Source organism: Sceloporus occidentalis, unplaced genomic scaffold (genome assembly GCF_023333645.1).
Source record: "Sceloporus occidentalis isolate IW3139 unplaced genomic scaffold, rSceOcc1.0.p SCAF_1, whole genome shotgun sequence".
NCBI classification, from domain to species: Eukaryota; Metazoa; Chordata; class Lepidosauria; order Squamata; family Phrynosomatidae; genus Sceloporus; species Sceloporus occidentalis.
Window position 1 is genome coordinate 3,748,000 of NW_028316981.1, and position 129,479 is coordinate 3,877,478.

Consider the following 129,479-nt stretch of genomic DNA (forward strand, 5'->3'; position numbering starts at 1 on the left):
AAAATTACATTTTTTCCAATTATTATTGCTACCCCCTTTGATTTAGAGCTTCCAAATGCTTTCTCATAATTCTTTGCCCAGTTCAGTTTCAGTTCGTTTTCCCCCTCTTTCCGTTGGTGCGTTTCTTGAATAAAGATAACATCTGCCGAATCCCTTCGTAATAAAGCTTCAATCCTTCTTCTTTTAATCACTGATCTAAGACCTTTGGTGTTTAAAGTTGAAATTTTCAGTTTATCTACCATAGTACTGTTTATTTCTTTCTCCAATGACTCTATTTTGTGCAACCCATACCCCTTCCCTCCTCCCCGTTTCCCCTCCCCTCCCTCCCCACGTCCCATTTACCTCTCCACTTCTTTTTTTAAATTTTATTTCCATAAACAAGTACATCTTTACATTCTTTTACCTTTTTTTACACATAATTCAATATACCACTCAATGCCTCCCTTCCCTGGAGCCATTTCCATCCTTATATTCCATCCAAAATTTCAGCTCGTTTTCTGGAGGTAATCTTCCATCTTCTTTTCTCAACACTTTCTTGACAAATTCTTTCCAAATCCCCTCAATTTCTTTTCAATAATCCTTTCTTTACTTTCAGTTTACATGTCAATTTATCATTAATAGCTAATCTCCATACCTCTTTGTACCAATCCTACATCCATTTTCGTTTTCCAACACCTTGCTATTATTAATCTCGCTGCTGTAAGCAAATTTGTTACCAAATCTTTTTCTTCTTTTTTCCATTTCTCTGAATTATATAATGATAACAAAACTATATTCGGTCTTCTATCTGTTTTTATATTCATAACATTTTCTATTTCTAATAGTACTTTCCCCCAAAAACGCTGTACATATTTACATTGCCACCACATATGCATATATGACCCTACTTCTTGACAGCCTCTCCAACAATTTTTTGAATTATTCTTATTAATATTATGTAGTCTCACTGGAGTCAGGTACCATTTTCAAATCAACTTATAATAATTTTCTTTTATCCGAACCGATAAATGTTTCAAGTGTCTTTGTTCCCAAATTCCATCCCATTCCTTGTCACTTCTTCTTGCTAGAGCACATTGCTCTAGCCCTGGTCGCCAAAGCTACCCCTGTGGAGAGGGGTAACGAAGACATCCCAAGGCCCAAAGAAACTGCCCACCCCCCGAGTGCTCATAAAAACAATACACTTGACTTTAAACTTGATTGCAGTAAATTCTCCTTTCCTCTATGGAAATCCGCTTCCTCCACATGCTCCCAGTAGTTCTTCTCCTCCTAGCTTTCCAACCTCAACCACTTCTGCACTTCCTTCAGATTTTTTCGACTCTCCAGTTGTTCTTTCTTCTTCAAGATCTTTCAACAATTGTAGTCCTTTTTCCACCGATTCAATCCTATATCTTTTCCCTGCTTTTTGAAATTTCAGAAATATAGGATGTCTCCATGTATAGTAAATTCCCGCTCTCATCAACGCAATAGTACATGGTTTCATCGATCTCCTCCACATTTTCGTTTGCAAGCAGTAGTCATTATATATTTCTACACTGACATCCTCAAATTTTAATTTTTTTGGATTCTTCCTCATCATGTTCATCAATCCTTCCTTTTTGTTATAATTCGTTACTCTTACTATTACATCTCGTGGTGTTATCTTGTCACTGGTCCGATGCGGTGTATTCTTTCCAAATCTGATTCAGTCCAATTTAGAGATGGGGAGATTTTTTGTAGCCATTTCAAAATTTCTGATTTCAAATCATATTTTCTATCTCTTTTCCCAGACTCTGGTATATTCTTAATAACAAAATTGGTTCTTCTTTGATAATCCTGCAGGTATATGAGATTTTTGTCCATTTCAGACAATTTGACTCTGTTGGTTTCAATGTCTCTTTGGTGTCTTCCTTGTATAACTTTGCTTTCTTTACTAGCTAATTTTAATGTTTGCACATCCTCTTGTATTTGTTTTATATTTCTTTGTATTTCCATAAATTTTTCATCTGAACTTTTCCTTTCAAGTTGCATTTGTAATTGAAATTGCTTTGTCATAGCCTCTCTTTCATTTTGTATTGCTGTCAAAAAAACTTCCTTCTCCGCTTCTCTTGCTTGGACTGTTTCATTTTTCTTGGTTTAAAGCAGCTAACGGGGGGGGGGGGGGGGGGGGGCTCCCCCTTTTAAACAGTTAACAGTGCTTTATTTCCTTTTATCTCCTCTCATTCAAGCTACTGTCCATTTATAATTTGTGAGTGAATTCCACCCCAATTTAAGGCAGTTACAAGGCTGAGTTCCTGATCTCAAAGTTCTTTTTAATAGCCTCTAGCTGCCTTATTTGTCTTTTTAATGGCGGACAGGCTTCCTCCGTGATTTTCCGTCCCACACAAAAAGAAAGTAAAATATTTTGAGTCTGCTCTTGAGATAATAATGGTTTATTTTCCTTCTTATGTTCTTTGTATCTTCTTATTATGGATCCACCTCAAAGAACCAACATTTCCTTCTTTTGGTGCTTTTTTTAACTGCAATTATCCATTTTCAAGCACTCAGAACACTTAGGCAGTTCTTATTCGGCCATTGCTCAGGCCCCGCCTCCACCTCTTCTCCCTGCGGTTGCCAGGCAACCACGGGGAGGAGATAGGACTACAAGCCCCAGAGACCTTTGCGGCCAGAGCTCCCACCCCTTCTCCCCTGGTGACCTCCCTAATTGGTTGGGAGGCTGGGAAGGGGCGGGACTTCCAGCCGGAAAGCCTGCAGGGGGTGGTATGCAGCTAGGGCTGCCATAATTGTCCACTTTTACCAGGGACAAAATGTAGGACAAATTCAAGACCAAACTGTAGGACAACTGCAGGACAAAACTCAGCTCAAAATGTAGGACATTTAAGGTCCACCATTTTTCTTCAATGTCCTACATTTTGGGCTGAGTTTTGTCCTGCAGTTGTCCTACAGTTTGGTCTTGAATTTGTTCCACATTTTGTCCCTGGTAAAAGTGGACAATTATGGCAACCCTATATGCAGCCGAAAATCATGCTCCTTCCTGGCCTCCCAACCAATCCCTAGTGGGGGGGCGCGGCCCAACAAAGGTTGGGAACCGCTGCACTATTGGGACACAATTCCGGCACATGGTGTTGTTAGGGCCACCTCTCGGCAATATTTGAGCTAATTATAATTCCCCTAATTTGATTCTTCCTAACAACATGGAGTCATAGTCACAATCAGTTGAATTGGGGAGTACCTCATTAACAAAAATACTGATTCTCTGTAATTGATGCTATGTTTCATAGACATTGTGTGAATTGCCAAGGAAACACTACTCCAAATAATTCCAAAGTTTAGTGAATGAACTTATAAGTGCAGGATATTTTTAAATGATTTGGAAAAAAAACAGATGTACTGACTTTCCAAACAAAAAGTATTTCACATATTCATTTTATCTTCAGTGCAAACTTTCTGATGCTTCAAAGGGGTTAAATTCAGAGCAAAACATTTCCCACACTTCTGGCACTTTTATGGTTTCTCCCCTGTGTGGATTCTCTGATGAGCCAGACAGTTTGACATCTGAGCAAAGCTTTTCCCACACAGCTGGCATTGATATGATTTCTCTCCTGTGTAGACTATTGAGTTCTTCCAAAGGTGTGACTTCTGAGCAAAAGATTTTCACAATGCTGTTATTTGTATGGTTTCTCTCCTGGGTGGACTGTCTGATGCTTGACAAGATGCGACTTGACAGCAAAACATTTTTCACAGTCTTGGCATTTGTATGGTTTCTCCCATGTGTGGACTATCAAATGCTTCTGAAGGTGTGACTTCTGAGCAAAACATTTTCCACACTGCTGGCATTTATGGGGTTTCTCTCCTGTGTGGACTCTCTGATGCATGACAAGGTGGGACTTGTCAGCAAAACATTTTCCACAGTGTTGGCATTTGTATGGTTTCTCTCCTGTGTGGACTCTCTGATGATTCACAAGAACTGACTTGTAAGCAAAACATTTCCCACACTGCTGGCATTTGTATGGTTTATCTCCTGTGCAGGCTCTTTGATGTGTCACAAGAAGTGACTTATAAGCAAAACATTTCCCACACTGCTGGCATTTGTATGGTTTCTCTCCTGTGTGGACACTCAGGTGATGCCGAAAGAGTGCCTTCCAAGCAAAACATTTCCCACACTGCTGGCATTTGTATGGTTTCTCTCCTGTGTGAATCCTCTGATGCATGAAAAGGTGTGAATTCTGAGTAAAACATTTTCTACAGTGTTGGCATTTGTATGGTTTTTCTCCTGTGTGGACTCTCTCATGATTCACAAGACCTGACTTGTAAGCAAAACATTTCCCACACTCCTGGCATTTGTATGGTTTATCTCCTGTGTGGGCTCTGTGATGTCTCACAAGAAGAAACTTATAAGCAAAACATTTCCCACACTGTTGGCATTTATGTGGTTTCTCTCCTGTGTGGACTCTCTGATGCTTGACAAGCTGGGACTTGTCAGCAAAACATTTCCCACAGTGTTGGCATTTGTATGGTTTTTCTCCTGTGTGGACTCTCTGATGATTCACAAGAACTGACTTGTAAGCAAAACATTTCCCACACTGCTGGCATTTGTATGGTTTATCTCCTGTGTGGACACTCAGGTGATGCCGAAAGACTGCCTTCCAAGCAAAACATTTCCCACACTGCTGGCATTTGTATGGTTTCTCTCCTGTGTGGACCCTCTGATGCATGACAAGGTATGACTTGTCAGCCAAGCATTTTCCACAGTGTTGGCATTTGTATGGTTTCTCTCCTGCGTGGATTCTCTGATGAGCCAGAAAGCTTGACAGCTGAGCAAAGCTTTTGCCACACTGCTGGCATTTATGTGGTTTCTCTCCTTTGTGGTCTCTTTGATGAACCAGAAAGCTTGACTTCTGAGCAAAGTGTTTCCCACAGGGCTGACATTTGTATGGTTTATCTCCTGTGTGGACTAACAAGTGACTCTGACGTTGTGACTTCTGAGAAAAATATTTCCCACAATGCTGGCATTTGTATGATTTCTCTCCTGTATGGACTGTCTGATGTTTCACAAGGTTTGACTTCCTAACAAAAATTTTTCCACACTGCTGGCATTTATGTGGTTTCTCTCCTGTGTGGACTCTCTGGTGTTTGTTAAGTTGTGACTTCTGAGCAAAACATTTCCCACATTGCTGGCATTTGTAGGGTTTCTCTCCTGTGTGGATTCTCTGGTGTATCTTAAGCTGTGACTTCTGAGTAAAATATTTTCCGCAATGCTGACATTTGTATGGCTTCTCTCCTGTGTGGACTCTCTGATGATTCACAAGGGTAGACCTATTAGCAAAATATTTCCCACACTGCTGGCATTTGTATAGTTTCTCTCCTGTGTGGACTCTCTGATGTCTCACAAGAAGTGACTTATAAGCAAAACATTTCCCACACTGCTGGCATTGGAATGGACCCTGTCCTGTGTGGACATTCTTGTGAGAAACAAGTTGTGTGTTGCGAGCAAAACATTTCTCACACTGCTGGCATTTGTATGGTTTCTCTCCTGTGTGAACTCTCTGGTGCATTACAAATAATGACCTGTGAGCAAAACCTTTCCCACATTGCTGGCATTTGTGTGGTTTTTCCCTTGTGTGGACTCTGTGATGTTTCAAAAAGGCTGGCCTGTAAACAAAACATTTCCCACACTGCTGGCATTTGTATGCTTTCTCTCCCGTGTAGATTCTCTGATGCTTCACAAGGTGTGCTAAAGAGGGTAAGGAGAGACAAGATTGAATCTCAGCATTAAGAGAGCAAGGGAAGGAACAATGGTGCTAAGCAAGCTCAAGTAGGAAAAGAATTTGTTGTTAAGTGTCTTCAAGTCATGGCACCTATTCTATCCCTATTGTAGACTTTCCCAGGGGTACCTTCCTGTCCACAGTTTTGCACCTTCTCTCCCCTCCTCACTTCCACTTGCCTGATCCTTTTTCCATTTCTCCCTCCACTCTCCAACTTTCCCACCTGCCCTCATGTCCATCTGCATTATTTCACCTTCTGCATCTGTTCCCTGCCACTGTATTTTATACATTTTCATTCTCTCTCTTTCTCTTTGGCATATATAAAAAAAGCTGTCAAGATGGATCTCTCCCGGCATGCCTTTCCTGAATCAAAGTGACTAGCCACAGAATGACTGCCCTTCACATCATGTATTAGTCCACCGCTCTGTCTTCGCTATATGTTTTATTCTGTTTTTAATAGGTATTTTAATCCTGTGTTAAGGGGGGAATTTGTGATATAATGTTGTGAATGTGGAAATTTTAATGTGTTGTGAGCCGTTTTGATTTTCTTGTCACAGAAAGGCGGGATAAAAATACGTTTTATTTTATTATTTATTTTATACACATGAAGTGTGATGCAGGAAAGAGACACTTTGAGATGCATTTGGTGAGAATGGCTCACAACACATTAAAATATCCACATTCATAACATTATATCACAAATTCCCCCCTTAAACAGGATTAAACATGTTACAATTAAAATTACTATTAAAAATAGAATAAAACACATATTCTTTTTGACTGTCTCATCACAGAAAAGCGGGATAAAATACGTTTTATTTTATTATTTATTTTATACACATGAAGTGTGATGCAGGAAAGAGACACTTTGAGATGCATTTGGTGAGAAAGAATAAACATACAAATAAATCAATATGAAAGGTTGAAGAAGGGAGTCAGGATCCAATTTTGGTGAGGGTCAAGGTCCAGAGAGAAGCCTTAAAACAGCCTTAAGACATCTCTAAGGCAGAGATGGATAACTGTTGGGGATTAAGGGGCCACGCTGGACTCCCAGAGGATCTCAGAGGGCATTTTCCCATTGTTTTGCTCCTCAGTATCCCCCAACATCCTTCTGGGAAAGTGGGGGCAGTTTTGCCACTGTTGAGCCCTTTTTTGGGGCATTGTAGAACCAGGGGAAACAGTTTTCCCAAGAGGAAAGCCAGTCCAGAGCCTAGAAAGACTGATAGAGGGACCAAGAAATCAGTAAACTTGCTCTGGGATGTGTTGAGGAATATTTGGGGCCAAAAAGGTTCCTTTCCATGAAATCCTAGGATTGGCAGTTTAGAAATGAGTATTTAGAATCCTCAATTAAAGAGCTCTAGTGAGTCACTAAACTACCAATTCAAAGATTCTACATGATGTTGCCATGGCAATTAAAGTGGAATCATGGTGTTATGATAATATAGTGTGCAAGGACCCACCATGTCTGTAGGAAAGGCAATGGGTTAAAATTCCTTACCCAGGGAGGAAACATTCTGATAATTTTCCATCATCACCTCGTTGTACAAAAATCTCTGGTTCCGATCCAACAGTTCCCATTCTTCCTTTGCGAAATATACAGCGACATCCCCAAAGGTCACCTGCAATAGAAAACAAACCTCATCCACAGTGTGATTAAGTAAAGGGAGAGGAAAGCACATGGAGCATCCCAAATATTATTTGATCACTTCAGAATATTGGGGCATGTCTGAATGTTCTCCCATCTCTTTTCCTTATCTCCTTGGATCTTGAACAATAAGGCATCAAGGAAAAGAGAAGGCTATAATCTGAGTCCTTGATAATCTAAATTTCTTGTGTGAGGGGAGATTTTGTTTAAAACACGGAAACTCTTCCACATAGAGCTTCCCAATTTGCATTACTAAGGGGCTTGACAGGCTGCACCTTTTAGTGCCATATCGGGGCTGCAGCAACTACATGCCACGACCCCGATCTGGCCTTTCCGTGGTACAAAAAGCAGCCACAAAAAGGTGCCATAGCTGCTAGCACCACAATTTTCTGCGCTACTTTGGCGCTGTGTCATCTGGATGAAGCACCAGAGGAGTGCCGTGATGCTGCCTGCCACGTGGTGCAGTGCTCAGCGTGGTGGCCGAGTTGCAGCATGCGTCATGCAAATGCCATGCACCCACTCTGCCCCCAGCCTGGCCTTTGTCACCAGTCTATACAGTCTGTAACTGGCATAAATCCAGGGCAGCCTCACAAATTAGCAAATGTTTTGGATTTTCAGCCAGTGTGGTCAAGCTCTTTTACTAAATAAGACAGAGACCACCAGAACAGCCCATGAGAACATAAAAATATGAAAACCACACATTAAATCAATAGGAATTGCTTCATTTCATGATGGCTCTAAACCTGAATCACATGCCTCCCTCAACCAAAATGATGGGCCAATCCTGTCTAAAATCCATGTGTTTAATGCTCAGCAGGAATAGAACAAGTCTTCCTGAAGGACACTCTGATGACACCATTGGCAGCAAGCCCAGTCCCACTAGCCCTGGCCCTGAGTGGCTGGGTGTCAGAACCATGCTTGCTGCATGGATTCTGTCAGGCCTTTGTGGTTCTGTGTTCCAAAATTGTATTGTGTTAAGTTTGTGTTTTTATTGTTAATAGTATAGCTAATTGCTTTGGGTTATAAATTTATGGGTAGTTGTGTAGGTTAGCTAGATGTGGGGATGACTTCAGCTGCAGGTGGCTAGAAGAGTTATGGGAATGATAGCTTGTGGAATGTGTGGGATGTAGGCTGAAGAAAGTTGGTGGCTGGTAGTAACTGAAAAGGAGGTAGTTGCTGGGAATGTCTGGGGCAGGGAGAAATAGTGCGTGTGAGAAGGTTGGAAAAGGGGATTGGTTAACAGTGGGGGACAGACTGTGGAAATTGAAGGGGGTGCTAGTTTTGGGGCTGAAGAGCAGAGGGTGGAGTTGTAGGCTTTGAGTTTTCCATGTATTGTTTGGCTTGCGGTGGGCAGGTCTGGCTTAAACGCTGAATGGTGATTTTCTGACTATATGTTTTCAATAAAGTTTTTTGCTGTTTCAGGACAGTGGACTGATCCACAGAAGTTCTAAATTTGTACTAAACTGAGGGGAAGCAAGTTCAAGATGGCAGGAAACACTGATTAACTGAGACACCAAAGGACAGAGGATGCCTTCTCAGTATCCACACTGCATCCCAGACTGACAGACTCCCAATGGCTCCATCACAAAAGAGGAGAATGGCAACCTGTTTCAAAGTCGTCTCTCCTGCAGTTTCTTCCATGGAGGAGGAATTCATTGTATGTTCTCCTCTCTCCCTACGTTTAGAGACTATCCTGGACGTATGTGCACCTGCAAAAGATAGAAATTAGGGTGTTTTGCATCAGCATACATTTATACAGTCTTCCATGGACCACCGAAAAGACAGTTAAATGACTCTGAGAGCAAATCAACTTTCCCTAAAAAACAATAAAAATAAATTGAAGGTATCATAATTTGGGCACATAGTGAGATGACAGGAGTAACTGGAAAATATGATGACATTTGGTAAAGTGGAAGGCAGCAGGAAAAGACAAAAGTGCACTAAAGGTAGACTGATAGGAGAAGGAAGCCAAAATGAAAGACCTGGTTATGCCTGTTCATAGAAGGGTCTCTTGGAGGTTTTTCATTCAACCAATTTTCTGTTTGGTTCCTTCTTTGCTCATTAGAAAATCAAAATCCTCTCTAGCTAGGATATTAACCACAAGATTTAGTTCTAAGGCTAAATGTGGTCCCCCAAGAGTTGGTGAAATACAACTCCCAGCAACCCTTACTGATATGTTATGCTGTCAAAGGAGCAGATGGCGCTGAAATCCATCAACAACTGGAGGGCCAAAGGGTGTCTACCCCAGTCCAAAGAAAGTAGATTATGGCCCCATACAGACTGGCCAAAATAAAGCAGCTTTGGGTCACTTTGGAGGCATGCTGTTTAAATGATGCATGCATCCTAAGAGTCCGGAAGCCATGCCAAAGCTGTGTTCCGGTCCTTAGGACTAGATTGTGGCTTTGGCGCGGCTTCTGTCCTCTTAGGATGCATGCATCATTTAAACAGCATACCTCCAAAGTGACCCAAAGCAGTGTTATTTTGGCCTGTCTGTATGGGTCCTATATACAGTGAGGAAAATAGAAGCAGAGCACTTCTACCTCAAGGTTTTGGAGGCAGCCTGAGGTGAGAAGTGTGGAAAGAGCTTCAGCACCAGAGTTGGTCTTCTTTTACTGGGAAAGATGCATATATATTCTCTCACACTCTCTCTCATGAGCCATTACTGTCCCTCAGCCTCCCCAGAAGGGAGCTGGGTGCCAAGGGGGGCTTTATTTATCTAGTCAAGGTGTTTTTGCCTGGGACTGTCTGAAAGGGGCTTGCCAGGGAAGGAGATGCAAGGTTTGCTGAATGAACACAGATAGAAGATGAAGAGACTGTTGCCTTCAGCCACTCTTTGTCCTCCTCAGCTTCCTAGAGAGGGAAGAAATGTTAACATGGGGGGAACAATGGAAGCTTTGTACTCTGTTCTTATTTCCAGAAGGAGAAAGTGGATGAAGCAGGGAAAAAAGGTCAGGGGGAAAGAAAGTGGGGCAATAATAATGACAAAATGGGGTTTCAGTATTATTATTGTTATTATTAACAATATCCTGCCTTCCTCCCAGTACAGAGACTCAAGGTGCCCAACAAATCTAAAACAGTCCAGGCTGAAATACTATAAAACATGCAAAATATAAGTTTAACAAATAATTAAACAATTCAAACAATTTAAAACATTACATTATTTTAAATTAAATTGAAATCAATTTATTAATTAAAGTTAAATTAAAATGGGGGAGGCAAATACAGGAGAAAAGAGGGAGGGTTGTAGTGGAACCCTCTGTGGTATTAGCTACTCCTCCTAATTTGGTGTCATCTGCAAATTTGATAAGTATGCCCCCAATTCTGTCCTCCAAGTCATTGATGAAGATGTTGAATAGCCCTGGGCCCAGGACAGAGTCCTGTGGGACCCCACTGGTCACTTCTCTCCAGGATGAAAAGGAGCCATTGTGGAGCACCCTTTGGTTTCGGAAGGGCCCTGTGCTGAATTTCCCCTATTCTGTCCTCTGCTCCATTTCCCTCAGATTGAGCACCCTTGACTTTTTTGAGAAGACTGAAGCAAAGAAGTTGTAGAGTAAATCTGTCTTTTTTCTATCCCGTTAGCATTTTGCCATCTTCTCTGTGCAGTGGCCCTAATAATAAGTTTTATTTGTATTTTCACGCCTCTCCCAATGGATTGAAGCGGGATTACAACCAATACATTCCATACAACAATAATTCCAATAACAGTTATCTAAAATTACAATTTAAAACAGTGTGCTATCCAAAAACACTATAATACAATGTTAAAATCTCGTTACATCCTGAGTTAGCTTCAATTCTCTATAGAGTCATGAGGTGAAGTTTTTGTTCAGATCTTTATGGAAGATCGGGGGGGGGGGGGGGGGATGCTTACCAGAACAGAGAGGTTTTTAGTGCCTTCTTAAAGGCATCTGAAGTAGAAATGAGTCAGATCTCTTCCGGAAGGTTGTTCCAAAGCATGGGGGCCATTGTCATATATGCTCTTTGGGAAGTAGTTACCAGGGCTGGCTCGTCCATATAGGTGAACTAGGCAGCTGCCTAGGGCGCCAACCTCTAGGGGGTGCTAGAGAGAGAGAGAGAGAGAGAGAGAGAGTAGCTTTAGTCTGAGGATCATAGAATCAGGCAAGCAGAGCAGTTGCAGGGAGAGAGAGCTGCTTCCTGAGGCTGAAAGAGGGGGAGATGGTTGCTGCACTCTGCAACTCCTGGGCTGCATCCACACTGTACACTGGAATGCCACCGTTTTAACTCTTTCTGGCTCAAGGCTATGGAATTCCGGGAGTTGGAGTTTGTTGTGGAGTCCATAGCGCCTCCCTTCTCCTTCCTTCCTTCCCTCCCTCTTATATTCTTTCCTTCCCCCTTCATTCCTTCCTTCTCTCCTTTTCCTTCCTTCCCTCACTCTTTCTTTCCTCCTGTCCCTCCCTCCCTCCTTCCTTCTTGCCTTCCTTCCCTCCCTCCCCTTCCTTCCTTCTTTCCTTTCTTCCCTCTTCCTTCCTTTCCTTCCTCCTTCTTCCCTTCCTTCCTTCCTTCCTTCCTTCCTTCCTCTCTCTCTTGCCAAGAGAGTTGTTCAGGAAAGGCTTGCCATGGCCTTCCTCTGAGGCTGAGAGTATGTGACTCCCCCAAAGCCACCCAGTGGGTTTCCATGGCCCCATTTCTCCCCCCCCCAATAACTCCTTCCTTCTTCCCAGACTTTGGCCCTATTTTTCCTTATCCACCCCCCTTTGCTTCCCTTCCCACTCACTCATCCTTTTCTCTGATTCCCAGACCCTCTTGTTGTTTGTTGCTGTGTGTCCTCAGTTCCTCTCTGCTGCCTGGCCACCCTCTCTTGGGGTTTCCTTGGCAAGGTTTGCTCAGAGGAGGCTCACCATGGCCTTCCTCTGTGGCTGAGAGAGTGTGACTCCCCCAAAGTCACCCAATAGGTTTCCATGGCCGAGCTGGGATTTGAACCCAGAGTCATAGTCCAATGCTCAAACAACTAGTCCACACTGACTCCAACAATCCACTTTAAAAGCTTGGTCTTCTTCCCAAATTTCTTCACCGCAAAGGAAGGCACCACAAAATGGAAGACATTCAAGAAAAAGGGAGGACAGGACTCAAGAAAAGCTCCAAACACTCCTAGAAATGTAAATGCATGCATCTTAGTCATGCTCAAAATGGAGGATGTTTTAGAATACCTCCAGGACAGCCAAAAAAGACCATTTTAGAGTTGGAAGCTTCAGCTCCTGCTGGGCCAAGTCCAGCTTCCTTAACAACCATACGGCTGTACAACATAGAGGAGGAGTCCTCTGCCTCCTTATACACCATCTCATAAGAAGTGCAGGAGCCCTGGCAACACCACCATGTGTTTCCCAGTCTGCAAAAGGATCCCCCACACCTGTTGGGGTCCTGGGTGCTATTGGGGCCAGAGATGGGAAGGAAGGGGGAGACCAAGGGTTTATGCCCCCATCTGTCTCCTGGCAGAGTCCCAAACCTTATGCTAGGCATAGTGCCTGCAATGGCCATGGCAGAGGCCTCATGGCAATGCCTGCCCTGAGCGAGGGCATTAGATCTGGCAAAGGTTCTTTGGTGGCTGGAGAGAGAGGGCCCCTGGTACTCACCTTTCTCCTGTGTCTTCTGGCTGGCTTGCCTCTCTGACCTTGGCCCTGTTTCAAGCTGTGCAGAGGTGATGCAGAGAAATGCCTTGCCATGGCTTTTGGCTGGCCTGCCCTCTGTACTCTGGCCCCAATGGGCTGAGCAGGGATGTTGAGAAGGGAAGTTTCCATAACTTCCGGCCAGTTTCCTGCTGGCCTTAAACAGGCTGGGCAGAGGTGATGCAGAGAAATCCTTTGCCATGGCTTTTGTCTGGCCTGTCCTCTGAACTCTGGCCCCAAATGGGCTGAGCAGGGATGATGAGAAGGGAAGTCTCCATGACTTCTGGCCAGTTTCCTCACGGATCCCTGGCCTTAAACAGGCTGGGCAGAGGTGATGTGGAGAAACAGACACATGGAGGGGAAACCCCTCACCATCTGTTCCCACGGCTCCCATGTGCTGCAGTGCTGTTTGCAGAAATCTCCTGTGCTCTCACCATGAGAGGGGGGCAGCTTGGAGGAGAAGGAGAGTCATTGGCAAAGCCAAGACCTTTCTCCAATCCTGGGAGCCGTTGCCACATTAAGTCCTTCTTCATGGTCCCAAGGCAGCAAGAGACACGAAGAGAATAAAAGGACTGGAGTGGCAGTAGTGAAGAAGCTGCAGAGCAACAGCAAACACATCACAATGAGTCTCCCTCTGAAGCCAGCTCCCTCTGTTGAGCTGGCAGACCCTGAGCTAGGGAAGCCTGCATTAAGGATGGCCCTTCACCCATGCTCTCGGGGTCGTCTGCCATAGCCACCACCAAAGAAGGGGGGAAAGGCAGGAGAGAGGGGAAGGGAAGGCCAAGAAAACTCTCAAACCGCTTTCGGAGAAGGAAAAACCTTGCTGGCTCAAAGAGACCAGTGTTGCCAATTTCGCGACTTTCACGCGAAAACGGGGACTTTTCAGAGCTTTTCATGTGATTTTCGCGCCTGGCTCTTTTTCAGTGCCTTTTCGGCGACTTTGGCCCATTCAACTCCAGCCTGCTGCAGAGCAACCAATCCTTTGGAGTGTAAGAGTTTTCAGCCAAGAGGGCTGGAGAAAAAACTCTCTCTCTCTTTCTCTCTAATGACTCCCTCTGAGAGCCAGGACGGAGCAAGCTCAACCAACCCCAACTGTTTGGAGGAATAGTTCAGCCAATCAGAGAGAGGACAGTGATTGCCCCCCCCCCCAGGCATTCTCAGGCTCCAGGGGCAAAGCACAGTGGCTGCAGTGCTGGAGAGAGAGAGGCAGGGAGTGAGGGATCTGGGCTGGCTTAATCCCAATTGCCTTGGATTTCCAAGTAAGACATAAGTTTTAAGCACACAAAGGCAATACTTGATCATGGTATCATGGCTTGATGTTGTGGACTTCTGTGTCTGCCTTAGAGTGACATTTGAATTTATGAATTCCTGAGCTTGGGCAGAGTACCCCAAGCCTACCTCTCAGGGTCGTTGTTGTACTGTGAGGACCATTTGGGTTGTGTGATGTGAATGTGATGTCCCTGAGTGTGTGTGTGTGTGTGTTAGTGATTAAATATGCCTCTGAGCATGGGCAGAGCACCTGGTAAGTTGGCACCCCTGCCCTGTCTCCCCAGAATTTTGTTTTGTGGCTCTCTTTTGCATTCTCTTTTCCATTGCCATCCATACTGCAGAAATAATCCAGTTTGGCACTGCTTCTAACTGCAAGGCTCCCTGCAATGATGGGATTCTGGGCACAACAAACCACCAAGCCCAGAATTTCATGCATGGAGCCCTGGCTGCCGGTAAAAGCAGTGTCTCAACATGTCACAACAAACTACAATTCCCAGGATTCCCTGGTTTGACAAGGGAATTGCCTCCACGCTTCCAGATTACAGCCCCAGAGAATGAGTCTACAGGATATCAGTGTTGCCAATTTAAGTCCAGTTCTTCAGCTGCATTTGGATTTAATAATGATAATAATGGTGATGATGATGATAGAGAGATCTTGTAGCACCTTTGAGTCTCACTGAAAGAAAAGTTGGCAGCATGAGCTTTCCTAGACTTAAGCGTATTTCCTCCGATGCATGGGAATTGTAGTTCATTGTGGCACCAGAGCTCTTTCTCACAGAACTACAATTCCCAGGGTTCCCTAGCACTGAGCCAGGGCAGTTAAAGTGGTCTCAAACTGGATTATTTCTGCAGTATGGATTGGACCTTGAGCATTTTTAATAACGATGGTCCAAAACACTGCAGAAATAATCCAGTTTGTGACCGCTTTAACTCTCCTGGCTCAGTGCTAGGGAATCCTGGGAATTGTAGTTCATTGTGGCACCAGAGCTCTTTCTCACAAAACTACACTTCCCAGGGTTCCCTAGCACTGAGCCAGGGCAGTTAAAGCAGTCTCAAACTGGATTATTTCTGCAGTGTGTCTTGGACCCAACTCAGGCTGCATCTTCACTCCAGACTCCAGAGACAATCCAGTTTCATACCGTTTTTAGGTATGCCGCCATCCACGTGGTCAGGGAGGCAGGCGCCGGCCTGAGATTCAAACCTGTGCACCGCCTCCCTGTAGCCCTGGGCCGGTTTGGAGACCCCCAGAGGGGAGAAAAAATGGTGCTGCTCCCAAAGGGAGGACAGAGAGGGCCCCCCCTGCCTGGCATCCAGGGGGAGTTGAGGGGTTCCGTGGCTGTGGCCGCTCTGCTGGAGGCTTGGGCTGCGGCAATGGGGGGGCCCTCCCTGGCCGAGATGGTAGAGGCCTGGGGGCCCCCGGGGCTGGTGGTGGTGAGAGCATAGGAGTGGTCTGCCTGATCACCCTCCTCAGCCACAGACACAGGGCTCCAAGGAGCCTCTGCTTCCTCCCCCCCCCTCCCTGGAGAGTCCCCCTGTGGCCATAGAGATGGGGGACCTCCTGGACCAAAAAGGCCCTAAATGCAGCAGTCCACTCCGGTAGGAGGTGGGTTCCTGGCTGGGGAGAGGGAGAAGGGGCCCCAGTACTTACTGTGGCCAGTGGAGCCCGCGATGGATGCTCTGGTGGCGCCTCCAGGTCTCCAACCCAAGATGGGTCGGGCGGGGGTGCGGAGCTGCGGCAGCTGACAGGGAAGATCCCTCCTCTGGCCGGGTTCCCTTGGGCTCCTCCAACCCCTGATCCAAGGCCAGCTGCGCAGCCTCCAGAGTCAGGGCGAGTGGCAGGGGTGAGGAGTCCTCTGCAGCAGAAGGTCTTTCCATGAAGAAAGAGAAAAAACTCCCAAAGGAATCAAAAAAGGTGAGGTCGTTCTGAGGAACAGAGAAGGTCCGCATCCTGCTAGGAGCAAGGCAGGAAACTAAACTGGACTTCCTGGGTCGCCCTTCCCAAGAGGAGGCTGGGGGGTCCTTTTGTTATTGTAATTCTGTCCCTGCCTCTAGGAGCTCATGGGAAGAGCAACCCAATTCTAAGGAGGATCTCACCTTCTCCGCTGGGAAAATGTAGTCTCTGTTAGGCTATGAAACCCCACTGTGCGGGAACCTTGGGCAAGAATCACTCTCTCAGCTTCAGAGGAAGACAAAAGGAAAACTGGAAGGCACACAACACACACACATCAGAAATGTAGTCTCCATTGGGCTATGAAACCTACTGTGGTGGAAACCTTGGGCAGCACACTCTCTCTCAGCCTCAGAAGATGGCGATGGCAAACCCCCTCTACAAAATATGTCAAGAAAACCCAATGGTAGGTCACCACAAACCCCCGTGATAGAGTCCCCAGAAAGCACACACACACATACACACAAAGTCACGCTCTCTCAGCCTCAGAGAACGACAATGGAAAATCTCATTTGAAGAAACTTACCAAGAAAGTATGGAATATGGTGGGGAGGAAAAGAAGGGAAGGAAGAGGTGGAAAGGGAGGGAGGACATGTAGGATGCTGGCAGAGAAGGAGGGAGAGGAAGGGAAAGAAAGGAAGAGGGAGTAATGGGAGGGAGGATATGTAGGACGCCAGCAGGGATGGAAGGAGAAGATAAGGTAAGGAAGAGTGAGGAAAGGGAGAGAGGACATGTAGGACACCAGCAGGAAAGAGGGGAAGGGAAGGAAGAGTGAAGAAAAGGGAGGAGGACATGTAGGATGCAGGCAGGGAATGGGGGAGAGGAAGGGAAAGGAAGGAAGAGTGAGGAAGGACATGTAGGATACTGGCAGGGATGGAGGAGAGGAAGGGAAGGGTGAGGAAAGGGAAGGAGGACATGTAGGACACCGGCAGTGAAGGAGTAAGAGGATGGGAAGGGAAGGAAAAGTGAAGAAAGGGATGAAGAGGAGGGCAGAAAACGCAAACCTTGTTTGAAGGAAAATTTCCAAGACTTGAAGACATACTGCACACATCCCGAAGGAGGAGGAGGAGAACAAATGGTGTTCTCCAGGGGTGTTCTCTCACTGCTACCGCCGCCGCACCAAAAGCGCAAAGAGAGGCGGTGGTGGTGGCTGAGAAGGCCTCAACCCTCCCCAAGCAATGCCTCCCCCAGCGCCAACCCTCCACTACCACTGCCACAGCCGCCACCCCCACTACCACCGCTGCCCCCACCACCTGCACTGCTGCAACTGCCACCCCCGCTACCAACGCCATTACATCCACCGTCACCGCCACCTCTGCTTTGTATGCTTTGATTGAGATTTCCTGCATGGAAACCTCTAGGGGGTTGGACTGGATACCCCTTGTGGTCTCTTCCAACTCTATGATTCTAACCCTCCCTAAGCAACCCCCTCCCCAGGCCCAGCTCCTCAGCCGCCGCCACCTCCTTTTTCTGTGCTTTTGGTGCGGTGGTGGCAGCAGTGCAGCAGCAGCAGCAGCACTGAAGCCTAGGAAGGTCAGGTAGGCCTCACCACCAGGCCCCAATAGGTCTCTCTAGGCTCTGGGGGGGAGAATGGGGCCACCACTGACATTTCCTGTGTGGTGCAGAGAGCAACCTAGATCTTCTAGGCCTTTCTACCTGGGGGGGGAGGGCTGGAGAGAAGGATAAGGCCCTTACCATTTCTTGCGCTTTTGGAACCACAGCAAGTGGTCTAGGGTGGATTTGCCTTTGCCTGCCATCCTCTGAGGCTGAGAGAGTGTGACTTGCCCAAAGGTTTTCTGATTTGTTCAGCGGGGGGTTGCCTTCACCTTCCCTTGAGGCTGGGAGAGTGTGACTAGTTCAGTGGGTTTTTTCATGGCCAAGCAAGGGATCAAACCCTGGTCCTCCTTGACCGCTGCCTTCTGCTGTGCATCCGCAGATGTATTTAGTCTCAGAGGTGCTCCAAACTCTGTATTTGAATTCTATTATTATTATTATTATTATTATTATCTAAAAAAGAAGTTAACAGCATGAGCTTTCCTAAAGTCTGGTTCCTCAAATGCAAAATATTAATGTTTTTGGCCTTTATTTGGTTGTGTCCTCTATTTTTCTTGAATGTCCTACATGTTAAACTAATTTTGTCCTAAATTTGGCCTAAATTTCATCCTACATTTTTTTCTGCACTTTGTCCCAGTTTGATGGTAGAGAATTGTGGCAACCCTCTTGGGAGGAAGAAGAAAAATACACCAAACAGCCCCAGGAAGAAAAGGCAGGGCATTTTTGGGGTGGTTATTTTGCCCACCCCCAGTGTGCCTCTCCCATGGAAACTAGGTCCTGGGAGGATAAGAGAGAGAGAGACAGAGAGAGAGATTGGCATGGAGATTAGGGGGGGGAGAGACTCTTCCATTGTCAGGCACCTGGCCTTCCTTTAAGGAGGAAAGGAGGGAGCAATTCTTTCTCCTCCCCCCAGAAGCTGCTTTTGTTCCTCTGATATCGCGAGATTTGAGATGTATTTCTTAATATTAAATTGTTAATATTCAAGGAAACTTTAACTGAGACCAGAAGATTTCTTCTTTGTCTAACAAAGAGGTACCACCTGTTGGAAACAGAATAGCCCATATATTCTATGACTGAGAGAGACAGCTGGTTGGGATACGTATGAGGTCTATGTGTGTCTATGTATGAGGTATTGCTTTCTGCCTTTTTGCCATACCTTGTTTGGAATTTTTTATATATGTATATATATATATATATATATATATATATATATATATATATGAGATGTATGTTGAACACTAAATATAGGAATGAAGTACAGGGGTTCTGTCCATGGATGTAAATAAAAGAAGTTGAGAGGCTGTCCTTTCTTTACTGGGGTAATCTGAGTAATAATAATAATAAAATTTACATCCCGCCCCTCCCTTACGGATCGAGTAATAACAAATAAATAATAAAAATAAGATGCTCTGGCCCAGTCATCTTACTTTGCAAATCAACAATAAAAACTCGTCCTTGTTTTAGATCCTGTAACTCTTGTTTGGACATTGAACAGAGGGAATATTTGCCTTTTCGAAGGCGTTAACTCTCCCCTTCCCAACCGCCCCCCCCCCCCTTTGCAGCCTCTCTGCGGAACAGAGCTTTTGTCCTTTCCACCCCTTGAAATGTGGGGGCTGACGGGGGGGTCTCTCTTCTTCCTCCTTCCTCCCCTCCCTGAGAACCTTTGCCAGCTCCATCCATTCCTTGAAGAGGACTCTTTTGATTCCTCCCACAAAACAAACCACCGCTTGCTCCCCTCTCTCCCCTTCATAGGGGTCTCCTCTCCCTCTCCCCCCCCCCCGGCAGGGCAGCTCTTCTCCCTCTTTCTTTTCCTACTTACCTCCCCCATCGATGATGGGAGTTGTTTTCAGGGGACGGTGAGTCTCCCTTCTCAAAGGGGCCGGCAGGAATCGGGAGCCCCCCTCCCCAGATGGGACACCTCCTCGTCCCCCTCTCCCCTCCACAAAGCCCCACTTAGTGCGCCTCCTGCTCCACCCTCTGGGCCTAAGTTCCGCCCTCCTCCTCCTTCCCAAACTTCTCCTGCCCCTCTAGGAATCTGAGGCCTCCCCCTCCCCCCCCCCGGGACTCTGTAGGAATCTCAAGGCACCTGCTTTCCCAAATCTGTCTGAGGCCCCTGCTTTCTCCCCTTCTCTAGGAATCTGAGACCTACTCTCCCTCTCCCCCTTGGAGGACACTCTAGGAATCTGAGGGCTCTGCTCTCTCCCTTAGGGGACTCTGTAGGAATCTGACACCTGCTCCCTCTCCCACCTGGAGGAACCCAAACCCTCTGCTCTCTCTCCCCTTGGAGGACTCTCTAGGAATCCTCAGCCTCCGCTCTCTCTCCCTTGGAGGATTCTCTAGGAATCTGAGGGCTCTGCTCTCTCTCCCTTAGAGGACTCTCTAGGAATCTGAGGGCTCTGCTCTCTCTCCCTTAGAGGACTCTCTAGGAATCTGAGGGCTCTGCTCTCTCTCCCCTTGGAGGACTCTCTAGGAACCCAAACCCTCTGCTCTCTCTCCCCTTGGAGGACTCTCTAGGAATCCTCAGCCTCCGCTCTCTCTCCCTTGGAGGATTCTCTAGGAATCTGAGGGCTCTGCTCTCTCTCCCTTAGAGGACTCTCTAGGAATCTGAGGGTTCTGCTCTCTCTCCCCTTAGAGGACTCTCTAGGAATCTGAGGGTTCTGCTCTCTCTCCCCTTAGAGGACTCTCTAGGAATCTGAGGGTTCTGCTCTCTCTCCCCGTAGAGGACTCTCTAGGAATCTGAGGGCTCTGCTCTCTCTCCCCTTGGAGGACTCTCTAGGAACCCAAACCCTCTGCTCTCTCTCCCCTTGGAGGACTCTCTAGGAATCCTCAGCCTCCGCTCTCTCTCCCTTGGAGGATTCTCTAGGAATCTGAGGGCTCTGCTCTCTCTCCCTTAGAGGACTCTCTAGGAATCTGAGGGTTCTGCTCTCTCTCCCCTTAGAGGACTCTCTAGGAATCTGAGGGTTCTGCTCTCTCTCCCCTTAGAGGACTCTCTAGGAATCTGAGGGTTCTGCTCTCTCTCCCCGTAGAGGACTCTCTAGGAATCTGAGGGCTCTGCTCTCTCTCCCCTTGGAGGACTCTCTAGGAACCCAAACCCTCTGCTCTCTCTCCCCTTGGAGGACTCTCTAGGAATCCTCAGCCTCCGCTCTCTCTCCCTTGGAGGATTCTCTAGGAATCTGAGGGCTCTGCTCTCTCTCCCTTAGAGGACTCTCTAGGAATCTGAGGGCTCTGCTCGCTCTCCCTTAGAGGACTCTCTAGGAATCTGAGGGCTCTGCTCTCTCTCCCTTAGAGGACTCTCTAGGAATCTGAGGGCTCTGCTCTCTCTCCCTTAGAGGACTCTCTAGGAATCTGAGGGTTCTGCTCTCTCTCCCTTAGAGGACTCTCTAGGAATCTGAGGGCTCTGCTCTCTCTCCCCTTAGAGGACTCTCTAGGAATCTGAGGGTTCTGCTCTCTCTCCCCTTAGAGGACTCTCTAGGAATCTGAGGGCTCTGCTCTCTCTCCCCTTAGAGGACTCTCTAGGAATCTGAGGGTTCTGCTCTCTCTCCCCTTAGAGGACTCTCTAGGAATCTGAGGGTTCTGCTCTCTCTCCCTTAGAGGACTCTCTAGGAATCTGAGGGCTCTGCTCTCTCTCCCCTTAGAGGACTCTCTAGGAATCTGAGGGTTCTGCTCTCTCTCCCTTAGAGGACTCTCTAGGACTCTCTAGGAATCTGAGGGCTCTGCTCTCTCTCCCCTTAGAGGACTCTCTAGGAATCTGAGGGCTCTGCTCTCTCTCCCCTTAGAGGACTCTCTAGGAATCTGAGGGCTCTGCTCTCTCTCCCCTTAGAGGACTCTCTAGGAATCTGAGGGTTCTGCTCTCTCTCCCCTTAGAGGACTCTCTAGGAATCTGAGGGTTCTGCTCTCTCTCCCCTTAGAGGACTCTCTAGGAATCTGAGGGCTCTGCTCTCTCTCCCCTTAGAGGACTCTCTAGGGATCTGAGGGCTCTGCTCTCTCTCCCCTTAGAGGACTCTCTAGGAATCTGAGGGCTCTGCTCTCTCTCCCTTAGAGGACTCTCTAGGGATCTGAAGGCCCCTGTTCTCCCTCTCTCTCCTCCTTGGGTTACACTGTTAGAAAACTGATGCCTCTATGGTCAACTTTAACCCAATGTTAAATCGCCGAAGGACCTAGGGATTCCTAGACACTGGTCGCTCCTCCAGCGCAACTCTATGGTTAACTTTAATCAAACGCCAGACTAAATGACCTAGAGATCCCTAGAGAGTTCTGCTTCCTAATGAGACAGGGAATCATAGAGTGGGAGGAGACCGCAAGGGCCACCCAGTCCAACCTCATTCGGCCATTAAGATTAAGTGTGGGGGTGGGGGGAGAAAAGTGTCGCCCCCTCTGACCTCATTTCCGGAAGGAGGGCCCAGCTGCCTTTCCTTGGAGGAGGAAGAGGAAGAGAAAGAGAAAGGCAAGGCCCCAGTTTAAAGCCTGGGCTTCTTGGGAAGGGAGGGGGGCGAGGCTCTTCTCCCGATGCCAGGCCTCCTCCTCTCTGGACGCCTCAGGTGTATTTGGGGGAGGCAAAGGGAATAATGATAAGAGCATCCCAGCCAGGCGGGTGAGGGGCGCTGGGGTTTGGGCCTGGCTTGTGGGGGGGATCTTTCCTGGGGAAGGTGGAGGGGCTGGGGGGCTATTATGGGAGGCCAGAGGGCCACGAAGGGCAGAGAGGGAAGTTTAAAAGGGGGCGTTAGGGAAACCATATTTGCCCATAGAGAATAATGGGAGAATCCTTGCCCACAGGGAATATAGAGGCTGGGTTGCGAAAACATTCAACACCAAAAACGAAATCCATAAATGATCCTCCATGGGCAAGTATTTTCCAATGGTCCTCTATGGCAAGTATTCCCCAATGATCCTCCATGGGCAAGTATTTTCCAATGGTCCTCCATGGGCAAGTATTCCCCAGTCATCCTCCATGGGCAAGTATTTTCCAATGGTCCTCTATGGGCAAGTATTCCCCTATCATCCTCCATGGGCAAGTATTCCCCAGTCATCCTCCATGGGCAAGTATTTTCCAATGGTCCTCTATGGGCAAGTATTCCCCTATCATCCTCCATGGGCAAGTATTCCCCAGTCATCCTCCATGGGCAAGTATTTTCCAATGGTCCTCTATGGGCAAGGAGGGCAGAGAGGTGTCTTTGGAGTTTCCTTATGGCTCCTGCAGGGAGCACAAAGGTTCCTGACTCCAAGCATGGGAGATTTGTGAAGGAAACATGAGGCCTGATGGGGGTGTGGAGCTCAGGTGTTCTCTAAATGCAGAGTTCCCTCTCTCAAAAATATGCCCTTGCTTTGAGGCTCCCGCTGCAGGACTCACTGGGGCAGGGAAGGGGAAGGGGCGATCCTTTTTTCCCCTACATTATTATTCTGGGGTGGAGGAAAGGGATGGGGATTTGAAACTGACCTCCCTCCCATTTTGCTTCCAGAAGGATGGAAATTCTCCCTCTCTCCACATTAGTAGAGGGATACACATCCAGGCCTGGACTGCAGGTAAGAGAAATGGAGCCTGCCTTTTGCCCAGAGTCCTGGAAAGGAGAGGAGATGGATCTTGTTACTGAGGGAGCAAAGAGCAAACTGAAAATGCAAGGAGCAGTGTTGCCATTAAGCCTTGAAGATATTTCCCTGCATGTTTGACCAAAACACACCCATATCACACGAAATATTCAGTCAAAATTCCTGGAAAATTCCCATGAAGTTAATATGGCAGATCTTTTGCAAGTAAACATAACCCTAATTGAATAAAAATAATTGTAACTTATTCCAACTCTCAAAATTACCATTAAAACCAACCAAAGAATCTTTCAGTCCTTCTAATACTTTTAAGATATTTATTTTGACATGAAGGGGGTCCAGGAAGCTTTGTGCCAAATAGAAATGTATTAGGCTGCAACCGCACTGCAGAAATAATCCAGTTTGACACCCCTTTAATTGCCCTGGCTCAGTGCTATGGAATCCTGGGAATTCTAGTTTTCTGAGACATTTAACCTTCTCTCTCAGCAAACTTTGGTGTGACAACAAACTACAATTCCCAGGATTTCATAGCACTGGGCCATGGCAGTTAAAACCATATGAGACTGGATTGTCTCTGGAGTGAAGATGCAGCCTGAGTTGGGACCAAGACACACTGCAGAAATAATCCAGTTCAAGACCGCTTTAGCTGCCCAGCCCTGGCTCAGTGCTAGGGAACCCTGGGAAGTGTAGTTTTGTGAGACATTGAGCCATCTCTATGAGAAAGACCTTTGGTGCCACAACAAACTACAATTCCCAGGATTCCCTAGCACTGAGCCAGGAGAGTTGGCTGAGCTTTTCCTGAGGGCGGGTGGGGGGCGGCGACCACTGTCCTCTCTCTGATTGGCTGTTAGTGTGATTCCAAACAGGATTGGTTGCTCTGTAGCCTGGCTCTCAGAGGGAGTCCGGCTGAGAGAGAGCGAGAGAGCTTTTTCTGAGGGCGGGGGCGGTGACCACTCTCCAGTCCTCTCTCTGATTGGCTGAAAACTTAATGTGTGACGATTCCAAAGGATTGGTTGCTCTGTAGCCAGCCTCACTTTCAGGCTGGAGCTGAAATGTGCAAAAGTCACCAAATCTGCACAGAAATAGAGCCAGACAGCAAATTCACACTGCCATTCCCCCTCTTTCCCTGGTCTCCGAGTCCTCCTCTGCGCTTTTGATGGGAGGAGGAGGAGGAACATGCCTGCACTCCAAGAAGGGGGGGTACGGACCCCTTGGAGGGAAGGGAATGATAGAGACTGAGAGAAGATCAAAATGAGAAAACTGAAGCTACAATCGCCCTCCTAACTTGTGGATCTGGGATCTGTGACCTCAAACATTCGTGGAGGGGTGACCTCCGCTATTTTTAGTGGGGTGCACACACACAGGCCCCATTTAAGCCTATGGGGCTTGAATATGTGCAAGCCTTCGTTTTTGCGCACGGGGGAGTGTCTGGAACAGATCCCCCTGCAAAAACGGAGGGCCAACCGTAGTTACTTTGCTGCAGTGTAAAAATTAAAAAGAAGATATTTCTGAGTAGAAAAATAAGATGTCTGCAAACTGTTTATCCAGTTGTTATCCAGCTTTTTATGCACATGTGAAATGAAACAACCAGCTGGTTTCCATCCCTTCCTCTCTGAGCTCTGACTGAGCTCTGGCCATAAGGATACTTTCCTTAGAGATGATCTGCACTTGGATGTCCTTAATCACCCACCAATATTCTTTTAATAGCTCTTCTTGTTGTTTTTATTATTTTGTGCCTCCAAGTCATTTTTGACTTATGGTGACCTGTTGCTTTTCTAGATGTGGTCTAGCTCTTCTTTGGCTCTGGCATTAATTTTGCTTGAAGCCCCTTCTTTCTCCCTGCACACAGCCAAAGCCAGCAGAAGCCAGACAGAGGGTGATCTGTGAATGAGATTGTGTATGTGAGTGTCAGCGTGTGACAGAGATTTGTATACCTATGAAGGTGTGCCTAAATACCTTCCATCAGTTCTCTGCCTCCAGACATGATCTTCAGCAGCCCAAGGGAAGCCTCCTAAGTTTTATCCCCCCATGCCCACTTGTCAAGGAAACTCACTAGAACCATAGGAGTCCATTTTCTGCTTAGGGACCCCAAAGGGCCTCTCATCTTCTGCTTTTCCTCCTCCTCTCAGTTTCTCTGATCCCCAAAAGACAAGGCATTTCTTTTCTTCTCACTAGGCAACACTGCCTACTCTCTCCCCAGCAACATTTCATTATAAGCTGATTCCCCTGCTAGGCCACACTGCCTCCCTCCCCATTGTGGAGAGAGCAAAGGAGGGAAACAGGGAATTTTTGGAAGGTGGAGGGGAGGCTTTGCAAACTGGAGGAGCCTCTGGAGGACTTTGGGAGGAGGGTCTTCCTTTCCCAGGGGGATTGTGTGGATTGGCTCACTTCACATTAGGACTCCGAAGTGGACGCCTCTTCTTCTGCCCATCAGTCTTCCCCCTCCTAAAGAAGCACACTTAGGGATCCCCCTCTCTGTTCCTTCCCCTTATACTCTCCCGTTAACCCCCCTCCAGTTCTGCCCATTGGGCCTCCTCTTCATCCCCAGGAAGCTCCAGAGGGAACCCTCCCATCCAGGCTGGAGGGGAAGGAAAGGAGGTTTAGGGTGGGGGAGGAAGAAATCTGAGTGGAAAAGCTGCCTTGATGGAGTCCCTCCCCCCAGTTTTGTCTCTTGGAGGCTGGGAGGCAACATGGGCAGGAACAACCAGGCAGGTTTCCCTCTCCCCTATCAGTCCTCCCAGAGAGGAGGGAGCAGAGAGAGTCAGTGGTGCTACTAGGGTTGGCGTCACCCGATGCTGTAACTCATGGTGTCACCCCCCTGCAATTGACCTCCTCCCATTTCACACCATACAGAATTCTTAGTAATATTTTTGTGCTAATGTTACTTGTAAATCGTAATTCCCATATACCACTGAATATAATGCTAGTAGCGGTGACATAAACACTTAGCAAAATTAAAATTATACTTTCAAATTACAATATAATAAGCACAACCTAAACATATGTATATGTGTGTAGTGAATATTTGGTTGAAATGTGATGTTTTTAAAGAAAAATTTAAAAAATTAAAAGAATATTTTTTAAATTTCAAAAAACTATATTTTTTTACTTTTAAAATTTGAAATTTTAATTCTAAAAAAATTGAGGACCTCTCCTTTCTCCTCCCACTGGGCTTCTCCCCACTCCTATCATCTCTTAAAGCATTCTAAGGGGAAGCAGATGGACGCCACAGCCCATTTCTACCCAAAGGAAAGTGTTTGAGAACTAGTGGTGTCACCCCCCCTTTGGGTGTCACCTGGTGTGAACCCCCTGCACCCCCCCCCCCTTAATGACACCATTGGAGAGAGTCACTTCCTAGTAAGACAGGTTCAGAATTTGGACTATAGATGGGAGAAGAAATATTCCCTTTCACGTGTGCAGGAGAGGAGAGGGGTAGACTTTTCTTTTGAGACTGAGCCAGACGGATGCCCAATGGTTGCAGCAGGAGGGAGAGGAGTGGGGAAGGGAGGACATTTGGGGTGAATGAACCTGGGGGAGGGGATTCTCTTTGCTTCCAAAAGCTTCAGTGTAGAGGTGGAAGATGGAGGGGAGGAAGGCAGGGAAGCCCCTCTCACTCGCCCCACCCAGACACTCCCTTCACAGGAAGGCTCAGTGTTAGGGAATATGGGAAAATAATGTAAGAACAGCCAAAGAAGAGCCCAACTGGTTTAAACCTTTAAGTTTTTATTCCCCCCTCCCTGCCCATGGGATGCCCCATAAAAAGGATGGGAAAGTAATACCACACAAACACTAGTACCTTCCAGCAGTTCCAATTTGGTACAGAGTCCCAATGAATCCTCTCTTGGCCCACTTTCTCACTTTTAAAATGTCCCAGTTTCTTTCCCACTTTCTCCTTTGCACTCAGCTTGCTTCTCTTGCACCAAATTGAGTTCAAAATGCCAAAGTAGTTGTACTCAGTTAATCCAGAGGAGAATAGGGGGCAGAATCCTTTCCTACCCCCCAAGCTCAGGTAAGAGCGAATGGCTGCAGCTTCTCCTCACTTGTGTTTTCCTCAATGACAATATTTGCCTTCTTGACCACACTTTGGTATTGCTTGGTTATACATGTCCTCGCTTTCACCTGTGAAATGTTGGAGGGTATGGTTCAGAAACTATTCAGGAGAAAGAAGATTTGTGTTGTGCAGATGGGAGAAAAGAAAATTTAAATCGAGGATTAACACTATCTGCCTATAATCACAGTCAATGATAATTGTGAGTCACAAACTAATTTTGTGAGTTGGTCTACCATTTTCCTGGAAGTAAATTGCAAAAAGTGCTTTTAGTCATCAAGGTGCTGGAAGGGTCTTCTGGGTTTTGGGGATAATGACCGAGGCCTGTTACAGATAGCCAAAATAAAGCAGCTTCGAGTCACAGTGGAGGTATGGTGTTTCAATGATGCATGCGTCCTAAGAGTCCAGAAGCCACACCAAAGCCACACTCCAGTCCTTAGGGCTGGAGCGTGACTTTGGTGCGACTTCTGGACTCTTAGGTTGTATGCATCATTGAAACACCATACCTCCACTGTGACTCGAAGCAGCTTTATTTTGGCTGTCTGTAACAGGCCCGAATTTGCTTTCCCCCTTTCCTAATAAAGATTAATTTATATCCCGACTTTCCATCAAAAATAAGACTCAAAAAGATTTACAGCCTATTAAAAACAGTACAGATTAAAAACAATACAAAATATGTATAAAAAGATATAAACATTATTTTAAAAATAATTCAGTAATCTGTACAGTTATAAAAAATTAAAATTCTTTAAAATACTATATACAAAGTAACATAGGTTACTACTGGAAGTCCATCCCAATGTTTAAAAACCTGAAGAATTAATATCTTTACCTGCCGATGAAAAGACAGCATGAAGGAGCCTTCCTAGTTTCCCAAGTAAGGGAGTCTCAAAGTCTGGGAGCAGCTACCAAAAAGGCCCTGTCTCCATCTTCCCATCCTATGAGCATGATAGTGTGGTGGGACAGAGAGAAGGGTCTCTTCTGAAGTTCTTGCTGCTCTCCTGGGCTCATACTGGGAGGTGCATGAGGAGGAATTATTGGTCATTACAGATGTTTTGGATTTCTCTCCTTTTAGCTGGAGGTTGACTTTGAGGTGGTGACCATGCAAGTTCCCCAAGAAGAGTGGGTTCTCATGGATCCAGGCCAGAGGGCTCCCTACAAAGAAGTCAAGATGGAGGATGATGGGATGGAGGCCTCTCTGGGTAAGGAGCCATTTGCCTTTATTGGAGAGATGCTGAAGGAATGAATTCATTTTCTTGGCATTTCTTCTTCCACTGTTGAGATTCAGGTGTAAAAATGGGATGCCAGGCCATGCCCCATGGGTCACCCTGGCCTGAGCTTGGCTGGAGCTGCATTTTAAATATAAAACTTTGATTTTGCCCGGTTCGAAGCTTTCAAAGTTATAACTGATGGAAGTGCTGTGCCCCTCCTTCTGGGGCCCCATTTTCTCTGAAGAAGGAACATTCCAAAGTCTGGGACCAGCTACCATGAAGGCCTGTGACAGATCTTAGTTTGTCTGTTCTTCTAATACCCTTGAATATAGTTCTTCTGGACCTGGAGACTTGAATTCCTTTAAAGTCGCAAGTAATTCCTTCACTACTTCATGACCCATTCTGTGTTCATAGAATCATAGAGTGGGAAGAGATCACAAAGGCCATCCAGTCCAACTCCCTGCAATGCAAGAACGCACAGTCAAAGCTCTCCCAAGATGGCCATCTAGCCTCTGTTGAAAAACCTCCAAAGGAGACTACACCATTTGTAACAGTAAGATCTGTTTGACAGTGAAACAAACAGCTCCAGAGTAATAGCTCTTACTGTCACAAAGTTCTTCCTAATATTTAGGTGGAATCTCTTTTCCTGTAGTTCGAACCCTAGTCTGGGTCTTATTGTCTGGAGCTGCAGAAAACAAATTTGCTCCAGCTTCAGTATGACATCCATTCAAATATTTAAATAGATCTATCATATAACCTCTTCACCTTCTCTTCTCCAGACTCAACATACCAAGCTTCCTAAGATATTCCTCATAGGGCATGGCTTCCAGAACTTTCACAGTTTTTGTCATCCTCCTCTGGACATGCTCCAGCTTACCCACATCATTTTTAAGTTGTGCCCAGAACTGAATGCACTATTCCTGGTGAGGCCTGACCAAAGCAGAATAGGCTGGTGATATTACTTCCCCCATTCTAGACGCTATACTTCTGTTGATGCAGAATTTGATAAATGCTTGATCCTTGGACTTAAGCAAGTACACAAATCCACACCTGGTGTAATGGTCCACCAACACAAACATGTACATAACTCCTCCATCAGTATCTCAGAACGGTGGTCCAGCTGTATGGAAGGGCTGGGTGGTTACTTGTTGGCTTTGATTAGCCACCGGAATGGCTTTCACTTTTACCATCTTGCAGACTGAGCAGCCCAGAAACTTTTTGCATGGTTTTACATCTAGTTCAGGACAAACGTTTGCCATTTGTGTCAATATGGCAAAACTTGCATGTCCAGTCACATGATGCAGATAATGCACACACTGGTCATATAGAGGTACATTGGACATGTTCACACTGGACACACTTGACATGTCTGCCTGTGGATGCATAGAATATAGTCTGTTTTTCTTAATACCCCTTGCACAGATTTTACAATTTGTGCACACAATGCATTCATCCTTTTCAAACTCCACCTTCTACCTATCACTAGTTAGAAAGCAATTCTTTAAATTAGGTGCACTGAAAACTTGTGAAAACTTTTTCTCTAAGTAGGGAATGAATGCAGTTCCCATCTTCTCCATCTTTTTTACTGGGAGTTCCATCAGCCAACTTGTATTGCACTTAGGGCGGAAAAATTAAATGCACAGATATAGGATGGGGGACACTTGGCTTAAGGAGGCTGTGTGTGAAAGGGATCTAGGAGTCCAAGTAGACCACGTTGAACATGAGTCTACAATGCAATGCAGCAGCTAAAAAGGCAGCAATTCTAGGCTGCATCAGTAGAAGTATAGTGTCTAGATCAAGGGAAGTAATAGTGCCACTCTATTCTGCTTTGGTCAGGCCTCACCTGGAATATTTTGTCCAGTTCTGGCCATCACAATTCAAAAAGAATGGAGAAACTGGAGCGTGTCCAAATAGTGAAGGGTCTTGAAACCATGCCCTATGAGGAACGACTTAGATAGCGGGGGATATTTAGTCTGGAGAAGAGAAGGTTAAGAGTTGATATGATAGCACTGTTTAAATATTTGAAGGGATATATTGAGGAGGAAGCAAGCTTGTTTTCTGCTGCGCCAGAGAACAGGACCTGGAACAATGGATGGAAGCTCTTGGAAAAAATATTCCACCTTAACTTTGACAGTGGAACAGAGGGTGTTGGAGTCTTCCTCCTTGGAGGGCTTTAAGCAGAGGCTGGATGGCCATCAGTCGGGGATGCTTTGATTCAGACTTCCTGTATGGCAGTGGGTTGGACAGGTGGGTGCTTTGAAGTGGCTGGAGAGAAAAGGCAATGGGGATGGAGGATTCCCAGATTTGGTTTGAAGGAGGGGGAAGAGACCCCCTTGTGGTGACAATGGTGGGCTGAGGCCTGGAGGGTCTTCCCTAAGGAGGGAGCCTTGGCAGGGGTGGAAGCAAAGTAGCACCTCTTCTCTCCCCTCCAAAGGCATTGAGGCTTCTCCGGTTGTGAGGCCTCTTCTAACCTCTTGGGAGGGGGATCAAAGTGAATCACATTTTTGCTGGCCTGGTGCGTGGGTCGGGGGTATTTGCCTCTGGATCAGGCCTTCTACACCACACCACCACCATGGAATGCCATGGGGACTTCAGAGACTCTCTAGTGGAAGTGGTTTTGGTGGTCCTTTCTTCAATCCACCCATCCCATAACCCCCCATTCAGGCTTTCTCCTTCCACTGCAACTCTCCCCTCATTTTTTCTTGCTTAGCCTGCCTCGTAAAGCAAACCCATTTGGGGCATGTCTCCCTTTCTGCCATCATCATCACCCCACTTTCTTGCCCCCTGATCTTTTTCTCTTGCCTTATCCACTTTCTCCCTCTGGAAATGGGGAGAGACTGCAAGGTTTCTATTCTTTCCCCAAGTTAACATTTCCTCCCTCACCTTCTACACACTAGCTTGTTGCGTATTTAACTCTTGGAGGACAAAGAGCAGCTGATGATAACAATCTCTTCATCTCTCTTCTCTCTTTCCCTGTTCATTCTGTAAACCTTGCATCTGCATCCTTGGCAAACCCTTTTCAGAGCATCCCAGGCAAAAACACCTTAACTACATGGATAAAGGCCCGCTTGGCACCCAGCTCCCTTCTGGGGAGGCTAAGGGACAGTAATGGCTCTTGAGAGGGGTGAATTTGTATGAATTTATATGCATCTTTTCCAGGAAAAGAAGACCAACTCTGGTGCTGAAGCTCTTTCCACACTCCTTCCAACTCTACGATTCTATGATTCCTCGCCCCAGGCCGCCTCTTTCCGTCACTGCATATAGTTTGTTTTCATTGGACTGGGGTGGACATCCTGTGGCCTTTCAGATGTTGATGAACTATAGCTCCCATCTGCCCCTTTGATAGCATAACAAATCGGTAAGGGGTGCAGGGAATTGTATTCCACCAATCCTTGGGAAACCACATGATTCCCACCCCATTTTAGGATTAAATCTTGTGGTTAATAGCGTAGTTAGAGCAGATTTTGTTTTTTTGATGAATAAAGAATGAATCAGAAAACTGGTTGAGTGAGAAACATCTATGAACAGGCTCACCCATGTCTTCCAAGCACAACATTTTGGCTTCCTTAAGTCAGTCTACCTGTAGCGTGCGTTTCTCTTTTTCTGCTGCCTTCCACTTTACTGATTATCGTTATTTTTTCCAATGACTCATGTCATCTCACCATATGCCCAAATTATTATACTCTCTAGAAGAAAGTCTTCTAGAACATGTCCACATAGCCCGAAAAACCCACAAAAACTATGGATGCTGGCCATGAAAGCCTTCAACTTCATATTATACTCTCAGTTTATTCATGTTGTCTTTTAGAGAAATGGCTTTATTTGCTCTCAGAGCCATTTAATTGTCTTTTCATTGGTTAATAGAGGACTGTATAAATGTCCGCCTATGTAAAACTCCTCCATTTGTACTTTTTGCAGGTGTGCAAATGTTCAAAGAAAGGGAGAGACGAGAACATACAATGAATTTCTCCTCCATGGAAGAAACTGCAGGAGAGATGACCTTGGAACAGGTTACTATTCACCACTCTTTTCTTTGTGATGGAACCACTGGGTGGTTTGTCAGTCTGGGATGGAGTGTGAGTGGTCAGAAGGCATCCTCTGTCCTTCAGCGGCTCAGTTGATCACTGCTTCTTGCTATCTTGTCCTTGTTTCCCCTCCCAGCTAATCAGAGTGAGGGGTAGTGGGACTGGGCTTCCTGCCAATGGTGGCCCATCAGAGTGCCCATCAGGAGGACTTGTTCTATTCCTGCATGAACATTAAACCCATGGCTCTTAGTGAGTTGGTCCAACATTTTGATGGAGGGAGGCAGCTGACTCAGGTAGCTCATTTTAGAGCCACCATGGAAGGAAGTAATTTGTAATTATTTAATTTGTGGTTTTCAAATTTTTATTGTCAAGGATGGCTTTATTTGATAAAAGAACGTGACCATATTGGCTGGAAATCCAAAACATTCGCTAATTGGGTGAGACTGTCCTAGACTTATGCTAGTTAATAATGCAGATTGGAAAGATCTATGTGGAAAGGTTTCCACACGCTAAATAAAATCTCCCTTCACACAAGAAACCTAGGCTCATTACAGACGGGTGTAAAGTACGTCCTGGGGACATACTAGGGTTAGGGTAAGTGCATGCCTTATGCACGCACCTAACCCTAATACATCCCCAGGATGTACAAAATGGCAGCACCCGTTCCACACGGAGGCCACCATTACGATGTCATGAATGCGCCGCCTCCAAATGAGGCGGCACGGATGTGATGTCTTTGTGCCGCGCGAGGGTGCATAGAGCGCTGTTTCCGTGGCGCAGGAAGGAGCTCCAAAACGGAGCTCCTTCTGAGGTTTGCGTCGCTGATGCAGCCTTTAGACGGCTTCGCCAGTGACGCAGAGGAGAAAGGGGCCAAGCGGCCCCTTTCTCCTACTCCCCGCCGCTGCCGGGTGTCCTTGGGGCTTGAAGCCCCAAGGATACCCCTTTCCAGGCCGCGGGGAAGTGGCCTGGAAAGTGGTGGATCGGGGCCTCGGAGGCTGCCGGTCTGGCAGCTGAGGTCCCGATCTGGCGGGGAAAGGAGCGCCTACAGGCCGCCCCAAACGGGCAGTCTGTAACGCGCCTTAGATCATCAAGGACTCATCCTTCAAGATATAGGGAGTTAAGGAAAAGAGATGGGAGAATATTCAAACATGTTGCATTCTGTTGGTATTCTGATCAAATAATATTTGGGATGCACTATGTGTTTTCCTCCCCTTTTGCTTAGTCACTGTCTGGATGAGGGCTATTTTCTATTGCAGGTGACCTTTGGGGATGTTGCTGTGTACTTCACAGAGGAGGAATGGGAACTGTTGGATCAGAACCAGAGATTTTTGTACAACGGGGTGATGATGGAAAACTATAAGAATGTGTCATACCTGGGTAAGGAATTTGGACCCATTGCCCTTCTTACAGAGATGGGAAGGTCCTTTCATACTACATTGTCATAGCACCATAATTCCACTTTAATTGTCAAGGCAACATCATGTGGAATCTTGGAATTTGTAGTTTAGTGAGGCACTAGAGCTCTCTATTTGAGGATTCTAAATACCCATTCCAAAATTGCCAATCCTAGGATTTCATAGGAAAGAACCATGGCAGTTAATGTTCGTTGCTCTCAAACGTTCTTAAACACATCCCAGAGCAAGTTTACTGAGCTTTTGCCCCCTCTTAACCTTTCCAGGCTCTGGACAGGCTTCCAATTTCCTCTTGAAAAAACAGCTTCCAGCCGAAGAGTGGCTAAACTGCCTCCACCTCCTCCTCACAATGTTAGGGGATATTAAGGAGCAAAACATTATTTCATTTTTTCCAGCTGGTATAATGGGGAGTGCCCTCTGGGTTCCTCCGGATTCATCAAAATTGGGGCCCACCTCCAAGCCCCTTTCACAGCCTTTCCTATTGATTTATTTGTATATTTATTATCCCTTTTCACCAAATGGGCCTCAAGGTGTCTCTTTCTTGCATCACACTCTGTGTATATCTGAGAGTGCGTGGGTCAGAGAGAGACAGAGAGAGAGACAATGTGTAAAATAGAATGGCAGGGAATAGATGCTGAAGATGAAATGCTGAAGCAGTGCAGATGAGCATGAGGGCAGGTGGGAAGGTTGGTGAATGGAGGGAGGAATGGAAGGCAGTGAGGCAAATGGGAGGTGGGAGGGGAGAGCAAGAGCAAAAAAAAAAGGCAGTGTAGCTATGTGCGGACAGGAAGGTACCTCTGGGGAAAGTCAGTAAAAGGGCCAGGATAGGTGCCTCAGGTATTGTGAGGCAGCTGTGAACCTGACAAAATTTAACAACTGATTTGAATGAATTGGTACCAACTGGCTCAGGACCTTGATTTCAGACATATTAAGGGATTCCATTTAGCAAATATCTATGAAGGAAGGGAAAGAGCACATAGAAGATTTTTCTCTGAAAGGAGATAGGAAGAAAATCAACTCCTTTGAGATGTGGTACTGGAGAAAAGTGTTTAGGATGCCATGGATGGCCAAAAACAAACAAACAAATGGGGCCTAGAGCAGATGAAGCCTGAACTCTCCCTGGTAGCCAAGATTACAAAACTGAGGCTGTCATATTTTGGCCACATCATGAGAAGGCATGACTCACTAGAGAAGACAATAATGATAGGGAAAGAAAAAGGTAACAGATAAAATAGGAAGTCTGCATGCCAGATGTTTAGAGTCAATTAAGAATGCCACAGGCCTGAATTTACAGCACCTAAGCAGAGCAGTTGGGGACAGGGGGTTATCAGGATGTCTCATACAGAAACTCACCATGAGTTGTGGTTGATTTGAGGGCAGTTAACAACAAATGTATGTTCCTCCTTGAGCTTGCTTACCCCATTATTGCTTCCAGAGGCCCTTGCTCTCTTAATACTGAAAATCAGTCTTCTCTGTCCTTCTTCTCTTTAGGAGACCATGTAATGCTTCCAACAATCTACACAGGAGAGAAACCATACAAATGCCAGCAGTATGGCATTTTTTTTTGTGAGAAGCAAGCCCTTGTGAAACATCAGAGAGCCCAAACAAAAGATAAACCATACCAATGCCTGCAGTGTGGGAAATATTTTGCTTCTAAGTCATTTATTGTTATGCACCAGAGAGTCCACACAGGAGAGAAACCATACAAATGCCAGGAGTGTGGAAAATGTTTTGCTTACAAGTCAGCCCTTGTCACTCATCGGAGAGTCCATACAGGAGAGAAACCATATAGATGCCAGGAATGTGGAAAATGTTTTGCTGACAAGTCTTCCCTTGCGAAGCATCACAGAGTCCACGCAGCAGAGAAACCATACAAATGCCAGCAATGTGGGAAATGTTTTGCTTGCGAGTCATTTCTTGTGAAGCATCAGACAGTCCACACAGTAGAGAAACCATACCAATGCCAGCAGTGTGGAAAATGTTTTTCTCACAAGTCAACCCTTGTGAAACATCAAATAGTCCACACAGAAGAGACACCATACAAATGCCATCAGTGTGGGAAATGTTTTGCTTACAGGTCAGACTTTATCACTCATCAGAGAGTCCACACAGGTGAGAAACCATTCCAGTGTCAGCACTGCGAAAAATGCTTTGCTCGCAGTTCGGACTGCGAGATTCATCAAAGAGTCCACACAGGAGAAAAACCTTTCAAATGCCAGGAGTGTGGGAAATGTTTTGCTTGCAAGTCATTCCTTGTAACACATCAGAGAATCCACACAGGAGAGAAACCATACAAATGCCAACACTGTTGTAAGTGTTTTGCTGACAAGTCTTCCTTTGTGAAGCATCAGAGAGTCCACACAGGAGAGAAACCATACAACTGCCAGCACTGTGGGAAATGTTTTGCTGACAAGTCTTCCCTTGTGAAGCATCAGAGAGTCCACACAGGAGAGAAACCATACAAATGCCTGCAGTGTGAGAAATGTTTTGCATACAAGTCAGTCCTTGTGAAGCATCAGAGAGTCCACACAGAAGAGAAACCATACAAATGCCAGCAGTTTGATGAATGTATTTCTCACAAATCAGCCCTTGTAATTCATAACAGTCCACACAGGAATGAAACCATACAAATCCCAGCCATGTGGGAAATGTTTTGCTTGCAAATCACACCTTAAAAAAACACCAGAATCCACAAAGGAGAAAAAACATACAAATGCCAGCACTGTGGTTAATGTTTTGCTTACAAGTCTGCCCTTGCAAATCATCAGAGTCCACACAGGAGAGCAAACACTGTGGATTTATTTTTACAGAGAAGTCATATATTGTTATTCATCAAAGTCCACACAACAGAAACCATAGAAATGCCAGCAGTATGGAAAGTTTTCCTTGCAGTTCACACCTGATGAGTTTGATAACTCATACATCATAAGTCATCAAGTCTTCTTAAATTTTGATCATAATATCCCAGAGGACAAGATCAAAATTCAAGAAGTCCTGAATAGATTAGTAAGCTGGGTCGAAGCTAACAAAATGAATTTCGTCATGTAGAAGTGTAAGGTATTATACTTAGGGCAGAAAAATGAAATGCATGGATATAGGATGGGGGACACCTGGATTAGTGAGACAGGGGGGTTGGACTGGATGGCTCTTGTGGTCTCTTCCAACTCTGATTCTATGAAATACCAGCAATGTGAAAAAATTACAAACTATAAAATACCAGTAGTGTGAAAAAAAATTAGCTCAAAAACCAGCCCTTGTGACTCATCAGTGAATCAATACAAGAGGGAAAAAAACCATACAAATGACAGCAGTGAGGGGAATGTTTTTCTGACAAGTCTACTCTTGTGACTGATCAGAAAATCCACACAGCAGAGAAACCATAAAACTGCTGAAAGTGTGGGAAATGTTTTCCTCTGGATTTAACCCTTTTGAGCATCAAAAAGTTCACACTGGAGATAAAATGAACATGTGAAATACTTTTTGTTTGGAGTGACAGTATTTCTAGATTCTGCTTTACAAATCTATTATAATCCCTTTTGATGGTATTTTTTTCCAAATCATGTGATTTGAAAATATCTTGCGGTTATATGTTAATTCAATTAACCTTGGAATTATTTGGAGCATTTTGTTTTCTTGGCAGGCCATCCAATAGCTAAGACACATAGCATCAATTATGGAGGATCTGTATTTTTATTAATGAGGTACTCCCCAACTCATTGCATTCTGACCATGGCTGCATCCGTACTGCAGAAATAATCCAGTTTGACACCATTTTATCTGCTGAGGCTGAGTTCTATGGAATTTCCAGTTTTGTGAGATATTTGGCCTTCTCTGTTAGAGAGCTCTGGTACCACAGTAAGCTACAAGTTTCATAGTCCATACCTTTGAGCTATAGCAGTTAAAATGGTGTCAGTGTATATTTTGGTGTGGTTGGATTATTTCTGCAGTGTGGATGTAGTCCAAGACAATAAGTTGTGTGGTCATATAACTTGAGGGGGAATTTCTTTCCCCTTTCGCCCTTTGTTGACACATGATGTCTACTGACTACCATGTTAAATGGTGACATTTTCCTGTCCTCAGGACCTAAACATGAAGCAAAAAAATCCTGTTTTTTTGTAATTTATTATTATTATTAATGTTTATTTATATAGCGCCATAAATTTGCATGGCACTTTGCAGGCATCGTCAAAACAGCATATAATCTGCCAATGGCGGACAAAACTCATAAAATATAAACTATACAAAATTAAGCAAGTTATGCAACTAAAATACAAAACTGTGAAAACAGATAATACATATAGTGAAATCTAAATTATAAAATAATATTAAGCTAGAGTACCAAATGTTTCTGAGAACAAGAAATTTTTTAATCCAGATTTAAAGCTAAATAGAGAAGAGATCGTCCGCAGATGTTTAGGGAGGTGGTTTCAGGAGTATGATGCAACAAATGAACCGAGTCAAGGAAGAAGAAATCCTTGGCTGGGTAAGAAGCCCCGAGCTCCTGGACCACAAATCTCGAACAGGATGATAAGATGAAATAAGGACTGACAGATAAGGGGGAGCTAGGTTGTGTAAAGCTTTAAACGTTAAGAGAAGAAACTTGTGCCGAATCCTGAAAGGAATGGGTAACCATTGTAGAGATACTAGAAGTGGAGTGACATGATCAAAGCAATGAGCTAAAAAAATAACCTTAGCAGCAGAATGTTGAATGGAAATCAGAGGACTAAGGTGGGACAATGGAAGCCCTATCAAAAGAAGATTGCAGTAGTCAAGGCGGGAGTTAACTAGGGTATGAACTGAGGTCTTAGCAGTAGAAGCCGATAGAAAAGGTCTAATTTTAGCAATATTACGGTGCACCCTTTTTTTACGTGGGGGATCTGTTTTGGACCCCCTGGCATAAAAAATCCCACGTATGCTCGAGCCCCATTGAAAGTAATGGTGCTTGTGCATGGTGCGGCAGCAGGTGTGTGCCATGGGCGTGTGGCCCATTACTTTTGATGGGACACGCCACTTCTTGCGCCCTGTGTGCTCCCGTGTGGCCTTTCTACATATGCTATAAGCCACATATAGTGTGTCTGTGTATGACGCGGGCACACTGCATAAAGAAAACATTGGTATGACCTGGCTACCAAGGACAAAGAAGAAGAATATTTTAAAAAGTCAAGGCTATGTGCTTCCTTCACAGGATGAATGGGAGCATTATTGGTAGAAAATGTATATTGTAAAGTAGGTTTTGGAGGAAGTATTAGTAGTTCTGTCTTAGCCATGTTAGGTTTTAGACGCTGATGAAGCATCCATGATGAGATAGCTGAGAGACATAATGTAGCATGTTGTTCAATATCAGAAGAAAGTTCTGGAGTAGAAAAATATAACTGTCATTGGCATAAAGATGATATTTTTTGCCCTTTGTACTTGTGGCCAGTGCTCCAGTTTAGGCTCTGGTCATGCAGGGGGCCTGTCTTGGTCAGCAGATACGCATCTGGTCAGGCATTCTTGTTTTTGCTATTTTCTCCAGTCTAGGAGCCTCTGCATATTCATAGAATCTGTGCACGTCTCCCAACAGAGCAGTGTGCAGACATACCTCAGCTTTTTGCAGTGAAGCTCCTTTTTACACGGTGTTTTTACACCCACTTGCCTCCATTTTCTTTCTTCTCTGTCTAGCTGGATGTTTTAGCAGCAATGTTGCCATTGAGAAAATGGTGGAGGAGGGCTGGAGAAATAGGCTTTGTGTGCTGGGCTGCTCCAGCATATCTGTAGTAAGCAATGCGATAACCAAGGTTTGAGCTAGGAAAGAATGGGATTCTGTTCTAGCCAATCCTACTGTTGCTGTCAGTGCTTGCCTACAGTAGGCAGGGTAAGTAATAATTGCCTCCAGAACCACGTACTGAGCACATGTGAGCAACAAAACAGACAAAAGTAAAGAGCAGATAAGTCTGCCTCCCAGCTATCCCAGCACATTAAAAATACATAGATCTATGTGTTCTTTTTGTTATCTACAAAAAAAACCTACAATCGTGCCTCCTTTTCATGGGGGATCTGTTCTGGATGCCCTCACGAAAACGGAGTTTCACCTATATTCAAGTCCCATTGTCTTGAATATAGGTGCGCAGCTGCAGGAGCGTGCATGTGCACACCTCAGGCACAAGCCTCATTACTTGCCCCTCCGTTCATAGTTCATGCATCAGTGAGGGACACGGGTTCCAAAACCACAAGAATGGAGGGAGCACTTATTTTGTTAGCGATCTATAAAAATGCACAGATCGCTAACAAGATGGAACTTAGAAGAAAAGTGGAGGTTTTTGAAAGAAAAAGTCATCATGGGGTGCATTTTGGAAGAAAGAGGGTGTGAAATGTTTGGCTTTAGTGCAAGGCTTCCCTGAGCAGGTTGTATTATTTGACATGTGCATATTTTCAATAAAAACTTGGGTTAAACATACTGACCTGCTCTTTTCTTTCTTTTCATCCTTTTTTTTTTTTTGGGGGGGGGGGTTAGGAACCTAGCCCTATTCTTTTCATGTTATGTTCGCCTCTGGTACCAAATTTTCTGTTAAAGAAGTAGTGCCCAGGGATATATCTACTACTTTAACTGAGACATGTCTGTGTTTTTCTTAAGAATTTCACAGCAACAGGAAAGGCCAGGGGGGGGGGGGGGGATCAGAGGTAGACAATCTCTTGAATGTATTTTGCTTCCTAAATAAAATAATACATGGTGTTAAAAAAGGATGGTGCTGCATTTGTGAGGGTGGGTCAGATGGATCACATTCCATCCCTACATCTGTCTAGGCCATAATCTCTACAGGTAATCCTCGGGAAGCGTGGATCTGCAACTTGCCAGTCTATCACAGAGAGTTCATAGCATATTTAATGCCAAATTTGAAGAGGAAAGAGTTGAAAAATTGTCTTGCATAAAGAAGCAAAAATTTGTGTTTTGATATCATGTAGTTTTACATATACAATCAGGCCTCCACATCCATGGATTCAACCATCCATGTGGCTTGAAAATATTCCAAAAAGATATAAAGTCTAAAAAGCAAAGCTTGATTTTGCTATTTTATATAAGGAACACCATTTTTCTGCACCATTATGTTTAATAGAACTTGAATGTCCACAAATTGTGTTATCAATTGGGGGCAGGGGGCCTAGAACCAAACCACAGCTGCATAGTAGAAGTATAGTGTCTAGATCAAGGGAAGTAATAGTGCCACTCTATTCTGCCTTGGTCAGGCCTTACCTGGAATATTGTGTCCAGTTCTGGGCACCACAATTCAAAAAGGATGTTGAGAAAAGTGTGTCCAAAGGAGGGCGACTAAAATGATGAAAAGTTTGGAAACCATGCCTTATGAGGAATGACTTAGAGAGTGGGGGATGTTTAACATGGAGAAGAGTTGATCTGATAGCACTGTTTAAATATTTGAAGAGATGTCATATTGAGGTCAAGGATAGGCCTTCAGTACTCCAAGATGGCCTTTAGGGTTGTCATAACCCGGTGGGGGGCCTGAATTTCCCGCTTTTGGACTGTTCTGCACGGTCACGGTACGGTTTGGCGTTTCTCCCAGGTCTTCCCCCGCTCCTGGGCTTTGTTACGGTGCCTTGGCTGCTCTTGCCTTGGCCGCTCTTTGTTACTGTGCCTTGGCTGCCTAGGGCTCTGTTGGAGGCTGGAGCTCCTCCTATTGGCTGGCAGGCTGGCCAATAGCAGAACAGTCCTTTCCCTGCTTCAGGAGTCTGGCCTCTGTTTACTTCCTGCGGCCATGTGGGGGCCATGTGGGCCGGCCAGGGACTGAGCCCACCGAGGCAGCAGAGGAGAGGACCAAAGGGGCTGGGGGAGGGGAGGGGGGAACATTTTCGGCATCCCTCAAGGCCTCACTCTCGCAAATGCTCTCCAGCTTTGCCTTGAGCCAAGGAAATGCTTGACTTTCCTTTAAAAGGGACACCTCTTACCTGATCAGCCACTTCAAAGAGTGAATGCCTGTTGGCCTGTGAAATCCTCTGGAAAGGTTTGGTCTAAGGACTTAGCCTTCACCTGTTCACAAAGCAGCCAAGGGGTTGCCTTCAAGAAGCCCAGCAGGAGGAGAACCTGAGTGGGCAGGACCTTCCTCTCTGCGGCCCCTGGGAGGGCAAGGAAAGGATTGTTTGAGTCCTGCCTGTGAGGAGTCCTGTGAGTTGTCCTGCCAACTGCCTCCTTGGACAATGAGGTCACAATGGCAGGTTGTGATGCGTCTCCAACAGGCTCCCCTTTGTGACCCCTGGCTGAGGAGTCAATGCAGTTTCCCTGCCTTCTCCCAACTCTGGAAATTGAGAGGCCCTCATCCTTCAAAGCAGGTGGATCTCAAGGACTGTTCATGTTGGCTCACAGTCTTCCCAAGCAACCCTGAGTCCTGCAGCTCCCTAGATTTGCATTCCTCAAAATAAGATCCCTTGCCTATGGTCTTTTCCAACTTTATGATTCTATGGCCCCAGGCCTCAGCCAGACCACACCAGATCTTATAACTGGGCTTTGACAATCTGAAATACATTCAGGGGAATTTCAGTAAATTTCCCATAGACGATTTATGAAAGACCCTTCTTGTGCCCTTCTGATTTCAGGAGTTGAGATCTATAATATATAGAGTGGGCCCTTTCCATCCATGGGGGTTCAGCTGTACCTCCCCCCAGATGGGAAAAATGCAAGACTTTGTTGGTCAACATGCATACGCTGCCATTGACTAATACGGGGTGATCTACAGGAGCTCCACTCTGCAGACTTGATTTTGGTAAGTCGTTTGACACAGTCCCTCATGCTGCTCTCACATAATAATAATAAAAGCTGTCAGTCAGAAAATGTTACTGTCTGTTTGTTACAACAACCCTAAGAGCTGAGAAAAAGGAGTAATTGGCACAAGGTCTCTGTGCAGCTGGCTCTGCGCTTAAGGTTTAATCACGGCTCTATGAAGACTCAAAAAGTTTTAGTTTCCCCCCCCCCTTTTTTTTTATAACAGCAGCTGTAGCTGCATTCCTGGTTTTGCTTGCTCCAGCAATTTCAGAAAAGAAAAGGTGTTTGTAGACGCAGAAGGGATTGCATGGCAGAAGCCTTCCCTGACCTCCCATCTAGCCCTGCCATGTTGTCTCTTTACCCATAAAGAAATCAAACAAAGCCATCTAGCAATGGACAATTCAACTGACATCTGGACAATTCAATTGCCCCTGGAACCATGCAAGTCTCTTTCTTTTATAGGCAAAAACAAATAGGAAAAATGCAGCATGGTTGATTAATCATCTTGTGCCCCGACATTTGGATTGTGTACTTTGAAATAGTTAACCTGATTCTTCTTCAGACAAGAAAAGCTAGATTAACTTTGCGTCTTGTTTCTACCTAGTAGAAGAGTTCTCACATTTAATCTGAAAGACAAGCACTCTCATGTTTGCATGAGTGCAAAGCAATGTCTCTTCAGCGCATATGGAAAAATTCTCCTACATTTGCCTTTGTCTGTCCTGCCTCCTCCAAGCACGAGCCCCTCCTCCTCTCCCCCCTCCAAGATGTTCAAGGGACCCCTTTGTCCCCTCCAAGGAATATGGGGGACTTCATATATATCCCCCTTCTTGTCATTATGTGCTTTCAAGTTGTTTCTGACTTATGGCAACCCTATTGTGATAAATGGGAGTCCCTCCATTGATCAGGACCTTCTTCCCTGGGGGAGGGGGGTACTGTAACATGAGGAGTGATGACATCACTGGCGGTGTGAGGGCAGCCAGCCAATCAGAGGGCAGTTACAAAAGAACCTTCTGGATGGTGGTTGGGAAAAGACAGTTAAGGTGGTTGAGAGTGAAAAGGCCTGAGGAAGCAATAGCAATGTTCCATTCATAAAGGAAGGAAGGGGTGAATGTTAACCTGTTCCAAGGTTGTCTTTCCTGCAGTTTCTTCCATGGAGAAATCTTTCAATGTTGGTTCTCCTCTCTCCCTACGTTTGGAGAGAATCTTGGACATATGCACACCTGCAGAAAGTACAAATGAGGGTGTTCTACACATGTACACATTTATACAGTCCTACAGACAACTAAATGGCTCTAAGAGAAAATCAAACCTGAATTTACACTGGGACACAAAATAACTAAATTGAGGTTGTGACTGGACCTTCCTTATAGTCACATAACTTTCTCCACATAAGGTCATTCATCACTGACACCTATCCCACTTCTACCCTTTTAACGCTCTCCCCAAGTATAAAAGGGGTGGGGTCCCAAGCATCTTCCCTTTATCAATTCAATATCTTAGCTAGTGCGCTTGCCTTTGTTTATGTATAGCATTCAGACACAAACTTCTGTTAACCTAGTGTGGTTATATTAACACACACTTGCCAGTTTATCACAGTCCCTTCTGGACTAACTTCAATCTGAGACAGTCAGATTTCTTATCTGACTCTCACTGAATAACCTCTCTTAGTCCCTCGCTCCTGCTTTTATACTAATTTTAAACTAATTTATATTCTAATTCCCTTGCAGCCCCCCTTACAGTCTGTCTGAAGTGTGATTGGTGGAAACCAAGCCTGCCTTGCAACTCCATTAGATATAGAAATAATGAGCAACTAATGTTTATTTTCATCTCAGCCACATATATATAGTCCTTGAGCACATTTGTCCTTCAGGATTGATTATAAACGAGAAAACAAATATAGTCCTTAATTGCTTAATTCTGTCAGCAATCTTCTTTTGCAGCATATAAACAAAATATCACAGCATACCTTCTAGCATTGAGCTGTAAACAAAATAATATTCCAGCAATACTTTGCTTGTGCTGCTGTGTTCCTCATGCTGCACTCAATCTGTGCTTGCTGCTACCTGCTGTTTCTTTTTGCTTTCCTCTAGTGAGTTTGACACTTTTTATAGCTGTTTCCTAATTACTTAGCTTTGTACTCAGATTAACTAAAATCACCTGTTTCTTTCACAGCTTGTTTTCAGTCTGCCACGCCTTACTCAGTTGTAAAATATAATATTGCTTTACTGGAACCAACACTCTATAAAGAGCAATGAAATCCAAGCAGCTTGACCTACAGACAAAACATTACACAACCATTCCCAAAACATTATATTTATTTCTTTACTTACCAGATTTATATACCCATACAATATAACATGTTTCACATCAACTTAGTGAAAACAAAACAGTAGTTCTTCATCTATTTACGTTACGATACCTACAGATTATTGTAAGCTTTCTTTTTATTTCTTCTTATAGAAGCAACAAGTACATTTCTATACCACCTATCAGTGCACTTAACCACTCCCTAAGCAGTTTACAATGTGCGTAAGTTAATTTCCCCCAACAAGCTGGGTAGTCATTCTAGCAGCCTCGGAAGGATGCAAGTCTGAGTCGATTCTGAGATACTCTATTACAGATTTTGTTAAACCAGTTGGTTTTTTTTTTTTTAACCTGGATAGTCCAGGAACACAAAGCAACTCCTTTTACTGATTGTCAAATGCATTCTTGGCTGGTTTTGTTTGTGTTAAATCTTTTAAATACTAATAATCTCTCTCACACACACATGAACACAAAGTGGCCAAGATTCTACATCAAGGGTGGAGAGCACAATCTGTGCATGTGAAAAACATATTACACAACCCTCAACAAATCTTGCCAAGAAAAGTCCACGCTTAGTGCCTTAGGTTTGCCATAAAGCAAAAACACACAACAACAAAAAGACACACAGGATTCTGGACAGCGAGTGTTCATCCGTACCTTGCAAGAGGGTGCCTCCATCACACTTTGGCTTGATTGTCCTCCATTGTGGACTCTGCCTGGGGTCCAATGGAGCCTTCTTGTCCACAGGGAGTTTAGAATGAACTTCTACCAAGGGATTCTTGACCTGAAACAGCAGTCAGGATTCAAGACATGGAAATTGGAGAAGGATAAGAAAATGGCAAAAACCTCAAAAGGGTTTTGGGCTTGTGTGGTATGAAACATCCACCCACAACCAAGCCAAGTAAAAGTCAGCACCTCATAAGCCTAACTTGAAAAAGTGGCATACAAAAGAAGAGTTCAAAAAAGTGGAATATAGTATGACACTTGTGTTGATACTTGGTACGTGTTTATTGTATATACTTGAAAACAAACAATTCCATAGAACCCACAGCAAGAACACCTGAACCCTGCTCTGACTTATAATGGAAGTCTTCTGCCGCTTTGTACCATTTTTTATAAATACATTTTTATGTAAATATACATATTTACAGTGCGCCCGCGTCATACGCAGGTGCATTATACGCTGCTTTCAGCATATGCTGAAAGCAGCACCAGAAGACGCGGTGCCATGTGCCAGAAGAAACAATGGTGCGCACGCCTTTGGCACACACGCACCACCGCCACACTGCGAGCACGAACCCCATTACTTGTAATGGGGCTCGAGCACATGCGCTATTTCTTTTACGCAGGGTGTGTGTGTGTGGAACAGATCCCCTACGTAAAAGAAGGGCACACTGTATGTATATGTGTGTGCATGTGTGTAAGGAGGAACTGTAACAGATATGGAGAAACAAAAATGAAAACCTACTGCTAATGTAATTAGGAAATTTTTAATTAGCTCAAATTGCTGAGAGGGGGGCTCTCACAAAGACCCCTAGAGACCAACTCCCAAATTGTTAATGGAGGGACCAATCAATTCCTTAAGAAATAGCACAGAGATGGACTTCTTCAATTAAAGTCTAATTTTATTAATAGGGAAGAAATACACAGCCATACACGCATACTCTCACTTGAGAACAGATGAGAGGCAAAACTAAGGGCTATACCTATACCAATGATCTCCTTTGGAATCCAATGTGAGATGCTGGAATGGGGAAAAGGGGGGGGGGGGGTTGGCCAAGCCAGAGCTTGATGAAAGCTAAGCAACATAGAGTGAAGAGAAGGGGAGAGAAAGTAGAATGGGACTGTGTTAGAACTCAGACAGACAAGAAATCTGTCTAGCTTCTAACACAGACCAGAGAACAAAGAAATCGTAGGTCCTTAAATAGGCTCAGTCCTGTCTTAGGAGGAGAGTTGTTTATTCTACTTCAAAGCAAAACTGGATTTACACATTAAAGATTGCATGATCTATAGACAGCCTCTACGATGAGAAAAGTCCATCAATGCTGGAATAGCTGTGGCTTGAAAAACATCTAAGGGCCATACCTTCCTGTTGGTAACTCCTAACTGGGCTCTGCTGCGTATGTGAGGTGCTTGCTTCGCATTTATGGAGGATATTAGTTGTTTCCCATCAAGCCCTTCCGCATAGGGTCATAAGGAAAACGATCATCCACACTAAGGCTGTTGACGCTTTCTCAGAGACGTCTATGCTCAAGCAAAGCTAGAGTGGGCACATCCAATTACCTCTGCCAATATGTTTTAAATGGGAGGATTTAGGGGTCTTTTTGAAAAAATCTAACCATGCTAACATCTACCGTACACTCTGGCTACAACACTGTTATTGGTAACTTGTTATGTTGTCTTTGTTATGAAAAAGTCAGCAATGGTGAAAGTGTTTCATCCCTTAGAGCTAGAGTGGATTATGTCTTGGAGTGGCTGGAAGCCCATTCAGCTCCTGAACACATCTGGGCCAAACTCTGCCACTGCAGTCACCACAGGGGAAGTCTGATTGTGTGGCAGTGCCAGCAGAGAAATCTGGCACTTCCTTTAAAAACCTGGCACACAGAGCATGTACCATGTTTTGAAGCAGAATCACCCTTCTCAGAGGCTTTGGGGACTGTGATTCCACTTCATCACAAGTGATCCCTCTCCATATTCCTCCTGATCAAACTCACATCTTGGGGCACCACATTTCAGGACAACCTCTTCAGGGGGCCTTTGCCCCCCAAAGTCATCAGAGGTGCAAAAAAGGCAGCTCAGAGCCAGAACCTGTTTACATTTGCCCCAGGAGGAAATGTTAAGGAAAAAGCAACATGGGATATACAGTGAATGAAATAAAACTTGTATGTGAGAGTCAGGGTGACTCAGCAGAAGCAATTAAGAGCCACACAGGTGTAAAAGGTAATGCAATTAGCAAGTCCTGACAGAAATGTAAAGTGGATAATTGAACACACCTGAGAATTGTTAAATGGTCAAGGCTGAGATGATGAAATCATTAATTCTGGGTAGAAACAAGAGAACCAATGAGAGTGGATGTACACGCCCACTGGGTGGAAACTGACAAGAGTGGGTGGTATTATCCAAGGACTATAATAATGGATATGAATCCCAATGTATTTTGTGGGTAGTAGTGGATAGTAGTGAGGAGTTGTATTCAATAGTTTTGGAGCTATATATAGTAGAATAAAGTAGATCTTTTATATAAGACTACTGAGTTGTCTGGTGTCTTGAGTGAAGATACAAGAGCCAGCTGGATCCTGAAGACGTGTGAAGACTTCTGTGGAAGCAAGAGTGAGAAGGCTTGGAGAGTTTGTCCGGGTCTTCAGCCTATTCTCTGTAACTCTGCTGCTTTAGAGCAAAGCTTTAACCACTGGCCAAAACTGGTCAGCGCCGGTGCGTAACAAGGTGGTGAGTTCGAGCCAGAGGTGAAGAGCTACAACTCCCATCATCCCTGACAGGAAATGCCCTCACCTGCTGCTCTTTTTGCTTCTTCTCTGCCTCTGCTTGACTCAGGAGAAAACCCTCTGCCAGGGCCACTGCCTGGGAACAGGTATGTGCCCCACATTACTGACCCAGTTCTCCACCTCTGGGGACAAGATGGTCAGGAACTGCTCCAAGATCACCAGGTCCAGGATCTCATTTATTGTGTGTCGTTCTGGCTTCAGCCACTGACAGCAAAGATGATGGAGTCGGCTGCAAACTTCTCGGGGTCCCTCACCCACCTTGTACAAGAGCTGCCTGAAGTGCTGGCGCTTTGTATCTGAACTGGCAAAGTCTTCACCCAGGGACCCTTGGACTGTACTTTCCCAGAATACCCCATTGCTGGTCCTGAGGCCATAAAGGCCTCTTCCTCCTTCAAGACCAGCTGAGTCTGGTTTATCATCCATCTATGTCTTTTTTTGTTTGTTTGTTTGTTTAATCCAATGAAGGCACAAGTTGGATCAAAGATATTCCTCCGCCATCTGTCTTGGGGCAACAATGTCCCTGAGATGATTTGAACGTCCTGCAAAACCAAAACATTATTGTGTTATTATCCCCTCTCAACAGCATTGGAAGCTGACTTGAGATTTTTTATTTTTGGGGGGAAAATGTAACTGTGTTTTATCCTGTTTTTATTGTTGGTTTTTATTGTATTGTGGATGTTTTAACCATGTTGTTAAACCGCCTTGATCTTTGGAAAGGCGGTATATAAATAAAATTTTATTATTATTATTATTATTATTATTATTATTATTATTATTAGTGTTTATCAGGTATTTACAGAGTACCAGCAATGTACATTGTTAAGAATTATTACTCTGGTCTGGGTATCTTTAAGGCACCAGATCCCATGTAATCTTGGAAGTTTAGCAGGGTCATCCCTGGTTAGTTACTTGGATGGGAGACTTGGATTTCCAATTTGGGTTGGAAAATAGTAATAATAGCCAGAGTGTATATATAAATAAACACACACACACACACACACACACACTGAATTTTTTTAAGAAGGAGTGGTTTAAACCCAATTCTCTTCTAGGAATAGCAAGAGACAAGGGGGGCACCTGGAGCCTGGGCGCAAGAAGAAGGCAGACAGGAAGAAAATCAGCTCATTTGAGATGTGGTGCTGGAGAAGATTGCAAAGCATATCATGGATGGCCAAAAAGACAAACAAATGGGTCCTTGAATATATCATGCCAGAATTCTTCCTGGAAGCCAAGGCTGTCATACTTTGGTCACATCATCAAAAGGCATGACTCACTAGAAAAGACAGTGATGCTGGGGAAGATATAGGGCAATAGAAAGAGAGGAAGACCACATGCCAGATGGATGGACTCAGGGAGACCAGGGGCCAGACTCTGCAAGACCTGAGCAGAGAGGTTGAGGATAGGAGGGTTTGGAGATGTCTCATCCAAAGGGTCACCATGAACCAAAGTCGAGTTGAAAGCAGCTAACAACAACAACAACATTTATATTCATGGCTTGGAGGTCACAAATGGCATGAATATATTTATATTTATTTATTTGTCCAGAAAGGGTCCTGAGTTGGCTCTCAGAGAGAAAAAAGACATTTTAAAAACTTTATATTTTTAAAAAGTATAACTAAAACTATCTAGTTTAAACAGTATGAAATTAACATAAAAAACACCCCAAAGTTAAAAATACCTAAATAAATAAAAAGTGTAACTAAAACAAATGCCCCATACAAAAACCACCCTGTCCTGAATACACACTTGTCCCTACACAGTCACTGGGGGTTAGGGGCACAGGACCCCTGTGAATGTGGAAAAACTGTTAACACCCAAAACACTATGTTTTACCTGTCAGAAAATTCTGGGAGCTGTATTTTTGTGAGACATTGAGCCACCTCTGTCAGAGAACTCTGGTGCGATGACAAACTACAAATCCCAAGTTTCCATAGGGCAGAACCATGACAGTTAAAGTGGTCTCAAACTGGATTACTTCTGCAGTGTGTTTTGGACCAATGTCCAGAAAATCCAGGCGCCACATCTTTCCATTCTTTCCCCATTTTTAAATAGAAGCTGCTAAAGAAAAAGGGTTTCAGAGAAGGAGGCAGGAATGCCCAGGGCCTCCTTTCTTCCTTCCAGGGGGAATTTATTATTCCTTTATTCCCAGGGGAGCCTCTTTCTTTTGTTCCCCCCCCCCCAAATATATTTAGGAGCCAGCCTGGCCCAGGGGTCGCAGGGTTTGGACTCTGGGGTCCTGGGTTCGAGTCCTGGCTAGGCCATGGAGATCCACGGGGGGGGGGGGTGTCCTTGGGCAAGAAGTCACACTCTCTCAGCTACAGTGGAAGGCAATGGCAAAGCCACCTCTAAGACAAACCTTGCCCAGAAAATCCCAGGAGAGGATCCCCTAGGGCCTCCACAAGTCAGAAAGGATTTGAAGACAAGAGCAACCACAACTGCCCCAAATACCTTTCCCTGGGACCCTCCTCCTCCTTCCTCCTCTGAGTTTTCTTTGCAGGAAGGATAGAAGCCCCTCCACCTCCTCCCCTTCCAAGGAGCAGAGTGCAGATTCCTAGAGACTGAGACAAGAAGTGTTAATATGGGAAAAGAGAGTGGGGAGGACATCCTCTCTGGTCTCATTTCCGGTGGAGGAGGAGGGTCACTCTTTTCCTGTTGTTGGGGGAAGGAAGTCAACGGGTAGGGGACCCCAAATCCCCATAAAGGAGGTCTTATAGGGAGTTTAGGGGGGAAGGAAGGGGGGAAATACCCCTTTTCTCTCCCCCCAAGGCCTCCCTCTTCCCTCCTCTCTGAAGGGTCCCTATGGGACCTATCTATTGGGGGGCTGTTCAAAGGGAATAAGATCCTCCTTACTGGCCTTGTTTGGGGAAGATGTGAGGGTCTTTGGCTCTTGTGTTTTTGGGAGCAGGAAAAGGGGTCTTTGCTGAGACTATCATGGGAGGTCAGGGGTCCCCCATGGCCACCAAGGGAAGGGAAGGCAGACTGAAAAGGGAGGAAGAGGTGGAAGATGTTGGGACCTTTTTTTTGGGGGGGGAGACTCCTGTAGGAAAGTTATGGGGGCTGGGTAGGTCACACTCTCTCAGCCTCAGGGGAAGTTAGTGGGTCCCTTCCAATTCCAGGATTCTTTCCAGTCATCCACCCCCTTCTGCCATGCAGGAATACACAGAACCTTACAGCTGGAATCCCAGTACAGCCACATAAACCCACTGGGTAAGTCATACTCTCTCAGCCTCAGTGAAAGGCAATGGTGGCAGCTCACACTCTCTCTGCCCCTCAAATCTCCTCTGTTGCTTGGCTGACTTACTTGAGCTCAGTCACACTCCTCAGTCACACTCTCTCAGTCTCAGAGGGAAGCAATGGTGACATATCATTCTCTCTCTGCCCCCAAACCTCCTCTGTTGCTTGGCTAGCTTACTTGACCTAAATCACACTATATCAGCCTCAGAGGAAGGCAATGGTGGCAGGTCACACTCTTTCTGCCCCCCCCCACCTCCTCTGTTGCTTGGCTAGCTTACTTGAGCTAAGTCACACTCTCTCAGCTTCAGAGGAAGGCAATGGTAACAGATCACACTCTTTCTGCCCTTGAACCTCCTTTGTTGCTTTGGTAGCTTACTTGAGGCACAAAGGATCCTCAACCTCCCGCTCCACACACCTGTCTTCACAATCATAGAATCATAGTCGGAAGTGACTGCAAGTCCAAATGGGGTCCAAGTGCCTTTATTCCTCCAGGGAGAGGCACCCTTGGCCCACAGCTGGCCCTCTCTCTCCCCTCTGTCCTCTCTTTTATATGGGAGGGAAGGAAGAAAGAGCCCTTGGAAGAAGAGGGGGGACTGGGGGGGGGGGGAACAAGGGGGGTCTCCATCCCAAAGGGGGGGGCAGGAGCCAGGACCCCCTCCCCACCTGGGATACAACAAGGAGGAGGTTCTCCTTCTCTTTCTCCAGTCCCTTCAGCCCCATTTATTGTGTTCCTCCTCCTCCCCCCAAGGCTTTAGAAGAAGAGAGCTGATTCCTAGAGAGTCCGCCAAGGAGGAGCGAGAGCAGAGCTCTGATTCCTAGAGAGTCCTCTAGGAAAAGAGAGCAGATTCCTAGAGAGTCCTCCAAGGGGGAAAGAGAGCAGAGGCTCAGATTCCTAGAGAGTCCCCTAGCAGAAGAGAGCAGATTCCTAGAGAGTCCTCCAAGGGGGAGAGAGAGCAGAGCTCTGATTCCTAGAGAGTCCTCTAGCAAAAGAGAGCAGGTTCCTAGAGAGTCCTCCAAGGGGGAGAGAGAGCAGAGCTCTGATTCCTAGAGAGTCCTCTAGCAAAAAGCAGATTCCTAGAGAGTCCTCCAAGGGGGAGAGAGAGAGAGAGAGCAGAGCTCTGATTCCTAGAGAGTCCTCTAGGAAAAGAGAGCAGATTCCTAGAGAGTCCTCCAAGGGGGAAAGAGAGCAGAGGCTCAGATTCCTAGAGAGTCCCCTAGCAGAAGAGAGCAGATTCCTAGAGAGTCCTCCAAGGGGGAGAGAGAGCAGAGCTCTGATTCCTAGAGAGTCCTCTAGCAAAAGAGAGCAGATTCCTAGAGAGTCCTCCAAGGGGGAGAGAGAGCAGAGACTCAGATTCCTAGAGAGGCAGTAGATGTCCAGAAAGATCTCGTGGGAGGAAAAGAGGAGGGAAGGCGAAGAGAGGCCCAGAAGGTGGAGCAGGAGAGAGAAGGAGGTAAGAGAGGGGGCGCATTGAAAGGAAGAGGCCCCAAGTGGGGCTTCTGGGGAGGAAAGAGGAGTCCTGACCAGTCTCCCAGAGGACCCACTTCCCTCCCAGACCTCCCTTCCTTCCCCAGAGAGATGGGGGGCAAGAGGAGGAGGAGACCCCTGTCTGTGGGGACGAAGGGGGAGGCAGGCGGTGGGGTTGGGTTTTTTTTTGGGGGGGGGAATCCTCTTCAGGAAATGGATGGAGCTGGAAAAGGTTCTCCAAGAGGGAGGGAAGGAGGAGGAAAAGAAAGACAACCGCCCCCCCCCCGCCAGCCAGTCCCTGCATGACATTCTCTCATAGACATCAGCAGGTGCCAGGCACACAGACTCTTATGGACTATGTCATGAAAATGGCCTAAGGCCCCGTACAGACCAGCGAAAAGCACCAGCCTGTGGGGGGAGCCACGGCACATCATGCTCACCATGGACACTGGGACCCTAGTGCCACAGCGCCATTTTAGCGCACGCTGGTCCACACCATGATCATGCACTTCCTGTGCTGCATTCAAATGGCGCAGCATTGAAGGGGTGTGATGAAGCCACGCTGGGGGGGGGGGTTATGATACCCTTTACAGGGTGCAAAAGGGACCCTGTTTTTCTGGGCCCTTTTTGTGCTTTCTAGAGGCTGGATCGGTCCCATGGCGTTCAGTTGCCGCAGCCCTGATCTCTCCAGTAATGGGGCAGCTGGATAGCACCCATCTGTACAGCCCCTAAGTGCGGGAAGTTTGGGATTAATCATACCAGTAAAACCATTACACAGAACTGGGGGGGGGGGGGGGGCGGGATTGTAAATAGCCACTATAAAAGTTCATGAGACAAATGTTAACCTTAGAACTGACACAAAGCCGTAGGGTTTTTCTTTGCTTTCAATAAACTTTGCTTTTGACTATAAGTCCTGGATCTGCTTTATAGCATGAAAGGAGAACATTGGCACAGAGTTCCTGACAATGTGTTTGCTATCAGAGGACTCCACAAATGTCTGCTTCCCTGTGTGGATGTGTGTGCCTTCAAGTCGCCTGTCAACTCATGGTGACCCCATGCATTTTGTAGGATTTTATTAGCCAGAGTATTCAGAGGTGGTTTTTCCAGTTCCTTCTTCTGAAATACAGCCTACAAGCACTTGGTATTTGTTGGTGATCTCCTATTGAAGTACTAACCAGGGCTAACTCTACTTAACTAACAAGATCAGACAGCATCTGGAACCTCTAGGCAAGGTACTCATACCAAGATATTAATTTTTATCACAACAGCGTACATTGATGGCGATCTGTAAATATCTGATATCATCTATACTAATGCAACAATGTATTGGCTTTACAGGGTGTTTGAGTGGAGCATCTTTGAGACATCTTTGCCTGAGATAGATGGAGAAATAAGTTTGATCCTGTTTGTGGCTTCGTTGATGTACTAAAACACAGATGGATGACCCAGACTCACTTGGTCCTGAAGGAGGAAGAGGCCCTGATGGCCTCATTGCAGAGGATACTGGGGGATTCTGGGAGAGGACGGTCCAGAGGTCCCTGGGTGAGGGCCTGGCCAGTTCAGACATGCAGCACCAGCGCTTCAGCCAGTTCTCCTACGAAGAGGGCGATGGGCCCCGGGAAGTTTGCAGCCAACTCCACCATCTCTGCCGCCAATGGCTGAAGCCAGAGCAACACACCAAAAATGAGATCCTGGACCTGGTGATCTTGGAGCAGTTCCTGACCATCTTGCCCCCAGAGATGAAGAACTGGGTCAAGGAATGTGGGGCAAAGACCTGTTCCCAGGCGGTGGCCCTGGCAGAGGGTTTCCTTCTTAGTCAGGCAGAGGCAGAGAAGAAGCAGAAAGAGAACCAGGTGAGAGTGTTTCCTCATGGAGCAAAGGTGAGCAGGATCTGGCTCTAGGTTGCCTTTTTTGAGCTTCTGGTTACTTCAAGGGGCAAATGCCTCCTGAAGAGATTCTACTGGAGTGTGGTGCTCCCTGATTTGACTTTGATAATGACCAGTATAGGGAAGATCCACCTTGTTATGGAGCAGAATCACACCCTCCATGTTATTTTCATTCCAAAGGAAACATAACAAATTCCCAACAGCAGAGTTGTGCAGGTGTATAGGTAGGTACATCTATACAGTAGCAAAACATTTTCATTTTTGTTTCTCATATTTGTTACAGTTCCTCCTTAAATGCATGCAGACATATATATGTATGTATGTGTTACCTCAGTTGCTGGGAACCAGGGAGGACACCCACACTTGCTATGCTTTTAGGGGAATTTGGTACTTAGCTCAAAGGAGCAATCTGGTTTAGCCGGGTAACAGCGGCCTTGGGGAGTCAGCCCAACTATACCAATCTCAGAACTCCAGAAATATCTCAAATAGGTGTTATTAAAGGAGAATAATAAAAATGCTCTCACACACACATACACACAAGCAACCACCCACGCACACAAGAATTAGGAAACAATGGTGGGAGTGATGAATAGAGGTGAGGCTTTGCTTCGCTTGTCCTGGGTCTTGATTCCAATTGCTGAGGGTCCAAAATGGAGAGAGAAGACTCAATAGTTCCCATGGCATGTGTGATTGGTGAACGTATTGAGGTACATCAGCTGAGCAAACCAACAGAATGCCCGCCTGCAGTTGGACTGACCCACAGAACAGTCAATCGGGCTGATATTTGAACTGTTTGGGGAGGGGGGGTAGAAACTCAAAATCTAAAGGGCTGGTAAATGGTTTCCCAGGTTGGAAAGAATAGCCAAATGAGAGGGTGATTCATTTGCATTCCTTGGAACAAAGGGATTAGACTTCCTCTGTCTTCTGGCTGATTGCGGGGAATCACTTTGCCTTTCCAGATCCATTGTCTCCCTGTACATACACAATACGATTTACCCTGGGGACATTGTTAATGCCATCAAGGTTGGTGCCCTACTCTCTTTTGCTAGCTTTAGCTCTTGCCAGTCTAAGATTTGCCAGCCTACTCAGATTCTTAGTTCCCACATTAGGGTCAGATCCAGGTCACCTACCCCAGTGTTTCTTGCTCAATGTTGTATCAAGCATGGAAGAGCTCAAGGGGAACAAATCTTGGAGTAACATAAGTATATAAAATGGTACAAAGTGGCAGAAGACTTCCATTATAAGTCAAAGAAGGATTTTCCAGAAATTCAGATGTTCTTGCTGTGGGCTCCATGAATAAATGATACTTTATTACGGTCAAAGACCAGCATAAAAACAATACATTAAAGAACAGTTAAGTAAAAATAATGCATTAATAATAATAATACATTAATGTTACATTAAAAAGAATGCAATATAATAATGCACAAGTGGAATAGTATGCACAACTAATTGTTTTGCTTTTAAATAGCAGGAGGATAAAATCTGCCCACTGAAAAGATAAAATAGTACAGTTCCACAGCAAATAAAATGAATGTATCTAAAAATAAGGAAGAATTACTTTCAGTTGGATTGAAGTGACTCGGACTCAATGTGCTCTGCTAACTTAGAATTAATTTTGTTTTTTTCTGCAGGTAATTCCAGATGCACAGAATTGTGCCAGTTTACAGGTTATTTGTAACGTGACACAATTATAATAATATTTCTGAGTTCCAGTCTGAGAGGAGGTATTTTAAATAAAATGTTTCAGATCTCCCCGGTTTATTTAAAAGGACTGGGGTGATCAGGTCTTTGTGAGCATCACTGTAAAAAGGACAATGAAATAGTATGTGATTGACCATTTCAATATTTCCTGTGTTACAAGGGCATATTTGCTCAAGAACAGGAGTTTTACTGTATCTGCCCTCAAGTAGTGCAGAAGATAATGCATTTAGTCTAGTTAGTGTGAAAGCTTTCCTGTGTTTGGGAATTGATAGGTTCGTCATGTAATTTGCCATAGCAAATGAACCAGCGCAATTCCAGTAGTTGAAATAACTTACAGACCAACTGCGATGTTTTTGGAGTTCTAGATCTTTTATGCACTGAAATATGGTTGTTTTGGCTTTTGAGCGCCCCATGGATTGAAGAGTATCTTTCGGGAGACCCAGATTTTGTAATTTTGTGGTCAATGTCTTTTCCCATTTAGATTGGAGTTAATGGTACAAGACCCACAGGCAAGAAAGTCAATTCTAACCAAAGATTTACTGTAAATAACAGTATTCGCGCCTCCATAGAAGTTTGTCCAGTCTCTAGGTGAAATATTACATTTGGAACACAGGTTGGAATTCCTGTGATTGCAGTTAGTACAACTTCAAAAGGCCTGTAGTCCTCATTTGCATAAATCTGGGAACCATATAGCATCTGGGATATTATTTTACTGACAAAAACTTGAGTTGCTGCAGGTATGTATTGTCCACCTTTGGTGTAGAAAAAAGAGTGCTTTAGTACTGTTTTCAACGTTTGCGATGGCGTGCTTCATTTGCAGTTTCCAAGAGCCCGTTGACTGGAAAATTAAACCTAGATATTTATACAAGTTTACCTATTCTATTGGTTGACTATCTATCTGCCATTTGTGCTTGGTCATTTTCTTATTAAATATCAGAGCCTTTGTTTTAATATAGTTTATTGTCAGCAGGTCCTCTTTACAATAAAAAGCTAGAGCGCTTAAAAGATGTCTCAGGCCTATTCTTGACTGAGATGAGAGTACTGCATCATCCTCATATAAAAGTATAGATATTGGCCTGTCTGTTAACCGCGGGTGAGGGAGTGGGGTGAGAGTTTGTCAATTCCAGATGCCTAACTAAGAAGTTAATATAGAAGTTGAATAACGTAGGGGCTAAAATACAGCCCTGTCTTACACCAACACAAGTAGGTATTTCTCTTGCTAGATGACCAGCAGGACTACACCTGACTTTCAAAGCAGTGTTTTCATAAAGCTTCTTCATAAGTAGCACCAATCTCTTGTCGATGTTAGAAGACTAAAATTTCTTTCAAAGTTTGTCCCTGGAGATTGAGTCAAAAGCTTGCATAAAATCAATAAATGCAGCATGGAGACCTTCATTGACTGATACATATTTTTCAGAGAGATGTTGCAGAATAAGTCCTTTAGAACAGGTACTTCGACCTGTTCTAAATCCAACTTGCTCATTAGCAAGAATATTTTCTTGATCTAGCCAGTCAAGCAGTTTTCCCTGGAGATGTAGAGCATATAATTTACTGATTATACTCAAGAGGCTGATGGGTCTGTAATTAGTCAGGTTCGATTTCCCCCTTTTTTGAAAATTGGAATAATAATGGCTAACCCCCAATCTTTGGGAATATGTGCTGTTTGGTCAATCCAGGTAAACAGAAGAACGAGGACCTACCAGTCAATATTTGTTTTTAATAGCTCAGGTGGGATGTTGTCATAGCTAGGGGTTTTGCCTAGTTTTAACGTATTTTCTTTTCAGAAACCGGGGGCCATTTTGGAAGATTACTTATATCAGCCCTGAAAGCTGGTTGCTTCACATGAAGCAAAAATGGAACTAAATAAGGGCACTTTACAGACCGCCCAAAAAGGGCGGTCTGCCGGTGTCATCATTTGCTGCATGGAGGAGCCCCAGCGGCCAAACCGCGCGACTCCTCCATGCAACAAAAAAGAAGCTGCAAAATGCAGCTTCTTCTTGCGGTGCCCAATGGCGCACTTACGGCGTCATAATGGCGCTAAGACGTGTGGACGCTAAGCGTCCGCTACGTCAAAATGGTGGCGCCCATGTAGAACCCTAACCCTGGTATGTGCTGCGCACGTACTTTCTGCCCGTGCGGAACGGGCCAAGATTCCCAGCGATTGGGGGAGATGAGCTAATCTACATTTGGCATTGTTTTTGGCCAGGCCATGGAAACTGCTGTGGGCTCCATGGAATTGTTTGTGTTTAACCATATACAATAAACACATACCAAGTATAAACATAAGTGTTACTGTACAAATATACTATATACTATATTATATTATATCCCACCTTTTTGAACTCTTCTTTTTTATACCAATTTTTCAGTTTGGGTTTATGAGGTGCTGACATTCCTGGCTTGGTTGTGGGTGGATGTATCATACCACACTGGCCCAAACCCCTTCCCCAAAGACTTTTGCCATTTTCTTATCCTTCTCCAAATTCCATGTCTTAAATCCTGACTGCTTTTTCAGGTCGAGAATCCCTTGGTAGAAGTTCACTCTGAATTCCCTGTGGCTGAGAAGGCTCCATTGGCTCCCAGGCAGAGACCACAATGGAGGACAATCAAGCAGAAGTTTGATGGAGGTGCCCTCTTGCAAGGTACGGATGAACACTCACTGTCCAGAATCCTGTGTGTCCCTTTGCTGTTGTTTGCCTTGAAGTTGTTTCTGACTTATGGTGATCCAGGAGTTTTCATGGATTTTGCTTGGCAAGATTTGTTGAGGGTTGTGTAGTACATTTGTTGAAGATTGTGTTATATATTCTTGTATAGTACATTCTTCAGATGCACAGATTGTGCCCTCCACCCTTGATAGTAGATTTTGGCCACTTTGTGTTCATATATATATATATATATATATATATATTACAGTGGGACCTCGGTATCTCTGCGGGATATCCATTCTGGAGCCTCCCATATATAGCAAAATCCACAGACCTTGATTTCTGTTGTCCCCAGTGGTGGCATGTGTACATGGCTGTGCCACCATTAGGAACAACGGGGCTGTCCCTAATGACAGCATGGACATGTGCATGTGCTGCAACTGGGCAAAAGGGAGGCTTGCTGTTCGCAGTTAATAAGGCCTTGCTGTATTAGTATTAGTATTTAAATGATTTTACACAAACAAAACCAGCAAAGAATGCATTTGACAATCAGTAAAAGGAAGTGTAAAAGGAAGAACAGGACCTGGAACAATGGATGCAAGCTACAGGAATAGAGATTCTGCCACAACATTAGGAGAAACCTCCTGACAGTAAGGGCTGTTCGACAGTGGAACAAACTGTTTAAGAGTGTGGTGAAGTCTCCTTCCTTCGAGGTCTTTAAACAGAGGCTGGATGGTAATCTGTCAGGGATGCTTTGATTGAGAGTTCCTGCATGGCAGGAGGTTGGACTGGATGGCCTTCGTGTTCTCTTCCAACTGTACAAATTCTATGATTCTACGAACTTAGATAGTTTTTGCAAGTAATGCAGTATTACATGGCGAGTAAAGTTAGTTGAAAAATATGGATTATTTATGTATAGTATTGTCAAAGTGTTGTAAGAAGAAATGCAAAGAAAACAGGATACAATCATCTGCAAATATAGTAATATAAATAGATGAAGATCTACTGTTATGTGTTTAGTACGTTGGTATGAAGTATGATATATTGTATAGATATATAAATCCGGTAAGTAAAAAAATAAGACTAACATTTTGGGAATGGTTATACAGTGGTCTCTCCACATTCACTGGTGTTAGGGGTAAAGGACCCCCATAAATGTAGAAAAAATGTGAATAAAAACCCCTATTCTTTTTGCCCAAGAGTACACCTATGAGAAGTACATGTTTCATCAAACTAAAAGTGACATGTGCTCCACCCCTTTTGTGGGGTAATCTCTTAGTCCCACCTCCCTGATTTTGGGGTTCAGCTTTTTTGGGTTTTGTTGGGTTCTATGTCAGGGATGCTTTGATTGAGAGTTCCTGCATAGCAGGGGGTTGGACTGAATGGCCCTTGTAGTCTTCCAACTATATGATTCCATGATTTTTGGGGTTCCACTTTTTTCAAGTCTTCCAATGCAACTCTATGGTCAACATCTGCCAGAATTTGGTCATAGAAATGTGCCGGAGGACATACAAATGCCTAGAGAAGTGTTTTTTCTAGGAACATCTTCTTTCACCAGCATAGCTCTATGGTCAACCTCTGGCAGAGTTGTGCTGGAGGACTTAGAGATTCCTAGAAAGAACATAATAATCAAATCCACATAAGTCAAAGCTGCAGATGTGGAGGGCCAACTGTATCAGCTGCTTGGATTTCATTGCCCTTTATAGACACCCCTTAGAGGGCCTCTACAGAGCAATGACTTGTATGGGGCAAATATATAATGGAGTTGCTTGGCAGGCTTGACTTCTTGACAGCCAGTAACAGTTCAGGTAGATGGGGGGGGGGGCTCCCGGGGAATTAGAATCTATAAAAGCAGGAGGGACTGAGAGGTTCTTCATTGAGAATCAGATAAGGAATCTGACTGGGAGTCAGAGAGGGATTCATACAGTATAGGGGTTAGTTAGTCCAGAAGGGACTATGATAAGCCTGCAAGTGTATGCTAATACAACCACACTAGGTTAACGCCTGGAAGAGCTGGGAGTCAGAGGCACTGCATTACAGTGGTTCCAATCCTATCTCTCAGGTAGATTCCAAAAAGTGATGCTTGGAGACAGTTGCTCTTCAAAAAGAGAGCACAAATTTGGTGTCCCACAAGGTGCCATCCTGTCCCCAATTCTATTCTATATATGAAGCTGCTGGGTGAGATCATCCAGAAACACGGGGCAACTAGCATACTGATGACACCCAAATATATTTCTCCATGCCTCGGACCACAGTTCATACCAAAGATGGTATCCCTACTCTCAATGAATGTCTTAAAGTGCTAATGGATCGGATGAGGAAAAACAGACTGAAACTGAATCCAGAGACGATGGAGATACTTGTTGTCAGGCCCACTAAGCCAGGTATAAGGATAGGTCAACCAGTCCTAGATGGGGTCACACTCCCCCTTAAAGGACTGTGTTTGAAGTTTGGGAGTACTCCTAGACTCGTTGCTTCAGATGTCAGACCAGATAAATGCGTCAGTTAAGAGTGCTTGCTATCATCTTCAGCTGATACGCCAGCTGCGTCCTTTCGAGGGACCTAGAAACTGTAATGCATGCCCTGGTAACCTCGCAACTCAATTTCTGCAATGCGCTCTACATGGGGTTACCCTTGTGCCTAATCCGGAAGCTTCAATTAGTCCAAAATATGGCAGCCAGAGTGGTCATCCGGACAGCTAGAGGTGACCACATTACCCCTATCTTAAAATACCTTCACTGGCTGCCTATTAGTTTCCGGGCACAATACAATTTGTTAGTTATGACCTTCAAAGCCCTTCAGGGCTTGGGTCCAACCTGTTTGCAGGATCGCCTCCTTCCATACAATCCAACGCTCACACTAAGGTACTCTGAGAAAAATCTTCTTCAACCAATAAAGACCAGGTTGATGACGGTTACCCAAAGGACCTTTTCATCGACTGCTCCCAGATTATGGAATGGCCTGTCCAAGGAGATCCAGAATGTCAGGGATGCTTTGATTGTGATGTTTGGCAGGGCCAGGGGTTGGACTGGATGGCCCTGGTGGTCTCTTCCAGCTCTATGATTCTATGATCACGAATCTTGGCAACTTCAGAAGGGCTGTCAAGACGGATCTCTTCTAACAGGCCTTCATTGAATAATCCACCCAGTCTCCCATAGACATAGACCATCACCCAACTACCCATCCCCTTGTCTCTGACTGGCTTGATTGTTTTATTATTGTAATTTTAATTCTTTTAATTCTTTTTATTATAGTGTGGTTGCGGGGGAGGGGAATTGACAGGATGTATTTTAATTGTATGTTGTATATTACAGGGGACCCTTGTTATACGCTGGGGTTTGGTTCCAAGATCCCCTGTGTATAACAAAATCCGTGTATGCTCAAGTCCCATTAACTATAATGACATAGCAAAAGGGTGTCCCTTAAAAAAATGGGAAATCAAGGTAAATTTATATTTTTTTGGAACATTTTCAAATCGTGTATGCTTGAATCCGTGTATAAAAAATCAGTGTATAAGAAGGGCCGACTGTATATTGTTTTTTATTTAATCCTGTGGAAGAGGCGGCATATAAATAAGTTATTATTATTATTATTAACAGAGGTCTCTATCTGAGTGAATTCTAGACAATGTAAATGAAGGCAAGCACACTACTTACCATACTGAATTGATAAGTTGATGACACTTGGGACCCTAGCCCTTATATATTTAGGGAGAGTATTAAAAGGGTAAAAGCAGGGTAGGTGTCAGTGAAGGGGGGCCTTATCTGGAGAAAGTTAAAAGGTAACTTTGGCCCTATAAGGAAGGTCCCATCACAGCCTCAATTTAGTTATTTTGTCTCTCAGTGTAAATTCAGGCTTGATTTGCTCTCAGAGGCATTTAATAGTCTTTTTGGTGGTCCATAGAAAATGACATAAAGCTATACACATATAGAACGCCTCCATTTGTACTTTCTGCAGGTGTGCATAGATCCAAGATGGTCTTCAAAGTTAGGGAGGAAGGAGAACCAACATTGAAAGCTTTCTCCGTGGAAGAAACTGCAGGAAAGATGATCTTGGAACAGGTTAACATTCACCCCTTCCTTCTTTATGATAGAGCCATTGGGAGTTTATCAGACTGGGATGCTGTGAGTGGTCAGATGCTATGGGTGGTCATCCTCTGTCCTGAAGTGGATCAGCTGATCAGTGCTTTCTGTCTCCTTGTCCTTGCTTCCCCCTCAATCCATCAGAGCCAGGGGTGGTGGGACTGGGGTTACTGTCAATGGTGGCCCCTCACAGCATCCACGAGGAGGGCTTGTTCTACTCCTGCATGAGCATTAAACCCATGGTTTTTAGACAGGGTTGGTCTACGATTTTGTCGGAGAGAGGCTCTTGGCTGAGACAGATGAATTTGAGCCTAATGATAGCCATCAATCCCTAATTATTTAATTTTTGATTTTCATGTTTTTATTTTCAAGGATAGGAAGAGGATCTTGTAATGTTCTGTCTTATGTCATAAAAGAACTTGACAATAAAGGCTGGAAATCCAAAAAAGTGTGCTGATAGAGTGAGTCTGTCCTAGTGCCAGTTAATATTGCAAATTGGGAAGATATGCATGGAAGAGATTCCATGTGCTAAACAAAGTCTCTCTTCGCATGAGTAATCTAGATAACCAGGAATCCAAATTGTAGCCTTATCTTTCCCCTCATGCCATATTCTTTATGTTAAGGAAAAGTTAAAGAAAAGTTAAGGAAAAGTTAAGGAAAAGAAACAGAGGAATATAGTTTTTTGTAGGTTTTTCGGGCTATGAAACTGTGTTCTCGAAGAGTTTATTCTGACGTTTCACAAGCAGCTCTGGCTGGCATCTTCAGAGAATGCTGGCAGGGAAGAGAGTGGGGAGAGTCTTGGTTGAGAAGAAGCGATTCACATGTTGATCTGTGAATTGTTCTGTTGTTGAATGGCAAGGCCTCAGAGTGTCTTATTAAATCAAGGATCCACTGTCTGCTGGGCAAGCTCCTCTCACCCTGAGTGGTTTTCATTTGCATTTGCTGGGACTTGATTTTGGTGTTTTTCAGGACTGGTAGCCAAACTTTGGTGCGTTACAGACCGCCAGATTGCGGCGGTCTGGCTCCGCCTCCGCTTGCAGTGTCCGGGAGCTGCAGCGACCAAACCACGCGGCTCCCGGACGCTCTGAGCAAGGAGCGTGGAAATCGTGCTCCTTCCTGGGCCCCGGAAGAGACGCCGCTAGGTGCTAGTTGCGCACTCACGGCGTCACTTCCGGAGCACGACGTGCGGACGCACAGCGTCCGCTACGTCAATATGGCAGCAGCCATGTGGAACGGCTGCCACCATTTGTCACGGACTCTGTCCATGATAGGGTTGGGGCGTCTGGAAGAGACGCCCCTTTTTCAAACTGGGACGTCCTCAGGACATCCCTAATGGCGGTCTGTAACCCACCTCTGTTTACTTTAAGGGTTTCTTCTTTCCTGTTCTCCAGGTGTTTGTGGATTTCACTGGATTCCCTGTGCATTCTGACCTGATAGTTATTGGTATGATCCATATTTTCAGTGTTTTCAAAAAGCATTTTATGCCCAGGGTCATTTATAACATGTTCTGCTACTGTTCTGGCTGACCCAGTCTCAGTGTCTCTTATGTTCCTTGATTCATGTTTGGATGCTATGTTTGGTGGTCCCTATGTAGACTTGTCTGCAGATGAGAGTGTTTCTCCTGTCCTTCACTGAGCTCAGCATGTGCTGGAATTTCTTGATTGGTTTGTAGATTGTCTGAAGGTTGTCTTTTCTAACACGTTTCCCTATTCTGTCTGTGACTTCTTTGATGTGTGGTAAAAACACCTTACCTTTGGGTTGTAATTTGTCTTCACCCCTATGGGTTCTTCTGGGCCTGGCAGCCCTTCTGATGTCTGAGCTGGAGTAACCTTTAGCCTGTAGAGCCCAGTCTGGGTCCTTCAGTTCATCTTCCAGGAAGTGGGGTTCATACATCCTTTCCCCCCGATCTACCATTGTTTTTATTGTGCTTCTTTTTTGTCCTGGATGATGGTTGGAGTTCTTGTGCAGGTATTTGTCTGTATGTGTAGGTTTTCTGTACCAGGACAACCAAGAACGGCAATGTTCCCTCCTATTCTTTTTCTATGGTGAATTGGATGTTTGTGTGGATGTTGTTCAGATGGTTCAACAACATGGTCAGCTCTTCTTCTCCATGGCTCCAGATGGTGAAAGTGTTATCTACATATCAGAAACATGTTGTAAGCTTTTTTGATGTTGTTTTCAGGGCTTGTTTTCAAAATGTTCCATGTAAACGTTTGCTATGATGGGGTTCAGAGGGCTTCCCACTGCTATCCCTTCTCTCTTGTCATAGAATCCATTATTCCACTGGAAGTAGCTTGTGGTGAGGCAATATTTGAACAGGGTTGTGATGTCTTCTGGAAAAATTTGTTGGATTATGGTGTACATTATGGGGAGTTTGGTGAACAAGGAGACCACATCAAAGCTGATTAGTATGTCTCCGAGTTTGAGTTCGAAGTTGTTGATTTTTTCTGTGAAGTGAGCGAAGTCCTTGATGCAATGGGAGGTTGCCCTATATGGCTTTGTAATTGTGTGACCAGAAACTAAGTCAGATGTGTGGAATCCAATCTTAGGAAGTAAATGCAGTCCTGATGGGAGAGCCGCAGATTGGCATAAACTTTGACGTGTGGTTGGCTGAATGCAGGAGTTTTTGATCAAGGTGTTTGTTTTCCTGGTAATTTTGTAGGCCGGGTCTTGTTTCAGTTTTTTGTATATTGCTTGATTCAAGAGTTCCTTGATTTTTTGTTTGTATTGTTCTGTTTCCATGATTACTATGGCATTGCCTTTGTCTACTGGGAGAATTATGATTTCTGGGCCCAAATTGAGGTCGTTGATGGCTTTTCCTTCTCTTTTGGTTATGTAGCTAGGTGGTGATTTTGCAATATGCAGAATCTTTGCTGTTTCTGCATTATCTCTTCTGCTTCCTCCTTTGGGAAATGGTGGAAGGGCGGATTCAACCTGGGCAATGATGTCTTTAACTGGGTTCTGGTGGTAGTAACAGCAAAGTTGCCTCCATTTGCCAAGATGGATGTTTCTTCTTTTGAAAGATGCTGCTCTGTTCTTGATGTGTCCAGCGAGGGTTTCAGCTGATGCTTGTGGCATTTATTGAATTTTTATTTCTGTCTTTCACTGTGGTTTGCCATATCTTATTCTATTTTTTTTGTAGGTGAGGCTGTCAATTTTGTCCCAGTCTTAGGTGTTCTTCCTTTGACTGATGCTGAGGTGGAGTGATAGCAGCTCCTTGTCTGTGTTAGCCAGTTCTTTGCGGGTGGTGTGTATTCTTTCCCATAAACATGTTCCATTTGCTTGTAGATAAGGTTAGCCTGTGGGGATTTTAAGCTCCTTTTTGCTGTGAGAAAGTGTGGTACGGTATCTGTGTCACTGCAGTGTAGTAGGAAGGTTAGTGAGCAGAACAGATGTCCTCTCCTGGTCCGCAGTTTTTCCAGACTCTGGGTGTCTTAGAACAGTTTCTCCCCATAGAGATCTTCTAGAACATGGCCTCATAGCCCAACAAACCCACAAAAAACTATGGATGCTGGCCATGAAAGCCTTTACAAATAGGGGAATATTCAGACATGTCCCACTCTATAAATATTCTGAAGTGATGAAATAATATTTGCAATGCAGCATGTGTTTTCCTTCCCTTTTGCTTTGTCACTCTCAGGATGAGGGCTATTTTCTGTTGCAGGTGACTTTTGTGGATGTGGCAGTATATTTCACATTGGAGGAATGGGAACTGTTGGATCAGAACCAGAAATGTTTATACAAGGAGGTCATGATGGAAAACTATGAGAATGTGTCTTCCCTGGGTAAGAAACATGAGCCCATTTCCCTTCCTATGGAGCTGAGAATCCTTTCATATATCACATTGTCATATCACTATGATTCCACTTTAATTGTCATGGCAACATCCTGTGGAATCCTGGAATTTTCAGTTTCGTGAGGCATTAGATCTCTCCAGTTGAAAAGTTGAAATACTCCTCTCTAAACTGCCAATCCTGCAATTTTGAAGAAAGGAACCATGGTAGTTAATACTTTTGCTCCCAAATGCTCCTCAGCACAGCCCACACCTAGTTTACTGAGGTGTTTTTTACCCTTCCTTCAGCTTTTGAAGGGTTTGGTCAAGCTTCCAATATCTTCTTGGGGAAAAAGGGCTTCCCTGGCCTTAAACTGGCTCAGAGAAAGCCCAGTGGGGAGGAAACTGCACCCAGTTCCCCTAAGGGATCTTGGGGGATACTGAGGAGCAAATCATTATTTCATTTTTTCCCAGGTGGTACAATAGATACAATGGGGGTGCCCTCTGAGATCTCCTGGGGTTTCAGTGTGGCCCCCTAAAGGCTCCTCTCTGGAGCCTGACCCTCACCAGAATTGGGGTCCAACTTTCAACCCCATTCCTGAGCCTTTCTTCTTTATTTATTTGTATATTCATTATCTTTCCTTTTCCACCAAATGGAACTCAGATTGTCTTTCCTACATCAAATGCTGTGTGTATGTGTCTGAGAGAGAGAGTGAGAGAGAGAGAGAGAGAGAGAAAATGAATGTATAAAATAGAATGGCAGGGAAGATATGCTGAAAGTGAAGCTGAAGCTTTGCAGGAGGGCAGATGGGAAAGTCGGAGAGTGGAGGGAGAAATGGAAAGTGATCAGGCATGTGAGAGCAAGGAAGTAAGGAGAGAACAAAGCAAAGAGAGTCTCCCACTGTGTTGATAGGATGGTACCTCTGGGAAAGTCCAGAATAGGGCCAGAATACGTCGCTCTTGTATTGTGATGCAGCTGTGAACTTGACAAATTTAACAACTAGTGTGAGTGAACTGGTGTGAACTGCGTTAGGTTCTTCTTTTCATGCATATAAAGGAGCTCCATTTAGCAATTCTGACTAATATTTATGAAAGGAGGGAAAGGGGACACAGAAACTCTTTCTTCTCTGAAGTTTCTTTTCCTACTTGAGCTTGCTTATCTCTGTTGTTGACTCTAGAAGTCCTACAGAGATTCAGTCTTCTCTGTCCTTGTCCTTCTTTACAGGAGACCTTGTGAATCATCAGAGAATCTACACACGAGAGAAACCATACAAATGTCAGCAATGTGGACAGTGTTTTGTTCATAAATCACATCTTCATACACACGAGAGAATCCACACAGGAGAGAAACCATACAAATGCCAGCACTGTGGTAAATGTTTTGGTCACAAGTCTACCCTTGTGAGGCATCAGAGTCTTCACACAGGAGAGAAACCATACAAATGCCAGGAGTGTGGGAAGTGTTTTGCTGACAAGTCAAACTTTTCAAGGCATCAGAGAGTCCACACAGGAGAGAAACCATATAGATGCCAGCAGTGTGGAAAATGTTTTTCTGACAAGCCTTCTTTTGTGCATCATCAGAAGGTCCACACAGGAGAGAAGCCATACAGATGCCAGCAGTGTGGAAAATGTTTTGTTGAGAAGTCTTTCCTTATGAAACATCATATTCTTCACACAGGAGAGAAACCATACAAATGTGAGCACTGTGGTAAATGTTTTGGTCACAAGTCTACCCTTGTGAGGCATCAGAGTCTTCACACAGGAGAGAAACCATATAAATGCCAGGAGTGTGAGAAGTGTTTTGCTGACAAGTCCAACTTTTCAAGGCATCAGAGAGTCCACACAGGAGAGAAACCATACAGATGCCAACAGTGTGAAAAATGTTTTTCTGACAAGCCTTCCTTTGTGCATCATCAGAAAGTCCACACAGGAGAAAAACCATACAGGTGCCAGCAGTGTGGAAAATGTTTTCTTGAAAAGTCTTCACTTGTGAAGCATCATATTCTTCACACAGGAGAGAAACCATACAAATGCCAGCACTGTGGTAAATGTTTTCGTCATAAGTCTACCCTTGTGAGGCATCAGAGTCTTCACACAGGAGAGAAACCATACAAATGTCAGGAGTGTGAGAAGTGTTTTGCTGACAAGTCCAACTTTTCAAGGCATCAGAGAGTCCACACAGGAGAGAAACCATACAGATGCCAACAGTGTGAAAAATGTTTTTCTGACAAGCCTTCCTTTGTGCATCATCAGAAAGTCCACACAGGAGAAAAACCATACAGATGCCAGCAGTGTGGGCAATGTTTTGTTGTGAAGTCTTCCCTTGGGAAGCATCAGAGTCTCCACACAGGAGAGAAACCATACAAATGCCAGCAGTGTGGGCAATGTTTTGCTCGCAAATCACACCTTCAAAGACACCAGAGAGTCCACACAGGAGAGAAACCATACAAATGCCAGCACTGTGGGAAATGTTTTGCTCAGAAGTCACACCTTCAAATGCACCAGAGAATCCACACAGGAGAGAAACCATACAAATGCCAGCTCTGTGGGAAATGCTTTGCTGATAGGAATTCCCTTGTAAGGCATCAGACTCTCCACACAGGAGAGAAATCATACAAATGCCAGAAGTGTGAGAAATGTTTTACTGACAAGTCAAACCTTTCAAGGCATCGGAAAATCCACACAGGAGACAAACCAAACAAATGCCAACAGTGTGGGAAATGTTTTGTTCGCAAGTCACAACTTGAGAGTCATCAGAAAGTCCACACAGGAGAGAAGCCATACAAATTCCAACACTATGGGAAATGTTTTGTTGAGAAGTCTTCCCTTGAGAAGCATCAGAGTCTCTACACAGGAGAGAAACCATGCACATGCCAGCATTGTGAGAATGGTTGTGCTCACAAGTCAGACCTTGTGCATCATCAAAAAGTCTACTCTTAGGTACTCTTCCTACTTTGGTGTCATATGCCAATTTGATAATCATGCCCTCTATTCCATCATCCAAGTCATTGATAAAGATGTTGAATAGCACTGGGCCCAGGACAGACCCCTTTGGGACCCTGCAAGTCACTCTTCATCCCCATTGCTAAACATCCTTTGGATTTGGCTGTTCAACCAATTATAAATACACCTAACAGTTGCACTGTCTAGCCCACATCTTACTGGCCTGTTTGCCAGGATATTGTGGGGGGATTTGTCAAAGGCCCTACTGAAATCTAAATATGATAATTCCACAGTATTGCTTTCATCTACCAAGCTGGTAATTCTATAAAAAAAGGAGATAAGATTAGTTTGACATGCCCTATTTTTGAGAAACGTATGTTGACTTTTTGCAATTATGACATTCCTTTCTAAATGTCTACAAACTGTGTTTAATTATCTGCTCTAGAATCTTTCCTGGTATTGATGTCAGGCTAACTAGATGGTAATTTGGGGGGCCCTCTTTTTTACCTGTTTTGATGATGGGGGCATTTGTCCTCCTCCAATCCGTTCTCCAGGAATTCTGAAAGATTATTGACAATGATTTTAAGATTACTTCTGTCAGTTCTTTTAATACCTTTGGATGGAGATCATCTGGCACTGGAAGATCATCTGACACTGGAGATCTAGATTAACCAGCTATTCCTCTTTACTTTACTCTGTGCTGAATTTCTACTGCATCATCTGCTCCATTTTACTCAGGTTGAGCACCCTTTTTGTTATGTGAGAGGACTGAGAGAAAGAGTGTGCTTAATAGTTCTGCCTTTTTCCTGTCCCCTGTTAGCATTTTGCCATGTTCTCTATGCAGCGATTCTCCCATTTCTTCCTCCTTCCTTTTGCTATGGACATACCCCCAAAAGCCCTTTTTATTGTTCTTAACCTCTCTAGCAAGCTTGAGCTCATTCTGTGTCTTAACTTTTCTGACTTTACCCCTACACAAGCTAGCTATTTGCTTGAATTCCTCGTTTATTTACATTAAATATATATGGATAAACAAAAGACAACAAAGATTGACATATTTGCAAAAACAAATAAAACAAATACATCATACAAAATAAACTTATAGTTGTGTCATTATTATAATTCATTACATAATATCTTGGTTCTTCCTTATCCACAATGCTTATCTTTATCAGTGTAAGTTCCATTGTATCTCTCAGCTTTAATGTAATATTTGAGATTAGACTTTCTATATTACAGAAAAATATTTTTTTTCATTTCTAATTCATGTTACATTTTATCTTTCACTTTACATTTTATCTATACATATTTTATCTACATTAATGTATCATTCAATTAATTTTGATTTTAATTTAATTTAGACTCCATCCTTTTTTCTTTCCGTACTCTTTTAGGTAATTCCTTTCATTCATTATCTCTTTCTCTGTTCTATTTCTCATTAAAGCGGTAAGGATGTCCATATCTGTAGCCTCTCTTATTTTTAACAACCATTCTTCTTCTGCTGGGATTTGAGGTTTTTCCCAATATTTGGCGAATAATAATCTCGCTGATGTAACCATGTACAATATGATTTTGGTATGTTTTCTGATAATAATGTTATTTAAGTTGTCTAGCATATTGAGTAGAAATATTTGTTCTGTTAGTGGTATATCTGTATATCTGTAAGGCATCATTCTGTGTATTTTCTCCCAGTACTCTTTGGCTTTGTGGCATTTCCACCAGCAATGGAAAGAATTTCTCTCTAGCTTATCGCATTTCTAGCATTTATTGGTCCTGATTTATAGCTTTTGTTTATTTTTGCTGGTGGTATTATCATCTGCACATCATTTTAAAAAAAATTCTTTGTAGGACTGACATAAAGTAAAGTAGTTAGTATATTTCCATGAATTTTCCCAAGATTGTAAATCGATGGGTCTTCCTGTATCTTGAGCCCAACGCACCATTGTATGCTTAATTGTTTCCTGCTCTAACTAGATCTAACTGTTTAAGTAGTTTATAGAATTTAGTTATATGATCTCCTTCACAATCAAAAATATTTTGTCCAATTCATTTTTAGTCTTTGTTATTTCTAGGCCTTTCATATCTTGTCTGAAGCATTCTGTTAATTGATTATACAAAAAAAACCCAGTTTATATTTTGTTTTTGTTTTTGAAGCTGGGCCATGAGTTTTAAAGAATAGTCACTGTTATTTTCCAATCATAATAAATTATTCTACTTTATCCAGGTTTCATTGATATTCTTAGTCCTATAAAGAAATGCCTCCTGTGTGGATGTCCAAGTCGTTATCTTTTTATAAAATTGATGCTTAATCTTATACCAAACTTTGATAAGAGATCATCTGAGAAAGAATTGATGGGCAAAGTTTTTATCTACTTTTAATTTGTCGTACCAAATATACGCGTAAAAGCCGTAATGCGTATTGATACTTCCGAGACATAGTAATCTTTCATTATCTAGTTGCACCCAGTCTTTCAACCAGTTTAGAGAAGCTGAGTAATAGTACAATCTTAAGTTTGGTAAAGCCCAGCCTCCTCTTTCCTTGTCGTCCATCAAGATCTTCCATGTAATCCGGGCTTTTTTCCCCTGCCAAAGGAATCTGGACAATTCTTTCTGCCACTTGTCAAAGTATTTTTCATTGGATATAACAGGTATATTTTGGAAAAGAAATATGAGTCTCAGTAATAAGTTCATCTTAATAACAGAGGCCTTCCCATTAATGATAATTGTAATTTTGTCAATTTCTCCAGATCATTTTTTGTTTCTTTCCAGGTTTTTTTGTACTAATTGTTTGAAAATAGTTCTATATTCTTTTTAATTAATGTTATTTCCAGATATTTTACCTTGTGTTCTATTTTAAACCCTGTTATTTTTTGTAGTTCACTTTTCTCCATTGCTGTCATATATAATGTTGTACACCACCCTGATTATGTAGAAGGGCGGTATAGAAATAAAACTTTTATTATTTATTTATTATTTATATTTTTAGGGACCATCAAAGTTTTTTCTTGGTTTATGTTGAACCTCAAGTATGTACTAAAGTCCAATATCGTTAATGTTAATTGTTCGGTACTTCTCTTTGGGTCTTCTAGGAAACAGATTAGGTCGTCTGCAAATGATTTTAGTTTCCATTGATGTCCTATTATTTTGACCCCTTCTCTTTCTGTGTTTTCTCTATTCTTTATCTTGGTCCGTTTCTGCTTTATATCTGTATAGATTTTCGAAATATTATTTAAAGATGTTCTTAATTTGTTCAGTAATTAATTTACTTTTATTTCACAATTCTGTAATCAACTTTTTCTCTTTCTCCTAATTTATTTGCTAGTGGTTTCCCTATTTTGTTTCCAGATTCAAATTGTTCTTGTTTAATCATTTTTAATTTCTTCGAGATTTCATTTGTTTCTAGGGAGTTTAATGGTTGCTGTAATAACATTACTTCAATTTTAAGTTTTTGTCCTGTTTGTTTTTCAATTCTTCTTCCTTCTTTCTTAATTCCTCCATAATCGTTTTTTCCTTCTTCTGTTCTTTCCTCTGTATCGTATTAATCTTAATGAATATCTCTCTGATCTGGCCTTGCTTGCATCCCAGATCACTTTATTTTTCATTACTTCTGTTTTGTTCTCGTTTTTCTATTATTTTACTATTAACTTTTTCTATTATTTTCTCATTGTTCAGTAAAGATTCTTGTAGTCTCCATGTACAGTCTGGTTTTCTTTCTATGATTTCCATCATTATTGGATTATGGTCGGAAGTGGGTTTTAGCAATATATCCATTGGTTTAATAATTGGTATTTATTTATTTTTTGTGGCAAGAAATAAATCTATTCTTCATGTACCTCCGAAAAGAAGGTATATCAACAAATCCAGATATGCACGAAATCTCAATGAAAGCATCCCTGACAGATGGCACTGACCAAGCCAGAATAGAGTGGCACTATTGACAACCATTAACCAGTAATAATTAAAGTGATGATTGTGCTTTTTCTTGATTAATTAAAAAAAAAACTTTTCTAATTTTTGAAATTTGGGTTCTACTTTTTTATCCTTCATTAATGTGCAAGCCATCTCCCCACTTTATCCGCATGTTCAAAGTTTTCTAACATAGGTTTTTTTCCATTTTATCTCCAATTTCTTGAGTTAATACTGAGTCTAATTATTTTTGTAATATCTGGATTTTCTTTTTTATTCCTTTATTACCCAAATCAAGTTTTAATTTATCCTCTTCCTATTTCATAATACATTAATTTTATTAATCTTTTCTGTTTGTTTTCTCCTCTCCCTACTATTTTGTTGAATAAAAAAAGCCTCTGAATACTGTCTTTGCTGCATCCCAGACTATCTCCATACTTACCCCATCATCCACATTTTCTTTGAAAAAATCTTTAATCTTTTTTTTTTTTTTTTTTTTGTTCTTTAATAACTTCTGGATCTGACAATAAATATTCAGGCAATGTTCAATCTGTTCGTTTAATGTTCTCTTTCAAATTTAGCTTCAACATATTATTATCTGAGATAGTTCTAGGCAGTATCTCCATATCCTCTAATTCATTCAATAATGCTTTTGAGGTCAATATCATATCAGTCCTAGCCAGTGAATTCCAGACATAAATTTCAATTTTTTTTGTAGTATATAATTGTCTCCATGTATGATTTGTAATGCTTTTATATTTTCATTTGCTTGCTATTATATTTATATTGTTTATTGATTTTGTTTTGTTTAAGTATTGGTCAGGGGATTGGGAAAGGATTATTTGTATCTCATTGCATTTTCTGTATTGTATTTTCTTACTGCTGTTAGCCGCCTGGATTCCCTGTGATTGGGCGGGATACAAATAAATCTATATTATTATAGGATTATTGGAATTGTCAAAGTGGATATTAAAGTCACCTAGTATCAAAGTGGGAGCTGCATCCGAAAGAAAAAATGCCAGCCATGATTCAAAGTCTGTGAGGAACTGGGTAACAGGACCAGGAGGGCGATAGATAATTGCAACCCAGAGCTGTAAAGGAAAAAAGAGTCTAATAGAATGAAACTCAAACGAAGCGAAACGAAAACAAACAAGCAAGCTTCATTTATATACCGCTTCATGCCGCCTAAGCAGTGTCTAAAGCGGTTTACCTACCCTGCTTTTACCCTTTTAATACTCTCCCTAAATATATAAGGGCTAGGGTCCCAAGTGTCATCAACTTATCAATTCAGTATGGTAAGTAGTGTGCTTGCCTTCATTTACATTGTCTAGAATTCACTCAGATAGAGACCTCTGTTAATACTACTACTACTACTAATAATAATAATAATAATTTATATACCGCCTCTTCCACAGGATTAAATTAAAAAACAATATAATATACAACATACAATTAAAATACATCCTGTCAATTTCCTCCCCGCCAACCACACTGCAATAAAATACCATTAAATGATGAAAAGAATTATCTGGAGAAAGTTAAAAGGTAACTTTGGCCCTATAAGGAAGGTCCCATCACAGCCTCAATTTAGTTATTTTGTCTCTCTGTGTAAATTCAGGCATGATTTGCTCTCAGTGGCCTTTAATAGTCTTTTTGGTGGTCCATGGAAAACAGTAAAAAGGTATGTACATATAGAACGCCTCCATTTGTACTTTCTGCAGGTGTGCATAGATCCAAGATGGTCTTCAAAGGTAGGGAGGAAGGAGAACCAACATTGAAAGCTTTCTCCATGGAAGAAACTGCCGGAAAGATGACCTTGGAACAGGTTAACATTCACCCCTTCCTTCTTTATGATAGAGCCATTGGGAGTTTATCAGACTGGGATGCTGTGAGTGGTCAGATGCTATGGGTGGTCATCCTCTGTCCTGAAGTGGATCAGCTGATCAGTGCTTTCTGCCTCCTTGTCCTTGCTTTCCCCCTCAGTCTATCAGAACTGGAGTGATGGGACTGAGGTTACTGTCAATGGTGGTCCCTCGCAGCATCCATGAGGAGGACCTATTCTATTCCTGCATGAGCATTCAACCCATAGTTTTTAGACAGGGTTGATCCATGATTTTGTCAGAGAGAGGCACTTGACTCAGGCAGCTGGATTTGAGCTTCATGATAGCCAACAATTCCTAATTATTTAGTTTGTGATTTTCATATTTTAACTTTCAAGGATGTCAAGAGGATCTTGTAATGTTCTCTGTCTTATGTACTAAAAGAACTTGACCATGAAGGCTGGAAATCCAAAACGTGTGCTGATAGAGTGAGCCTGTCAAGTCCTAGTGCCAGTTAATATTGCAAATTGGGAAGATTTACATGAAAGAGTGCTAAACAAAGTCTCCCTTTACACAAGAAATGTAGATAACCAGGAATCTGCATTTCCCCTCATGCCCTATTCTTCATGGTAAAGAAAAGTAAAAGAAAAGAAGTTAAGGAAAAGAAATAGGGGAATATAGGTTTTTTGTGGGTTTTTCAGGCTATGAGGCCGTGTTCTAGCAGAGTTTATTCCTAACGTTTCGCAAGCAGCTGTGGCTGGTATCTTCAGAGAATGCTGGCATGAAAGATAGTGGGGTATATATACTGTTGGATGAGAGGAAGTGATTTACATGTTGATCTGTGTAATGTTCTGTTGTTTAATTGGGATGAATCAAGGTGTTTATTTAATTAATGATCCATTGTTTGCTGGGAAACCCCTTTCACCCTGAATGGTTTTAATTTGCATTTGCTGGGTCTTGATTTTGGTGTTTTTCAGGACTGGTAGCCAAACTTTGCTTACTTTAAGGGTTTCTTCTTTCCTGTTAAAGTTGTCCAGGTGTTATGGATTTCAATGGCTTCCTTATGCTTTCTGACCTGATTGTTATTGGCACGATCTAGAACTTCAGTGTTTTCAAATAGCATTTTATGCCCAGGGTGGTTTATAACATGTTCTGCTACTGCTGATTTTTCTGGATGACTCAGTCTGCTGTCCCTCTCACATTTCTTGGTTCAAGTTTGGATGCTACATTTGGTGGTCCCTATGTAGACTTGTATACAGCTGCACGGTATGCAGTAAACTCCTGCGGCTGTGAGAGGGTCTCTCCTGTCCTTCATTGAGTGAAGCATTTGCTGGATTTTTTGGTTGGTTTGTAGTTCATCTGGAGGTTGTGTTTCCTCACCAGTTTCCCTATTCTGTCTGTGACTCCTTTGATGTGTGTTAAAAATACTTTCCCTGTGGATTGTTGTTTGTCTTCTCCCCTATGGGTTCCTCTGGGTCTGGCAGTTCTTCTGATGTCTGAGCTGGAGTAACCTTTAGCCTGTAGAGCCCAGTCTGGGTCCTTCAATTCAACTTCCAGGAAGTGGGGTTCACACATCCTTTTAGCTAGTCTACCAGTGCTTTTACTGTGCTTCTTTTTTCCCCCTGGGTGGTGGTTGGAGTTCTTATACAGGTATCTGTCTGTGTGTGTACGTTTTATGTATACTGTGTGGTCCAACTGTTGGTTCAGTTTGCGGAGCTCCAGGACAACCAAACATGGCAATGTTCCTTCCTTTTCTTTTTCCATCGTGAATTGGATGTTTGTGTGGATGTTGTTCGGATGGTTCAGCAACATGGTCGGCTCTTCTTCTCCATTGCTCCAGATGGTGAAAGTGCGATCCACAAATTAGAAACATGTTGTGGGTTTTTTTTGGTGTTGTTTCCCGGACTTATTTTCTAAGTGTTCCATGTAAAGGTTTGCTATCATGGGATTCAGAGGGCTTCCCACTGCTACCCCATCTCTCTTCTCTTCTCTTAGAATCCATTGTTCCACTGGAAGTAGCTTGTGCTGAGGCAATGTTTGAACAGGGCTTGGAAAAATTTGTTGCATGAATGCCATGGTGTTTATTGTGAAAACTTTGGTGAATAAGGAGACCACATCAAAGCTGATTAGCATGTATTTGGGTTTGAGTTCGAGGTTGTTAATTTTTCTGTGAAGTGAGCAGAGTCCTTGAAGTAGTGGGGGGTTGCCCTATAATGCTTTGTAATTGTAAGGCCAGAAACATGGCCAAGTCATATGTGGGGGATCCAGTCTCGGGAAGTAAATGCAGTCCTGGTGGGAGAGGCTCAGATTTGCATAAACTTTGGTGTGTGGTTGGCTGAATGCAAGAGTTTTGATTAAGGTGTTTGTTTTCATGGTAATTTTGTAGGTTGGATCTTGTTTCAGTTTTTTGTATATAGCTGGATCCAGGACTTCCTTGATTTTTTGTTTGTATTGTTCTGTTTCCAGGATTACTATGGCATTGCCTTTGTCTACTGGCAGAATTATGATTTCTGGGTCCAAATTGAGGTCTTTGATGGCGTTTCTTTCTCTTTTGGTTATGTAGCTAGGTGGTGGTTTTGCCTTGTGCAGAATCCTTGCTGTTTCTGCTATTATCTCTTCTGCTTCCTCCTCTGGGAAATGGTTGAAGGGCGGATTCAACCTGGGCAATGATGTCTTCAGCTGGGATTCTGGTGGTCTTTACTGCAAAGGTGCCTCCTGTGGCCAAGAAGGATGTTTCTTCTTTTGAAAGATGCTGCTCTGTTCTTGATGTGTCCAGCGAAGGTTTCAGCTGGTGCTTGGGGCATTTGTTGAAATTTTATTTCTGTCTTTCACTGTGGTCTGCCATATCTTTTTCCATTTTTCTGTAGATGAGGCTGTCAATTTTGTCCCAGTCTTAGGTGTTCTTCCTTTGACTGATGCCGAGGTGGAGTGATAGCAGCTCCTTTTCTGTGTTAGCCAGTTCTTTGTGGGTGGTGTGTATTCTTTCCCATAAACATGTTCCATTTGGTTGTAGATAAGGTTAGCCTGTGAGGATTTTAAGGTCCTTTTTGCTGTGAGAAAGTGTGGTACGGTATCTGTGTCACTGCAGTGTAGTAGGAAGGTTAGTGAGCAGAATAGATGTGCTCTCCTGGTCTGCAGTTTTTCCAGACTCTGGGTGTCTTAGAACAGTTTCTCCCCTTAGAGATCGTCTAGAACATGGCCTCATAGCCCAACAAACCCACAAAAAACTATGGATGCAGGCCATGAAAACCTTTACAAATAGGGGAATATTCAAACATGTCCCACTCTATTCTGAAGTGATCAAATAATATTTTGGATGCACTATGTGTTTTCCTTCCCTTTTGCTTTGTCACTCTCAGGATGAGGGCTATTTTCTATTGCAGGTGACCTTTGCGGATGTGGCAGTATATTTCACATTGGAGGAATGGGAACTGTTGGATCAGAACCAGAAATGTTTATACAAGGAGGTCATGATGGAAAACTATGAGAATGTGTCTTCCCTGGGTAAGAAACATGAGCCCATTTCCCTTCCTATGGAGCTGAGAATCCTTTCATATATCACATTGTCATATCACTATGATTCCACTTTAATTGTCATGGCAACATCCTGTGGAATCCTGGGATTTTCAGTTTCTTGAGGCACTAGAGCTCTCCAGTTGAGAAGTTGAAATACTCCTCTCTAAACTGCCAATCCTGCAATTTTGAAGAAAGGAACCATGGTAGTTAATACTTTTACTCCCAAATGTTCCTCAGCACATCCCAGACCTAGTTTACTGAGGTGTTTTTTTTACTCTTCTCTCAGCCTTTGAAGGGTTTGGTCAGGCTTCCAATATCCTCTTAGGAAAAAGGCCTCCTCTGAGCCTCTGGCTCAGAGAAGGCCCAGTGGGGAGAAAACCGCACCCACTTCCCCTAAGGGATGTTGGGGGATACTGGGGAGTAAGTCATGATTTCATTTTTTCCCAGGTTATACAATGGAGGGTGCCCTCTGAGATCTCCTGGGGTTCAGTGTGGCTCTCTAAAGGCTCTTCTCTGGAGCCTGACCATAGAATAATACATTTGGAAGAGACCACAAGGGCCATCCAGTCCAACCTCTTGCCACGCAGGAAATCACAATCAAAGCATCCCTGACAAACGGCCATCCAGCCTCTGTTTAAAGACCTCCAAGGAGAAAGACTCCATCATATTTCCTTGAGGGAGTGTATTCCACTGTCAAGAAGTTCCTCTGAACGTTGAAGTGGAATCTCTTTTCCTGTAGCTTGCATTCATTGTTCCCTGTCCTGTTCTCTGGAGGAGCAGAAAAACAAGCTTGCTCCCTTTTCAATATGATATCCCTTCAAACAGGGCTGTCATATCACCTCTTAACCTTCTCTTCTCCAGACTAAACATGCCCTGCTCCCTAAGGCGTTCCTCATAGGGCATGGTTTCCACACCCTTCAGCATTTTAGTCGCCCTCCTTTGGACACGCTTCAATTTCTCAATATCATTTTTGAATTGTGGTGCCCAGAATTGGACACAGTATTCCAGGTGGGGCCTGACCAAAGCAGAATAGAGTGGCACTGTTACTTCCCTTGATCTAGACACTATATTTCTGTTGATGCAGCCTGAAATTGCAATGGCATTTTTAGCTGCTGCATCGCACATTTGACTCATGTTCATCTTGTGGTCTACTTGGATTCCTAGATCCCTTTCACACATAGTCTCTGTCAGCCAGGTGTTCCCCAACCTATACCTATGCATTATGTTTTTCCACCCTAAGTGCAGTACCTTACATTTCTCTATATTGAATTTCATTTTGTTAGCTTTGGCCCAGCTTTCTAGTCTATTCACGTAATTTTTAATTTTGATCCTGTCCTCTGGAGTATTAGCTATTCCCCCTAATTTAGTGTCATCTGCAAATTTGAGAAGTATGCCCCCAGTTCTTTCATCCAAGTCATTGATAAAGATGTTGAATAACACTGGGCCCAGCCATGTGGGACCCCACTGGTCACTTCTCTCCAGGATGAAAAGGAGCCATTGTGGAGCACCCTTTGGGTTCGGACACTCAACCAATTAAAAATCCATGTAACAGTTGCCTTGTCTAGCCCAGATTTTACAAGCTTGTTTGCAACAATGTCATGGGGAACTTTCTCAAAGGCCTTACTGAAAGCAAGATATACTATATCCACAGCATTCCCTTCATCTATCAAGCTGGTAATTTTATCAAAAAAGAGATCAGTTTGGCATGACTTGTTTGGTGACCAAAATTGGGGTCCAACATTTATCCCCATTCTTGAGTCTTTCTTGTTGATTTATTTGTATATTTATTATCCTTCCTTTTCCACCAAATGGACTTCAAATTGTCTCTTTCCTGCATCATACTCTTTGTGTCAGAGAGAGAGAGAGAAAGAGAGAGGTATTGTATAGAATGGAATGGCAGGGAAGAGATGCTGAAGGTGAAATGCTGAAGCTTTGCAGGAAGGCAGATGGGAAAGTCAGAGAGTGGAGGGAGAATGGGAAGGTGATCAGGTATGTGGGAGCAAGGAAGTAAGGAGAGAACAAAGTAAAGAGAGTCTCCCTCTGTGTTGATGGGATGGTACCTCTGAGAAAGTCCAGAATAGGGCCAGAATACGTCTCTCTTGTATTGTGGCACAGCTGTGAACTTGACAAATTTTAACAACTGTTTGAGTGAACTGGCGTGAACTGCCTAACGTTTATGAAAGGAGGGAAAGGGACACAGAAACTCTTTCTTCTCTGAAGTTTCTTTTCCTACTTGAACTTGCTTATTTCTGTTGTTGACTCCAGAAGTCCTTCAGAGATTCAGTCTTTTCTGTTCTTGAACTTCTTTATAGGAGGCCTTGGGAATCATCAGAGAAACTACACAGGAGAGAAACCATACAACTGTCAGCAGTGTGGGCAATGTTTTGTTCAAAAATCTCACCTTCAAATACACGAGAGAGTCCACACAGGAGAGAAACCATACAAATGCCAGCACTGTGGTAAATGTTTTGGTCACAAGTCTACCCTTGTGAGGCATCGGAGTGTTCACACAGGAGAGAAACCATACAAATGCCAGGAGTGTGGGAAGTGTTTTGCAGACAAGTCAAACTTTTCAAGGCATCAGAGAGTCCACACAGGAGAGAAACCACACAGATGCCATCAGTGTGGAAAATGTTTTTCTGACAAGCCTTCCTTTGTGCATCATCAAAAGGTCCACACAGGAGAGGAGCCATACAGATGCCAGCAGTGTGGAAAATGTTTTGTTGAGAAGTCTTTCCTTATGAAGCATCAGAGTATCCACACAGAAGAGAAACCATACAAATGCCAGCTCTGTGGTAAAGTTTTTGGTCACAAGTCTGCCCTTGTGAGACATCAGGTTCTTCACACAGGAGAGAAACCGTACAATTGCCAGGAGTGTGAGAAGTGTTTTGCTGACAAGTCAAGCCTTTCAAAGCATCAGCGAGTCCACACAGGAGAGAAACCACACAAATGCCAACAGTGTGGAAAGTATTTTGGTCAAAGGACATACCTGAGGAAGCACTTTAGAGTCCACACAGGAGAGAAACCATACAGATGCCAGCAGTGTGGCAAATGTTTTCTTCGCAAGTCACAACTTGAGAGTCATCAGACAGTCCACACAGGAGAGATGCCATACAAATGCGAGCACTGTGGGAAATGTTTTGATGAGAAGTATTCCCGTGAGAAGCATCAGAGTCTCCACACAGGAGAGAAATCATACAAATGCCAACACTGTGGGAAATGTTTTGCTCGCAAATCTCACCTTCAAAGACACCAAAGTATCCACACAGGAGAGAAGCCATACAAATGCCAGCACTGTGGGAAATGTTTTTCTGACAAGCCTTCCTTTCTGCATCATCAGAAAGTCCACACAGGAGAGAAGCCATACAGATGCCAGCAGTGTGGAAAATGTTTTCTTGAAAAGTCTTCACTTGTGAAGCATCATATTATTCACACAGGAGAGAAACCATACAAATGCCAGCACTGTGGTAAATGTTTTCGTCACAAGTCTACCCTTGTGAGGCATCAGAGTCTTCACACAGGAGAGAAACCGTACAAATGTCAGGAGTGTGAGAAGTGTTTTGCTAACAAGTCAAGCCTTTCAAAGCATCAGCAAGTCCACACAGGAGAGAAACCATACAAATGCCAACACTGTGGTAAATGTTTTGCTCGCAAATCTCACCTTCAAAGACACCAGAGTATCCACACAGGAGAGAAGCCGTACAAATGCCAGCACTGTGGGAAATGTTTTGTTGAGAGGTATTCCCTTGAGAAACACCAGAGTCTCCACACTGGAGAGAAACCATGCACATGCCAGCATTGTGAGAATGGTTGTGTTCACGAGTCAGACCTTGTGCATCATCAGAAAGTCCACTCTTAGCTATTCTTCCTAATTTGGTGTCATATGCCAATTGGATAATCATGCCCTCTATTTCATCATCCAAGTCATTGATAAAGATGTTGAATAGCACTGGGCCCAGGGCAGACCCCTGTGGGACCCTGCAAGTCACTTCTCCCCAGGATGCAAGGAAGCCATTGCTTAGCATCCTTTGGATTTGGCATTTCTACTGCATCATCTGCTCCATTTTCCTCAGGTTGAGCACCCTTTTTCTTATGTGAGAAGACTGAGACAAAGGGTGTGTTTAATAGTTCTGCCTTTTCCCTGTCCCCTGTTAGCATTTCACCATGTGTTCCATGCAGTGACCCTACCATTTCCTCCTCCTCACTTTGCTATGGATATGGAAATATTTGTGGGGTTAGTGGTATATCTATCTGTGAGATTTCTGACATCGTTCCGTGTATTTTCTCCCAGTACTCTTTGGCTCTGTGGCATTTCCATCAGCAGTGGGGAAAAAATTCCCTCTAGCTTATCGCATTTCTAGCATTTATTGGTCCTGATTTATAGATTTATTTTCTCTGGTGTCATGTACTATCTGTACATCATTTTAAAATCATTTTCTTTGTAGGTTTGACATAAAGTATATCTCCATGAATTTTCCCAAGATTGTAAATCGATGGGTCTTCCTGTATCTTGAGCCCAACGCACCATTGTATGCTTAATTGTTTCCTGCTCTTGATCTAACTGTTTAAGTAGTTTATAGAATTTAGTTATATGATCTCCTTCACAATCAAAAATATTTTGTCCAACTCATTTTTAGTCTTTGTTATTTCTAGGCCTTTCATATCTTGTCTGAAGCATTCTGTTAATTGATTATACAAAAAAACAACAACAACCAGTTTATATTTTGTTTTTGTTTTTGAAGCTGGGCCATGAGTTTTAAAGAATAGTCACTGTTATCTTCCATTAATAATAAATTATTCTACTTTATCCAGGTTTCATTGATATTCTTAGTCCTATAAAGAAATGCCTCCTGTGTGGATGTCCAAGTCGTTATCTTTTTATAAAATTGATGCTTAATCTTATACCAAACTTTGATAAGAGATCATCTGAGAAAGAATTGATGGGCAAAGTTTTTATCTACTTTTAATTTGTCGTACCAAATATACGCGTAAAAGCCGTAATGCGTATTGATACTTCCGAGACATAGTAATCTTTCATTATCTAGTTGCACCCAGTCTTTCAACCAGTTTAGAGAAGCTGAGTAATAGTACAATCTTAAGTTTGGTAAAGCCCAACCTCCTCTTTCCTTGTCGTCCATCAAGATCTTCCATGTAATCCGGGCTTTTTTCCCCTGCCAAAGGAATCTGGACAATTCTTTCTGCCACTTGTCAAAGTATTTTTCATTGGATATAACAGGTATATTTTGGAAAAGAAATATGAGTCTCAGTAATAAGTTCATCTTAATAACAGAGGCCTTCCCATTAATGATAATTGTAATTTTGTCAATTTCTCCAGATCATTTTTTATTTCTTTCCAGGTTTTTTTGTACTAATTGTTTGAAAATAGTTCTATATTCTTTTTAATTAATGTTATTTCCAGATATTTTACCTTGTGTTCTATTTTAAACCCTGTTATTTTTTGTAGTTCACTTTTCTCCATTGCTGTCATATTTTTAGGGACCATCAAAGTTTTTTCTTGGTTTATGTTGAACCTCAAGTACGTACTAAAGTCCAATATCGTTAATGTTAATTGTTCAGTACTTCTCTTTGGGTCTTCTAGGAAACAGATTAGGTCGTCTGCAAATGATTTTAGTTTCCATTGATGTCCTATTATTTTGACCCCTTCTCTTTCTGTGTTTTCTCTATTCTTTATCTTGGTCCGTTTCTGCTTTATATCTGTATATATTTTTGAAATATTCTTTAAAGATGTTCTTAATTTGTTCATTAATTTATTTACTTTTATTTTGTAATTCTATAATCAACTTTTTCTCTAATTTATTTGCAAGTGGTTTCCCTATTTTGTTTCCAGATTCAAATTGTTCTTGTTTAATCATTTTTAATTTCTTATAGATTTCATTTGTTTCTAGGGATTTTTTAATGGTTGCTGTAATAACATTACTTCAATTTTAAGTTTTTGTCCTCTTTGTTTTTCCATTCTTCTTCCTGCTTTCTTAATTCCTCCATAATTGATTTTTCCTTCCTCTGTATTGTATTAATCTTAATGAATATCTCTCTGATCTGGCCTTGCTTGCATCCCAGATCACTTTATTTTTCATTACTTCTGTTTTGTTCTTGTTGAAAAATAATTTTAATTCTTTTTTTTAACTTTTTCTATTATTTTCTCATTGTTCAGTAAAGATTCTTGTAGTCTCCATGTGTAGTCTGGTTTTCTTTCTACGATTTCCATCACTATTGGATTATGGTCGGAAGTGGGTTTTACCAATATATCCATTGGTTTAATAATTGGTATTTATTTTTTTGTGTGTGTGGCAAGCAATAAATCTATTCTTGATAGGGAGTCGTGTACCTCTGAAAAGAAGGTATATCCTCTTGCCTCGTTGTGTTTGTTATCTCCACACATCAGTCAAGTTTGTGTCTTCCATAAGTTTGGAAAAGTTTTTAGGAAGTTTACCCTGATTCCTTTTTATTTTCTTATTTGAGTTTGATTTCCTGTCTACTTCGGGGTTTATTACCTCATTAAAATCTCCTAATAATATTATGTTGTCATAATCTGTTTTTTTTTTTAATTTCTTTATGAATTTGGTGGGAATAGATTTCTCTATTTTCTGATTGTGCATAGATTCCGATTTTTGCATTTCACTTCTACCGCAATGTAGGAGCCCGCTTTGTCATTGAATGTTTCTTTTGAATTATATTTTTTGTTAATGTACATCCCAATTCCTTTCCTTTTTCCATTTGTTGCTGAGGTGTAACAAAAGCCTAATTTTGGATTTCTAATATATTTAGTTTCATTCTCTTTAATTTTCATCTCTTGGACACATATAATATCCCCTTTAAGTTTTTCTAGTTGGTGAAATATTATACTACTTTTATATTTTGCATTTATTCCTTTTACATCCCACGAGATTATCTTCATGATTTTTTTGGTGTGTTATTTTTGTTGCTTTTTTTAAAAAAAAATATTGATCCAACCTTCCTCCTGTTTTTATTTGAATATTTGTTCTATTAAGCCTTCCCCCCCTCCTTGCTATATATGTTAAACTATTTTCTTGACTTCATCTTGTTCTCCCTTTTCTTGTTCTTTCCATCCATCTTTTATATATCTGCATCATTTTCTTTTTCTGAATCGGATTTTGTTTCATTTTTCTTTTCTTCTACATTCAGTTCTAGATCTAGTTCCATTTCATCTTTATTATTCTTTTCTTTACTGTTGTTTCTTTTCTTATAGTTGCTAGATCTCCATTCTTTTGTTTGTTGGGATCTTTCTTTCTTTCTTTCTTTCTTTCTTTCTTTCTTTCTTTCTTTCCACTTTCCTTGTCTTTGAACTCTCCTAATAATTTTATTTTGAATTCTTTTGCTTTGTCCAGATTATCATTTTTTTTATCTTTTTTGTTCGTATATAACTGTAAGACCTTCAGTTCTCTCCCATCTGTAGTCTATTTTCATGTTCTTCAGTGCTTGAGCTAATGGTCTGTATTTTTGTCTCCATCAAAATTGAGGGTGGAACATCTTTAAATATCTTGATTTCATTATTTTCAAATATAAGTTTCATATTGTAGCTCTTCTGTATGATTATATCTCTTATTCTTGTTTTGACAAAGCAGATAACAACATCTCATGGCAATTTTCTATCTCTCATCTTCCACATCCCTTTCTTTCAGGACATTATAGTATTTCAATAAATGTTTCTTTCCATTTTCTTCTATAATATCTAAATCATTCATTATATTAGTAACTCCCAAATCTTTACAGTCTATTTTAAATCTTTCCGTCCATTGGAAATATAAATACCAGTCAATTTGAATATGTGCTGTTTCTAATTGCTCTATTAACACTGTCCCTGTCAAGGCCAGCCAAGAGCAGGAGGAGGAGGAGGAGGATGTGACTCCTCCAGTGCAAGGGGAAATGGAGGCTACACCAGGTGCTAATCCTGCTCTGCCAAATCCCAGCCCTGATCTCCCAGCCCTAGAGGAGGATACTCAGCCAGGTCCTAGTGCTGGTGGGATTCCTCTTGTGGTAAAGCAGCCTAATTGTGACTCTGGGGAGGAACCATGCCTGGAGGTTCTTTCCTTTAGGCAACGCAAGGCTGAGAGTGCTTGCGTGTGTAGGTCCAGGAGAATTGCTGGGAGACAATTAGCAAATCAGCCTCTGCTGGCACGGGGGAGAGCGTCTCCTACTTAATGAGCAGGGAGATGCCAACTCAGTGCCAGCTTATTGCATGATCCTTTGGTGTGATTGCTGCCGGCACTGGCTCTGTGTATCCTGAATCCTTGTTGCCTTAATTCTTGACTTCGGAACGAACTGGACTATTGGTACCTTCTGGCTGCCCTGACCCTGGACTGGACTGACTACCGTGATCTATGTTATCCTGACTTCGGCTTTGGCTTCCAGCTTGCTCTCTCGCTCACTCCTTGCAAAGTCTGTGGACTATTTTCCAGCTGCATAGTTAGTTACCTTGCTGAGCCATCCTTATCAACATTTGTGTGTGCTGGCCGCAGTACAGGACAGTCCCACAATAACAGATCTTTGTAATTAATCCAGCTTTTGATTTAGTTCTGGTCCTATCAAAAAAAGCCTCTTAGGTAGATACCCATAGAGGTAAATTTCATGTAATAAAAATCCTTAATCTTGTACCAGGCCCGCAACAGTGCTCTCCTTAGAAAATGGTGCTCAAATTCTTTATGATCCTTAATCTTATTATACCATAAATATGCATGCAGGCCAAACTGAGTCACAGCTTTCTACGGTAAGTACTCTATCATTCTTCAATTTAAGCCTATCCTCTAACCAACATAAACATGCAGCATAACAATGTAACTTTAATTATCCAAGTCTTTTTTGAGATCTTTTCTTATTTCCATTCTTGTTTCTTTGATTCCCCCCCCCTTGTTTCCTGACTGGATTCTCTCAGATCTTCCTTCCTTTCATTCCTTATGAAGGGTCTCCTTCTTTGGAGATTTTTAAACAGAGGCTGGATGGCGACCATCTGTCAGGGTTTTTTTAATTGTGATTTCCTGCATGGCAAGGGTTGGACTGGATGGTCCTTTTCTCTTCCACAAAACTGGGACAAAATGTAGTAGGACATTCAAAAAAATCGAGGACACAGCCAACTCAAAATAAAAAATTGATAAATTAAAAAAAATTAATATAAACTCATGCTTCTTAGTCATACTCAAAATGGAGGAGATTTTGACATTCTTCCTGGACAGAAAGCTGAAGCATACCTCCTCCTCTCCAGTCAACATGACATACTATTAGCAACCTTCTTCCCCACCCCCCAAAAAAAAAAAAACCCAGGTTTGGCATAGGTTGAAAATGACTTGAAGGTACCCAACTAGGGTCGCCTTAAATCAGAAATGACTTGAAGGCACACAACAACAAAATTCATCTAATAGCGTGGTGTAGGCATTTGAGCACTGAACTATGACTCTGGAGATCAGGGTTTGATTCTTGCTCAGCCATGGATACCCACTGGGTGGCCCTAGGTTAAGTCTCACTCTCTCAGCCGCAGAACCCCCTGTGATAGGTTTACCTTAGGGTCGCCATCAGTTAGAAACTACTTGAAGGCAAACAACAATAACATACATATAACAACAAGGTATAATGGTTTAAGCATTGAACTACAACTCTGGAGATTAGAGTTTGATTCATGCTCAGCCATGGATGCCCAATAGGTGACGTTGGGTGAGTCACATACTCTCAGCCCCAGAAACCCCAGTCATAGGTTTGCCTTAGGGTTACCAAAAGTGGGAAACTACTTTCAGGCACACAACAATGTACTTCTAAACCAGACAGGAGAAAGGACTTGTGTCCCTCCAGGTTTTGATGGAGAGCAACACTATCTCTTATTGGCTATGGTGGATAGAGGTGATGGGAAGTGCAATCCCAAAGCAGCTGGAAAAACGTAGGTTTCTACTTAGGGATAGCTAGAATACAAACGTCTTCAGCAGTTCTGTACAAAAGGGTTTTGGACAATTTTGAAACTCCACACTCACAGAAAATCCTACAATAAACAAACAAAGTTTTCACAGAATCCATATTCCTTTGAGGTGTAGTGGTTTGAGGGTTGGACTATGACTCTGGAGACCAGGGTTCGAATCCCGGCTCAGCCATGGAATCACACTGGGTGACCTTGGGCAAGTCACACTCTTTCAGCCTCAGAGGATGGAAATGGCAAAACCCCTCTGAAGAAACTTACCAAGAAAACCCCATGAGAAGGTGGCCATAAGTTGAAAAGGACTGAAGAGGAAAAGGGGTGTAATTGTTTACATTAATGATTTTAATTGGAGACTTCAAGGTAGTATGGGAACCAAAACTAGACAGAATCACTAAAGGAAAAGAAATAAAAACAAGGGAAATTCCCAAAGTCATTCTTGATATGGCAGATAACTTAAAACTAATAGACACATGGAGACAATTATATACTACAAATTTTTTTTTTTTTAATTTATGTCTGGAAGACATGATTCACTGGCTAGGACTGATATGATATTGACCTCAAAAGCATTATTGAATGAATTAGAGGATATGGAGATACTGCCTAGAACCATCTCAGATAATAATATGTTGAAGCTAAATTTGAAAGAGAACATTAAACGAACAGATTGAACATTGCCTGAATATTTATTGTCAGATCCAGAAGTTATTAAAGAACAAAAAAAAAAAAAAAAAAGATTAAAGATTTTTTCAAAGAAAATGTGGATGATGGGGTAAGTATGGAGATAGTCTGGGATGCAGCAAAGACAGTATTCAGAGGCTTTTTTTATTCAACAAAATAGTAGGGAGAGGAGAAAACAAACAGAAAAGATTAATAAAATTAATGTATTATGAAATAGGAAGAGGATAAATTAAAACTTGATTTGGGTAATAAAGGAATAAAAAAGAAAATCCAGATATTACAAAAATAATTAGACTCAGTATTAACTCAAGAAATTGGAGATAAAATGGGAAAAAACCTAAGTTAGAAAACTTTGAACATGCGGATAAAGTGGGGAGATGGCTTGCACATTAATGAAGGATAAAAAAAGTAGAACCCAAATTTCAAAAATTAGAAAAGTTTTTTTTTATTAATCAAGAAAAAGCACAATCATCACTTTAATTGTTACTGGTTAATGGTTGTCAATAGTGCCACTCTATTCTAGCTTGGTCAGTGCCATCTGTCAGGGATGCTTTCAATGAGATTTCGTGCATAGCAGGGGGTTGGACTGGATGGCGCTTGTGGTCTCTTCCAACTCTACGGTTCTATGATTCTATGAACATATATAGTTTTTGCAAGTAATGCAATATTATATGGTGACTAAAGTTAGTTGAAAAATATGCATTATTTATGTATGGTATTGTCAAAGTGTTGTAAGAAGAAATGAAAAGAAAACTGAGGATACAGTTATCTGCAAGTACGGTAATGCAAATAGATGAAGAACTACTGTTACGTTTTTCGTATGTTGGTATGAAGTATAATATATTGTATAGAGATAAAAATCTGGTAAGTAAAAAAATAAGACTAACATTTTGGGAATGGTTGTACAGTGGTCCCTCTACGTTTTAATGTAGAAAAACCGCAAATAAAAAAACCCTATTCTTTTGTACACCTATGAGAAGTCAACTAAAAGTGGCATGTGTCCCACCCCTCTTAGTCCCACCTCCCTGATTTTGGGGTTCAGCTTCTTTGGGTTTTGTTTTTGGAGTTCCATTTTTGGAATCTCCAAGTCTTCCAATGCAATTCTATGGTCAACATCTGCCAGAGTCTGGTCATAGAATCATGCAGGAGGACATACAAATGCCTAGAGAAGCGTTTTCTCTAGGAACATCTTGTATCACTAACACAGATCTATGGTCAACCTCTGGCAGAGTTGTGCTGGAGGACTTAGAGATTCCTAAAAAGAACATAATAATTAAATCCGCAAAAGTCGAAGCTGCAGATGCAGAGGGACAACTGTATCACGTTTTGTGTGTAGGTCAAGCTGCTTGGATTTCGTTGCCTTTTATAGAGACCCCTTGGAGGTCCTCTATAGAGCAGTGACCATACAGCAATCACTTGTATAGGGCAAGTATGTAATGGAGTTGCTTGGCTTCTTGGCAGTCAGTCATAGTTCAGGTAGACTGGAGGGGGGGCTCCCAGGAAATTAGAATCTATAAAAGCAGGAAGGACTGAGAGGTTGGTTCTTCATTGAGAATCAGATAAGGAATCTGGCTGGGAGTCAGAGAGGGATTCTGACAGGAGAGAGGTTAGTCCAGAAGGGACTGTGATAAGCCTGTAACTGTATGCTAATATAACCACACTAGGTTGTTATTATTATTATTGTTATTATTATTATACATTATATGATGCTGTAAATTTATAAGTGCTGTACATAAAAACAATAAAATCGATAAAAATGAAACCTGCCAATGGCGTACATTCTAGAAAATACATATAAAACAATAGATAATAATACAAGATAGAATTAGATTAAAAATAAACAGACAACTAATTAAAAAGATCAAATATCATATCAAATATCAGATAACAATCGGGTAAACAATCACACAATGCCTGGGAATCCTTTCCTGAACAATTTAGTCTTCAACTTTGTTTTGAAACTGGTTAAAGAAGTGATGAGCTGTGCTTCTCGTGGGGGAAGGAGGTTCCAGGAGTGAGGGGCAGCAAGTGAGAAGGGATGAATCCGGAATGGGGCAGTGAAGATCCTAGGCTGAGACAGCAGACCTTGACTTCCAGAACAGAGGGCCCGAATGGGAATGAGAGGAGAAAGAAGTTCAGATAAATAAGGAGGGGCCAGCCCATGCGGGGCTTTAAAAGTCAACAACAGGAGCTTATACTGAATATGGGTGGGGAAGGGAAGCCAGTGCAGGGGTGATAATAGAGGAGAAACATGGACAAAGTGGCGAGTGGATGTAATATTGCATGCAGCTGAATGCTGAACAGAAATCAACAGATGAAGGTGAGAGAGAGGAAGACCTGCCAGAAGGATGTTACAGTAATCTAATGGCGAGACCACCAGGGTGTGGACCAGGGCCTTGGCAGTAGAGGCTCACAGAAATGGGCGGATTTTAGCAATATTGTAGAGAAAGAATCTGTAGTCCTTGGCTGTGGCCTGGATCTAGGAGATAGACGACAGAGAAGAATAAAAAAATAAAACCGAGACTGTAGGCTTCCTGGATTGGTTGAATAGAAATGTCATCAACAGAAACAGAAAAGGAGTATTGAAGAGTAGACTTAGGTGGAAAAACGAGAAGCTCCGTTTTGGACATATTGAACTTCAAGTGTCGATGCCACATCCGCTGAGAGACAGCTGTAAGACAAGTTGAAACTTGCTGTTCAAGACCCGGAGAAAAGTCAGGGGTGGAAAGATACAGCTGAGTGTCATCAGCGTACAAATGATAGGAAAAGCCAAAAGAACTAATGAGTTTTCCTAGGGACAATGTAGAGAGAGAAGACAAAAGGGGGCCCAAAACAGAACCCTGAGGAACTCCAACAGATAAGGGAACAGAGGGCGAGGTCTGACCACCTGTGACCACTGCAAAAGAGCTATCTGACAAATAAGATCTAAATCAGTGAAGAACAGAGTCCGAGAACCCAAGATCAGAAAGAATATCACCTAGAAGACAATGACCAATGGTGTCAAAGGCCGCAGACAAATCAAGAAGAATGAGAACAGAGTAAAGGCCATTAGCCTTGGGCCGTAAAAGTTCATCCGAGATCTTAGTGAGAGCTGTCTCTCTTGAATGCCGTGGGCGGAAGCCAGACTGAAAGGGATCGAGAATGGAGTTGGCTTCAAGAAACTCAAGACAGTGAGAGGTCCATGTTCCAAAACCTTAGAAAGAAAAGGAAGAAAAATCAGATGATAGCTAGGCAAAGAAGAGGGGTCAAGATAAGTTTTTTCAGAATAGGGGAAACTAAAGCATGTTTAAAGACCGTAGGGAATGAATCTGTAGAGAGAGACAGATTAAAGATAAAGAGGAGCGACGGCAGAAAAGAGAGTGCTGTAGAAATTAGTAGAAATTGGATCAAGAGAACAAGTTGCAGGTTTGGAAGAGTTCAGCAGTGTAGAGAGTTCATCCAAAGAAACAGGAGGAAACAGAAAAATTTTTAGGTGAGAGCGATAGAAGTTTAGTAGTAGAAGAAAAATCGGGAGGGACTATCTCAGAGCGAATAGTGATAATTTTTGAGGTGAAATAGCAAAATCATTAGGAGAGCATGATGAAGAGACAGGAGGAGAGGGAGATTTTAGCAAAGTGTTGAAAGTGGAGAACGAACACTGCGGGTGCCTCTCATTGGTGCAGATCAATGATTTATAATAATTCTATTTTGCCATGGACAGGGTGCGTGAAAAGGAAGAAAGAACAAATTTGTAATGAATAAAATTAGTCCACTCCCTGGACTTTTTCCAAAGGTGTTCGGCTCGAGAGCAGGACTGTAAAAACCTAACAATAAGGGTAAGCCAGGGCTGAGGCCTAGCCATAGAGGAAGGTGCGCATACAGAGACAGGGGCAAATCTGTCAAGAGTTGAAGAAAGAGTGGAGTTAAATAAAGACATTGCTGAATCAGCAGAGTCCACAAGATTTAAAGAAGAGAGAGATGAATCCAAGGTCTGACTGAGATGGTTAGAGTTAACAGACTGAAGATCGCAAAAATAGCGTTGAATGGTAAGACAAGGAGGTGGAGTATAAGTAAGAGTAAAAAAGATTAAATAATGATCAGATAATGGAAAGTCAAATGCCAGGTAGTCAGAAATGACACACTTTGCAGCAAGAACTAGGTCAAGGCAGTCACTGAGAGAATGAGTTGAAGAGTTGGAATGTGGCTAAAGGCCAAAAGAAGCTAAGGCGGGATACAGACGGGCAAAAAGGGGTGTATTCATGACGTCATGAAGGTAGAGCCTTCAGACGGCCCTTACCTGAATGCCGCCATGAACACGCCCCCCGCACGCCCCAAGCGGGAAGAGGCGGCATTAAAAAGGTGCTGCTTTTCCCCGCTTCTTTTCCGTTTGATGCGCAGCTGCGTATCTCCATCTATAAGCTGCTGCACCGGTACGCCAGAATTGCTACGCCGCTAATTTAAGTTGCCCATTTAAAAGCTCTGAGTCAGCTGCGTCGCATAATGAGTCGGGGTCCTGGAACATGCGCAGTTTGCAGTCAGGCTTTAATTGCAGCGTCAGCTGCCATGCAGGTGTGGAAGCTGCAGCACAGCTGCAGTGCATTTTAAGACTCCTAACCCTAACCCTAACCCTAACCCTAACCCTAGAGCAACATGTACGCATGCGCTGCTAGAATTGGGGAAAGTTTGGACTTTAAAGTGAACCCCTACGCACATTCCTGTGCCATTTTCACCTAACAATAAAAACCGCTAAAACTGTAAATATTTACATATGTACAAGGGAGGTGATGGGGGATGGCAGGGGGACAGCGGTGGCAGCGGCGACAGCTGTGGCTGTGCATTGCAGATTCAGCAAGAGCGCGGGGACCAAAGGAGAGGAGGCATCCATGATGCTGGTGACACTGGAAAAGTGCAAGTGGACAAGGATGCCAACACCAGCTGATCACCAGCTGGCAGGAGACCACCATTGTTCTTGGGCAGAGCGGGGGAAAAAGTTTTAAAGGGGCTTGGGCACTTTAAATGTGCCCATAGGCTTTCTGCCGCCGCTGCTTAGCGCTGCAGCTGCGCAGCTGCGCATCCGCCAGCCGGAAAAGGAAAAAAAAAAGCCCCGTTTTTGGCCGCCCGTGAGGAAGCTGCCTCTCTCTTTGCAGCGTCCTCCGAGGTGGCAGTCAGAAACGGCCCCAGGTGAGGCGTCTTCACTGCCCCCCATGTGGAAGCCCCATCTCCTGAGCCACGCCCCCGGGGTGGGCGGTCTGGAGGCTCCGTATTCAGCAGAATACACCTCCAAGACGTCTTCCCCTGCCCGTCTGTATCCCGCCAAAGAGAGAGCTAAAGGGAGAGATGATTGTTTTGATCTGAACCTGTGCTGAGGAACTGGGATAGGGATTATTTATGAGCTTCATTGATTTGTAATGCTTTTATATTTTCATTTGCTTGCTATTGTATTTATATTGTTTATTGATTTTGTTTTGTTTAAGTATTGGTCAGGGGATTGGGAAAGGATTATTTGTATCTCATTGCATTTTCTGTATTGTATTTTCTTACTGCTGTTAGCCGCCTCGATTCCCTGTGATTGGGCGGGATACAAATAAATCTATATTATTATAGGATTATTGGAATTGTCAAAGTGGATATTAAAGTCACCTAGTATCAAAGTGGGAGCTGCATCCGAAAGAAAAAATGCCAGCCATGATTCAAAGTCTGAGAGGAACTGGGTAACAGGACCAGGAGAGCGATAGATAATTGCAACCCAGAGCTGTAAAGGAAAAAAGAGTCTAATAGAATGAAACTCAAACGAAGCGAAACGAAAACAAACAAGCAAGCTTCATTTATATACCGCTTCATGCCGCCTAAGCAGTGTCTAAAGCGGTTTACCTACCCTGCTTTTACCCTTTTAATACTCTCCCTAAATATATAAGGGCTAGAGTTGCAAGTGTCATCAACTTATCAATTCAGTATGGTAAGTAGTGTGCTTGCCTTCATTTACATTGTCTAGAATTCACTCAGATAGAGACCTTTGTTTTTTATTTATTTATTTATTTATTTATTTATTTATTTATTTATATGCCGCCTCTTCCACAGGATTAAATTAAAAAACAATATAATATACAACATACAATTAAAATACATCCTGTCAATTCCCTCCCCACCAACCACACTGCAATAAAATACCATTAAATGATGAAAAGAATTATCTGGAGAAAGTTAAAAGGTAACTTTGGCCCTATAAGGAAGGTCCCATCACAGCCTCAATTTAGTTATTTTGTCTCTCTGTGTAAATTCAGGCATGATTTGCTCTCAGTGACATTTAATAGCCTTTTTGGTGGTCCATGGAAAACAGTAAAAAGGTATGTACATATAGAACGCCTCCATTTGTACTTTCTGCAGGTGTGCATAGATCCAAGATGGTCTTCAAAGGTAGGGAGGAAGGAGAACCAACATTGAAAGCTTTCTCCATGGAAGAAACTGCCGGAAAGATGACCTTGGAACAGGTTAACATTCACCCCTTCCTTCTTTATGATAGAGCCATTGGGAGTTTATTAGACTGGGATGCTGTGGGTGGTCAGATGCTATGGGTGGTCATCCTCTGTCCTGAAGTGGATCAGCTGATCAGTGCTTTCTGCCTCCTTGTCCTTGCTTTCCCCCTCAGTCTATCAGAACTGGAGTGATGGGACTGAGGTTACTGTCAATGGTGGTCCCTCGCAGCATCCATGAGGAGGACCTGTTCTATTCCTTCAATTCAACTTCTGGGTCCTTCAATTCAACTTCCAGGAAGAAGTGGGGTTCACACATCCTTTTTGCCTGGTCTACCAGTGCTTTTACCGTGCTTCTTTTTCCCCCCTGGGTGGTGGTTCTTATACAGGTATCTGTCTGTGTGTGTAGCTTTTCTGTATACTGTGTGGTCCAACTGTTGGTTCAGTTTGCGGAGGTCCAGGACAACCAAACATGGCAATGTTCCTTCCTTTTCTTTTTCCATCGTGAATTGGATGTTTGTGTGGATGTTGTTCAGATGGTTCAGCAACACGGTCGGCTCTTCTTCTCCATTGCTCCAAATGGTGAAAGTGCGATCCACAAATTAGAAACATGTGGGGTTTTTTGGTGTTGTTATTTTCAAAGTGTTCCATGTAAAAGTTTGCTATCACGGGATTCAGAGGGCTTCCCACTGCTACCCCATCTCTCTTCTCTTCTCTTCTCTTAGAATCCATTGTTTCACTGGAAGTAGCTTGTGCTGAGGCAATGTTTGAACAAGGCTGTGATGTCTTTCGGAAAAATTTGTTGGATGAGTTCCACGGTGTTTATTATGGAGACTTTGGTGAACAAGGAGACCACATCAAAGCTGATTAGCATGTATATAATAATAATAATAATAATAATAATAATAATAATATTTATTTCTATACCGCTTTTCCACATTATTGTGGGGGTTGCCCTATATTGCTTTGTAATTGTATGGCCAGAAACTTGGCCAAGTCATATGTGGGGGATCCAGTCTCGGGAAGTAAATGCAGTCCTGGTGGGAGAGGCTCAGATTTGCATAAACTTTGGTGTGTGGTTGGCTAAATGCAAGAGCTTTGATTAAGGTGTTTGTTTTCATGGTAATTTTGTAGATTGGGTCTTGTTTCAGTTTTTTGTATATTGCTGGATCCAGGAGTTCCTTGATTTTTTGTTTGTATTGTTCTGTTTCCAGGATTACTATGGCATTGCCTTTGTCTACTGGCAGAATTATGATGTCTGGGTCCAAATTGAGGTCTTTGATGGCTTTTCCTTCTCTTTTGGTTATGTAGCTAGGTGGTGGTTTTGCCTTGTGCAGAATCCTTGCTGTTTCTGCTATTATCTCTTCTGCTTCCTCCTCTGGGAAATGGTTGAAGGGCGGATTCAACCTGGGCAATGATGTCTTCAACTGGGATTCTGGTGGTCTTTACTGCAAAGGTGCCTCCTTTGGCCAAGAAGGATGTTTTTTCTTTTGAAAGATGCTGCTCTGTTCTTGATGTGTCCAGCGAGGGTTTCAGCTGATCCTTGTGGCATTTGTTAATTTTTTATTTCTGTCTTTCCGTGTGGTCTGCCATATCATATTCCATTTTTCTGTAGGTGAGGCTGTCAATTTTGTCCCAGTCTTAGGTGTTCTTCCTTTGAGAGATGCTGAGGTGGAGTGATAGCAGCTCCTTCTCTGTGTTAGTCAGTTCTTTGTGGGTGGTGTGTATTCTTTCCCATAAACATGTTCCATTTGGTTGTAGATAAGGTTAGCCTGTGGGGATTTTAAGGTCTTTTTTGCTGTGAGAAAGTGTGGTACGGTATCTGTGTCTCTGCAGCGTAGTAGGAAGGTTAGTGAGTAGAGTAGATATGTTCTCCTGGTCCGTAGTTTTTCCAAACCCACAAAAAACTATGGATGCTGGCCATGAAAGCCTTCGACTTCACAAATAGGGGAATATTCAGACTTGTCCCACTCTATAAGTATTCTGAAGTGATCAAATAATATTTTGGATGTGTTCTCCTTCCCTTTTGCTTTGTCACTCTCAGGATGATGGCTATTTTCTATTGCAGGTGACCTTTGCGGATGTGGCAGTATATTTCACATTGGAGGAATGGGAACTGTTGGATCAGAACCAGAAATGTTTATACAAGGAGGTCATGTTGGAAAACTATGAGAATGTGTCTTCCCTGGGTAAGAAATTTGAGCCCATTACACTTCCTATGGAGCTGAGAATCCTTTCATACCACATTGTCATATCACTATGATTCCCCTTTAATTGTCCTGAGATTTTTAGTTTTCTCAGGCACTAGAGCTCTCCAGTTGAGAAGTCGAAATACTCCTCCCTAAACTGCCAATCCTGCAATTTTGAAGAAAGGAACCATGGTAGTTAATACTTTTGCTCCCAAATGTTCCTCAGCACATCCCAGACCTAGTTTACTGAGGTGTTTTTTTTACTCTTCTCTCAGCCTTTGAAGGGTTTGGTCAGGCTTCCAATATCCCCTTAGGAAAAAGGCCTCCTCTAGCCTTAAACTGGCTCAGAGAAGGCCCAGTGGGGAGAAAACCGCACCCACTTCCCCTAAGGGATGTTGGGGGATACTGGGGAGCAAGTCATGATTTCATTTTTTCCCAGGTTATACAATGGAGGGTGCCCTCTGAGATCTCCTGGGTTTCAGTGTGGCTCTCTAAAGGCTCTTCTCTGGAGCCTGACCATAGGATAATACATTTGGAAGAGACCACAAGGGCCATCCAGTCCAACCTCTTGCCACGCAGGAAATCACAATCAAAGCATCCCTGACAAACGGTCATCCAGCCTCTGTTTAAAGACCTCCAAGGAGAAAGACTCCATCATATTCCCTTGAGGGAGTGTATTCCACTGTCAAGAAGTTCCTCTGAACGTTGAAGTGGAATCTCTTTTCCTGTAGCTTGCATTCATTGTTCCCTGTCCTGTTCTCTGGAGCAGCAGAAAAACAAGCTTGCTCCCTTTTCAATATGACATCCCTTCAAACAGGGCTATCATATCACCTCTTAACCTTCTCTTAACGAAACATGCCCTGCTCCCTAAGGCGTTCCTCATAGGGCATGGTTTCCACACCCTTCAGCATTTTAGTCGCCCTCCTTTGGACGCGCTTCAATTTCTCAATATCATTTTTGAATTGTGGTGCCCAGAATTGGACACAGTATTCCAAGTGGGGCCTGACCAAAGCAGAATAGAGTGGCACTATTACTTCCCTTGAGCTAGACACTATATTTCAATTGATGCAGCCTGAAATTGCAATGGCATTTTTAGCTGCTGCATCGCACATTTGACTCATGTTCATCTTGTGGTCTACTTGGATTCCTAGATCCCTTTCACACATAGTCTCTGTCAGCCAGGTGTCCCCCATCCTGTATCTATGCATTGCGTTTTTCCGCCCTAAGTGCAGTACCTTACATTTCTCTATATTGAATTTCATTTTGTTAGCTTTGGCCCAGCTTTCTAGTCTATTCACGTAATTTTTAATTTTGATCCTGTCCTCTGGAGTATTAGCTATTCCCCCTAATTTAGTGTCATCTGCAAATTTGTTAAGTATGCCCCCAATTCTTTCATCCAAGTCATTAATAAAGATGTTGAATAACACTGGGCCCAGGACAGAGCCATGTGGGACCCCACTGGTCACTTCTCTCCAGGATGAAAAGGAGCCATTGTGGAGCACCCTTTGGGTTCGGACACTCAACCAATTAAAAATCCATGTAACAGTTGCCTTGTCTAGCCCAGATTTTACAAGCTTGTTTGCAACAATGTCATGGGGAACTTTGTCAAAGGCCTTACTGAAATCAAGATATACTATATCCACAGCATTCCCTTCATCTATCAAGCTGGTAATTTTATCAAAAAAGAGATCAGTTTGGCATGACTTGTTTGGTGACCAAAATTGGGGTCCAACATTTATCCCCATTCTTGAGCCTTTCTTGTTGATTTATTTGTATATTTATTATCCTTCCTTTTCCACCAAATGGACTTCAAATTGTCTCTTTCCTGCATCATACTCTTTGTGTCAGAGAGAGAGAGAGAAAGAGAGAGGTATTGTATAGAATGGAATGGCAGGGAAGAGATGCTGAAGGTGAAATGCTGAAGCTTTGCAGGAAGGCAGATGGGAAAGTCAGAGAGTGGAGGGAGAATGGGAAGGTGATCAGGTATGTGGGAGCAAGGAAGTAAGGAGAGAACAAAGCAAAGAGAGTCTCCCTCTGTGTTGATGGGATGGTACCTCTGGGAAAGTGCAGAATAGGGCCAGAATACGTCTCTCTTGTATTGTGGCACAGCTGTGAACTTGACAAATTTTAACAACTGTTTGAGTGAACTGGCGTGAACTGCCTAACGTTTATGAAAGGAGGGAAAGGGACACAGAAACTCTTTCTTCTCTGAAGTTTCTTTTCCTACTTGAACTTGCTTATTTCTGTTGTTGACTCCAGAAGTCCTTCAGAAATTCAGTCTTTTCTGTTCTTGAACTTCTTTATAGGAGGCCTTGGAAATCATCAGAGAAACTACACAGGAGAGAAACCATACAACTGTCAGCAGTGTGGGCAATGTTTTGTTCAAAAATCTCACCTTCAAATACACGAGAGAGTCCACACAGGAGAGAAACCATACAAATGCCAGCACTGTGGTAAATGTTTTGGTCACAAGTCTAGCCTTGCAAGGCATCAGAGCCTTCACACAGGAGAGAAACCATACAAATGCCAGGAGTGTGAGAAGTGTTTTGCTGACAAGTCAAACTTTTCAAGGCATCAGAGAGTCCACACAGGAGAGAAACCACACAGATGCCATCAGTGTGGAAAATGTTTTTTTAATAAGACTTCCTTTGTGCATCATCAAAAGGTCCACACAGGAGAGAAGCCATACAGATGCCAGCAGTGTGGAAAATGTTTTGTTGAGAAGTCTTTCCTTATGAAGCATCAGAGTATCCACACAGAAGAGAAACCATACAAATGCCAGCTCTGTGGTAAAGGTTTTGGTCACAAGTCTGCCCTTGTGAGACATCGGATTCTTCACACAGGAGAGAAACCGTACAATTGCCAGGAGTGTGAGAAGTGTTTTGCTGACAAGTCAAGCCTTTCAAAGCATCAGCGAGTCCACACAGGAGAGAAACCATACAGATGTCAGCAGTGTGGCAAAGGTTTTATTCGCAAGTCACAACTTGAGAGTCATCAGACAGTCCACACAGGAGAGACACCATACAAATGCGAGCACTGTGGGAAATGTTTTGATGAGAATTATTCCCTTGAGAAGCATCAGAGTCTCCATACAGGAGAGAAACCATACAGATGCCAACACTGTGGTAAATGTTTTGCTCGCAAATCTCACCTTCAAAGACACCAGACTCTCCACACAGGAGAGAAGCCATGCAAATGCCAGCACTGTGGGAAATGTTTTGTTGAGAGGTATTCCCTTTAGAAACACCAGAGTCTCCACACTGGAGAGAAACCATGCACATGCCAGCATTGTGAGAATGGTTGTGTTCATGAGTCAGACCTTGTGCATCATCAGAAAGTCCACTCTTAGCTACTCTTCCTAATTTGGTGTATAATAATAATAATAATACAGTGGTACCTCGGGATACGAAATACCCAGGTTACGAAATTTTCGGGATACGAAAAAATCCCATTGGAAAACATTGTTCCGGGTTACGAAAGTTTTTTCGGGTTACGAAAAAACTTTTGGTGCTTTTCGGCGCGATTTCACACCAAATCGCGGCTTTTCCCCATTAGCGCCTATGGGAATTCGGCTTGCGAAAGCCTTTCGGGTTACGAAATTGACAGCGGAACGAATTAATTTCGTAACCTGAGGCACCACTGTAATAATAATAATAATATTTATCTGTATACCGCCCTCTGGCAAACCAATCCGGGCGGTTAACAACAGTAAAATATAAAATATGACAATTAAAAACACTTTATCCCTCCCCCCCTTAAGACAGTATTAAACAGTATAATATATTAAAACACAATATCAATGCATAAAAACAACAATTAAAAACTAAAAAACCCTGATATCCCTCTGTTGATCCTCAACCATCACTAAGATGGGGCCACGGGAGGAATGAGGGAATCAGGGAACCTGGGCCGGGATGGTTAATCTGGAAAGGCCTGTCGGAAGAGATCCGTCTTGACCGCTTTTTAAAAGCTGTCTAATGATGTTATCTGACGGATCTCATCCGGCAGGTCGTTCCAGAGTTTAGGGGCGACAGCAGAGAATGCCCTCTCGGAGGTCGACGCAAGCCTAGATTTTAGAGGCTGCAGTAAGTTCCTCCCAGAGGATCGGAGAGCACGGGGAGGATTGTACGGGAGGAGGTGGTCCCTGAGATAGCTTGGACCCAAGCCATTTAGGGCTTTAAAGGTGATAACCAACACCTTGTACTGGGCCCGGAAGCTGATAGGCAGCCAGTGGAGGGACCTCAAAACCGGAGTAATGTGGTCCCTCCTAGATGTTCCTGAGACAAGCCTGGCTGCCATATTTTGAACCAGCTGTAATTTCCAAGTCAAGCACAGGGGTAGCCCCATGTAGAGTGCATTACAGAAGTCAAGGCGTGAGGTTACCAGCACGTGCACAACCGTCTCGAGATCCCTTACTTCCAGAAAAGGGCGCAGCTGGCGTATCAGCCGAAGCTGATAACAGGCACTCCTGACCGTCGCATTTACCTGATTTGTCATCAGGAGCGACGAGTCAAGGAGCACCCCCAGACTGCGAACACAGTCATTGGAGGAGAGTGTGACCCCATCCAGGACTGGAGGTTGCAACCCAATTCTTGGTTTCGGGGCTGCTACCATGAGCACCTCCGTCTTGTCTGGATTCAGTTTCAATCTGTTTTTCCTCATCCAGCCCATTACCGCCTGAAGACATTCATTGAGAGAAGAGATGCCATCGGAATTCGAGGTCGACGAACGAGATACAGAGAAATAGATTTGGGTGTCATCAGCGTACTGATAACACCCAGCACCATGACTCCGTATTATCTCACCCAGCGGCTTCATATAGATGTTAAATAACATCGGGGACAAAATAGCCCCCTGAGGAACCCCACAAGTGAGGTACCTCTTACTGGAGCTACAGGCCCCGCGGGAGTAGCACCCTCTGAGACCTGCCAGAGAGGAAGGACCGGAACCACTGCAAAGCAGTGCCCCCGATACCTAACCCCCTCAGGCGGTCCAAGAGGATGCCATAATCTATAGTATCAAAAGCCGCTGAGAGGTCTAAGAGCACCAACAGGGTCACACTCCCCCTGTCAATTCTCAGACGCAGATCGTCGGTCAAGGCAACCATGGCAGTCTCAACCCCAAAGCCTGTCCTAAAGCCAGTTTGAAATGGGTCTAGATAATCAGTTTCATCCAAGACAGCTTGGAGCTGAAGGGCAACCGCCCTCTCGATCACCTTGCTCAAAAATGGCAGCAATGACACCGGCCTATAATTCCTCATATCCAGGGGGTCTAGGGAAGGTTTTTTCAGGAGTGGCCTAACCGCCGCTTCCTTTAAACAAGATGGAACATGTCCTTCCCTGAAGGATGCACCGATGATATCCGTGAGGAATCTCATCAATGCATCCCCCCCCGGACGGCCAGCCATGATGGGCAAGGGTCGAGAGGGCAAGTTGTCTTCCTCACCTTACCAAGCAGCTTGTCCACGTCATCAGTACTCACAGATTGGAGCTGATCCAGTATGACTACATCGGCGGAGTCACTGGACGCCTCGCCTGTCGACTCTGTTTCAACGGTGGCATCTAAGTCGGCTCTTATCTGAGAGATTTTGTCTGCAAAGAAGTTGTTAAACGCGTCGCAGCAGGCCGTCGTCGGGTTAAGTAAGGGATTTGGCGTCATTTCCCTCACCACCTTAAACAGCTCTGCTGGACGGGACTCTGCAGATGCAATACGTGCAGAGGAGAAGGCTCTCTTCGCTGCACGTATTGCCTCCCTATAGGAACGAAGAAAGTTCCTATGGCAAGTTCTGTCGGATAAGAGTCGAGTCTTCCGCCACCTGCGCTCTAGCCGTCGTCCAAACCGCTTCATCTTCCTCAGCTCTGGCGTGAACCAGGGCCTCCGATTTGGGGCGGGATGGCAAGGGCGCTTGGGAGCGATCGTGTCGATAGCCCTGTTAAGATCGGTGTTCCAGGTGTTGACCAGAGCATCGACAGGATCACCGGCATTCCCAACCAGTAAACCCTCTAAGGCTGTCTGGAATCCAATGGGCTCCATCAGCCTTCGAAGGCGGAGCATTCTAATGGGTCCGCCACCCCCGGTGGGGCAGATATTGGCTCTAAGTTTCGTCTTGACCAGGAAATGATCCGTCCATGACAATGCGGAGGTACTTACCACCTCCGCTCACGGATATTCCTGTTCCGTACTGAAGACCGCATCGAGTGTATGACCTGCACAATGTGTGGGCCCTTTGACCAATTGGGATAGGCCCATGTTTGTCATGGTCTCCATGAACTCCCGAGCTGCATCTGTTAAACTGGTCTCGAGCGGGATGTTGAAGTCCCCCAAAACTAAAAGTCTGGGGGTCTCCAACAGCAGCTCAGAGACCAGCTGTGTCAGCTCAGTCAGGGAGTCTGCTAGACAACGGGGTGGCCGGTAGACTAGCAAAATCCCCAATCTATCCCTGGTCTTCAGGCTGAGGTACATACACTCGAAATGGACTGTATTCCGGACAGGTATCCTGGTCAAGGTCAAGGTGTTCTTATAAACCAGAGCCACTCCGCCCCCCCGCCCACTTCCCCTCACCTGCTCACTGACAGAGTACCGGTCTGAGAGGGCCTGCACCCATATGGCAGCACTTTCCTCTCCCAGCCAGGTTTCTGCAAAGCAAGCCAGGTCGGCGTCTTCATCCAGGAGAAGATCCTGGATGATATGGGTCTTGTTTTTGACCGACCTGGCATTGCAGAGGAGCAGAGTGAGGTTCTGTGGAATGGTTGGTCTGCTCTCCAAGCCATTTCGTGAAACAGAGGGAACTGAAGGCGGGATAGCTTTCAAACAGCGATCCCGTCTTCTTTTGCAACATCTGTTCCCTCTATTCCAGCCATATCTCCCATTCCCCAGCACTACTCCAATGGTCGCCCCTACCACATTCCCGGCCTCAGGTGGGATGGCAGGATACAAGTCCGACAGATTGGAGGAGTATTGATGTTCCCTGGGCCCTCAAAGAGTTCCATAGCATCTGCTTCTCCTCCTTCAACTGGAGCCAGCAGTACCAGCAGGAGGGTTATGTTCCTGGGGCGTTTAAGAGCACCCCCATGTACTATCCCCACTTCCAGTTCTGGCATTGGTGCTCCAAGGAAGAATGGTGGTGTTCCCCTGGGCCCTAAAGGGCCTACAGCATCCGCTCTCCTCCTCCAATCACGGCCTCTACCACCTCCAGAGGGTGAAAAACCCACAAACCCCCGCTCCTCCAGCCTCTGAGTCCCTGCACCGCCGCCACAAGCGCCACCGCCGCTATGGGAGAGAGGATATGTTGGGGCTATTATAGCCCAGCTCTTCCGGCCTCTAGGTCCCTGCGCCGCCGCCGCAAGCACCGCCGCCGAGGTCCCAGACGCTGCCTCTGCCTCAACAGGTTGCTGGGGGAGATGTCCCTGGAGGGTTTTTATGCCCTCCGTGTCCTCTTCCAGCTCTGCTGCTGCTGCTGAGGCTGCCTCAGGGCTGCCAAGGTGATGGTGGTTGGGCTTGAGGAGTCCTCCAAACGGCCCCAGACGCTGCCTCTGCCTCAACAGGTATGCCAATTGGATAATCATGCCCTCTATTCCATCATCCAAGTCATTGATAAAGATGTTGAATAGCACTGGGCCCAGGGCAGAGCCCTGTGGTACCCTGCAAGTCACTTCTCCCCAGGATGCAAGGAAGCCATTGCTTAGCATCCTTTGGATTTGGCATTTCTACTGCATCATCTGCTCCATTTTCCTCAGGTTGAGCACCCTTTTTCTTATGTGAGAAGACTGAGACAAAGGGTGTGTTTAATAGTTCTGCCTTTTCCCTGTCCCCTGTTAGCATTTCACCATGTGTCCATGCAGTGACCCTACCATTTCCTCCTCCTCACTTTGCTATGGATATGGAAATATTTGTGGGGTTAGTGGTATATCTATCTGTGAGATTTCTGACATCATTCCATGTATTTTCTCCCTGTACTCTTTGGCTCTGTGGCATTTCCATCAGCAGTGGGGGAAAAATTCCCTCTAGCTTATCGCATTTCTAGCATTTATTGGTTCCTGATTTATAGATTTATTTTCTCTGGTGTCATGTACTATCTGTACATCATTTTAAAATCATTTTCTTTGTAGGTTTGACATAAAGTTGTTAGTATATCTCCATGAATTTTCCCAAGATTGTAAATCGATGGGTCTTCCTGTATCTTGAGCCCAACGCACCATTGTATGCTTAATTGTTTCCTGCTCTTGATCTAACTGTTTAAGTAGTTTATAGAATTTAGTTATATGATCTCCTTCACAATCAAAAATATTTTGTCCAACTCATTTTTAGTCTTTGTTATTTCTAGGCCTTTCATATCTTGTCTGAAGCATTCTGTTAATTGATTATACAAAAAAACAACAACAACCAGTTTATATTTTGTTTTTGTTTTTGAAGCTGGGCCATGAGTTTTAAAGAATAGTCACTGTTATCTTCCATTAATAATAAATTATTCTACTTTATCCAGGTTTCATTGATATTCTTAGTCCTATAAAGAAATGCTTCCTGTGTGGATGTCCAAGTCGTTATCTTTTTATAACATTGATGCTTAATCTTATACCAAACTTTGATAAGAGATCATCTGAGAAAGAATTGATGGGCAAAGTTTTTATCTACTTTTAATTTGTCGTACCAAATATACGCGTAAAAGCCGTAATGCGTATTGATACTTCCGAGACATAGTAATCTTTCATTATCTAGTTGCACCCAGTCTTTCAACCAGTTTAGAGAAGTAATAGTACAATCTTAAGTTTGGTAAAGCCCAGCCTCCTCTTTCCTTGTCGTCCATCAAGATCTTCCATGTAATCCGGGCTTTTTTCCCCTGCCAAAGGAATCTGGACAATTCTTTCTGCCTCTTGTCAAAGTATTTTTCATTGGATATAACAGGTATATTTTGGGAAAGAAATATGAGTCTCAGTAATATGTTCATCTTAATAACAGAGGCCTTCCCATTAATGATAATTGTAATTTTGTCAATTTCTCTAGATATTTTTTTATTTCCTTCCAGGTTTTTTCGTATAATGTTTTATATGTTATCATAATCTGTTTTATATTCCTTTTAGTTTAGTTCCCTGAATAATACACTCTGTCGCCCCAACAATATTTGACCATCATTTTGACCACTCCCTACTGGTTATTCAACATCTTCGCTTCTTCTTGTCTTGATTGCTTTAACTAATGGTTTTAATGATTTATTTTATAATTCATCATTGTTATATTTAGATATTTTGTTACATATGTAAGGAAGGAGGGGAATTATTTATTTTGTATTGTATTATATTGGGGTTGTATTTTATGTGTGTATCGTTTTTTATTACTGTATTACTGTATTGTATTTTGTTGTGTTTGTAAACCGCCTCAGTCCTACAGAAATAGGAGGGATAAAAATATATTATTATTATTATTATTATTATTATTATTATTATTATTATTATTATTTCTCTTTTGAAAACAGCAAGAGGTCAATAGGGTTGGGGCTGACTTTAAAAAATAAAGATGTAGGATTACAAGTGGAAAGGCTGCAGTTTGAGACCACTTTAAGTGCTGCGGCCCCTCCTATGGGATCCTGGGGCTGGGGGCTTTGCCAGGCCTTTCTCCTGCTCTGCCCAAGAGGGCTGGTGCCCCCCAAAACTGCAGGTCCCAGGGTTTTGCAGGAGGGAGCCCTGGGAGTCCAAGTGGGGTCCAAGTGCCTTTATTCCTCCAGGGGAGAGGCACCCTTGGCCCCACAGCTTGCTCTCCCTCTGCCCTATGTCCTCCCCTTTGTGTGGGAGGGAAGGCGGAAAGGGCCCTTGGAAGGAGGGGGGGCCTGAAGGACTGGGGAGGGAGCAAGGGGGTCCCCATCCCAAAGGGGGAGGCAGGAACCGGGACTTCTTCTTCCCACTTCTTCCCACTTGGGACACAACAAGGGGGACTCTCATTCTCCTCCTCCAGCCCCATTTGCGGTGTCCCTCGTCCAGTGTTGCTAACAAGCCTCGAAGATATTCCCCAGCAAGTTTTCCCCAAACCCCCAGAATTCCCCAATATTACCTGGAATATTCAGTCAAAATCCCCGGAAAGTTCCCGTAATGTTAATATGGCGGATCTTTTGCAAATAAACGTAACCCTAATTGAATAAAAAATAATTGTAACTTATTTCAACTCTCAAAATTCCCATTGAACCAAACAAAGAATCTTTGGTCCTTCTAATACTTTTAAGATATTTATTTTGACATGAAGGGGGTCCAGGAAACTTTGTGCTAAATAGAAACCTCTTAGGCTGCAACCACACTGCAGAAATAATCCAGTTTGTCACCTCTTTTATTGCCCTGGCTCAGTGCTATGGAATTGTTTTGTGAGACATTTAACCTTCTTTGTCAGAAAACTCTGGTGTGACAACAAAGTACAATTCCCAGGATTCCCTGGCACTGAACCAGGACAGTTAAAGCGGTCTCAAACTGGATTATTTCTGCAGTGTGTTTTGGATCTTAGTTATTAAAAATGCTCAAGGTCCAATCCTCCCTCCATAACTGTCATCTTCTGGCTATGAGGGAGTTGACCAGGCAGCCCAGTTCCATCAGGGCTAGCCTGGAAGAAGAGACTCCTCCTTCCATAACTCTCATCTTCTGGCCTATGGGGAAGTTGACCAGGCAGGCCCAGCTCCACCAGGGCTAGCCTGAAGAAGAAGAGCCCTCCCTCCAGTCCCTCTGCCTTGGCATGCTGGACCTGATCCCCTCCCCCCCTCACCATTCCCTTCTCCTTTTGTGTCGTGTCGTTTAGATTGTGAGCCTGAAGGCAGGGAACCATCTATTATCCCCTCTGTTGTAAGCTGCCCAGATTCCCAGTAATTGGGCGGCATATAAATAAATCCTATTATTATTATTATTATTATTATTATTATTATTATTATTGCTACAATGTGGGAGTGCCCTCTCAGAGCCCCTGGGTGTCCAGTGTGGCTCTGAGACCATACAAGTGCCAGCAATGTCAAAAATGTTTTGCTCGCAAATCATACCTTATGAGACATCATAGAGTGCACACAGGAGAGAAACCATACAAATGCAAGCAGTGCACAAAATTGTTTGCTCACAAGTCACATTTGGAGAATCACATTAGAATCCACACAGGAGAGAAACCATACAAATGCCAGCAGTGTGGAAAGTGTTTTGTTTTCAAGTCAGTCCTTGTGCATCATCAGAAAGTCCACACAGGAGAAAAACCATATAAATGCCAGCAGTGTGGAAAATGGCTTGCTTACAAGTCACACCTGGAGAGTCACTTAAGAGTCCACACAGGAGAGAAACCAAACAAATGCCAGCAGTGTGAGAAATGTTTTTCTGGCAAGTCAGTCCTTGTGATTCATCAGAGAGTCCACAGAGGAGAAAAACCATACAAATGCCAAGAGTGTGGGAAATGTTTTGCTTGTGAGTCATCCCTTGTCCACACATGACAGAAATTATACAAATGTCAGCAATGTGGAAAATGTCACACCTTTTGAGCAGGGTGACCAGATGTCATAACCACAGAGGAGGACAAAGCACCACAAGATGAAGGGCATTCAAGATAAATGCAGGACATTACAAAACAAATGCTAAAAACAGTCATATAAATATAATTTCATTTAATATGGTTTATTTATTGCTGTATTACACATACCATATTTTATGATGTACTTAAATGTATTTTCTGGTGAACTTATCTTGGTTAAAATGTCTTGTTGGCCTATACTTACAGGACTCTGAGCAAGACAAATGATTAAAATTGTACTTTACATGAAACAAACTCTTGACTGAATCTACATTTAAATTATTCCTTTCATTTGTCTATTGTGCTGAAATTAAAGGGAAGCAACCTTTCAGCATTTGCATTGTGTCCTGGCAGTGAAAAGAATTATTCTGCCATTTTAAGTAGTTCTGAGTGGCCTTTGTCATATTTGCTATTTTCCAAATATTTAACCTACTTGTTACATGACCTGTTTCCAAGGTCTGTGTTGTTGTGTTCAAGAAACTTCTTCAAATTACACAACTGGTCACAGCATCTTGCATCATCAATCATGACCCCCTTTTCATTTAAAAATGTGTTTCCATATCTTTCATTACAGCCAATTCTTCATATCCACAGGGGTTCCATTCCAGACACACACACATAGCAAATTCCACAGGACCTCGCATCCTGTTCTCAGTGACAGTGTGGCATGCATGCAACCGCACCACATGCACATGCCTCCATTGGAAGAACGGTGAAGGGCCACCTGGAAATGCTCCAATCTGTAGATAGTAAGCTGAAAGGGAGCAGCTGACTGTAGTACCTTTCTTTCAAATCCCTCCATTTGATTTGATGTTCTTTTGTTGCCTGTTTTATTGAATCATTTCCTGTATTGCTATGTATTTTATATGTATTATCCTACTAGAGAGGCAGGCTAACTCCAACAGGCCTCCCTGGAAGAAGTTTACCCATCCATTAAGAAGCCAAGCCCTCCCTCCAGTCCATCTGCCTTGGTCCAGGCCTCAGAGGTAGAGAAGAACTGCTGGCCCTCATCCCCTTCCCCTCCACCACTCCCTTCTCCTTTTGTGTCATGTCTTTTTAGGTTGTAAGCCTGAGGGCAGGGAACTGCCTAATTAAAAGATTGTATGTACAGCGCTGTGTAAATTTACAGCGCTTTATAAATAAAGGTTAATAATAATAATAATAATAATAATAATAATAATAATAATAGTGAAAATCTGTAAATGAGACACTCCATTTCTTTTAATAACCATATAATTCCCTGTAAAAAGATACTGCTTCCTGCATAAAGCAATCTACTTTACTATAAAATCCCTCTTCCCCTTGTTGTGTGTGGATGCATTTCCCATTAGCCAGCATGGCAATGGCCAGAGTGAAAGCCCCACTGGATGTCCAAGCCCTCTCCTGCTAGGTTTGGACTGCACTTCCCAATAGTCCCAGCCAGGAGTGTCAACGGCCAGAGTGGCAGCCTTGCTAGATGTCCAAGCCCTCCTTTGTTGGTTTTGGACTCCAGTTCCCATCAGCCCCAGCCAGGAGTGACAACAGCCATAATGGGAGGTCCACTAAATGTCCAGGTCCTCCCTTGCTGGATTAGGACTGCAGTTCCCATCAGCCTTGGCCAATATTCCTGATAGCCAGAACAAGAAGTGAATTACACCTGTAGGTCACCATATTGTAGGGAGAATGCTAATGAACCTCTCCCCCCACCATCTGCTTCCTTCTCCTCCCTGCCCTCCTCAGCCCCCAAACTCCATTGGGCAACAGCCACTGCCTTTGGTCTGGCTGGACTCCCAACCCTCAGCTCCACAACCCAGACCAGCTGGGATTGACCACAACTGAACAAACTATCATCTAAAGTTATATTTCTGGGCATCCAAACTAGCATTTGGAGGGGAGTGCCTTACATTAAACACACCAAGGATTTGTGTAAAGAACAAAGTCATCTGCCATCTGGTATGGACAGTTTAAATGACACGTGGACAATTCATCGACACTGGAACCATGCAAGTCTCTTTCTTTTATAGGCAGAAACAAAACAGGTAGGAAAAATACAGCATGCCAGCACGGTTTGGTTAATCCGTGCCTTGACCTTTGAATTGGGTACTTTGTAATAGTTAACCTGTTTTCTTCCACAGATGGGAAGAGCCAGATTAACTTTGCAGTTTATATCTAACTAGTAGAAGAGTTCTCCTGTTTAATCTGTAAGACAAGCACTCTCATGTTTGCATGAGGGCAGAGCATTGTCTCTTCAGCAGTTATGGGAAAAAGTCTCCTACAGGTTTGTGGGGGAATGCCCAGAGCACCTCCACCCATTTCTGGACAATGGCACTATTTGTGTTGGTGTCTTCAGTGGCTGGGAGCTCAGGAGAATGTTCAGGTGAAGCTTCCAAACTGGATGGTGGGGCATGTTTTTCACAGAATGGGGGTTCACTATCTTGGCATTAGATGGCAATGGAGAAGATTGAAACTCAAATGCAGAACCAGGCACCTGGCAAGCAGAGATGTGAAACAAGAACCCTCAGCAAGGCTTCTTTGTTAGGGCAGGAAGGACATCATGCCACTTGGCTTCTCTATGAATCCATTGGGAGAGATGAGTAAGGAATGGTGTTGTTGTTGTTGTTGTTACAGTATTATTATTCAGGCTCCCTTTTCATTGTACATCCTGGTCATGGTGGGGGGGAGGGAGGATCCTGTAAGGTGAGAGTATCTACAGTGCAGAACAGACCAACCTGGCACACCCCACAACCCTAGTATGTTGCAGCCTCCCGTCCACATGGGGGCCGCCATGATGAGGTTGTGCACACACCACGTCCAAATGGCACAGGAAGGAGCTCCTCCACCTGAGAGAAGGCTTTGCCCACCCAGGCTAGACTCCGAAGAGAAGGGCCGCAGAGCGGCCCCTCTCTTTGGAGCCCAGCTGGGTCGGGAGCCAAGCCTTCTCTGAGGCGGAATATGGTCCTCCGCCTGAGAGTAGGCTTCGCCCACCCAGGCTAGACTCCAAAGAGAGGGGGCGCAGCAGTGGCCTCTCTCTTCGGAGCCCAGCTGGACGGCAAGCCTTCTCGGAGGCAGAGCCACGCAGGACCTAGCCAGTGGGCTCGCTCCAGAGAAGGAAGCCGCGCAGCCATGGCCTCCTCCTCTGGAGACCAGCCCACTGGCTAGGTCCTGCACGACTCTGCCCCGAGCCCTCCTTCCCAGCAAGGCCTAGCATGGCAGCTAGGCCTTGCATTACTGCCACTGCCGCGCTAAAAGCGTGGCAACTAAGAGGAAGGAGGTGGTGGCCAGGAGTTCCGGGAAGGCTGCCATACCTGTGACGGGAGGTTCAAAACGGTTGAAAAACTGAATGTCCCGCCTAGAACCAGGATATGGCAAGCCTACCTCTGCCACATCACACTGTTGACTCATTTCAACTTGTGGTCTGCTAGGTCTCCTACATTCCTTTAGTATGTAGTCTCCTTAAGCCAAGTATCCCCCATCTTATATCTGTGCATTTCATTTTTCATAAGTGCAGTAACTTACATTTCTCTGTGAAGTTTATCACACTGAGGTTTATGCAGTTCAGATCTGGGGTGACTCCTGGTTCACCAACGCAAATTCAAGTTATAACGTGACTGTTTTATCACACCTGATTGCCCTTCCGAATCGAGGGGGATTCGAATCCAAGGCAAGTCACGTGATGCGGATTCATGCAAAGCAGAGTGAGTGCACATTGTATTACCACACCAGTACATACCATGCGGATTCAACTATTCGAATTGGGACCCTTGCACATGCTCAGTGGGAGTCTGAAAGCGTCCTGAACCTTTGCACTTCCGGGGTGAAGAAGGGAGCCTGGCTCCACTTTCACATGAATGCTAGCTGCGCCTTTCTTCCTCCCTTCTATTTTCCTATCTCTGGCAGCCAAATTCAAACGGGGCCTCCGCATCTGAGCCCCCATCCATTTCAGCCACATCTACATCTATTCTCCTGTCATTCTCCTCATCTATTTCAGCTATTATCTACATCTATTCTCTTGTCATTCTCCTCATCCATTTCAGTCACATCTATATCTATCCTCCATGTCAAAGCCCCCATCCATTTATTATTATTATTATTATTATTATTATTATTATTATTCATTGCAAAATAATCAGTGTAGAAGCTGCACATTTACTTGGAAGTAAATTCTTTGGATCTGAATGCTAGCCTCACGTGAAAGATTGCATCATGTTCTATGGGCTTTAGAGCCCGTCTTGCAACCAAACTAGAACTCTTTTTTGGGAAAACATGTCCATCTTGGCACCCACACTAGAAATCTTTTTTGGGAGATCAGGTCCATAGCAGGGCATCAGAAACAGCCACTTTCCCCCTCTCCAGCATGTCTCCTGTTCACAAAACATGAATACATTCATTCCTCAGTAGCTCTCTGCCCTTTCCCCAGCATTTCCACTGGGGAAACCGCATTTCCCCTCGGCAGCAATGGAAGCGGGAGGAGGGGAGTACTGGAAGCAAATGGGGCAAAATTGCAGCACGGCATCATGAGAAATGTAGAACCTTGGAGGTTTCGAGGGTGTACCAGGACGGAAACAAAGTTGCATTCCACACCAGACCAATTCGGAGTGACATCGAAGTGAGCTTGAAAGCGAATTTTGTGATTTCACTTTCCCCCCCGAATGCATCAAAATGAGGAGTCAGTTTGGAATCACTGTGGAAGCACCACAGAAGGAGCGCCCATAGAAAGAAATCACGTCTGATAACACATTCATGTTATGATGTGAATGTGCATCGTTGGACATGCACTGACGTCAGAACTGAGCCGCAAACCCCCTAAAAAACCTCCGTCTGATATACTCCTGTGTTGAATTTCATTTTGTTAGCTTTGGCCCAGCTTTCCAGTCTATTCACGTCATTTTGAATTTTGATCCTGTCATGGAGTATTAGCTATTCCTCCTAATTTGGTGTCATTTGCAAATTTGATAAGTATGCCCCCTATTCCTTCATCCAAGTCATTGATAAGGATGTTGAATAGCATGGGCCCAGGACAGAACCCTGTGGGACCCCACTGGTCACTTCTTTCCAGGATGAAAAGGAGCCATTGTTGAGCAATCCCAACTCAAGTGTGAATGACCCCAATTTAAACTGGTTTGGAGCCCAGTTTAAAATGTAGTGTGAATGGCGCCTAAAATGAAAAATACAACAAAACAAAAAAACCCTTCCCTCTTATCTCTTTTCCAGAGTGAAAGTGGCCCTTTTTCCCTGCTCCCATATGAGATGCAGTTCAAGCAAACTCAGCAGAAGCCTCTGAGCAGCAGAGAGGGATATTTAAAAAAATATCCAGGAACCTCACAGGAAATTTGGAAGAAGTGGGAATCTTCAGTGCATAACTGAACAAGATTTCTGGAAAAGGCAAATTTTTGCTCCTACTTCTAGTTCAAAAATAGGCAAGCTCTTCTGTCTGGATATGATGGAAAGGCACTTTGCCTATGTGCAGCTAAACACTTTTCCAGGCCAGGTTTTTTTTTAAAAGGACCCTGCTTGCTATGATGAGATGGGGTTTGTAGCAATGTAGGGAGGGAAGAATACTAAGGATTTAATCAAAAGGGTGAAAGAGAGGGAGAAAATCAGTGAGAATTCATGGTCTGTCAATACAGTGGGCCCTTGGTATCCATTTGGGTTTGATTGCAGGGCTCCTGCAGATACCAAATTCCATGGATGCTGAAGTCCCATTATATACAATGACATATAAAATGGCAAAACCAAAGTTTGCTTTTCGGAATCATCATCATCATATTTTCAAGCCAAGGATGACCGAATCCTTCCATACAGAGGGCCAACTGTATATGTATTTAAAGCTTGGGAGATATATCTGCATTCACTGAATAATCACTGTCTGTATAATCACACACATGTTAACTTAGACCTAAATCCCTTCACAATCAATGAAGCATGTTCACACTTTTAATGTAGATAGGATCAACCCCTTTCAGAACTGGATGGAGGATCATTTCTGATTTGGAAGGTACAGTGAACTAAATCTGGATGAAATTTCCCACTGAATTAAACCCCCCCCCCCACCATTCCTATCCATCCATATTTAAAAGATGAAAAATGCAATCCAACCAATAAAAGAACACTTCTAGTGATGCTGACAGAGAATGTTTAATAGGAAAGAAGAAGACATGAAACAGTTACCATTGTGAGCAAAGAAAAAAAACATGGAAAGAAAACTGAATGAAAGAGCCCAAGGCAAAAACATAAAGGCAAAGCAAGACAGATGGATTCCTTCCAGGTGGAAGCCCTTAATGTCTGCTGGAATCATCCAAGGTCCATGAAGGGAAGAGGTATGTAAGTCACTCTTTTTTTTAAGGTCTTCGAATCCCCTGCCAAATCTGTTCAGCTTGGCTTAAGCATAAGTGATGGGAAAGGTCTACAGCTAAGAAACAAGGCAGGAAAACTAAGAGGAGGAGAAAAAAGAATGGGGAAGGATAGGCATGAAAAGCGGAGAACTTGAACCATAGATGGGCCAAGCCTAGGAGATCATCAGCCGTGAATCTGAATCATGGATCATTTTTCAAGTATTCTTTTCCATTTCTCCAGCGATCACTTTCTTGTGTGAGTGGTGGTTCAGTCCCAGACCAAAAAGGCTCAGCCTCCTTCCAGATTAGATGATTTCTAATAGTATATCTATAAGATCCATCACCAGAGACATCAGGGGAGCTGGCTGTCCTGGTGACTCGACATATGGGGAAAGACTCCCCACGCCAGAACTGGCAAACCCTCTAGAGGTCATGGCAAGAGGAGGAGGAATCTGAAATGACATTTCCACAGAGATAAGCCCTTTTACCACTTTTCAGTATGTGAGAATCTTGATTCCCCAACCACCATGATCATCTGTGTCCCTCCCCTCTCCCCCCATCTCTCACACAAACACACTCTTTGCAATCATGTGTGTGGTGTGTGTGTGTGTGTCGCAAAACATGTTTTATAGCCATATTTTCTGTTATTTGCTGGATTTCTGGTACCCTGTCAGCCATCTTCAAAAGGAGGCCAGGTGGAGAAATAGGAGATACAAATAAATTTCTCCTCCAACGCATTCAGATTTGTTTTGTGGGTTGCCTCATAATTGTATATATTTCGCAGCATGCTTTTGCGGGATTGAGGTGATGACTTCTGTAGTAAACCCAGCACTTTAGATGCAGAACTTATGAATAAAACAATGCCTCTTAAAGGAAGAGGCAGAACAGTCAAGGTCCAGAATTCAAAGACATAGCCATGTTAATATGGAAGACCAGTATGCAAAGAATCTTCTAGCACTTTTGAGACTAACTGAGCAATAGACTTGATAGTATAAAATATTGTAGACTTGGTCTACTTCCTCAAATGTGGAAATAGGCGAAGGGTGCATGCAGCTATACTGTAGAAATAATGCACTTTGTTGCCACTTTAAGTGCTGTTGCTACATCCTATGGGACCCTGGGATTTGTAGTTTTACAAGGTCTATCTATATTTCTGCCAAAGAGTGCTAGCAGTTAACAAAACTACAAATCCCAGGATTCTGTAGGATGGAGCTACAGCAGTTAAACTGATGTCAAATTGCTTTATTTCTACAGTATAGAGGCACTTCTAGTCTATGAACACTTAAACTATGTCTTTTGCTCCATTAGTCTCGAAAGTGCTACAAGATCTCTTTGCAAGCCAAGGTCAAGCGCAGTGAAGAGGTATCACAATTCCCCACACATCAGTTAAATCACTGCTGTACCTTAACACAAAAAGTCATTTGGGGGGCAGTTGCACTGTTGATTAGGGCCGGCTCAGCCATATAGGCCACCTAGGCAGCTGCCTAGGGCAGCAAAAGTTTAGGGGCGGCACTGGTGCGGAGGCCGAGAGCCCACCAATCCCTGGGGCGCCACTCGCGACCAGGGAAGAGCGAAAGGCGCCTGGCTGGGGGCACGCGCGCACAGCTCAGCCAATCCCAGGGCACCACTCACCCTCCTGCTTGCCCTGCCCCCTTTTGCTCTTTGCAGGGCCAGAAGGAGAATGAGTGGCGCCCTGGGATTGGCTGGGCTGTGTGTGTGCGCCCCAGCCAGGCACCCTTTGCTCTTCCCTGGTCCTGCCCCCTTTTGCTCTTTGCAAAGAGCAAAAGGGGGCAGGGCCAGCAGGAGGGCAAGTGGCGCCCTGGGATTGGCTGGGCTATGCGCGCGCACCCCAGCCAGGCACCCTTTGCTCTTCCCTGGTCCTGCCCTCAGCACAGCCAAAAAGGTCAGGTAGCCTGCTGGCACGCCAGGTGGGTCCTCCTTTTCCAGGATGCCTCCTCCTCCTCCTCCTCCTTTTCCGTCCCAGCCTTCCCTCCAAGAGCAATTGGAATAAATAAATAAATAAATAAACTGCCCTGGCTCAGTGCTAAGCGATCCTGGGAATTGTAGTTTATTGTGATACCAGAACTCTCTGACAGAGAAGGTTCAATGTCTCACAGAACTACAGTTCCCAGAATTCCCCAGCACTGAGCCAGGACAGTTAAAGCAGTCTCAAACTGGATTCTTTTTGTAGTGCACTTTGGAACTTGGCTGCCTTCTCACATTGTGGTTGTTGCTCTTGTGTGCCTCCAAGTCATTTCCAACTTATGGTGACCTCATCCTGGGGTTTTCTTGGCAAGATTTCTTCTATCCTCTGAGGCTGAGAGAGTGTGACTCGACCAAGGTCACCCAGTGGGTTTGCTTGTCTCAGCCAGAATTAGAAACCTGGTATCAGAGAATGCTCCAATGCTCAGAATGCTCCAAGGCTTCCTTGCATGCGCTGTTGTTTTTCTCTCTCTTTTTCTGTCTTCAGTGAATTAGTAGTTGTGAATTTGGGTCTTGGCATGATAGGCATGTCAAAATGTCCTCCATTTTGAGCATGACTGAGAAACATGAATTTATGTGGTTTTTTATTAATGTTTTTGGCTTTTAGTTGGTCGTGTCCTCCATTTTTCTTGAATGTCCTACATTTTGTCCTACATCATGTCCTACATTTTTCCACCGGGGGGGGAGTGCCAAAATATTTCTCGCCTAGAGTGGCCAAATACCTAGAGCCGGCCCTGCTGTTGATAAATTACAAACATGAGGGCAGAACCTAAAACAATCTGTGGTGAATTTGTGACTGTATTTCATGAGAAACTGGAGCATGTCCAAAAAAGGGCCACCAAAATGGCAAAGGCCATGCACTATAAGGAACGACTTAAGGAGCTGGGGATATTTAGCCTGGAGAAGAGAAGGGTAGCCCTGTTTAAATATTTGAAGGGATGTCATATTGAGGAGGGAGCAAGCTTGTTTTCTGCTGCTCCAGAGAACAGGACCTGGAACAATGGATGCAAACACTAGGAGGAACTCCTGACAGTAAGGGCTGTCTGACAGTGGAACAAACTCCCTCGGAGTGTAGTGGATTCTCCTTCCTTGGAGGTCTTTAAGCAGAGGATGGATAGCCATCTGTCAGGGATGCTTTGATTTAGATTTCCTGAATGGCAGGGGATTGGACTGGATGGCCCTTGCGGTCTCTTCCAACTCTACGATTCTATGATTCCTAGGAGGAAAGGAGGGAGGGTGGGTGACCCACTGCTTATGAGATTTCTCATCTTTCTGGTGACTTCTATCTCCTTCCCTTCACCCCCAAAGTGGTCTTCCCAGTGGAGTCCACTGGTCTCTCTAGTGGAGGGTCAGGAAGATCACAGCACCATCTCATCTTAATAATCCCTCTCTTCCTAAATCAAGGTGGCGTAGGAGAAAATCTCTCCCACTGGATGCCAATTGGGGGCCTCATTCCCACTACCTTTTAAATCGGATCTCAAATCGATTTGAACCAGTTCAAACGACCCTGGTTCCCACTCAAACCAAACTGCTGAAGCGATTCTGAGAGGGGGACCATGCGCTAGACCCATTTAACCCACGTCTTTTTGATGCTGAAACTTTTGCGTCTTTTTCAATAAATCGATTCTGCGCAAGTGTGAACCAAATGCAGATCGGAACTGATTTAAATTTGCCCTTCGGCCAGCTGGAGCAGGTCCATTTTGACACACAGGCGTTAAAGGAATTACTATAAGGACAAGCTGGGATATTGGACCATTTTAAAGATTTGCTACAATTTTTTCTCCATATATAGTTTTATCTTTTTAAACTATGTTTTAATCTTTTAATATCTACCTGTTTTAATACCGTAATCATTTAATTCTTCTTAATGTACTTTTTATTATAAATGTTTTTAATAATGCTGTGAAGCCGCTCTGAGTCCCAGTCCTGGGAAAAGAGCAGGATACTAATACTAATACTAATAATAATAATAATAATAATGGTGAAAGGAATCTGGCCAAGATTTCCTTTTCTCCCTCCACAGCCAGTGATATTTATTAAATGTAAAAGTGGCTTTGCCACCACCTTTATAAAGACCTCTCTTCCCACTACCAACATCTCTCTGTCACTAATTCCTTAGACATATTTCCTTCAGAGTCAGTCCTCTAGATCAAAGAGTTTCCCCCCCATTTCCTGATCTGACAAGAGACAGAGTTCAGGATGACTTACCTGCAGCAGAAGATCTGAGCAGAGCAAGGCAAAGGAAGGCAGAAGGTGGTGCTGGAAAAGTGAGAATCGCAAGAGCTTATATACAGTTCTTTTTCAGCCTTGAAGGCAGGGGTCAGTGATGCTGGCATTAATTTGGTAAATTGCAGGTCATCCCAAATTGTTTAAGATGTCTGTCATTCATTGTATAATTATGAAGACATCTGGCAACAGCATAACTTGCCCCAAAATAATTGCTTTCATGTTCCAGGAATACGTGGGTTTAAAATGTGCTTAGAATACTTTGATGCATCTTTGCTTTACTGTATCTTTGTTGTCCCTCTAATAGGCCCTGCAGTGTTTTTGTTCATTAACATTCATTCTGAACAGCCAGCTGTGTAACATAAACCATCAATTTGTAGGTTTTTATAATTTCCACACCAAGCTGTTCCATTCTATGGGAGGCTCCATGGCATATTTCTGGCAGGGATGTAAGAACAAAATAACTCACAAAGTAAAGCAAAGTAGGGTGCAGGAGAATGTGTTCCAGATGGAATTGGTTTTAATGCCTCACAACGTTCCCTTTCGCATGCAAGATGAATCCTACCCCTTACAAACCATTCATCAGTCCTTGTGGCCTAAAGGTAAAGCAGGGAGCATTCTACCTGATGAAGAATATGGTATAATGGAGGTTTACAACAGAGATTGGACATTTCTAGTACCGAAGGTAGCACAGATGAAATTGTAGGTGTGGAATTCAGGGCATACTGCCGATAAAGGTCATCTGATACAAGAGCTGAAATGAGGTCTGTAATGCCAAGTGCTGAAAGACCTGCGAAATGTAAATGTAAAGGAGGTTAACACACTTCTACAAAGTGCCTTGAGTTGTTTGTCCTGGGAGTTTTCTCTGCCTGCTGTTTTGACAGTCCAAGTTATCACACAACAGAAATTGGAAGTATAATCCAGTGTCATCCCGAACGCAATCATGGGTATTCACGTTATTGTGGGAAAGGTTATCACATACATTCACTGGTATTCCGAAAGTACTCCAAATGCAGTTCCACAGCAATCCAAAATTAAGTAAATTCAGTGAACTAGCGAATTCACAGATCCTATTCGCAGGCTAGTTCACATTCAATGCGGTGTTGTTTGGTGTGATATGCATGTCTGGTATTCCCCCGCAACAATTCCCATGATCCTCCGTTTTGTTTTGGCTTCCAGGGCTCCTCCGGCAGCCAGGAGGAAAAGCTGCTGTTTTTGACAGAGGAAAGAGTGGGGGGGGGGGGGGAGGCTCTCCATAGGTGCCTTGCAAGCTCTTTCCACTTTTCACATTATGTCGGGGATTAACACACACAGAAAGCAGACAAATTCTGCAAAAGCAGGATCATTTTCACACGAAGTCGGGGGCATTGAGCATTAATCTGGTATTAATCCACACAGAAGGAGGACAAAATCAGCTGCTTTTTATTTTCAGGATTCTCCCAAAAGTAAAAAGCAGATGATTTTGTCCGCTTTCTGTGCAAGTTATTTTCGTGTTAATGCTCAGTGTCCCCGATGTGTCTGAAAACAATCCTTCTTTTGCTGGAATTTTTCAGGATTTAAATCCCATTTCTGCACAGGATTTAGGCACTTCATCTCCCATGTGATAATCTCCATAGACTTGCATAACACTTTCTGCCTTGCTTGCAATTCATCTTTCTCTCCTACCATTACTGTTGTCCCCCCCCCCCAAGCTACTTTAAAGTGTTTTGGGGGGGGGGTTTCCAACATTTTTGTGGGCTTACTTAAGAAAAGGATAGGGAGAAGACAGGTAGAACTTAATAATTCCAGAACAATCCTTTCAGAGGCTTAGTAATTACTAATAAAAATAGAACTTGATTTCTTTCTTTTTGTGGTCAGAGTAAATAAAGCTGACAAAGTACAAGCAGAACTCATTAAAAAAAATTAACTCATGCCCTTCATAAGAAACACAAACAACAGCCAAAATTAAGCTGAGCCAAGGCTGATGAAAACACTCAAGAGACACAGCCAACCTTCCACAGCCACAGATTCAAGCATCCATGGCTTGAAAATATTCCAAAAAGATATCAATTCCAAATAGCAAACCTTGATTTTGCTATTTTATATAAGGGACATCATTTCACTATGCCATTGTTTTGAATGGGACTAAAGCATCCACAGATTTTGGTATCCACTGGGGTCCTGGAACCAAATCCCTGTGGATAACAAAAACCCACTGAACCTGTAATACCTGCACATAGGGATGCCATAACCCGGCGGCCCCCGGGACAAACCCACTTTTGGGGGGCCCCTCCCAGTCCCAGTCTGGTTTGGGGCCCCCTATGCCTTGTTCCCAGTTCGGGGCCTGCTCCTCCTGCGGCCATTGCTGCTGCCGCTAATGCGGCTGGCTGCGGCGCCAACCCACCTCCTCCTCCTCTTCGTGGTGAGCTGGGCAGCGCCGACCCACCTCCTCCTCCAGCTCCGCCCTCCTCCTCGGTGGCAGAAGCGCCGCCACCGTGTCAGGGCTTGCCCACCCCCGCGTGCGGGGCTCCAAAACAGGAGCTCGTCCCTTGCTTTGGCCAGCCAGCCATTGGCCAGCTGGCCAAAGAGGACGGGCTCCTCGGCGCGCACCACCCAGGCCTCAGCAGGGGCCAGCGGCAGTGCGCGCGCCTGCCCTGCTTCCCTCTGCGCACGCGCGCGCGTGCCAGCCATCCTTAGGAAGAGGAGGGGGAGAGGAGGAGGAGGAGGAGGAGGAGGAGGAAGGAGCCGGAGGAAGGGTGCCTGAAGGCCAGGGCAGAATTGGGCCGGAGGAGGAGGAGGAAAGCTGAGTCAGTGGCCATTAGGTCTGCCTTGGTTTTTGGGGTTTTTTTAAATTATTTTTAAAAATATAAAATACTTATTTTATTTTATTTTATTAATTTTTATTATTGCTTTTTATTTTTTATTTTTATTATTGCTTGTTTTTATTTTATTTCATTAATTTTTATTATTGTTTGTTTTTATTTTATTTCATTAATTTTTATTATTGCTTGTTTTTATTTTATTTCATTAATTTTTATTATTGCTTGTTTTTTATTTTATTACATTAATTTTTATTATCAAATATATACACCCCTGCCTTGTTTTTTTCCCCATTATTTTTTATTATTAAATATATGCAAGTGCATTTTCTGTGTATTTATGGCGCTTTGAATGCTAACAAGTCTGCCTTTCTTGGACGATGATGATGATGATGATGATGATGATGATGATGGTGATATTGATATCAACAAGCCTCTGAAGCACGGCCAATGTAACTTGCTGTGATTTTTACAAACTCATGCGCAGTGAAGAAAAACCACAGTCCCTTGACCAAGTACACACTTCTGAGAAGTACAGTTGAATCCGAGGGCAAGTACATTTCTGCCATCTGTCTAGGAATGATGCCAAAATGTCCTCCATTTTGATCATGCCTAAAAACCATGCATTTATATTAACATTTTTTAAAAACCCTCAATTTTTTTTGCGTGTCCTCCATTTTTATAAAATGTGCCCTACATTTGAAAATGTTGCCCTACATTTGTCCCGGTTTGGAGGTCCTGACTTATGGCAACCCTACCTGCACATGACAGGAATGATCTTGCAAATGATGACACTTGGCCAGAGAGTTTTTCTGGTTTGAAAGAAAAAGGTAGAAATGTGCAATTCTTCCTGCCTCTCTAGAACCTTATCTGTGTTTTTACTTGTTTCTAATGTTGTCTCTGTTTGTGTTTTAATTAAAAGTAATAGACAGTTTCTCATTCATTTCCTCTTGTTCCTTTCTTTAGACATTTACTTCCTTTTCTTCAATTCCTGGATATAACTATCAACATTGGACTTTATCACATGGGGAGTTTGCTGGGAAAACCCAGGATTAAAAAGGCATTTTCCTGGCAAAGTACCAAGACGAAAATTTTCAGATGACATCGCAATTACAGAGGATTTATCCCAGGAATAAGCAGCAACACATCATTCACAGGGAAATCCTGTGAATGACTTGTTGCTGGATATTCCCTGATTATTCCTGGGATAAATCCTCTGTAATCGCTATGTGTCTGAAAATCTTTGCCGCAATATTGGTACTTTGCCAGGAAAATGCCTTTTTAATCCCGGTTTAAATCCCGGCAAACTTTCCGTGTGATAAAGTCCATTATTGAGTTTGAATTATGTGCTTACAGAAGCTAGATTTGTTCATCTAACAATTCTACGTGTGTTAATTTCTCTATATTTCCCCTTACACTACTTTTCCATACAAAACAAACGTCTTTTCCCCTTTTTTGTTTCTGTCTCCACAATACTTTTACATTACTCTTTTTCTGTTTGAATTCTTTCCTTAGTTATTTATATTATTTCATCTTATTTAATTTTTAATTTTTATTCTCGTTTACTATTGCTTATTCTTTTTTAAATGTCATGTTTGTTATCCCTCCCCCCATTTCTGTGTTAGATATTCTATTACTTTTCCCAGTCATCTAAATATTTGTTAGATCTTTCATTTTTTATACTTTGTGTTAGTTTATCCATTTCTATTATTTCATGCAGCTTTAAGTCCCATTCTTCAATTTCAGGTGCTTTTTCTTTTTTCCATTATTTAATAATAATAACTAAAATTTTTATTTATATGCCGCCCTTCCTCCGATCAGGGCGGCTTACAACATATTAAAATACAACAAATTAAAATACACACTAAGATAAAATACACATAGAAAACAAACCAACAGTAAAAAGCCCCATAGCCCAACTCTTGGCCACGAAAGAGGAGGGAGGCCCACAGGATATTTATTCGGGGAATGCCTGTTGGAATAGGAAGGTTTTGAGATCCTTCCTAAATTGGGCCAGGGTAGTAGACGAGCGGAGCTCTGTGGGCAGCGCATTCCAAAGGGCTGGGGCAGCTATGGAAAACGTCCTCCGAGTGGTGGAGACCAACCTAGCCCCAGGCACCTTCAGTAGCTGCTGCCCAGACGTTCTGAGGGTGCGAGGCGGAATGTACGGGGAGAGGCGGTCCTTTAGGTATCCTGGGCCCAAGCCATTTAGGGCTTTATAGGTAATTACCAACACCTTATATTGAGCTCGGAAGCGAATGGGCAGTCAATGGAGATCTTTTAAAACCGGTGTTATATGGCTGGTCCTGGGAGCGCCAGTGACCAGCTGGGCTGCCATGTTCTGCACCATTTGCAGCTTCCGAGTTTGGTATAAGGGTTGCCCCATGTAGAGTACGTTGCAGAAATCCAATCTCGAAGTTACCAGAGCATGTACGACAGTTTCAAGGTCCCTCTGGGCCAGGTATGGGCGCAACTGGCGAATCAGCCGAAGCTGGTGACAGGTGTTCTTGACCGTCGCATTCACCTGAGCTGTCAGGTGAAGCGACGAATCAAGAAGCACCCCCAGACTGCGCACGGAGTCCTTTACAGGGAGCGTGACCCCGTTCAGGACAGGTGGAACAACCGCCATTCCTGGACCAGGAGAACCTATCACTAGTACCTCCGTTTTCTCTGGATTCAGCTTGAGTCGGTTTTCCCTCATCCAGCCCATTACTGACTCTAGACAGGCCACGAGAGGAGAGACGCCATCCCCAGTCACTGCATCAGTCGGAGACATAGAGAAAATGATTTGGGTGTCATCAGCGTACTGATAACCCCGCGCCCCATGTCTCCGGATGATCTCTCCCAGCGGTTTCATGTAAATGTTAAATAGCATGGGAGACAGAATGGCCCCTTGAGGGACCCCGGTTTTAAGGGGCCTCTCGTCGGAACACACGTCTCCCAGCTGCACCATCTGGGACCTCCCGGAGAGGTAGGAGCGGAACCACTGGAGCGCAGTGCCCCCGATTCCCACCTCTGCCAGGCGCCCCAGAAGGATACCATGGTCTATGGTATCGAAAGCCGCTGAGATGTCCAAGAGCACCAACAGGGACACGCTTCCCCTGTCGATGCCCAGACGGAGATCATCGACCAAGGCGACCATGGCCGTCTCAACCCCGTAACCCGCCCGGAAGCCAGTTTGAAATGGGTCCAGATAATCCGTTTCCTCCAAGACCCCCTGAAGCTGGATTGCAACCGCCCTCTCGATCACCTTTCCCAAAAATGGTAGCAGCGAGACAGGCCGGTAATTATTATGTACCAGGGGGTCGAGGGAGGGCTTTTTTAGGATCGGTTTTACTATGGCCAATTTAAGATCCGATGGAAATAGCCCATCCCTCAAAGATGAATTAATTATCCGGCGTAACAATGATGTTACCACCGGTCCCCCCTGGGCCGCTAACCACGAGGGACAGGGATCAAGAGAGCAGGTTGTTTTCCGAACACTTCCGAGGATCTTGTCCACATCCTCGGTACTCACCGACTCAAAGTGATCCAGTTTAACATTGTCCACGGAGGCTCTGGACACTTCTACCCTAGGTTCTGCACTAATGTCGGCGTTCAGTCTTTCGCTTATGCGAGAAGTTTTATCCGCAAAAAAGTCGTTAAACAAGTCACAGCAGGCCTTAGAAGGTTCAAGGATCTGGTTCAGGGCTGGAGGGAGCTGAGTTAGCTCCCTAACCACCCTGAACAACTCTGCCGGACGCGACTCAGCGGACGCAATACGAGCACCATAGAACGAATTCTTTGTTGCTCGTATTGCCTCTCCGTAGTCCTCTAACAGTTGGTCTAGGAGAGTCTTATCGTCTAAGCGAAGGTGTTTCCGCCAACGGTACTCTAGCCGTCGCAGAGCTCGCTTCCTTGCCCGGAGATCTTCCGTGTACCAGGGCTTACGTTTGGAAGCGGGCCTGAGAGGGCGCTTGGGAGCGATCCTGTGTATAGCCCTAGAAAGTCCGGTATTCCAAATACCGGTGAGGGCATCAACAGAGTCGCAGTCATTTCCAACCGTGAACCCCTCTAAGGCTTCTTGGAACCTCTCAGGTTCCATCAGCCTTCGAGGGTGGACCATCCTAACAGGTCCACCACCCCCGGGGGGGATCTGGGTAGAGGCCTTGAGTTTCACCTCTACCAGGAAATGATCCGTCCATGACAGGGGGGAAACATTGACTATTTCCACCCACGGATTCTCCGCCTCCGAACAGAAGACCAAATCAAGAGTATTACCCGCACAGTGCATAGGACCCTGTATCAGCTGGGACAGGCCCATGGCCGCCATGGTGTCCATGAATTCCCGAGCTGCACCAGATGGAACATGGCTGGCCGTGAGGGAGATGTTGAAGTCACCCAGGACAAGAAGCCTGGGTGTCTCCAGCATCAGCTCAGCGACCAGCTGTGTCAGCTCGTTAAGGGAGTCCGCTAATGCACGGGGTGGCCGATACACTAACAGAATCCCTAGACTGTCCCTAGCTTTTAGGGTCAGGTAAATACACTCGATATAGGAGGTCTGTCGGATGTGGTTCCTGGAGAGGGGCACGGTGTTCCTATGTACCAAGGCCACTCCCCCCCCGCCCACCTAACCTGCGCTGGTCCTTCACCGAGTACCCAGCAGGCAGGGCCTGAGCCCACACAGCGTCCCCTTCAGGCCCCAGCCAGGTCTCGGTAATGCAAGCCAGGTCACACTTAGAGTCCTCCAACAGATCCTGGAGGATGTGGGTCTTGTTGTTAAGAGACCTGGCATTGCACAGGAGCAGCGACAGGGTTTGTGGCACGGTTGGAGAGACCCTCAGGTCCTTCAGGTTGGGAGGGGGACAGGAAGGCGAGATAGATATGATGCATCTATCACGCCTTCCCCTGGAACGCAAGTCCCTTCTCCCACCGCCATACCTCCCCCTGCCCCACACAACCTCAATTGGAGCTCCACCCACCAAGGTGTTATCCCCGGCCCAGGCATCCCCCGCATCCCTATCCTCCCCCCACCCCTCTATGGCTACTAAAGGAGCAGAGGTTAGCCACTACAGGCATCCTCTGCTCCCAGGGCCAATCCAAGCCTCCCACTCCAATAAAAGCTGCGCAACTGCGCAGGTGCGCAGCAGCAGTGCTCCTTAGTCCGTGGGCGGCGCTCCCGGGGCGGTGCGCAGATGCGCACCTCCGACACCCTGGGAGGAGGCCGCCCGGCAAAGGACGCAGTCCTGACAGTGGCAGCGACGGCGGTGGTCCGGCGTGGAGGCAAAAGGGGGCGTGCCAGGAAGGGCCCGGTTTCCCGGCTTTATCCCCGCCGCTCTCACCTGGCGGGGCTCCTCCCTGGCTTCCCCCCAGGTGTTCCTTAAAGGGCCCCACGCACCAAAACTGGCCGCCAAACGCCAAAGCCAGTGAGTGCCCAGGTCTAAAAAGAGTCCCGCTGGGGTGCTCCTTAGTCCGTGGGCGGCGCTCCCGGGGCGGTGCGCAGATGCGCACCTCCGACACCCCGGGAGGAGGCCGCCCGGCAAAGGACGCAGTCCTGACAGTGGCAGCGACGGCGGTGGTCCGGCGTGGAGGCAAAAGGGGTAATTTAGCAATTACCATTCTTGCTGTGGAACAGTATTCATCTATATGTATTTTCATTGTGTTTATCCACCATATTTAATAGAAATATTTCTAGTTTACATTTTAAATTTACCTATAGTATTTTATTTATTTTATGCTGTATCTGAATCCAGATATTATTATTATTATTATTATTATTATTATTATTATTATTATTATTGCCTTACTTGCAGGTCCATCTTACGTAGTTCCTTTTTCTTTGGCACATTTCCAGCATCAGTTGTT

The 129,479-nt window shown here is 43.9% G+C and overlaps 3 protein-coding genes, 1 long non-coding RNA gene and 1 pseudogene across 7 annotated transcripts; 3 read left to right on the forward strand and 2 right to left on the reverse strand.

Annotated features, from left to right (window-relative positions):
* Nucleotides 1-2,982: 2,982 nt before the first annotated feature.
* LOC149320410 (uncharacterized) lies at nt 2,983-16,145 on the reverse strand. Of its 2 annotated transcripts, XM_089500868.1 has the most exons (5): nt 15,928-16,145; nt 11,258-11,446; nt 8,992-9,095; nt 7,240-7,360; nt 2,983-5,710 (listed from the first exon to the last, which is right to left on the reverse strand). In XM_089500868.1, the coding sequence occupies exons 3-5, from the start codon at nt 9,040-9,042 to the stop codon at nt 3,642-3,644; spliced, it is 2,241 nt and encodes a 746-aa protein (XP_089356994.1). In that variant the 5' UTR covers nt 9,043-9,095; nt 11,258-11,446; nt 15,928-16,145; the 3' UTR covers nt 2,983-3,641. The 2 variants fall into 2 exon arrangements, with proteins under 2 accessions (XP_089356994.1, XP_089356993.1); XM_089500867.1 differs by lacking the exons at nt 8,992-9,095; nt 11,258-11,446; nt 15,928-16,145 and having other exon boundaries at nt 7,240-8,964.
* A 6,160-nt stretch (nt 16,146-22,305) lies between these two features.
* Nucleotides 22,306-40,455, forward strand: LOC149320411 (uncharacterized; annotated as a pseudogene). The gene is made up of 6 exons (XR_016278590.1): nt 22,306-22,372; nt 23,238-23,301; nt 28,446-28,572; nt 32,500-32,591; nt 33,863-33,983; nt 35,510-40,455. The product of XR_016278590.1 is annotated as an uncharacterized LOC149320411 (transcript).
* LOC149320412 (uncharacterized) lies at nt 36,412-50,686 on the reverse strand. 2 transcript variants are annotated; one of them, XR_016278890.1, is made up of 4 exons: nt 50,408-50,686; nt 45,729-45,855; nt 43,884-43,987; nt 36,412-36,486 (listed from the first exon to the last, which is right to left on the reverse strand). It is a non-coding gene; the product is annotated as an uncharacterized LOC149320412 (long non-coding RNA). The 2 variants fall into 2 exon arrangements; XR_016278884.1 differs by lacking the exon at nt 50,408-50,686 and adding an exon at nt 48,582-49,108.
* Nucleotides 50,687-53,177: 2,491 nt separating this feature from the next.
* On the forward strand, nt 53,178-84,242 carry LOC149320413 (uncharacterized). The gene is made up of 9 exons (XM_089499607.1): nt 53,178-53,259; nt 54,612-55,153; nt 59,379-59,505; nt 63,466-63,569; nt 67,231-67,375; nt 68,588-70,300; nt 75,930-76,033; nt 79,412-79,532; nt 81,857-84,242. The coding sequence occupies exons 2-9, from the start codon at nt 54,710-54,712 to the stop codon at nt 83,401-83,403; spliced, it is 4,305 nt and encodes a 1,434-aa protein (XP_089355733.1). The 5' UTR covers nt 53,178-53,259; nt 54,612-54,709; the 3' UTR covers nt 83,404-84,242.
* Nucleotides 84,243-96,500: 12,258 nt separating this feature from the next.
* LOC149320414 (uncharacterized) lies at nt 96,501-102,182 on the forward strand. The gene is made up of 3 exons (XM_089501941.1): nt 96,501-96,629; nt 98,680-98,800; nt 101,107-102,182. The coding sequence occupies exons 1-3, from the start codon at nt 96,543-96,545 to the stop codon at nt 102,039-102,041; spliced, it is 1,143 nt and encodes a 380-aa protein (XP_089358067.1). The 5' UTR covers nt 96,501-96,542; the 3' UTR covers nt 102,042-102,182.
* The last annotated feature ends 27,297 nt before the right edge of the window (nt 102,183-129,479 follow it).

Coding starts and splice junctions, on each gene's coding strand:
- LOC149320410 (XM_089500867.1), bottom strand. CDS start 7,420: ATGTGCTTTCCTCTCCCTTTACTTAATCACACTGTGGATGAGGTTTGT. Junction 5,711..7,239: donor TCAGAATGTTTCCTCCCTGG/GTAAGGAATTTT, acceptor TACCCTCTTTAG/CACACCTTGTGAAGCATCAG.
- LOC149320414 (XM_089501941.1), top strand. CDS start 96,543: ATGGTCTTCAAAGGTAGGGAGGAAGGAGAACCAACATTGAAAGCTTTC. Junction 96,630..98,679: donor GAAAGATGACCTTGGAACAG/GTTAACATTCAC, acceptor TTTCTATTGCAG/GTGACCTTTGCGGATGTGGC. Junction 98,801..101,106: donor TGAGAATGTGTCTTCCCTGG/GTAAGAAATTTG, acceptor ACTTCTTTATAG/GAGGCCTTGGAAATCATCAG.
- LOC149320413 (XM_089499607.1), top strand. CDS start 54,710: ATGGATGACCCAGACTCACTTGGTCCTGAAGGAGGAAGAGGCCCTGAT. Junction 70,301..75,929: donor TCATCAAAAAGTCTACTCTT/AGGTACTCTTCC, acceptor TACTTTCTGCAG/GTGTGCATAGATCCAAGATG. Junction 76,034..79,411: donor GAAAGATGACCTTGGAACAG/GTTAACATTCAC, acceptor TTTCTATTGCAG/GTGACCTTTGCGGATGTGGC.